The sequence below is a fragment of the Nymphalis io genome, chromosome 10, assembly GCF_905147045.1.
Source record: "Nymphalis io chromosome 10, ilAglIoxx1.1, whole genome shotgun sequence".
In the NCBI taxonomy this organism is placed as follows: domain Eukaryota; kingdom Metazoa; phylum Arthropoda; class Insecta; order Lepidoptera; family Nymphalidae; genus Nymphalis; species Nymphalis io.
This window is the reverse complement of record NC_065897.1, coordinates 10,067,584-10,189,479: the sequence shown is the minus strand read 5'-3', so window position 1 is coordinate 10,189,479 and position 121,896 is coordinate 10,067,584. Positions and strand designations below refer to the sequence as shown.

Here is a 121,896-nt window from a genome sequence, read left to right as displayed (position 1 = left end):
TTGTTAATAGATTGTACAATGGCAGAATTTCTTGAAACAACAACATTCAACAACAACTGCACTAAATTTCGATTAAATCAAATGAATGATATACAAACGCATACAGGACAAACAAAGCAACATTCAGTATTTCATATAAGCGACTATGTCAGTCGAACAGATAATAATTAATTTGATCCAAGCGCTAAAGATAATTGCTGGCTATGTATGTACGAGTATGTACGCACAAAACGGCATTTTGCTTCACGCGTTCACAGAAAGCTGCTGTGATTCGAGAACGAACGTAGCGATAATAAAAAATCGAATAACAAATAGTAAATAAATGAATCGTCTCTTAAAAATTATTATAAAAAAACTTTATTTTTAGTCTCGAAATAATGAAATGTATTTTTATTTGATTAATTAAAAATAAATTGAAATTTTTATTAAAAATAATAAGTGATTTATAAACATGGCGAGTGCATTGGCTTTGTTGCAAGGCATAGGACAAAAAGTTCGTGGAAAGGAACACAATGACTGTAGAACTCTTCAAGTAAATGTGCCGGCTCCCGTAAACGTTGATATTGGATTCAACGATATCACAATGGAAGTGTCGACGGGATTGTTGACGAAAAGTAAGTAACTAGTTACTTAAATAAATAAAAAAAAACTGTTTAAACTAGATGTTCAAGCGACTGTTTCCGATGTTGCTTACATTTTCATTCAGTTTTATGCGAATATAAGAATTATATTTGAGGTTTTTATTTAGTGATTTGCTTATAATGGTTGACATTATCTTTCTTTAATCTTATAACATTGATAAGAAAAAATAAACTTTGAATACTTTATATTTTTTTTTATTTAATATACATTTTTAATTGTAACGTGATTTGCTCTACCTAATACTGTTAACCTATACTAACATTTAAAATATTATCTTATAAAAGTTGCTTGATGTAGATTCTTATGAGATTGCGCTTACAGATTAAAAAAAATATACAACACACATATCGTTTATGTGTGTCTAAGCAACAATCTTTTGTAAGAAATATAAATAAACTTACACGCCTTTAATTTTAAATGTGAGCCCCATAACGATATGTAAATCCCAGAACGACAATATAAACATAAAAAAAAAAAACACACGAACTATAAAATTTAAAGTATTCTTAATTAGGGAGGATATAGAACAAATATATGTAATAAAAAGATAAGCATATTATATTAAAGAAATAACAAATATTGCAAGTTCATATTTAAATAGCTGCTGTTGTATTTATTATATATTACACTTCATAAAGTATAGTATATTTAAATATTTCCCTAGCGGTAAAGCGGTTTCACAAGATTTTATAATCAACATTGAGGTACTATCTGTCGTCCCGACTTCGCACGCATAATATTTTTTTTTAAATAAAGAGATACAAACAAATGTAATAACGCCAAGTAGTAGTTTACATCCTGGTAACATGTAATGGTTGACAGCGCATTCACAATAAATACATGACTATTAAAAATAATCAGGCCGGTGGGTTAATACCCAATTATTCTCTGATGTCACCCTGCGTATAAAAAGTCAGTCCTTAAAAAACAAAAAGAGCAATATAATGACTACATATATAAACTGTAAAGGATAAACTAACACATACCTGAATAAGGAATGACGATGTCTTTGACCGATTTCGGTCAAGATAGGAAGTCTCACTGGATACCAGCCAACTTTGGTTGCAAACACATGAGCATGGCTTTACGCGCTTGTCGAGTCATGGTCATATTTATGTAAATTTCCAAACTTCCTTTTTTCTTAAAAAAACCTATAACTTTTTATAGTTAAATTGCATATCTGCATTAACATAATATATTTGGTGTTATTAATTATATAAATATTAACGATTCGATTTCTTAACGTACCAATAATGATTTAAACGATAATAAATCTATTTAAATAGGTATCAATAGATAAATCATATATATTCTGATAGACGTCTCATTATATGTAAATAATAATAATAATGATTTCGGCCACGGCGGCCAATCTCAAGAGAGATTAGCCAACTGCACAGGATATATTATAGTAAACAAGTGTGCGCACAGAAATAGGTGCACTCGCTATTCCCCAACTTTCATAATCCGATGGGACAGCAATCCGACCGGAAAGAGTTCAGGCGCAAGACAAACGGCTTTACGATCTTTCCAAGGCACGGGAGTATACACACTTTTAACTTCCAGACTCCGGGCTGCTACTGATAATTTTCGGCAGAACAACCCAATAACTTTAATTGGCCCGAACTGGTAATTGAATCCAGGAACTCCGCGTCTGCGGCCTTACATCTAGCCACTAGACCAACGAGGGAGTAAACATATTATACAGTAGGGCTAGTTTGTATCAGCAAACGCGAAATTCACCGCAGAAATCGGTTACGAAATGAAAGAAAGTAAAAGATCACTTTCAAGTTTTCTACCTTGAGTTTCGTGTTTGTTCACACAGTTTGATTTGGTATAGAACACGCGTTTGTTAGCTCAAATCTCAGTTAAGCCGATCAAAAGTAATTTAATTTTTCTGTCAAGAAGTTGTCAGTAGTTGTTCGGAGTCTAGAAATTCGTAGTGTTTACACTCTAGTTATTATGTCTGCAATTAAGGCCGTTGACTATGCTACTGAACTCAGTCCGGTCGTGTCAGATGGCTGCTTAATCGGATCATGAGGGTGGACGAGTACATATGCACGTAAGCAGTGCGCTTATCTCTTTTTTTTTTCGAAATTACCAGTTGCTATTGGTCCAAGTGTCCTCGCCAGCGTCACTGGGCGGCTTTAAAATATAACATCCTATATTATATTAACTTCAATTATAATTTTCTATAATAATTTCATTGATTTTATAATAATAAATGAACAATTGTATAACGCTTAGGTATTTTGTTAATGTAAATGATTTCATAAATGTGCATTAATTAATTAAATTACTTAGCAAAGAATTTGCATAATAAAGCAATGAGTTCATTTTTAGTTCACAATGCGTTTAAGCATTAATAATAAACAGTCTTATGTCTTGACCTCAGGGATGAGATTTAAAAAAGTATTTTAGAATTTATTAGGTACATCTTATTTGCATATATCTCTTGGATGTTAGCGATCATTCGTGACATGTGTCGGGATTTCTTTTTTTATTTTATTAACAATCACAATTAAAGTATAGCCTTTGAAACAAAAATAACTTTAAATTAATTATTTTCTTTACTTTTTATTCTGTTACGTTTTTTTATAGTTTTTTTTTTTTGTAATATTGAAGTTGTATATAAGTCATCGTTCTCTGAATTTAATTTTACGAATTAATTTGATATTTAAAATACATATATGTTTAAATGAACATAAAATTAAACTAAAAAAATATGAATATAAAAGAAAATGTTGTGTATTTATTTCTTTAGACTTGTGTGTATGTAAGATCAATGGGCAAAGTAAGATATTTCAAATATGGATAGCTTGAATGGAAACTGACATTTACATTTATAAGAAAAACACTTGCGAGACAATTTCAAGGAGATTGTTACGGTTCAGTAATTTTTAAAAACTATTGATATTTTTTAAAATGTACAATCAAGGTTTCAAGCTTCTTGCTTGCTCTTGCTCGATTTTTTTATTTTTCAAACCATCACTACTAACTTTAACACATTCGCATTATCCACACTTTTCATATCCTCATACACAATGCCATCATACATTTTGTTAGTGAACCCGCTAGCGGGGACCTCGGCAATACATATGATGATAACCTTGAACCCACGTCGTGGGTTGTTGGTATACGGTAAGTACTCGTGATAAAAAACGCTCGAGTATAGTTAAATTGGATATTTTTCGGGTAGTTTTGCTATAAACAGTTTCTTTGGAGACGTTCCCGTGTTTAGTGATAATGAGTAATTGTGAAAAATGAGTAAGTTAACAAAAAGTTATTTCACTCGTTCCGTTGTAGTTTTTATACTGTTTGCTAATAATAATTGATTCATTGAATATTGTCTTAAAATGCATTTTAGAGTACTTTACGATTATATTTTTGTTTTGCACCTCCTAATAACATCGCCTTGTCAAGGAATAGATAAATAAATACTTTTAATCGTCATTATCGGATTATGAGAGTTACGGAATAGAGAGCACCTATATTTGCGACACACTTGTGCACTATAATATGTTCTGCGCATTTGGCTAATCTCTCTTGTGATTAGCCACCGTGGCCGAAATCGGTCTGGAAGGCTATTATTATTAGTATAAAAATCAAATTTGGTTTTGATCTAACGGTATATGCCACCATCATAACGGTTTGATTCTGATTCGAATAAATATAGAATAATCAAAGTTAAATTGAATCGGCAACGTATCGTAATTTTTATAGATTATTAGATTTGGTCTTCAACACTCTATTTAAACACACCGTCTTCACATCGCGCCAATTCCAATATATAAATATTTAGCACCAAGAAGTTGATTTTATAAAAATCTCGAAATGGTCTTCTTGGTTCTTTAAATATAACACGAAACCATATAAATTGATGTAAATAACTAACTCAATTACTCTTAAAAATCCAAACAACACATTTGAACACATTGAACAAATCATAAGTCACGCCAATAATACATTAATTACTGTACCTTCTAAATAATAATAATACATTAATTTCTGTACCTTCTAAATAATAAAATATTTCGCATCAAAGCAGAATAACAAACTAGCGTACAACGAGAATAGATTTTTTTTTAATTTCATTTCTACCTTCATAAAGTTTTTCTTTTTATTTTATTTATGTCAACGTTTTCGACACCTGCCAAATAACCCACAACGTGGGTCTTTGGCATCTTGGAAGAAGATAAAATGTATTGAAAAAATAAATATGTCTAAACATAAAACCAAAAGGTAAATTAAGAAGGTCTTGTTAAAATGGCCATACAATTTTATTGTTAAATTTTATTATGGCATTTTTACGAAGAAAAACTTACTTTTAAAATAGGCCCACTACGTGGGTTCCCGTGCCCGCGACAAGAGTGAGCTCACTACGTGGTTCCTTGGCGTTGAATGGGAACATTTTTGCAAACTCTGCTCTTTACAACTAATTTGGATTATAATTAATTATTTATATGTATTTCATTTAACATTTCAATTCTTGAAACTAAATTATATTTATACAAAATGTCGTTTTACAATTATACTTTATTTAAAAGAAATCATTAATTGATCATCACAGTGCAGTTTTTTGCGTAATTTTATTGAACTACCCTCGTTACGCTTCTAAAAATTTGATCATCATGGTTCTATAAATTAGTCTACCTGCGAAGACCAATTGGAAGCTATTTATTTACATTCGAAGAAATTATAGTAATGGCATAACCAATATAAATACGAATAAAATATTAAACGCTGAAATCGCTATCTATAAACGCTAGCGCTAAGCACGTTTAAATTTTATCAAGAATAGGTAAAAAGATTAAACGCAATGTAGTCGCCATGGCAAGTAAGTTACGTATAGTCTTTTGAGTAATGTACGTGAAGCAAACATCTTACCGAATATTTCGCAAATATACATGATATAGTCTCACAGAAAGAGGACTAACATTACTCACATTAAGTAAAATGTTTTGACATAAAATAATTTTAGAAATTACCGACCTTACTTATAAACCTTGTTCAGTAGGTGATAAGTTAAACAATAGCGTATTCTTCTCCTTTGTTAAGGCAGGCGAAAAGAAACCTAAATAAGCAAAGATATTATGATTAAAAAAGTTACACACTTAAAACTTCCTATTCATTAATATAAACAGATTTTTTCTTAAAATACTCTCCGAGATGAAGGATTATTTTTTTATTTAAAAACAGCAAAACCCTCTGCTTCGCCAGTGTGGAATTCAGTTTGTTACGTACCCAAATCTTTCAAATTCTGCCATTTTAGCGTGTACGATGCCTATTTGAATTATACCTACATTTTACTTACTGGCTTACCTGATGGTAAATGGTCACCGACGCCCATAGACATTTGTATTGTAAGAAATGTTAACCATCGCTTTCATCGCCAATGCGCCACCTACCCTTCAGAACTAAGATGTTATGTACCTTGTGCCTGTAATTACACTGGCTCACTCAAACCAGAACACAAAAATACCAAGTTCTGCTTCAATTTTGCAGTAAAATATCTGATAAGTGGTACCTACCCAGACGAGTTTGCACAAAGCCCTACTACCAGTAATACATGATATCAATCAACAGCCAATCGTTGTCCACTGCTGAACATAGGCCTCTCCCAAGGTGCGCCAAAGCTCCCTGTCCTCCGCCTTCCGCATCCAGTTGGTGCCCGCCACCTTCTTAAGGTCGTCGGTCCACCTGGCTGGAGGGCGCCCTACGCTGCGCTTGTACTTATATACATGATATAAAATATTTTAATTATTAGGTGGCAGCGGTGAACTAAAATAAAAAAAATGTTGTTTTAATTTTGGTAACTAAATTATAATGAAATCGCAGATGGTCCGAGTTGATTTAATTTCAAGCGAGTAAAATTGTACTTGCAGATCAACTGTAGAAAAATGATAAGCTAGAGGTGACGTTATTGACAATTCGACAAAGATGTAATGTCATGTAAGCATGTAATGTCCACATCGAGAAGACTCAATTGTAAATATTTTCGGTTAAATGTATTACTAGTATGTCATTGTTGATTGTATAATTGTTGTCAGTTTTGTGGACTAAATAAAAAAAAAGATAAAAAATTGCAACACATTAAAAACATTGAACAAAGATTAATTGAATAGGAATCACAAGCCCAGCCTCTCTTTTAATATAACATAATCAAACCGGTTAGCCTAAGCTAGCAATTATCTTATTTAAGTTATAATAAACAAAATAGCAGATTAAACACTACAGTATTTAAAGTTTTTTTTTTTTATAATCTACATATTCGATTGTAATACACTAGTTAGTTTATTTGATAGAAATAAAAAAATGTAATTAATAAAAATACATTATGTAAATTGGTGTAAAATAGTAACTACTATTTTTATTAATAGTAAATATCTTGCCGGTTTTTCTCGTTGGGATCGACATGCCTGACCGATAACTTTATTGACCGTAACATGATGCTGCAAGATGATGATAAAAAATGATTTTCTGAGTCCACTTGGCTTAAGAAGATTTTGATTAGGTTTTATTCAACAACTTGGAAGCTTCACAAGATTTCAAAAGCAAGATAAAATACAGTAACAGTAACAGTAACAGCCTGTTAATGTCCCACTGCTGGGCTAAGGCCTCCTCTCCCTTTTGAGGAGAAGGTTTGGAGCTTATTCCACCACGCTGCTCCAATGCGGGTTGGTGGAATACACATGTGGCAGAATTTCAGTGAAATTAGACACATGCAGGTTTCCTCACGATGTTTTCCTTCACCGTCAAGCACGAGATGAATTATAATCACAAATTAAGCACATGAAAATTCAGTGGTGCTTGCCCGGGTTTGAACCCACGATCATCGGTTAAGATTCACGCGTTCTTACCACTAGGCCATCTCGGCTTTAGATAAAATACACATGTTCAAATTCTCCGACACATGCAGGTGTCCTTACGATTTTTTCCTTTCCGCCAAGCATAAGATAAAGATAAAAGCAAATGGATCACATGAAAATGCAGTTCTCGCATTTATTCAGATAAAAATCGCGATTTCTAACCACTTGGATCTTATGAAATGTCAATTTGAGAAATAAACTGTGTTCTAGTAGTGACGTTTTAATCGTCAGAACACAGAAATCTAGGCCGGACTTCTATAAATATAATATAATACTTATTAATGTTTTATGAATTTTATTATATCACTTTATAAAATAGATTATCTTCATTAAAACGTACAATAAAAATAAATTGTAAAATGGTATGTTCAAACAGTCCTATCGCTAAGAGCACGATCTCTTCCAGATAACCTTTGGAAAAAAACACGAGCTTAATAAATCGATAAAGAGGTTTACAGTTGGCGCGAGTTATATGATAAACATATTAATTAATTAATATGTTTTTTATAAATATTTTATAATAATCTTATGATATTAAAAATTTAAATATCATGTAATAGCAATTCTTTTATATAAAAATTTACTTCGTATTTGTATTTAGGTAAGATTTGACCTTTTATTGTTTGTTTTTGTCTTTCGTGAATAAAAGCAACTTTTAACAAAAAAGCCCAGGTTCTACATACATATAAATTAAAATTATTAAAAATTAAAATTTAATAATTTTAATTAATTTAATTATTTAATTTAAGTACATTTAAAGCACACATTGATGTAGTAATTACACCTCATAAAAATAAACACAAAGTTACCTAAATATATGCGTATATAGGTACGACATTAAGAGGAAATAACAAATAGCAAAAATAAAAATTAAGCGACATGCCATAATGTATTAATAATATGACTAGACTTGAAGTTGATCGATTGAGCAGGTCATATGTAAAGTTATTCGAAGTCTCATACATGAACTGCTTGGACGAAAAACGTTTTGGACAAAAGGAAGAAAAATAGTTTTGTCGTTTAGTAATTCCAACTGCTGCTTAAGATAGTGAAGAGTATGTTGTAAGCGAGCGTAGATTTAGCATTGAAAGGAGGAATGTAAGTATTTTTGTAAAGGTGGATTGGGAGAATTTGTAAGTCATTCCAAAGATATACTTTGGAATGACTTACACGTGAACGTGTTACATATAGTTGCCCAGAGGTAAAGCAGCAACAAGTAATTGAAAAAAAATACACCCTTCTTATCCAATTAAACTATAAAAAAGGTTAAGGCTAAAAAAATTAATGCAACTTTATTAAGCCTTATAAACTAATGAATAGGTCACCTTAAAAGTAAAAAATTATCTATAAAATTTAAAACAAAAATATTAACTTAAGGTTAATAGGCAACATTACAACAGAATCAATAATTGCAACCTAAAGCCACAATGTTTTTAATATTATCAATGTATTATTAAAATTAATGAAAAAACTCAAAACAATCAGATAAAAATGCGACAGAACGACGACAGAATGCTATTATGTATGGTTGAAGGTCACTCCATTCCGGAAAATCTGGACACCGCGATTCAGAAATTGACGTATTAAGCACACCGCTATATGGCAGCAACATTTATTATAACAAAGTTACACACAAAACGTTACATAAAACAAAAATAGTTACGTTTTTAGAAATTTTGATAAACTCAACAGATTCAGATCAAATACAAACTAAACGGAACCTTGAAATATTTCTTATAATAATTTACTTATTTCAATTTGTATTTTTAGCCGTTTCAAACATTACCCTGGACAAACAGGCAGACAACAAAAAAAAGCGATTGTTTTTGTTTTAATAACTCAAATAGCCGTATTAATTTTAAAAGAGACAGTTTGAAATCACTGACAGATACTTCTATTTTATTTTTTGTTTAGATAAACACATTTTGGTCTATTATCCCGTTTAACTGGATTCTTGTTATCTTGATGACTTGTTTGAAGGTTTCCGGTGAAGTTCCACCAACGTTCATAATAATAGTCGTATAGGATATTTTTTTAGCCTTAAGAAGTAAAAATGTGATAATTAAATTTTTACTTCTCACAAAAAATGTAAACACATAATCTTTATTAAAATAATCTGATGGACAAGCAAATTTTATTAAATATTTCATTTTATGATTGTTACATGAATACCAAAATAACTTTATTATTTCTTATTACCTTACTGTTACTTTTATTTATACAACTTTAAGCAAATTAACATATTTATCGCAATATACTCAAAGAATATAAAATTTTAATCGTGTAACGGAGGTAATTTTCTATGTTGAGTGCAGAACTATGCACTAGTTTTCTCTCCTAGCTGTAATTATTTATGGAGATATATATGTAATGTGCAATTAAAATTATGATTGAAGCAAAAAATATATTCTTTAGCTGGCGATTCGTTTCTATTTTGCACAGATAATATATATATATATTAATAAAATCTAATAATAAATAGTCCTTACTAAATCTATTATCTACGATAATAATTGTTCAATATCATACCAATAGATTAATAAACTTATATCGCTTTACACTTAGTATTTTGTACACACATCTACAATAATGAATTAATTAGTATTTTATAATATTGTTCAAGATCGAAATACATTATGCCAAATAACTATTTAATGTATCTTATCGTCAATAGAATATATATTATCTGTGTATCTGTCCGCCTGTCATCTCGGGTGAAACATATGGCGGAGCACGAGAAAATTTAATAAGTATTGGAGCTATTGGAGCTATTTGATTGGAGCGCGAAGAGAAGATGTTGTGTGTGTATAGCGAGTTGATATATAAAATATAGTATGTTTTATTTACTTTGTAATACCGACGTTACACCGTGAGATAAAGGGTGAACATTATACTGAGCACTTACTTATTTATCTCGTTTGAAAGAAAAATGTGTAGTAACTATCTTGTTTCTTCGTATAACTTGTGTTGGGTTATTTATCTTGGAGTTTGTCGTATAATGAATAGTTGAGAATTAATCTAATTAATCCTTACGAATAGTCAATTTTCATGTCATATCCACACCTGAAGCAGCAATGTTATTCTCTAAAAACCCTTACCTTATCACATTCGTGAAATATTGACAACGCTACCCGTGTAACTTAAGGTATTTTGCTTAAAGTATACCTACGCTATTTTAACGCGCAAATACATTAAATTATTACTAGTGATCGCCCATTGGTCGAAAAACTGCGGTAATTCATTGTTATATAAATAATACAAAGCTAATAATTATGACTTCCGTATTTATTTATTTTTTGAGTTATTTGATAGGGAAAATGAGGCTGATTTTGATGAAACCTTGTTATTATTACTAAAAAAAAAGAAATAAAATGTCAAACATACACGTTATTGGTGTGTTATTGGTTTTTAAGTTTGACATGTGTGTTGACATTAGCAGTTCACACTTTAACTATGCTAAATTTCCCACTTTTCCGTGCGCGCAACATGCTTAAAATGAGGTACAATGTTTTCTCTTCACGTAATGTACAATGTAAATCATGATATATTTGTTTATTTATATTTCAGGAAACAAACAGTATCATAACATTAAAGGAGCAAAAAAAACACACTTAATAAAACGTCTTTTAAAATACAATAAATAACTATAATAAGAAAAATATGTCAAGTTACATAAAGTTACTTAAAATTAATCATTCATACGACAGATTTAATTTAATTATATTCAATTATTATAGCCGAGATGGCCCAGTGGTAAGAACGCGTGAATCTTAACCGATGATCGTGGGTTCAAACCCGGGCAAGCACCACTGAATTTTCATGTGCTTAATTTGTGATTATAATTCATCTCGTGCTTTACGGTGAAGGAAAACATCGTGAGGAAACCTGCATGTGTCTAATTTCACTGAAATTATGCCACATGTGAATTCTACCAACCCGCATTGGAGCAGCGTGGTGGAATAAGCTCCAAATTAAAAAAACCTTCTCCTCAAAAAGAGGAGAGGAGGCCTTTAGCCCAGCAGTGGGACATTCACAGGCTGTTTCGGAATTATTATAAAACAATGAAATAAATTTGATTACAATTCACGAATTCTATATAATTTACAAATTATAGCTTTCGTATTTCTTTTTTTATGGATTGTTGTAGCGTAGCGAAATCAATATTAAGGAAATACTTATTGTTCTATTTACAAGCTCTGAGAATACAAGAGTTAGATAGAGCATTTATAGATTTAGTGTTGGGTAAATAAAAAGGGATTGACGGTGTGTATTAACTATGTGACATCTAAACATAACGTTGCTTAGTAGATAGGAAAAATCAACAAAATTACGGATCAAATTAATTAAAAATATTTGATCTTTCTCCAATCGACGATTTTCTATAGATGGATATACGGAGTATCTTGAAAATGCAGCAGTGCCTTGCGAACTATTTTGCCTTAATAAATTTAAGATTAATATAACATGAGGTTTATAAATTGGATTCCATGCGGTTGAGCAGTATTCTAAGACAGTTCTTACAAAGGAATTATAAAGAAGAATAATTAAAGAATATAAGGAGATATGATATATATTATCATTTTCTGACATTCCACGGTCGTATTCTATGTGCCTAGTTCGAGTTTTTTTAACTTTTACGTGTATATATTGACGTTGACGTTGACGTTAGCTGCGATTTGCATGGAATTCTCATTGTCACTAGATGGCGCTTTTTTCATATCATGAAAACCGCAATTAAAAAAACTCGCAGTAGTAACACTGTTCTGTTTCAAGTTTGTTCTACTGAATAGCTTTACAGACCACGGGGTACTTACATCGCTTGTGTACAATAACAGACGTCAGTGCAAAAACATCAATTAAAAGTACAATTGTAGAGAGGAAGATTAAATTGATTTGAAACGACAACTGAAACTACAAGGGAAAATGCAAACAATTACGAAAAAAAAAGTACTGATAGCGAGCTTCCTGCTATTTTTATCATTGATAATACCTAATTACGCACAATATAATTAATACGACGCATGATACCAGCAAGCCAGCTGAATAATTTGCAGCAAAAAATCGTATAATTAATAATGTATTTTTTTGAGACAACGTGGGAATGGGAACTAATATTTATACAGTTTGATGTAAATAATAGGTCTTGACGGGCTGGTTGGCGTGGTTGGTAGATACTTGCCTTTCACGCCGAAGGGTTCGATTCCCACCCGAAGGTGGCGACGAAAGGCCCAGTAGCCGCGTCTCCACGCATAGAGGCGGAGCCGATGGAGACCGCGCAGTGATGGCCCTGCGCTGTCTCCAGGCCAATATCAACCACTCAGCCAGGGCCCAGGACCTCCTAGTCCAAAGCATGGCAGAGTGGCAGATCAACGTGGCGGTGGTATCGGAGCCCTACTTCGTTCCCTCGCGGGACGACTGGGTCTCCGACCACGAACGGGTCGTGGCGATCGTCGCCCCTGCGGTCGCTGGTGCTCCGGCCATCGAGGGTGTGGCCAGGGGCAGGGGGTGCGTGCTGGCCGTCGTCGGCGGTGTGACGGTCGTCGCCGTCTACGCCTCGCCCAGTCGGAGTCTCACCGAGTTTGAGCAGATGCTGGCAGAGGTCGGGACTCTGATCGGGCAAGCGGCGCCCGCACCGGTGTTGGCCGCGGGGGACTTCAACGCCAAATCAACGGCTTGGGGTTCTCCTGTGGCCGATGCCCGGGATGAGGTGCTCGAGGAGTGGGCGGTCTCGTTGGATGATTGCTGGTTAAATTTCAATGGTTAATTTGTATTTATAATTCATCACCTGCTCGGTGGTGAAGAAAAGAATCGCGAAGATAATACCTGTAACCAGCGTTGGAGCAGCGTGGTGAAATGAACTTCAAAATTTTTTATTGAAGGGAGACGAAGCTTTAGCCCAGCAATAGGACTGGACTGTTACTTTTTTTATTTATGTTTGTTACTATTTCGTTAATATAGTATTTTATCTATTGATACTAACATACAATTTCTAAAACACTGATCAATGTCAGTTTAATTTATTTTATATTAATCGAAAAACATGAATACGATGTACGATCCATTCGTTGCGCGTTTTTATACAATGTTTAAAATTCCGGGTAATCATTGTTACTTACTACGAACTCTAGAGGTCACGAGAACATGACGTTGATATAAAACCTTTGTTCGATGAAAGAATATTAATTTTCTTTTTTAAATAGCTTGTCACATTAATAGATTCTGAATTACTAATGATTTATTATCTATTTATGCTTCTTTGCACTATTTAATATGTGTGTTATTAAAATTGTTCGTAAATGTTTGAGACTTATTGTCTAGAACTGCTACATCACATTGTGTACTATAAAAATAGGTTAGCATTATCGGTTGAAAAGTCATACTCGCCGTATTTACTATTTGATCAGTAGGGCTGTTATGTAAAGACTCACATCATTATTCACCCACGAAATGTTGACAATATAATGTTATAAATATTATGGCCTATGTCGTATATCACTTTCTAACATTTTACGACCGTTTTCAGCGGTGACTTTCGAATTTGTTCTCACAGAAGAGCCCAGCAGGTCCGTACCGTCCGTTTTCGCCCTACGGTCGAAATTCGATATTTAATTACCTATCATTAAAAATATGTGGAAAATATATATGAATTTTCAACTTTCGAAAATATTTTTCCTACATTTATTTTTAGTATCGCAATGAAGCTCACCAATAGCTATTACACACAAAAAAGAAAATCAAATGAAAAGCAGAGAAAAACGGCTCTAAACTGTTTTGTCTTTGCCTACTCAAATATTAATGTATACTTTTAATTAAATAAAATACATGTATAGCCTGGCCTTTTTGCCTTCACCGCTTAATATTGCGGATGGTACATAATTTTTATGTACTTGACTGCCTCGTTGGTCTAGTGGCTAGATATAAGGTCGCAGACCCCGAGATCCTGGGTTCAAATCCGCGGTCGAGCCAGTAAAAAAATATTAAATTTTACTGTCAAAAATTTTCAGTAGTAGCCCTGAGTTTGAAAGTTGGAAGTGTGTACACTCCCTAGGAAAGCAAGTAAAAGCCGTTGGTCCTGTGCCTAAATTATTTTCGGTCGTGTCGGATGGCCATCTCATCGGATTATGAGAGTTAGGAAATAGATAGTGCACCTGTGTTCATATTATAGTGCACACAATTGTGCACTATAATATTTCCTGTGCAGTTGGCCATTCTCTTGAGATTGATTGCCGTGGGCGAAATCGGTCTGGTTGATTATATATTTTTATGTACTTTAAACCAAATATCTATAACTACTCATTAGTAAAAGGCAGTATAGGATACACTTATCTACCTCTGACAAAAACACGAATAGTTAAGTCTTTTAATGACCTTACTATTGTTCGGTATCCAGATAAGTAAGCTACATTCGACAAACTGTTGTCACTAAGGGTTTTTTCCTCTAAGCTTACCTAACCTCATTTGGCCGTTTTTTAAATACACGTAAAAAAAATGTTTCCGCATAATTTGTTTAATAAATGTGTTATATTATTAATATTCTTGTAAAACAACTTCTTTTAAACTCCTACTTGATTTATTACATCTTCATCGCTAATGGTCATGTTGAAAATATTATAATTCTTTTTGATGTTTAGTTCGAGCTAATAAAACTTAAACGAGAGAGACTCGTGCTATTTTTGCGGAACTAATTTAAAAAAAGAACAATATTTTTTCCTCATTACACATGATAATGATTTATAGTTAAAGTAGTTCTGTTCCAACGGTATATAATAGAGCTGAAGAGCTTTCTGAAGCCGTGGATTGCGTAAGAGAATTTATATCAAGAGCATCGTCGTGCTTAAGTATTTATATTCATATGGAATCAATCCACCGAAATCATTTCCCAAGAGTGTTGACGTTTGGCAAACGGCTAGGCGTAAAAGTCTGTCAAATCCCTTCCAAACAGCTGATACACTGCGACCTCTCCAATGTAAATGGACAAGAGAATGCGATTTATACTCTTAATTGCAGTATTTAACTGTCGTAAGCTTAATATTATTAACTTAATTTTATAAATAATAATTATAAAGAATCATTATAGGTTGAATAAAATTCTTCCAGTTAAGTTATATTTTAATTCCGTTATTAAAGTATTACTTCTAAGTTTGAAGTCTTTGTAAATAAATTTAAAAAATTATATTGTAATATTGACAGTGACTAATAGCATGTTCTACGATAAGGCATACGGATTACGAACATATTTTGCATTTAAATAGCGTAAATAAACGCCAGAAAAGAAAAAAAGGCATACGGATATTGTAATTACTGTTTTAAAAAAAGGAGAAATATAATGATTGTACTCTTCTTTTTGAAAATTATTTAAAGTTCCCGTTAAGCTGTAGCTGTGGCTACACTTTGTATCGATCTGTGTTGCTTAAAAAGACAATATGTTTTCTATATTTAATTGACCCATTTTTTACTTTTATTTCTAATATTATTTTACAAATGAAGGTAATTTTACAGAGCCAATATAAGCCAAGGTAGGGTTAGCGGAAGTCAGGAGTTCGAAAAATTCATTCCCCGACTAGTGTAATGACACTACACTTTCTTTGAGTATATTCACGTTTTGAAGTAATAAATAAACGTATAATAATGACTTAACAATTTTCAACAATTATCATTCCGTGTCCTTACGTCCTACGTATTAGCGTCATATAATTAATTCGTCATAATTCAATCGTTGTTGCCGCTTGGACACTATCCTATTTTTTTATCGAAACAATAGTATGGCCGAACTAAGCCCGAAGACGATGCTAAGGCCGAATGCCTTGGCATTGGCTTTGGCCAATTTTGACTTGATCAGACACTTTCAAAATAAACACTAATAGAGTACGATTAATTAAATTAAAAAAAACTAACATTCGCAATTTTTTTCATATAATAAATAATTAATGTAATTTAATTAAGAAAAATGTTAATGAGATAATCGAGTATAAACTCGATTATCTCAAGGGCATAAGCCCTTGAAAAAATATAAATGAATAATTAGGTAACACGCAAGCTGATAATATCAGATATTTAATGTCCCAATTTAAATTTTATATTAGGAACTTATGGCCGTTTACAGATTAAAACATTGTTTGTAAAAATTGTAAGATGTGTTGTCGAACGCATAGTAACATAATTAATATACCTTTTTTATCTATATATTATTAATAGCCTAGCTAAATTTATAACATAATTACTGACAAATAGTTGAGGCCTTAAAATAAAGTATACATTATATTATATATACCTTAAATTACAATTTATACTTGATTATATATGAATAACATACATTTATTATGTAATAGCACTCGTTACAATATAATATAAAAAAAAAAATTATTATGATATAAAAAAAATTCGTAATATTTTTAATTGTTTGGACCGTGCGTCACGGTTTCAATTAGTGTAGAAACTGTCGTGACGAATTACAAATAACTTATAACGTTTTGTATTAATATACGGAAACGTATATTAAGCTTGTACCTCTCATATTAATATTGTCGTCGGCAAATTAGTAATCAAAATAAGACATTACATTGAGGACGGAACCAATGACGAAATCGATTAGGTATTAAACCTTCTAATTAGTCACCAGGTACAAAGCCCACCACGACTTTGTACCTGGTAGTAGTGATCTTTACCTGGTGGTAGGCTTTGTGCAAGCCCGTCTGGGTGGATACCACCCACTTATCATATGCGCTTACATCGCCAATGCACCACCACCGTTGGGTACTAAGATATAACTTGTGCCTGTAATTACACTGAACCGGAAAACAACAATACCAAGTACTGCTGTTTTGTGGTAGAATATCTGATGAGTGAGTGGTGAATACAATCAGGACATACGTTAAAATTACGAACTTATACAATTTTAAGCATGCTCTTTAAATTAATATTAATACATTCAGTTGCTCTTTATTTATTTATATAAGGAAAACAACTGTAGCTAATATTTCAATATAACTGTAGTTATATTGAAATGTTTTTGCTTGAAGCTTTATCTTTCAATGACCGAGCGACTGATATTAAAATGAATGTTATTTTTTTTAATTATTAGATTATTATAGTTATAATTTTTACAAAAAAAGATGACGACTATGTTTTGAAAAAACCCCTTTCGCGACTATCCGTCGGTATTATCAATGGACGAAGTGGTTCATGAAAAAAGGTTTGGCGTATAATTCATTACGGTTTTGTGTAAATTATCTGAAATATGACGACGATTGTTAAATATGTCGGAAAAAATCAAGCCGAATTTACTGGTGTGGGCCGCGTAAACCAATAAATTCATAATATGTACTACGATAATAATAAACGTTTCATTTAGGCACTTATTCTATTCGAGTGAAGCAGGTAAGCGTAGCTAGTATGCATTTAAATTAGGGATAAATTTGTAAATAGGAACGTCATTCAGTACAGGTTAATTAATTACCGTGTAATGAGACACAGTGGTACTAATATTATAGAGAGATGATATTTGATTGTTTGATTTGTCCGCAATAAAATTATTGATAATATCCATTGCTTCCACATCAATAAAATTAAATTTATTGATATGGAACCTTTGCATAGGAACAAACACATATAGATTTAGGACGGACACACGTGTAGTTTGTATAATCTAAAATACATTATAAATCTATAATTTATTTTCTATTTTAGATTATAGTTTCAGAGTGGACAACGTATGTGACAATATATAAGTTTTGAGATTTAGTTTATTGTCACCATAGCAGCGCGCTATTCAAGCGTACGCCCCGAATACGGTAACACATATAACGTTATATAAACAATTTGAAGGTCTCTAAAAACTGTATGATGATAATTGGTCGTCAACGAATTAAATAAATTTAACGATAAGCCGAGATGGCCTAGTGATTAGAACGCGTGAATCTTAACCGATGATCGGTGGTTCAAACCCGGTAAGCACCACTGAATTTTCATGTGCTTAATTTGTGATTATAATTTATCTCGTGCTTGACGGTGAAGGAAAACATCGTGAGGAAACCTGCATGTGTCTAATTTCATTGAAATTATGTCACATGTATATTCTACCAAACCGCATTGGAGCGGCGTGGTGGAATAAGCTCTAAACCTTCTCCTCAAAAAGGGAGAAGAGGCCTTAGCCCAGCAGTGGGACATTAACAGGCTGTTACTGTACTGTTACTGAATTAAATATTTTGTTTAAATATTAATTTTATAGAGTTGAAAAATAAATAATTGATTGATGATTTATTCATTATTGATAGCCAATAAAATATAAGAAATATCTAATGCTAAATGAAATAAGTAATTAAAGTATAAAAAGTGTCTTTCGATTTTTATATGAAAATAAAACAAGTTGCGAGATTATGCACTTTGTTTTTATTTCATTTGAAATAATATTATAAGCACTTAATGCCTGTTTGAAACCTACCATCGTCGTTGATGGCTTTGTTTTGTGGCACCTTACAAACTGGATGGCATTTGTTATGTCGATTCTTTAAGCCGGAACACAACCATATTGCGTATTACTGTTTGGCGGTAGAATATGTGAGGTAGTTAGGTATGATCCACTAGATCGTACCTAACCACTTTTTTTTTTTATAGAATAGGAAGGTGGACGAGCATATGGGCCACCTGATGGTAAGTGGTCACCAAACGCCCTTAGACATTGGCGTTGTAAGAAATGTCAACCATCGCTTATAGCCAATGCGCCACCAACCTTGGGAACTAAGATTTTATGTCCCTTGTGCCTGTAATTACACTGGCTCACTCACTCTTCAAACCGGAACACAACAATATCAAGTATTGCTGTTTTGCGGTAGAATATCTGATGAGTGGGTGGTACCTACCCAGACGAGCTTGCACAAAGCCCTACCACCAGTAAACCACTTACTCAAGCGGGCTTGTACAAAGCACTACCACCAAGTAAACGCAGTTTCAATGGACATTAATTGCACATATTTATAGCTAACATTATCAAAACAAATAGTACGTTGCTAGACACAAAGATTTTAAAGTACCTAAATATTTTTATAGTGCGACCTATACACCTTGAACGCTATTTACGAAACAAAGTAGAATACACAATACTGAATACAAGCTGTCGTAGAAACAAGAAATAGTTGAAATTATTTTACTAACGGTTTCATTACTCTTGAACTTAAGAGTAATTAAAACGTTAGTAAAATGAAATATATAGTTTTTTATAATTAAAACTATATAAGCCATAATGTTATATTATGTTAGAACAAAAATATATATCACAATACCTATCGAAAATGTAATCTTGACCTGTCACGTACGTCACGACACGCTTCGTTTAAATTATTTGTTTTTTTTTTATCATTGTTTTTTTAAACAATTTAGAATTATGAATCATAAAATAAAATCAGAAATATTTTATTTTGCATTAGATCGTTTTGAAATTCTATTTGATCTTATTTTTTATAAGTAGTTTACCTATTAAATACTTTGTTTTATAATATTATTTATACAACAGCTGTATTTATTTTATGCCAATTAACAAACAATTGTTCTAAATGCAAATATTTACAATTTAGTTTCAATTTGTATAATTCAGTACCATCTATTATTTTATTGCAATGAACTAATTCCATTTACAAGGGATTATGAAATATTTATTTAGATATAAGAGGCAGAAGGTATTATGAAAAAAAGGTGATTTTATAATTGACAGTTTTATATATTTTTTCAAGTTGATTACTTATTCGTATACAAAGGCATTCGTATACATAGGCATACAAGAAGCCGAGATGGCCCAGTGGTAAGGACGCGTGAATCTTAACCGATAATCGTGGATTCAAACCCGGGCAAGCACCACTGAAATTTCATGTGCTTAATTTGTGATTATAATTCATCTCGTGCTTTACGGTGAAGGAAAACATCGTGAGGAAACCTGCATGTACATGTGTCTAATTTCACTGAAATTCTGCCACATGTGTATTCTACCAACCCGCATTGGAGCAGCGTGGTGGAATAAGCTCCAAACCTTCTCCCCAAAAAGAGGAGAGGAAGCCTTTAGCCCAGCAGTGGGACATTAACAGGCTGTTACGGTACGGTATACATAGGCCATTTATCCATTACATTTATAGCTCTTACAGTATTATAATGTGAGAGTTGGCTCTTACATTATTACGATATGTATAGTGACTTAAAATGTTCATTGATGTAACAAATTAAAAAAGTTTACAAATGCGACATAACACCATCATCCACATATGTCTACAATTACAATGAAACAAAAATATGTTACTTTTATATCCAAGAAATGCGTCAGTTATTATATATATTTTTACGTAATATAAGGCAAAAAACTGATTCATTACAATATTTTATGTAATTTTTAACTACAGCTATACCTAAGCAGCTGTTCTATTCCGACCGACACATATCATAATCTGACTACTAACAATATAAATGTGTGGTAACAGCTCTATCTAACACACATCCCATTAAAACTCGTCAAATGTTACGACGTAATACACAGAAAACATAGTATAATGTCGTTTACGACGTGCCCAGCTAACAGACAGCTAAGTAAATTCGTTCAGGTAAAATAACGATTTAATTCCGCGCTATTTTTTAATCAATGCGTTATTACCATTAGGTCCATTCGCCAACTAATTAACGCTCGTACTGCGGATATAATTTACTATTTAGCCTATTGCCGTCCTGAAACTATAAACTAAAATAATAATTAAATTAATTAACAATTGGATTAACATTTTTTGCGTAAAATGAAAAAATATATATAAATATGCAGAGGCAAAACAGTTTAGTGCCTTATTCTCGTTTTTCAATCGATATTGTTTTTTTTTTGTGGTTACTGTCGAGTTTTCTTGCAATAAAAAAAATTGGAAATAAGAATAGAAAAAAATGCTAATATATTTTTTAATTTTCTACAACAATTATGGTCGACCACTGAGCGAAAGCCGAGATGGCCTAGTGGTTAGAACGCGTGAATCTTAACCGTGGGTTCAAACCCGGGCATGGACCACTGAATTTTCATGTGCTTAATTTGTGTTTATAATTCATCTCGTGCTTGACGGTGAAGGAAAACATCGTGAGGAAACCTGCATGTGTAAATTATGCCACAAGTGTATTCTACCAACACGTATTGGAGCAGCGTGGTGGAATAAGCTCCAAACCTTCTCCTCAAAAAAAGGGAGAGGAGGCCTTAGCCCAGCAGTGGGACATTAACAGGCTATTACTGTTACTGTACTGAGCGAACACTAGTTCGTTTCATTGCACTTGTTAGAAGTTGCTTAGTATCATATTCCAAGAAACAAAGAAAGAGTCCCGCCCGGTGACGCTGTCGAGGCCACTTGGGTCAACAGCAAAAAGTCTTTTAAAAAAAAATGTAATAATAATATTAACACAAGTCACTGCTCTTTACAGTACTTTGAACCTCTTCTCACGTTTTATATAGTTTACAAAAGTTAGTTAAGCTAATTGAAATTTATAATTTTTTTAACCGATTTGACTTTGACCAAAATATTTTAGTGATTACAAAAACAGTCATTGTTTGTTTTAAAAATGAATGGAATGAAACCTTATAGGACCTACTCATTTGCGAAAACATTATTAAATTAAACATTATTATTATTAAAAAAGCAAGCAGTAAATATTTATTATTATTTTATTCAAAATTTTAAACATAATCCATGACATTTTTAAACAAGACGAGTCTTGATTTTTATGTAAGTACATACTTACATAAAAATATATATTTGTATTTATTTTTATGTAAGTATGTTATAAAATAATATAATTATAAAAGTATAAAGTTGATTTTATTCGATATTTCATAAAACAAAACGTTAATTTGTGTTTCAGAAAAAAAAAACATCTTAACGAATGTCTCCGGCCACTTCAAATCGGGACAGTTAACGGCCATTATGGGTCCTTCTGGTGCCGGTAAAACAACCCTTTTGAACGCACTAACAGGATTCTCGTAAGTTTATTCTAATTATCTATACTATATTTTAATATTCCTTTCCATTCTTTTTTTAGTTCTCTCCTGGTCCATATTTACCCAGCTGTTGCTTTTATATCATCTTCTCGCCTTCGAACCTGTCTCCCGCGTTTCGTTTATTAGAATCATCAACTTTTGTGTGCATTTCGCTTGTTCTGTTTTTTATTCTTCATTTTCTGTCATTCAGTATGCTCTTCTCGATCGTTTGACTGGTATTTATTTTTGTGTTTTGCGTTTTAGTAAGGGACCAAAGGTGAGTTTCACAGTTTATGTGCGCACTGGCAATGAGCAGGCAAAGCTTTATAGCTTCTTGACAAATATTTTAGTTTCATAGTTTTTTGTGCTCTTGCGAGCATATTGATTCGTTATTTTACAAGATTAAAATACATTTAAAGTTACCACCGGTTCGAAATGTAGATTTTACCGAGAAGAACCGGCAAGAAACTCATTAGTTACTCTTTTTCGACAATCAAGTTAAAATTAAAAACAATCAAATTATTACTTATCCTGCATGGAAATCAACAAATACTAACCCAACATTTTTTAAGTAATAAGCTTTATTAATTAAAGTTTTCTTTACATGTGATTTAAATATATTAATTGGCAATGCTATTTATTTAGTATTTGAGGAATTTTATTATCAAAGCGAACGCCAAGGAACTATGAATTGATTTTGCCTAGACGGAAACTTGATGTTATAAATTTTTCTTTATTTCTCGTGTTTAAATAAATAATCAATGTTTTTATTGAAACAATCAATGCTATAATGGATATTATAATATACAATTAAAATTTATATATTGTTATAGATATATACATAATATTGTTTTAAAATATACTAGAAGTATACCGACTTTGTTAAAAATATCTCGAAGGGAGTTTCAACTCTAAGATTGTAAATGGCCCTATTAGCTCTTTTTTGATGAATGAGCATAATTGCACTATACATATATACCAGAGTAAAAGACATAGGGCATGATACTATGAAGCAGCAATCGTATTTACTGGTGGTAGAGCTTTGTGCATGCCGTCTGGGTAGGTACCACCCAGTTATCAGATATTCTACCGCAAAACAGCAGTACTTGGTTATTTTTGTGTTCCGGTTTGAAGGGTGAGTGAGGCAGTGTAATTACAGGCGCAAGGGACATAACATCTTAGTTCCTAAGTTGGTGGCGCATTGGTGATGTAAGCGATGGTTAACATTTCTTACATGCCAATGTCTATGGGCGTTGGTGACCACTTACCATCAGGTGACCCCTATGCTCATCCGCCTTACTATTCTATAAAAAAAGCGGTCTTATATCAAATGAAAGCGCTGTTGTTTTACATGTTGTTATACATAGGTACGATAAATACTATATTTTGTTTATTAGCTTTCATAATCAAATTATTTGTTGTAAACCAAATTTGTATCAGGTGCAATTGTTGTTGTAATCTATAAAGCAACTGTAGAATGGTACATATATTCTTTATTCTTTTCAAAGACTTGCTACGTGTTATTCTCTAGTGAAAATAAAAAAGATATTCACGGTAACGTTTTATTTTGCGTGCAAGTATTAATGTCCTTTCACTTTATTTAAAGGTACAGCCTTTTCGAAGGTTTATTAGTCGATTGTGTAAATTCAATATTTGGAAATTGAACCACAAAATTGGTTGCATAAATACCTAATGATACCTAAGTATCATGTATCGTTATTTATTTCCTAAACATCCACAGTTTATAAATTATATTATCCCTTCGTATTTTTTTTATTAACCATCAGATAAATTATCAATTTCAATAAGTTTGAGAATGTTCGGCCTTTGTCTCGTTGTCGGTTGTTTTTGATATAGTTTGGATCGTTCCGGAACAAAGTTTAGTTGAATATACTTGCTTATTTACCATTATCGAATCAGAATTTCGGCAATAAAATACGAATAAATTAATGATTAATTGGGTGATTAAGTTTAGCGAGGACGTTGAACGATCTTTCAGAAACAGGTCAGGAATAATTTACATATATTAAAAAGAGAGAAGTCCGCAATCTCATTATTCTATATTATGTTAATCATAAATTAAACACTACTTCAAACCAAATATCCTTAAAACGATCTAAGCGGTAAAATTACAACCATTGATCAGTAAGCTTATGAACTTTTAAATTTAACAAAAAAAAACCGAATATACTAAATTTTCCTTGATAAAAGAAATCATGAATGTACTGTTACGTCGAACAAAATAAAGATCACAATCCTATATTACGCTTAGCTTGTTCATTGACCTTCGTATTATAACAGCAGGTTTGATGAAATTGTAAAATAAGTCAAATCGTTGTAAGTGTACAAAGTGAACATAACGTATTTTTCGAAATTCGTCAAATTAATTGATAAATGTAGTATTGTCTGCGGGTTTATCTTAGCATTTATGATAAGATATTTGATAGATAATCGTTATATTTGTCAGTACGCTATATGGCTATGTGTGCAATATCTATGCGGATACGCTCATAGATTTAGATATATTAATAGAGTAATTAATACATAGCCGTATTATAAAATTCTATGTCGTTTTGGATCTATAAAGGTTCCGCGATTCGAGAATCTTCCATTTCTAAACGACTTCAAAAATAAGGAGTTTCGGGAAAAACTTCTTTGCTTAATAAATGATGTTTTAATTATTTTGGCTTCAATATAGCTGCTTCAATATAGCAGCAAGGTGGTCCCATTAAAATTTCATTGATATTTTTAACACCTCAAAACAAATTAAAAATTTGTGATGATTTATTGTAAGATTTAAGACAATCTTAAAACGAGTAGGTATCTAGCAATTGGACTAGAGAGGCATGGAATGGAACTCTCTAACGACAAACATGAACGTGTACAATTGAGTTAACGATGTTTTATGGAAAAATTGTAAGACAAGTGTCGGTCGGCCAATTACATAACAAGTAAAGATATTTTTAATAAGTATACATACATATAATTTCAATTATGGGATAAATAATATAATAATATAATATAATATCATGGGACATTTTATACACACGGCCATCTGATCCTAAATATAGCTGGTACAGAGCTTGTACTATGGAAACCAGACAACTGATATACTACATATACTATTTTTTCTTTTGTAAATTCATACTTATATAGATAATTACACCCAGACTCAGGACAAACAGACATGTTCATGCAAGCAAATATCTGTCCTGGGTGGTAATCGAACCCACAATCTTCGGCGTGAAAGGCAAGCATCCACCAACCACGCCAACCGGCTCGTCATTAAAATACAATTAGTAAGGCAATTGTATAATTACTGATTCTATTTTATATTTAAAAGTCGGGGACGTTCTTTCATCTTTCATCTTCTGTTTCGCTTAGACGTTGTTTCAATATTTTACATCACATAACTCATTAAGCAAGGAAAAGCTATATTACTTTAAGCTTATATTTAAAGATGCAATCTTGCAGAACCTTATTTAAAAATCTCAAATAATTAAGTTGATATGCATCTACATATACGAAGCAGCATGTTTTGTGAAGCAATTCAAAAACAATTACTTTAAGATTAGCCAGAATATTGTATCATTTAATACGCGATATCCAAACAAATTATACATGCCACCGTGTAAAACAGCTCTCTGCTCAAATAGTTGTGACCGCATGATAGTTAAAACTTATAATAGGTTGCCTTCCGATATTAAATATCTGCCTTATTCAATTCAAGATTCAAGAAAAAAATTACATGACTAATTGGTTAAAAAATGTTTTTACTCTGTAAAAGAATTCCTGCAATAAATATCAAATATATTTATTAATCAAGTTTATAAGTGTTATTTAAATGAATAATTGGTATATCTTGGTTCATAATTTAATAGCAAAATGTAGTTAATCATTTTAGTATATAATTTAATAGTTAATTAATTGCATGTCATAAATATAGTCACTAAACATGTAAATTATGTTTAAAGCAAAAAAAAATGGAATTGAATTGAAGCAGCAAATTTAAGCGTTGACTTATTTCGTAAACCATATGAAATGGGCCTATAAATAACATCATGAAACGACAGGAATAGTATACCTAATAATCTATTTTTCGGTTTGTTCCAGTGTGGCAGGAGTAAAAGGTAAAATTCGTGCTGGCGATAGCATATGTGAGTTGGGGAACGAAAAGTCGCAAGATCTGAAGGAGTATCGGAAGAAATCTTGCTACATACTTCAGGATGACCGATTAAACCCACTATTTACAGTCGGGGAACTCATGAAATTCGCTGCAGACTTGAAACTTGGAAATTGTTTAACGCCTAAGTTAAAGAATTCGGTTGTAAGTAAATTTTGTAATTTATTTTATAACATAAAATAAACTATCAAATACATTTCGGAGAAGGTGCCCAATAATTACACAATTTAATTCCGCCTCCTTTTTTCCATCGAACGGCTAGACAAACGCGACCTAAGCATCATAGATGGACCCACATTTATTATTTGTACTGCAAAACTGTGGAATACTTTGCCTGAGTCTGTATTTCCTGATATGTACAACGTTGGTGTCTTCAAACTCACAGTAAACAGGTTTTTTTGGTTTCAAACATGCTACATCCTAAACCGTGTCGATGCTTTACATCTGACTCCTGGCTGCTACTGAGATTTTTCTGACAGAAAAACCCAATATTTTTTTATTGGCCCGACCTTTTTATAACAAAAGACATAATGTATGTGTACGTTAAAATTAAAGAAATTATAATATACAATAATGATATTATACCGTACTAGGGCTTGGCCCGCGGCTTCTCCCGCGCCATAATCGAAAATCCAGTTAAACGGTATAAAAAGGTCAAAATATGTTAATTATGTCATATTTGTTGTGATAAAACGTAAAGAAATAACTTATATTCACAACACACACAACATTTCGTATAATATTTCGTATTTATGATTTAATGTCATTATTATTATTCTAGTAATTAAAGATAAATGGATATACTGAATTATTGTAATGCCTCCTTATATACTATAATAGGTGTAGTATTTACATTTGCTAAAACAGTGATATCTTTAGCATGACTTACACGTGAACATACTACATATAGGTGTCCGGAGGTAAAGCAACAGCAAGTAATAGAAAATTTTACAACATTTTCTATCTAATGTAACTATAAATAACGATTAAACTAAGCAATTTCATGCAAACTATATTAAACACTAAAACTAAGGAATAGGTAACCGTAAAAATGTATTAAATTCAAAACAAAAATATTACCTAAGAAGTTAGCTAATAGAACAAAATGACAACCTAGATATAGTATGACAACCAAAAGCACACAAAGCCTAAAGCCACAAATTGTTTAATATTATTATTCTTTATTAGTAAACTATAAACAGTCATTTTTATAATATATAAAATTAAAATAATTAATGTTATCAATGTAAATAGTAATATTTAAATTGATGAAAAAATCAAAACAATCAGATGAAACGACGACAAAATAGCGACAACGCAAATTTGAACAAAACGCGAATGTTAATATGGATGGCAGAAGGTTACTTTACTACGAATCTGGACACCACGATTCAGAAATTGACTTATTTAACACACCGCCATCTATGTTCTAAAACAAAAATACGTACCTACGTATTCATAACTTTTAAAAAACTCAACCGATTTTGACAAAATAATGATTAAAAGGAACTTTGAAATACTTCTTAAATAATTCAGTTATCTCAATTTACAATTAATTTTAGCCGTTTCAAAGATTAGCCCGGACAAACAGTCACACAGCCAGACAGACAACAATTTAAAAAATAATTGTTTTGATTTGATAACTCGCAAACAGGCATATTAACTTTAAAAGAGGCAGTTATCTTGAAATCACAGACAGACATTGTAATTTTAATTGTATTTATTTGTATATATATAAATATATTAAATACGTATATATTTATTTTTAACCAGAAACTTGTATATGAAGTTTTATGCTTCTAATTTTGAAAATGACCGATTTCCATACAACCTTTCATCTCTTTAGGGGTAGAATTTCCAAAAATCCTTTCTTAGTACTGGTAATTGGTACAACATCGATGTACGGCATTGACCTTACTCGGTGTTCCGGTTCGACCGGTGAGCAGTTAACGTTATTGAAACATCTCAAGCCCCATTATGAGAAGTTTTATTTCTAACAGTGCCAGTGTATATAAATCGGAGAAGGTGACCACTTACCCCCTTGCCCCTTAGGCCCTTTGCTAGTCATTTTAAAAAATAGAGTAAAAACAAGTTTCTCCACAGCAGATTTTATGATTTTTACTGATTACCGCTAATCTATATCGTGTCTTACATGAACCGTATGTAAGACACGACACTGGTTTTTTATCGAATGTGCGAAACCTTAATTATTTCAATATAAATTCAAGTACTTTAATTATTATTTATAAATATGTTTTAAAACTAAAAACAAAATATACATGTTTTTCATCTTTGAGTGTTCCAAAACAAAATATAATTACGCGCTAATTCTTATATGCATAGTGCATACCGGTTGGCTGGTATTGTTATTGCTTCCAAAATATATGTTGATTGGGTTTGTAGGGCATATCCCTTTAATCTGCAATGTTGACCGACATCAATAGAAATAATTAACTGGCCATAAAAATTTAACAAAAAAACCCGTATTACCAATTACAGGTTCTATTTTTTTATTATGTTGTATACACATGAATAATTCTTTTACTAATTTATTTGCAGTTCGTAAAGATATATCAAAATTTTATTGAGGAAAATAAATGGAAATAAGACATAAATACGAGGTAAAATGGTATTTATTCCGTTGCCATGCAACCCTACGCGTTCCTTTCTAAAACAGGACTAGAAAAGATCACCAAGTGATGACTAACAATAAAATATTTTTTGTACATTTTTGAATTATTTTTACATTGTAATAATAAATAATAATTATTATTATTATCCTTTGTCAAAATAAACATCATTAAATACAAATTTATTTTTCAACTTTCTTATTTAGTAATTGAATTATCGTATCCACAAAACTTAATCGATATTTCGAAGAAATCTTAATTTTGATTTTGATTAATAAATATAATAAATATTTTTTTATGTGAGAGGGAAACGGGCAGTTGGCTCACCGGATGGAAAGTAACTACGTTGGTAATTACTTTAATGCCCATGGACAACTGTAATAGTTCCGGGCTTGCGAAATTTAATTCACTAGATTAAATATACTAAGGTTTTATAATATCATATTCGTATTATTCAATGACATAATTTAAATAAATTCATGACATTTTTTGACTAAACATATCCCTTGCCCTATAAACCAATAAGCGGATTATTCAAACGTTAACGTTCATACCACGTTGACTACACCGGTTCTTGTCCGAACACCGTAAGCAACGTCGGGCGAGTTCAGTAGGTACTTGGATGGGTGACCGCATGGGAACACCGCGTGCCTTTAGCTATTGTTTTTAATACCAAAAACAATCTTAAGTATAACTTAAATATGATAAAAATTAAATTGATCAAATATTGTAATGAACACTGGTGTCATTTTTGTATATATTTTTAAATAATTTTGTGGGCAGGTGAGAAGTGTAAAACCTTAATTTTCTCCCGCGATAATGATTGCTGTAAAGCATTGGAAACACTGGAAATCAAAAGCCAAATAGAATCCACGAAAAAAATCCAAAAATATAGTTTTATCTTTAAAATGACAAATATTTGAAATTTTAATCATTAATCTAAGAAAGAATTATAATATTATACATTGTATAACAATATAATATTAATCTACAAGAAAAAGAGCCAAACTGTTTTAGTATCTTGTTTATTTATGTAGTCTCTTGGAAGTTTAGATTTACTATACAAATTTATTTTATATTAATGAATTTTGCTAGTTGCAACTTTTTTTTTAATATATAAGTAAAAAGTTTTTATTATACATATAAAATACTTTGAATTTCTGCAAAGTAGCAAAATGCAAAATAAAAATGTCTTTCAGCGCAATCTAGCCATCTATGAATCTACGATATAAAGTTATTAAGAAAGATCGTACCATTACAACATAATGTAGTACCCATCATTGCCGCCAGAAATATAACGATATTATTGAATTTTATAAAACTTCAAAAACATTAGACATTTATCCATGACTTTCTTTTCTCTTGCTTTAGGATTTTTTTACAGTTAGAATATATGGTGTTTGCGTATTATGAAATTTACATGACCATAAAAAAAATCAATACTTTATAATTTCACTTTACGTACGTATTTAGATCCCATGGTAAATATAAAAATTTGTGTTCGATTAATATTTAAATAAACATTTTGATTAACTAGTCATCAAGTTTACTTGCATTTATTTTATCAAAAAACAACAACACAGAAACCATACTGAAATAAATACTAAAATTTAAAATATGATACATAACATTTATACAAGTTATTGTTTATTACGAGTCGCGATACTTATAAAACTTACACGATCACATACTAATGACAATAAGATAATGTAATCTGCAACAAACATATTTTATTACTATAAAAAATACGAAATCAATGCATAACAAATTAATCAAACTCCATATACAAATTATTATTTCAAGCAAAACTATTCGCTCTCTAACTATTTCGCATGTAACTTGTGTGGACTCACTACAATACAATAATTTCATCACAGTTAAGCGCCTCTTCACGTCTTTTTAACATATACATATGTGTAGCTATCAAAATTTTTCGTTCAAATCGGCCACGTCAACCATTCTCAAGAAAGATTAGCCAACTACATAGTGCACAATTGTGTGAGCGCTAACACCGTTTCAATCTCTATTCCCTCAAACTCATAATTCCCTGGGCAAATCTGACAAAACCAGAAAGAGTTCAGGCATCGGACTAACGATACGTCCGAGGCATGGGAATGTAAACACTCCAGACTTCCTCCCTCACTACTGCTGATTTACTAATTATTCTGCTGTATTACGCACTATAAACAGTTCTTGATGAATTTACCTTTATTTATAAAACAACACTGTTCCACTTAACTTAGTTATAACTACAGTAAATTCGAAGTTTGAATTATAACTTCGCGGACATTCGGAACGCCATTTTTTCGCGAATTCATAGTTAATACCATAATGCGCACTATCCAAAGTAGACAACTTCAAATATCTTGGATCTGTGCTTACTACTGATGCAAATATCGATAAGGACGTGGACCACCGCATTAAAACCGCCTGGATAAAATGGAAATTGCTTTCGGGTGTTCTCTGTGACCATAGAATGTCCATTCGTGTAAAGGGAAAAGTGTACAAAACGGTAGTACGCAAAACCATGATCTATGGGGCAGAGTGTTGGACCATCAAAAAGACACACGAACAACAACTGCATACAAGCGAGATGAAAATGTTTAGATGGGCGGGAGGAATCACCCGGCTGGACAAAGTAAGGAATGAGTATGAAAAATTTAAGGAATGTCGACTGCGCTGGTACGGCCATATCCTGAAACGTAACGATGATCATCCTATCAAGAAAGCCTTAAATATCCCGGACCGACCGCGGGGAAGAGGGCGACCGCCCGCAAACTGGTGGTCAAACATACAAAATGAGGCCCAGAAAGAGAATCTGAGTACAGACAACCCAGAATAGAGCTCTCTGGCGTAGATGTACAAGGATACCCGACCCCAGCTGAACTGGAAAGAGGGTTTGAACAAAGAAGAAGAAGATAGTTAATACCATAAATTATTCAAGATCTCGACAGCTGATATCGCGTCAATTCGGTGTCAAAGTTGTTTATTTGAGTTTACTTCTCTTGTGGTAAGAATAAGTTATAGTTGTAGTATAATAGGTATATTAGATTACTCAAGATTACGAGTGGAGATTTTGGGCCAACCGTCGAGGCGTCACGGTAGTATGGCGCAAGTAATCCCGTTTCGCCTTCCAAAGAGACGGAGTGGGTGACGCTGGTTTTTGGGTGGGTATTTCGGTGCATGCTCGGCGCGTGCGAGTTCCATATACACTTTACGTGGGATAACGCGTAAAATCATTTTACCAGCGAGAAAAAAAAACAATTAGAATCAGATTTCTGTTTGATTTTTCAGTACCTTTGAATATTATATATAAAACATTCAATTAAGCAACAATTAATTGCCCGCATTGCTTATGTTTTACGTTAAAACACATTAAACCGGCCATTTTAATAATAAACATAACCATATGATATAACACACAATTAAAATCCATTTAGTAAATAATTACGTAAAATTTACATAGTTGTATTCAGATAAATAATAAATTTTATAATTCTAATCTTAGACTTTAACAACATAATTATAAAATAACATACATCAATAGTTACAATGTCAGGAATGTTATTTATCTCATGGATTTTTTTTATTTTGTCATTAAATTATGTTAGGCATTTGAACATAACCTCGACTATCCATATTATTGATTATATTTTAACGTGATCATAATTATTATTTTGCCCGGCATTATTATAAATGCACCTGGGGTTGTTACGAATCACGGGTTCATTACAAAACAGTTAAACTTTAAAATTATATTTTTTATAGTAGTACTCATTTAACATACTCTTATAGTCTAATTGGGACCACAACGTAACACGACTCGAGAAACGTACCACTCAAGACCAACTTACTTTCCGGGACACGGGCTGATTTGCATGACTGGGAATTTCCGGTCAAAAATAAGTAATACATTTGTTTAAATCTTGGAATTCGAAATTGGGATCTTTGAAATGCGGCCGTACAATCTAACCACTAGACCAACGAAGTAGTTTATTGGATTAGACAGTAAAAACAATTCTTACTCTTTAATCAATCACCTGTTTTTCTGGTGGTAGGATGTTAAACATCCGCCTGGCTTATTACCACCGTACGCATGGTGAAAAACTCGTGAAGTGGCTTGCAGCCGCGTTTCGAGGTCAGCCAGCGTACAGCCAGAGCCCAAGCGAGTATTGCCGCGATGGGTGTTGGTCCAGTGGAGACGGGTGTTGAACCAATGCCGTAGGAAACTGTATTGACCTGCCGGACAGGGAGACCCGAAGAAACGGCTGTTCCGCTGGGCGCCCGTGGCATAGTACAGGGGCCCGAGCGTGCCTAACCAGCTCGTGAGGCTGCCCCACCAGGCCACGCATAATCTCGGGGTGGACCGTCGTGCCGGTTGGTGACCGGTAGGTGGGGTCCCGGCGGCCACTTCGGGTCAGTGTATTTTTCCTTTTGGCAACCACTTGGGGAAACACGCCTCCACACTTTGCCGATCCCTATCGAGGCAATACATCTTTTTTTTTTTTTATATGCCCCGGGATGGCAAATGACTCTACTCCACCTGATGGTAAGTGGTAGTAGAGTCCAAACGCGACGACGGCCAGTACAGTCGGGAAGAATGTTCTGTACTAGCCGTCCCCGCCTTGCCGGCCCGCAAGATGCCTCTTCACGCCTCGTTTGAAGGAACCCGGGTTGTAAGAGGAGGGGAACACGTGAGCTGGTAAGGAATTCCATTTTTTGGTAGTGCGACAAAGAAAGGAGTTGCCAAATTTCTTTGTGCGCGATGGAATTGATGTCACAGTTAGGCGGTGACATCGAGAACCAGCTCGCGTGGACTTAAGAAGGAAGGGGGAAGCAGGAATTAGAGAGAATAATTCCTCAGAGCACTCGCCGTGATACAGACGATAGAAAGCGCTCAGTGCTGCTATCTCGCGACGCATTTGTAAAGGTTCAAGGGTGTTTGTGACCTTTACGTCGCCAATAATGCGTACTGCACGTCGCTGCAACCGGTCCAAGGCGTCCATTAGGTACTTAGCGGAGCCATCCCAAAGGTGCGAGCAATATTCAACGCAAGACCGTACCTGTGTTTTGTATAACAGGCACAGTTGTTGTGGCGTGAAAAAACGCCGCACCTTGTTCAGAACTCCGAGTTTTCGTGAAGCTGTTTTTATAATAGCCTCGATGTAATCCCTTGGACTAAGGTCGCAGCGAACGTCCATCCCCAGCATGGCGATTTTGCTTTGTATCATCAGCGGTGTGCCACAGAGGGAGGGATGAGGGTAAAATGGTGACTTTTTCGCTGTGAGAGCGCACACCTGTGTTTTCTTGGCATTAAACTCAACAAGATTATCAGAACCCCATTTGGCGATGAGCTCTAATGTCCTATCGAGTTCAATAACAAGATTCTCCCGCCTCTCCTCAGTTTCCGCCTGCCCAGCCACTGCGCGTCCGTGGTATCCACCATGCACTGTACTATCATCTGCATAGCAATGTATGTTCCCAAGGGAGAGCATATCATTGATATGCAAAAGAAAGAGTGTGGGAGATAGCACAGATCCCTGGGGGACGCCAGCATTCACTACATAGAATTGTGAAGCGCAACCATCTACTAAAACACGAAGGCTACGCTTGTGTAGGAAGCTGGCAATCCAGGTGCATAGTTGAGCAGGCAGACCATATGCCGGTAGCTTGGAGAGAAGACTTCTGTGCCAGACCCTGTCGAAAGCCTTGGAGATATTGAGGCTGACAGCCAACGATTCTCCATGCTTGTCGATAGCTTCACCCCAGAGGTGCGTTACGTACGCTAGAAGATCACCTGTGGACCGTTTTGGTCGAAACCCGTACTGACGATCATTAATTAGACAGTGATCTTCTAGGTAATGGATCAGTTGGTTGTTTAAAATCCGTTCCATCACCTTACAAAGTACTGAGGTGATAGCTATTGGCCGATAATTTGCTGGGTCAGACCGATCCCCTTTTTTGGGAACCGCTTGCACATTAGCTCTTCTCCAAGCCTCCGGCACACATCCCGAAGAGAGAGAAAGTTGGAACAGGCGCGTTAACACAGGAGACAGCTCCGCCGCGCACTTCTTCAGCACAATGGCTGGTATTCCATCGGGACCGCTAGCTTTCCGTATGTCGAGTGATTGCAGCTCCGCACGCACATCACTTTGCCTGATTTTAATGTCAGGCATCGTATGGCCACATGAAGGTATTGTTGGTGGCAGCGCACTACAATCATCGATGACGGAATTGTCGGCAAAGAGTTTAGCCAGGAGATCAGCTTGCTCTTGCGGACTGTGAGCTAGCGATCCGTCCGGATTTCTGAGTGGTGGCAGCGAAGGTTGGCAGAAATTGTTTTGCACAGACTTGGTCAGACGCCAGAAGCTACGGGAGCCCCTAGGATGCGAAACAAGGTCATGACCAATCTGTACAATGCGCTGTGCATCCGCTCTCGTGTATGCCTTTCTACAGGACTTGGAATTTTCGTTCGACATCGCTCGCTTCACGTCTCTTTTCCATTTTATTTTTCCCAAATGGCGCAACAAAATAGAAATAAGGGTCGTACAGCGGTGCACACCCCCACTATACCCCCGCTGTTTGAGGTCGAGTCCTCTAACATCCGTGGACTCCACACTAACCTCAACGCTGTCCACCACCATCTCGAGACAGCACGGCCAGCAATGTTGTTTCTCACGGAGACACAAATACTCCGTCCTGCCGATACCAGCTACCTTAATTATCCCGGCTACACGCTTGAAGAATCCTTCAAAGCGAAAGCCGGAGTATGCTTGTTCGTCAGGACGGATGTTTGCTGTCACCGACTGCGCTGCTTGGAGGACCCCTCCTTCTCCATGTTGGTGGTACGTGTGGACCTGGTTCGTCAGAGCCGAGCCAAGGCTTTCGACAGGGTCTGGCACAGAAGTCTTCTCTCCAAGCTGCCGGCATATGGTCTGCCTGCTCAGCTATGCACCTGGATTGCCAGCTTCCTACACAAGCGTAGCCTTCGTGTTTTAGTTGATGGTTGCGCTTCACAATTCTATGTAGTGAATGCTGGGGTCCCCCAGGAATCTGTGCTATCTCCCACACTCTTTCTTTTGCATATCAATGATATGCTCTCTCTTGGGAACATACATTGCTATGCAGACGATAGTACAGTGCATGGTGGATACCACGGACGCGCAGTGGCTGGGCGAGCGGAAATTGAGGAGAGGCGGAGGGATCTTGTCATTGAACTCGATAGGACTTTAGAGCTCATCGCCAAATGGGGCTCTGATAATCTTGTTGAGTTTAATGCCAAGAAAACACAGGTATGCGCTCTCACGGCGAAAAAGTCAACATTTTCCCCTCTTCCCTCCCTCTGTGGTACTCCGCTGGTGATGCAAAGCAAAATCGCCATGCTGGGGATTGACGTTCGTTGCGACCTTAATCCAAGGGATTACATCGAGGCTGTTATAAAAACAGCTTCACGGAAACTCGGAGTTCTGAACAAGGTGCGGCGCTTTTTCACGCCACATCAACTGTGCCTGCTGTACAAAACACAGGTACGGTCTTGCGTGGAATATTGCTCGCACCTTTGGGATGGCTCCGCTAAGTACCTACTTGAGGCCTTGGCCCGGTTGCAGCGACGTGCCGTACGCATTATTGGCGACGTAAAGGTCACAAACACCCTTGAACCTTTACAATTGCGTCGTGAGATAGCAGCACTGAGCGCTTTCTATCGACTGTATCACGGCGAGTGCTCTGAGGAATTATTCTCTCTAATTCCTGCTTCCCCCTTCCTTCTTAAGTCTACGCGAGCTGGTTCTCGATGTCACCGCCTAACTGTGACATCAATTCCATCGCGAACAAAGAAATTTGGCAACTCCTTTCTTTGTCGCACTTCCAAAAAATGGAATTCCTTACCAGCTCACGTGTTCCCCTCCTCTTACAACCCGGGTTCCTTCAAACGAGGCGTGAAGAGGCATCTTGCGGGCCGGCAAGGCGAAGGCGGCTAGTGCAGAACGTTTTTTCCGTCTGTACTGGCCGTCGTCGCGTTTGGACTCTACTACCATTTACCATCAGGTGGAGTAGAGTCATTTGCCCTCCCGGCGAATATAAAAAAAAAGGGCTTAGCGCAAGCCAGACGGGGCAAGTAACAGACAACAGACAAAAGGGACATGACATTTTAATTCTCATGGTTGGTGGTGCATTGGCGATGTAAGGGATGGTTATTTCTTACAATGGAAATGTCTATGACCTGTGGTCACCAATAACTAATACAATAAAATAAATAATTTGTGATTGCTTCGTAATAAAGATTTAGATCTATCTTATCTAAACTGTTGGCTGTAAATAATAATCAGATAATTACTCTCCACATTTATTATAATAATCAAATAATAATTAATCTTGTTTTGTAAAACTCAGTACATATTATATTACTAGGAATATTGAGCAATTCCGAAACATTAAATACAGTTCCAGAAACTAATAAAGCGTACTTTACATAAATATAATGAAATTTTTACATTAATGAGTTTTTGAAATTAATTTATAAATGAACATCCATAACAAAAAATATATGTATAATATATATTGCAGTTTACAGTCACCGTACTTTTTGGGAGGCGAGTGTTTGTATGTGTGAGTGTATAAATAACTATATAGATTATGTGATTAAAAATTATGTTTAATTTTTGTTTTAGATATGTGATGTACTCGAGACATTAGGTTTAACGGGTACAGAGAACACAAGATGTTGCAATCTGTCAGGTGGACAGAGAAAACGGTTGTCCATTGCCGTTGAACTCATCGACAACCCTCCTGTGATCTTCTTGGATGAGCCAACTACGTTAGTATTATTGGTTAACATACTTAATTTAGATAAGATATAACTTGAAACACGAGAAAGGAGAGGATAAAATACAAATATGTAGTAATAAGGTGACGAGCGTAAATGCTAGCACGAGACCAATTTGCAACACGACAAAAGAATTAAAACGTACCTTATACGTACCGTACGAAACGACTTTAAATAGCCAAGTAATAAAATAACTACATCCAGAGTTATTATATTCTTGCTTTTCATAATAAGAACATTTTTAATAAGTGATTGTTGTTGTCTAGCCTGATTGATTTGCCGGTTAGCGGGAGCGGGTAGAATAAGATTATATTGTTTTTGACTTGGCCTTTGGCAGATTGATTTGTAGGCGTAGGCATAAATCCGGTACTGGTTACACTGCGTGTAATTTATATGCACGGATATATATTATATTATACGGATAAATTCTATAAAGTACTCTAAGAAATTAAAACACTGCAATACAATTTTCCTAAAATATTTTGTTTTATATATATACTATACAATTATTGCAAGTTACGTTCCAAAGGTTTTTTGTGTATTACTATCAACAATTGGTAACGTGGATAGTGGGTTATCTTTTACAAACATGCTCAAGGACACATTTCATCGTATACGAGATTGTAGCTAGTTAGATAATATACACGTAAGCGATTATTATTTTACAATAACAACATACTATTATGAATTTCGAACAACATTATGATGTATAAAAATAAAACTACATATATACTAATTAAGTCCATAAGAAATTTCCTCATAATTAAAAATGATTTTATATAATTGACGGTCTATTATAGTTAATACCCGTTCTGACGATTAACTCAAAGCAATAAATTAATATGCATTGAATCATGAGTGTTATGCAGACCTTACATGTTCGAGTATTTTGAGTGACATTAATACTGCTCTCAACAATTTGAAGGGGGCAAGTATTAGGTAAAAAATGTCTATGTCTTTTCTTAGGGCTTAAACTTGTTACATACCAAATTTCATCAAATTCGGTTCAGTGGTTTAACCGTGATCGGTATGTATCAGGCAGGAAGACAGAGTAACTTCGCATTTTTAATATTACTCGTAGTATATAGTACAAATATTTCACTATAACCAGTCATTGTGGTAAATACTGGTGGAAGAGCTTTGTGCAAACTCGTCTAGATAGGTACCAACCACTCATCGGATATTCTACCGCAAAACAGCAGTACTTGGTATTGTTGTGTTCCGGTTTGAAGGGTGAGTGAGCCAGTGTAATTACAGGCACAAGGGACATAACATCATAGTTCCCAAGGTTGGTGGCGCATTGATGATGTAAGCGATGGTTAACATATCTGACAATGCCAATGTCAATTACGTTGGTGACCATTTACCATCAGGTGGCTCATATGCTCGTCCGCCTTCCTATTCTATAAAAAAAATATGTTTTTTTGTAACAGCTTTGGATTATAACAAGCCTACTGTGCTTTCGACGATATAATTTTCGCTACCTACTGTTCCGTATAACTATAAAATGAGGTATATATGTACTTTATATATTTTTATTGTCTGTTTTTCTGGAAATTAGTTTTCTTTATCTATGTTGATTGCTTTTTTATCTAATCAGTATTGACAATCAAATTGGCGGGACAGTCTCGTAAGACGAAAATAGCGATGTGTAATTTAAAATAAAACACAGACAGCGACGTGCAAGTGCCTAACAGCAGGTTTATTTAAAAAAAGTATACGATGTCAACTATAAATATTGAGGTTTTAAGTATACTTGAGATTGCAAATTTAGATAAAAAATATATATGAAGCACATTATTAAAAAAATATATATATAATGTAATTTTTTTTTGCATAATGTATGTGAGTATGTAAATAAATAAAATACATATTCATGTAAAACTTAACCTTGATATTTGTATGTTTAGGAATAGTCTGACTACACTTCGATATGAATTCGAAGATTATTCGTTTTTTTGAAGTGGAACTATTTTGCCGTGTGGTGACGGCGACGAATATCACCACCCCATCTAATTCCGTGGGGGGCGTAGAAGTCGATCCGAGGGAATAAACACCAGAGAACGGGCAGCAGCGTCTCTTTGAGTACTATGACTAACTTACTGCGATCGCCAACCCGTCTGCCAAGCGTGGCGATTATGGCATATCCCCTCAATGATTCGCGCAACTAAACCACGGCCCCTAGTCCCCGGTAGCCCTGCTATTCCTAGCCTTGGTAACAGCTGTGGTAACGGCGGGGCAGGGGGTGCTAAGAATCCCCGGCAGATTTCGTGTTACCAACACCGACGACCTCTGGCCCTGGCAACATATAACACGCGTACACTGCGGACCGACAAGATCATCGAACTGGAGGAAGAACTGAGCAGGCTACACTGGGATATCGTCGGATTATCCGAAGTCCGAAGACAGGGGGAGGATACGATACGATTCGGTGATGAGTTAAAGGTGGGACCACGTGGAATTGGAGACCGTAACCCTCGGGGCCAGATGTTGGCCGACTTTATGGAGAAGGAGAGACTCTTTATGATGAACTCCTTTTTCCAGAAGCCAGGTCAGTGTAAATGAACCTGGGTGAGCCCTGATGGGAAAACCAAAAATGAGATAGACTTCATCTTGTCGACGAGAAGACAAATATTTAATGACGTCTCCGTGATCAATGCAGTCAAAACTGGGAGCGATCACAGACTAGTAAGAGGCTCATTAAATATCAATGTTAAACTCCAGAGGTCCCGACTGATGAAGTCTACGCTCCGACCATCACCTCTTCAAATCCGAAATCCCGAAACCTTTCAGCTCGAATTCCAAAACCGATTCGATCGCCTAGCAGACTGCGAGGAAGTGGACACATACAACGACAGGTTTGTGGAAACTGTCCATACGGCTGGGTCTAAGACCTTCAAGACCAGCCGTACAAAAGGAACCAAAAAGATCTCTGCCTCTACCCTACGGCTTATGGAGGAAAGACGGAAAATGATTCTGACGTCCCTGATGCTGCCAGCTATCGGCTGATCAACAGACAGATTTCAAAGTCTTTAACTCGCGACAGTCGCCAATTTAATACAATGCGCATTAAAGAGGCCATCGAGTGGAACAAAGGCCCTAAAGTATTCGCCAGAGATCTGTCTGTTGGGCAGAGTCAACTGACAAGGCTGAAAACTGAAGAAGAGGTCAAATTATTATTACAAAGAGGTCAATCGTCGAATTCAACTCGGCTGGGCAGCGTTCGGGAAGCTACACGATATCTTCTCATCCCAAATACCGCAGTGTCTCAAGTCGAAAGTCTTCGAGCAGTGTGTGTTGCCAGTGATGACTTATGGATCAGAAACGTGGTCGCTCACAATGGGCCTCATAAGAAGGCTCAAGGTCACTCAAAGGGCAATGGAGAGGGCTATGCTCGGAGTTTCTCTGCGAGATCGAATCAGAAATGATCAAATCCGCAGGCGAACCAAAGTAACCGACATAGCCCAAAGAATTGCTAAATTTAAGTGGCAGTGGGCGGGGCACATTGCTCGCAGAACCGACCCTGGGGCAGAAAGGTTCTCGAGTGGCGACCACGAACCGGAAGACGCAGCGTGGGCAGGCCCCCTACAAGGTGGACCGACGACTTAGAACGATTCCCGGGAAGCCGTTGGATGCGGGCAGCGCAAGATCGGCCAACGTGGAAATCCTTAGGGGAGGCCTTTGTCCAGCAGTGGACGTCTTTCGGCTGATATGATGATGATGATGATGAACTATTTAGGCGGCGATTCGATAATCGATTTGGACTTGAGAATAACATTTTAGGGATTCATCAAGCTTATGCACAGGTCGATACATGAGAGAGAAGAAAGATATGACGCGCATGGGGAAAGAAAAAAGGAGCTGTATAGTTTAAGCAAGTTCACTTGTATTAAATTGCTCGGAATCGAGTATTTTTATTAGTTTTATTTTTTTTATAATAAGGATGTTTGCAAAATATAAAACAAACCAGTTGTTGATATGCTAATACTAAAAAGGATTCTTGGAAAACAACATTCAAATATATAAGATGTTCTTTTTGAACAAAAAAATGTTTCATTAATATAATATGTTAAGGAAAGTTCGTGTGCTAAATGATATATATATATTATTATTATTATTATTGTTATATATGTTAAAAGTAATTATTTTTTATGGTACCGTTTCTTGGGAATGAAAAGATCGGCTCCAGGTCGATTACTATAATATATAAATTACTTATATTTTGCTTTAGATTTTATCGCAAACATTAAAGTGGAACAATAAATATTTCTAAATCTAAATAAACATAATCAATTCATTATTTATGCTTTAAGCGGGCTGGATAGTTTGACATCAGCACATTGCATGAAGATGCTTAAAGAACTTGCTCTGTCGGGAAGGACAGTCGTCTTCACAATACATCAGCCGCCCGCATCATTATACAAAATGTTTGATCAGGTAAGTGTTATAAATTTTTGTAACTATCTTTAAGTTTAATTAAAGATAAAATGGTTGAGGTGGCCGAGGTGGAAGATGGCAAGTTCAAATTTTCTTGCGCTTTATGTGTTTTATAATTGCTCTCGTGCTCAGTGGTAAAGGCAAAAATCGTGAGGATACCTGCATGTGTCTCAAACCTCCAATCCACATTTTAGCAGAATGGTGGAATAAGCTTCCACCTTCTTCTCAAACGGAGAGGAGGCTTTAGCCTAAGAGTGTGACATTTAAAGAAAAATTATTGCTATATTAAAATTGTTTAAGGTGTACATCTTGGCCGAGGGTAGATGTATCTACGATGGTCCAAGCGAAGACACCGTCCCATACTTAGCATCACTAGGCCTGCAGTGCCCTAAGTATCATAACCCAGCCGACTATAGTGAGTACTTACTTACGTCTTCTTTGGGCATTGCTGTTTTTTTATTGTTGACAACTAAAATATTTGTATTTACGAGGTAAAAATAATTGCAGTATTGGAGATAGCTAATGGGGAATATGGAAAATTCAATGACTTCTTAGCGGCCAAAATCTATAATCATCACTACTTCGATGAAAAGCCATTCATTGAATCTCCGAAAGTGACTCCAAATTTTTCATGCGGCAAATTAACAGTTGTCATCAACAATCCCCCAGAATTATACAAATTTAATGTACTTTTTAAGCGATGCCTCATTCAACAGTATAGAGATTGGGTAAGTTTTGTTTCCTCCAATGTATATATTATATTTATATACATGAATATTTTTTTACTCCCGTTTAATTAATAGTTTAAACAACTTACAACATAAATCAGTGTTTACAATGAAATAAGCGGAAAATAAAATGATTTAATTATAAACATTTAAAATACAAACGCATTTATTTAAACGTTTCATGTTTTATTAAGTTACTAATATTTTTTATTCTCACTACTCTGGTTGTCGGTTTCAAATTTAAACTTTTTATCAATTATATACAAGAAATAAACAAAATTTAAAATGACGAACTCGTGATTTTTTATAAAGTGAGGTCTAATAAGCTATTTACCATAATCTGACACATAATAATAATAATGATCGTTACGTCCTTCACCGATTTCGAAGGTCACTTATAGCGGAGACTAGAATTAAATATCATAACTGTTTTCCCTTATACCATAAGTCATAACTGGATAGGATCGAAAACCAACACAGATATCAAACGCCGAACCAGAAGATCTCGTGATCAACCAATAATAAGTATTCTATATCTATTTCACATTGCATTATGATACATAATATCATACTATTCCTTATACTATGCATCGGGACAGTATTCAGTTAATAAGATTTATTTATTATATACCTATACTAGTTTGGCGTCCCAGCTTGGCACGGGTAGATAATAAGAAAAATGTATTTTGGATAGGATTTGCGTAAAATCCGTTTTTAGTGAACGTCTACGTCGGAGAAGAAGTAACTGTGGCAAATTTCAAGGCAATCGGGCTGATAATTTAGGAGATCTCATGATGAGTTGTATTTCTCTTATATATATATATATATATATATATATATATATATATATATATATATATATATATATATATATATACATTTGTACATTTGTACCATTCCACTTTTCTTTACAGACCGTAACACATCTAAAGATACTATTACATATAGCTCTGGGAATATTGATGGGCTTATTCTATCAGTACATGGGCAATGATGCATCGAAGACCTTTAGCAACCTTGGCTATCTCATTATCTCTGCCTCTTATCTCTGCTACACTTCTATTATGCCTGGCGTGCTTAAATGTAAGTAATTTTGTTCTTCGAGGAAACTTAATCTAAAATTAGTAAAGGAGCTTCAGCTAACCAGGGGTATTTAATTTATTTTAATATACTGAGTAAAATAAATGTTTTGAATTCATGACATCTATGTATATGGTTTATAATAATGTCGATAAAAACCAAGCATTATTGTTGCCAGTAGATGCAAGCTTCCCTTCCTAAATAGCTTGTGTGTTTAATAAAGAGAAACCATCATCCATCAGCTATTTAACCATCAAACGAAAATACTTTGTATTGCTGTGTTATCTTTGGTATTCATATTACGAGCTCAAGAACCATAATATTATAGATGTCACAGTTGTCAGCACATTGATGGCATATTTCTAAAGACTCCTATGTCTATCGAAAGAGATTACCATTTACCGTATGGATCAGCGGTCCCATATAAAAAATATATTTATTTTAGTTAAAAAAAGTAACTTATTAAACTAAAATGTTTTATTTTTGTGTTCTACAGTTCCAGACGAGTTGCCCGTTTTAAAGAAAGAAAGTTTTAATAACTGGTATAAACTCAGGACTTATTATGCTGCTTCATTAGTTACCAGTATACCTTTACAGGTAATTATTAAAATTATCTTAGAGTATATTATAATAAATCTTTAATTTTATGATGGTATATTTGGTTTTAAATTATTTAAACAAATATAAATTTTACTATAATCAATCGCAGTCATTATATATAAATTATAATTGACGTGTCATTTAATTATAATAAAAATGTATATGGAAAAGATAAAAATGTATATGTCAGATTCGAATGCATGCATATAGAAATATCCAAGAAATAAGATTACCTTAGTAGTTTATTTATAATGACCAAAAATAGCGTCATAATATATTTGGATTTTGTTAGTAATCTGTTGTATTCTTCGATTTTCCAGATTTCATTTAGTATAGTGTACTCAGCACCTTCGTATGTACTATCCGGTCAGCCGACAGAACTATGGCGCTTCGGCATGTTTGTATTAGTTCTCGCCAACGTCACGCTCCTGGCTGATGCCATAGGGAATCTTATAGGCACATGTGTAAAAGCCATCGTAAGTACTATTTTATATGTACACTCATTAAAAAAGTCTAAGCAACATGCATCATGTTACAATTTCTACAAATTATATTAATCAATTGTTATATCTTTTCTTACCAAAGGTAGGTAGATATGTAACCTTTTTTGTTAAAGATAAACCTTGCGGATTATATTATGTTTTAGCACAAAATTTAAAGCAAATGTATGAATTTAAATGTGTATTCTTTGCTAATTTTGATTTCATATTTAGTCAGTAAATAGTAGGTTTTCTCTCGATGTTTTCCTTCACCGTCAAGCACGAGATGAATACAAACAAATTAAGCACATGAAAATTCAGTGGTGCTTGCCCGGGCTTGAACCCATGATCATCGGTTAAGATTCACGCGTTCTTACCACTGGGCCATCTTGGCTGGTATTTAGTCATGATTTTTTGCCACAAAGACTTTTGTCAACACAATAGAACCCAAAACAATGATTGTTAGAATTTTTGACTGTTTGTCAGTGCGTTGGTGCACGCTAATCTTAGAAATGGCTTAATGGATTTAAGTGCGGTTTTCACTAATGTATTGTAACTAACTTCACTTAAAATTTAGTGTTTGTTTTATTTCAATTGGTTCATAAATAATAAAGTTATGTGAATTAAAGAATCACGTCGAACATTTATTCGATAACATTTCTATAAATAACTGTTCAGTTGAATTGGGTACCTATAAAACTTTAGCTACCTATAAATGATTGTCTGTAAAATCATGATGATAGAAAGATTACAGGAACTAAAAAAAGTTAAAAAATGGTCAGTTTAAGAGATTTATATACTTCCAACGTAAGTTGAACTCGGATCTATATGATCAATCACATTACATAAGTCATAGGGTTCAGCTTGTGCTGGTATATGTCGGTTAACTCGTACATGCGCAAGGTTGACTATGACTATAACCTTTTGTATGGTAATCAAATTTGTTCTAAAATAATGCATTATTTGCAAAGTCGTTTTTATAAAATATTAATTTTTATGAAAGATGTTGAGATAACACCATAGACAGTTTTTAGTACTTTTTATAGTTCTGACATATTATTACAACGGGTAGTTGAGTAGGTTGTTTGAAAATACTCATACATACATACGTATTTATTTTCGGTTTGTAAATAACTTTGTAAGTTAAAGTTTATAGGTTAGGTAGGTAGTTCGTTTCGTTGCAGCATTTTACTACTTTTTATTATTATACTTAGTCGGTTAGTTGACAAGTGAAGGAAAGCTTAAATAAATACAAATAAAAATTAAAAATAGGTAAAAATAGTACAAATCGTGACCGCGTGGAATGGTGGTAAGAATGCAAGCAGCATTTCGCCTTTGAATCGCAATTCCGATTTTCTGGGCGAAAAATTGACCAGTTAGTCGGTTAGTTGATAAAAAGTGCTTATTAAAAAAAAAAACAGATTTACGTTTTCGTTTTGAAAGGACACAATTTCCTGTGAAGGTAGCGTTAGCGGACATAATAAATAAATCACAGGGAAGACATTCAAGTTTGTCGGAATATGTGTGATACCAATTTTATGTTGCCCTATTTAGATCCGGGTGGTATAATAAATACTAATATCCCACGAAAATAAAACTAAAAATATTGTATATACTGAAATATTATAAGTCTCTTAGTGATTTCTTTAAGTTATACGCGGGTGAAGCCGCGGACACAGCTAGTAATAAAATGTTATAATGTGAAATGAAAAAACATTCTAAAATTGAAATTAGTGCATGTTGCTTAGACTTTTTTGATGTGTGTATAAGTTTTCTTCCTTTATGATTTAGATAATCTTCTTAATCTTCTTACATGTAACTTGGTATACACCAATATTGGACAAACTGGTTAAAGCTTTCGATTTTTCTCGTCGTGCATATAAAATTTCAGCAGTCAAAGATTTTTTGGCTCTTTTTAGGTATAAACTATATATATAATTCAATATCTCCATGGATATGCGTGTCCGTGCCTTGGGTTATATTTGGTTTCTAATTTTGCATTACATGCTTGCTCCGGTTTCCAAATTACAAATAAACTAAATACATATTATATCGTACTCATGTTATGTAGGTACATACATACCGTAACCGTACCGTAACAGCCTGTGAATGTCCCACTGCTGGGCTAAAGGCCTCCTCTCCTCTTTTTTGAGGAGAAGGTTTGGAGCTTATTCCACCACGCTGCTCCAATGCGGGTTGGTAGAATTCACATGTGGCAGAATTTCAGTGAAATTAGACACATGCAGGTTTCCTCACGATGTTTTCCTTCACCGTAAAGCACGAGATGAATTATAATCACAAATTAAGCACATGAAAATTCAGTGGTGCTTGCCCGGGTTTGAACCCACGATCATCGGTTAAGATTCACGCGTTCTTACCACAGGGCCATCTCGGCTTATACATGAGTACGATATATTCATAATAATTAGATTTTAGATTAAATTCGCATTCTCCTTCAAACCTGTGTTGTAAAATTTCCTTTCAGAACGGGACATTTTTTGGTGCTATCACGTCATGTGCTATGATCGTCTTCGCGGGCTTTCTGGTGTTGACGTCACACATGTCACCCGTTATGCAGTACCTATCTTTCCTCTCGTTCTTAAAGTACGTGTATGAGGCTCTTGCTCTCTCGATCTACGCATATAATAGAGCGCCCCTTGAGTGCCCAGAGAGCCAACTGTATTGTCATATGAGGTAAGAACTTAATGTCTCAACTCTAATTAATTACCAGGTCATTAAACCAGGCCATTACAAATGATAATGTATAATTTCTGGTTGTTTTTCGTACATTTTTTAAAATTTATTGGACGAGTATTAAAAAAAAGCTGAAACAATAAAAAATACTGACTCTTGGCCCCATATATACCTAAGTAAAATTCAAATTTCTTAAAAAGGGGAGAGGGTGTGGATTTCATCAAAAATATTTGAATAGTTATTTTACAAGTTTAAATTAAATGTAAAGTTAATTCCGGTTCGAAAACTACTAAAAAGCAACGAAACCGGTCTATATTACATACGGTCGTAACTGTTTCAAACGTTCCACAAAAATCATACAATGAAATCATTAAAAAAGTTTAATAACGTTTACCATTTTTTCGTATTGTTGCAGATATCCAAAGGAGATAATAAAAGAAATGGGTTTTAAGCAAGAAAATTTCTGGACGAACATATGTATCCTAGTTCTGGAACTAATCATTTTGAGGATAATAGTTTTCTTTACGTTACGGAGAAAAGTAACCAAATCTAAATAGATTTAGAAGTTTATTTAATTTAATTACAGTGATACATTATAAGTTGATTATAGCATGAACATACATACATATGTATGTATAGTTAGATAAATTGGTGGAACTAGGTATTAACTTAAATTTAAGCTTAATGCTCGGAAAGCTCAAACGATTTCAGGTATACATTATACATCTGTAGAACCATTATTTATTTAAATTAAATATTTATTGTTTATGGTGTTTGAATAGTAAATAAAAAAAGGTGTAAGAAACGATTTAAAAAAAGTAAATAAAAGGAATATGCTTTAAGGAATATGAAATATGCATGGAAATATGTAATAAGTGTAAAATATTTTTAATGTTTATATAATTAGCGTAAATAATGTGTGATCTTTAGGTATTAAGCATGTTTTAAATTAGCATTACCTATTCGTAAAGGTAAAGACAAATGTGGTTAAAAACAGGTATCTTAAACGTATTCCATATCTCAGAATATATAAAACTAAACGCAGATATCAATCCATAATTGTATTGAGATTTATGTATCAAGTATTAAGTGCATAGAGGCCTGTATTTTTTTGTAATTAAATTTTATGACTAGTAATATAAACAAGCAATAAAACTTAAAAATATAAAGTTCTATACGTTTTTTGTCATTATTCCGTGCCGTTTTTATTTATTTCCCTCTAGTTTTCGTTCTGATTTACCTTAACTTACTTCCAAGGCTTTTAATGTAACCTGACACACCTACCAATTGTTAGGTTCCTAATAAATAATTATAGATATTTACAAAAATGCAGGCAGGTACTGTGAAACGTACATTTCCATTTTTTTATAATTTTAAGAAACAGTTAAAAACTGAGAGCACAGACATTTCGTTTCGTACTAACAGAAGACAGAAGTTTGTATTGCTTTGTTTACCTTATATTATATTATATTCAGCGCACTCCATTTTCCTTTGCGTTTATAATCTGAGATACTTATATTATCAATTTAAAAAAAAAAAGATTACAGATGTCAAGGTTGTCGAAGTATGATTTAGTTATTTTAATAAAATTAAACTGTTGGTTCTTATGTGTACTTTAAATTTATTAGTATTAAAATACACAAATATTTTAGCCTTTACGCATTAGTCAAGGCGGCTGCTAGTTACTACTACATGACAAAGTTTAAATTTAACATTAATAAAACTTTCATCGTGATTAAAGGGCACAATTATAGCTATAAACGTATACTGTTTTACATACGCGCCGTATCATAGCGATTTGCACATCGCGACCGTGATTGCCAGTTATTAAAAATTAGGCATGAAAGCCTTAAAGAAAAATGTATATAATTATTATGTTTATTTTAGATTTTTTTATAAAATAAAGGACATTGATCTTGATTCAATCATTTTGTGATACTTAATAAAAAATATTGTTCAAGTGGTTATTTCTATTAGTTTAAATGCTTAGAACATATATCTTTGCTGGTTTCATAATTCACTAAGTAATTTATAAGAATAGAAGTATAAATAATAAGTTTACAAAGATATCTCCATGGACTCGCATCAGAGCAGCGTGTTGGAATTAGCACCAAACTTTTTTCTCGAGAGGAAAGGAGGCATTTGCGAAGCTGTGGGAATATTTACTGGCTGTTTTAAAAGAATAACGGTTAAGGACGACATCAAAATTCCTTTTTTGCAACAATTAATTGGAAATGGATACAACATTCTCTTTATAGCTTAAAATTTTTAATAAATTTATTTTGGATCTTGATTGAAATTTTTTTTTTTTTTTAATTATCTAACGCTCACATGGGGAACGTCCATTACATGTTTGCTTTCCGACGCTGTACGAATACATGTAATCAAAGATTCTTCGTAAATTGCCTCTAATGTCGCAACGACTTTTATTGCACAATGTATGAAAACGCACTAAGTATTTTCCCAGCAACACCAAGTGAGGGGTATTTTAATTTGATATTTACTGTGTGTATAATAGATATTTGGTATTTATCTATTATACACATAGTTATCTTTGTCATTAACAGTGTGCGTGTCATTACGTTTAGGTATTACCTATGACGTATCATTTAACGTTTTTATTAAAGCTGTGATACATTCAAATCAGACATTTGTGATAACAATATCTATACTGATGTAAATGCAAAAGTATTTCTACCTGTCTGTGGCGCATTCACGGTTAAACCACTGTACCGATTTTGATTAAATTTTTGTATAAGAAAAGCTTGAACCCCAAGAAAGGAGATAGGATTTTTAAATATTAACCACCTACTAAGAAGCCGCGGGCAAAAACTAATAATCTATAAATATTTTGTTTCGTTTTCTATATATTAAGGTTCACATTTTACCTAATAATAATACCTGTGAGCTATATATAAATATTTTTGTTTACTTTTATGTCTCTCACAGTCATAGTTCTACAGAAATATTAAATAAAATAAGACTTAACCTCTAAGTAGAGTTAAGAGTAAGCTATTAAGCTTAAAATTACGTTAAAATTCACATAAGGTAAATGTTTTGTTCCTTAATATATAGAGAGATATAAGTATATAGACTTGGGAAAAATGTAGTCAAATTAATGATTAACGATTACGATTACTACGTGTAGGTAAACATATGTAATCATCAATTACGATTACAGATTAATTTAGATTGATTCCGCGCGGGAATGCTCTAGGGCACTTGGTACACTCACTAACTTACTTTTTAATTACTTTCGTCATACTGAAATCGTGATTGATGATTACATGTTGTCATCGTAATCGTTAACCATTTTTTTTCTGGTGTATATCTACGCTAGATGAGCGCAAAATATTCTGACAATGTTACGTATAAAAGAGAGGACACATAAGAGATAACTCGGTTTCAATTTTGGAAGCTTTTAATGATGAGTAAAAATATGTAATATTACAGTTGATATCTAGAATTATATTATAATTAAATAAATTAATTTATTGAAAAAAAAAATTAATTTGATTACATTTTGGAGATGTGGCAGTATGATATAACATCTTAGCTTTTTTTTTTGAAGACGAAGGAATAAAAAATTATAAATATCAAAATCAAAACTAAATAATATTAAATTCAACTTTCAAAATTCAATACTGCTTCTTAAATAAATCCTAATTCCTAAATGGAAAAACAATATTGTCGAATGTAATACTAACCTATGTAGCGTGAACGTAAGAATATAATAAGTTGTAAGATTTCAATTCCTCGATTTTTATAATATAAATAAAAATGTGAGTAGAAAACAACAAAACTTAGTGGAAATTATAAATTGTTAGTATTGTGTAAATATTGTGTTTTATGCTTTAGGCTATTATTATGTTTTAGGCTTAAGTTTATTCTAGTCCTACTGATGTTAACCAGAAGTGCATTGACCGATGTTTCGTACTATGAAATATTAGGGGTAACCAAAGTTGCATCAACGCAAGAGATAAAACAGGCATACAAAAAGCTGGCTGTTAAATTACATCCTGATAAAAATTCCGTAAGTATAGAAAATTAAACAACAATTAAACATTTTTGTCTTAATTATTTGTTTCAAACATTTTAATTATTTCTGTAATCATGTGTGTATATTTAATATTATTTATTTATTTATTAAAAGTAGTTTTTCAAAATAAACTATTATAATTTTTTTTTATATAATATCCAATTTTAACAACAAAATATTTTAAAATTCTAGGTCTTTTAAGAAGTTTTATGTACAAAAATAGGCATGTGTTAAATGTGTGTGGGCAGAATGTGGGTGAACACTAGATATTGCATGTTCTTCTACTATTATGAAACATGATAATACAGAATCCGTTGAAGTGTAATCAGGTCACTTATCTTAGAGGCTTGATGAATTGGTGTTGATGTGTTTATTTTTAAAAAACTAAACAGAACAATAGAAATAAAATTGTAATAATAAAATACATATAAAATTAAATCAATTTGGAATTTAAACTTACAATTAAGAATCCATCTGTTTATGAACTTATTTTACTTTCTTCTTTTTCTATTATTTATTATCTATTAATATTCGAATATTTATTGATCTAGGACAAAGGTGATCAGAAGAAATTCCTTGAAATCACAGAGGCTTATGAAACCTTAAAGGACCCTCAGAAAAGGCATAAATATGATTTATATGGATCACAGCAAACATATACCAGGAAATATGATTACCATTCACAAAGTGAATACAACGATTTGTATTTCAATGGACTATATCATGAGGATCCTTTTGTCAAAACATTATCGGCTGATGGATTCTGTGAGTATTATGACTTATTTAATTTTTTGAATACATATTTTGTTACTTACAAGAGATCAATAATTTTTCATTTTCAGTTGCCTTCTATTTTACTATTTTAACTGAGTTATAAGAATGTAAAATGAATAAATATGTAATAAGAATAAATAAACTGTTTATTTTGAATGTATAATAGAATGTATAATAGAAACTACATCTAAATTATATATTGTTTTAATTTTTATTTGTGTAATAAATATATTTTTAATACAAAAATAAATCTTTCTAAAATCAATGTTTTCTTTAATGAAATTTTTGTTTCCAGATTCATATTTGGGTGAAGGATTAAGCTTCATAAATTTTTATTCTCCTTTCTGTCCTCCGTGCCAAAATTTAGCTAAACACTGGAAAGAATTGGCAAAAGTTTATGAGAGAATTGTAAGCCCTTTTTTACTGTTTATTTTAATTGCAAGCTATTTTATTATACTGTTTTTTTTTTCACCTATTTTAGGTAAATGTAGGAGCTGTAAACTGCAAGTATTATAATTCATTTTGCTATAATAACATGAGGATTGGTAGTTACCCTACACTTCTATTTTATCCTAATGTAAGTATGTATTTAATACAAAATAAAACATTAATATTTATTTTTACATATTTTCAATATTTTTTTATTTATTTACAAAATATTTTGTTAAATCAGGGTAAGACTGGAAATTATCTTCGTTACAATGGTGCCCACACATTTGATGCTTTGGAAGATTTCATAATAAAGTTTGTACGGAGTAGAGTACATGTGCCCATAATAAATCAAGTTGTGAGCAATGATAAGCCTATATTATATGTTTTGAATGAAGATAGTGTAGGCAAAAATGCGATTTTGAGAATTGCTTACCATCTTGTAAGTATGAAACATATGAAACCTTACACTGACTTAAATCTCAAAAATTATTTTAAGCTTCAAACATTGCCTTAAAATGTATTTTTATCTTAAAACAAACAATTTTTTGGTGGTAGGGCTTTGTGCAAGCTCATCATCACCATCAGATATTCTACCACAAAACAACAGTACTATGGCAAATAGTTGTGATCTGGTTTGAAGAGTGAGTGAGGACATAACATCTTAGTTCACAAGGTTATTAGCGCATTGGCGATGTAAGCGATGGTTAACATTTCTAGCAATGCCAATGTCTATAGGCATTGGTAACCCCTTACCATCAGGTGGCCCATATGCTTGTCGGCCTATATAGTATATGTAGTACTATAAAAAATAAATATATTCAATGACTATGGCTACATTTTGTAATTTATTAAGTATGTAAAGAAAGTATTTTATTAATATTCATACACATTATTTTATTATTAATTTTTTTTTCAGAATGGTCTTGCCAGTGTGGTCATAGCTGAAAATATTCGGTCACGTTTAAGCAACAACCCTGAAACGGTCATCGTGTTCAAATACAATAAGAATCATAAAGAAATAACGAGCATTGATGAAAAGGAAATTATTAAAGAAGTTGTTGAAATGCTTCCGGAAATAGAAACAATTGGACTGAGAACTTTACAGGTATTTTATTCAAACCCGGGCAAGCACCACTGAATTTTCATGTGCTTAATTTGTGATTATAATTCATCTCGTGCTTGACGGTGAAGGAAAACATCGTGAGGAAACCTGCATGTGTCTAATTTCATTGAAATTATGTCACATGTGTATTCTACCAACCCGCATTGGAGCAGCGTGGTGGAATAAGCTCCAAACCTTCTCCTCAAAAGGGAGAGGAGGCCTTAGCCCAGCAGTGGGACATTAACAGGCTGTTACTGTATATCAGGCCAACCATCCCGATTTTGGGCAGCCCATATCCATCCCGTACCTGCCACCTTTTTTAAATCGTCAGTCCACCTCTCTGCAAGGCGTCCTACACTACATTTGCCTAAACGTGGTCTCCACTCTAGCACATGTCGGCTCCATCGGCCAACAATGCGCCTGGAGACATGACCAGCCCATTTTAATAGTCAGGCGGTTAGGTTCTGGGGCACTTACTCGAATTTACTTTTTTAATTACATTTGTTATACTGCAATCGTGAGTAATGACTACTTATTGTAATCGTAAACATTAATCATTATTCTGATTACATTTCCTAAGTCTGAGCAACAGTAAAGTGCCTCGTTCGACTAGTTGTTTATTAGGCTGCAGAAGCGAAGGTTCTTGGTTTTCATGACTGACTGGGGCATTGAGAACATTATTGAGATTTACTACCAGCTTGCAAAGTTATGTGGGCAGACTGGCTAGTAGGCCACCTGATGTTAAGTGATCACCACCAACCAACCACAATGTTGGTGCTATGAAATATTACATTAATCATATCTTACAACGCCACTGCGCACCAACCTTGTGAATTAAGATGTTACGTTGCTTATGCCTGTAGTTTCACGCTTCAAACCTAAGTTTGGCGATTGAATATGCGATGACTCTGTGGTACATACCTATACGGGCTTGCACAAAGGTCTACCACCAAAAAAAGAATGGACGACTAGAAGAATGTATTATTAAAAATATATTAAATTAAAATATAACTTGCAGAAAATTAGAAACGATCTTCGCAATGGACATTACACTCCGTGGGTTTTATATTTCACTACACACGGTGATGACAAATTACTCCTACATCAAATGAGAATGTCGCTACCTGAAATGAACTTTGGTAAGTTTTCATAAAAATAAAATCTTATTGTTTACGGTTTATGAAGATGTCAAGTGGTCAAAGTAATAAAAAATACACGTTTACAGTTCATGTTACAACTTTTCAAAATATTTTTTTCATTGTATGAAAATGTCAGGGCACTGGGTCACATTGTGGATTTTTAAATAATTGAAAACAATCAGAGAGACCGTCGTAGTCTCTCTAATGTAATCAGCGAACTGTAAATTACATCTCATAAGAGGGGCCGAAAGTTTCCCACTGTACGATACGTGTCGATACCGCGAACCCCTCAGGCGTGTTGGAGTGCGGTGCGCTGGAGGAGCTGTGCCGCTCGCTGCAGTGGGCGGGCGCGGCGGGCTGGGCGCTGCTGAAGGCGGGCGGCGCGTTCCAGCGCGTGCAGGGCGCCGCGCCCGCCGCGCTGCGCCGCGCCGCCGCCGCGCGCGCGCTGCACTCGCTGTCCGCCGCCGAGCTGCGCCGCGTGCTCGCCGCGGGTGAGCGTGAATTTGGGGGTAAGTCAGATGAAATGAGGTCATTTCAGAGGTAACACTTTCTATAGGGGTCCTTTCAAAGGGAACATTTCTTAGAGGAATTCTCTCTTGGGATCAACTCTTCGATTAATTTTATTTGGGTTAATTTCGAGTTTACTGCTGCTTGCAGTACTTGCTTTGCTTTATTAAGATGATGCCACAAATGGAATTCGAGATGGTGCTATGCTCGGTATGCCGTGCGGTTTTGCACGTGTAAATTAGGCACTTGAAAAATTTTTTACGCTGCGCATACAAGTAAAGCTTCCGTTTCGCATGTTTTTTTCCGACATTTTCAATAATTTTCTTAATTATTCAGCCAATTTACACAAAACCTTAATCTAAAGTAGTTTAATCTCACACGCAAAGGTAAAGGTAAGAGAGGTTTACCACAATCACGATGAATTAATTCTTTGAATAATTATTCTTTCGACAAAGAACAATATTTGTGGATCATGGATCAACAATAAAAAAGGATCATGGTATCACTTCATATTTGTAATACAATAGCATTTTGTTTTCAGAAATGGGCACTTGGGTATTATTGATAGCGCCGTATCAAGTCCCGTGGGAACACTTGGAGGAACCATTCACTCAGGCCAGCTTTGAATTGTTGGATTCAGGAATTAGCGTGAGTTACAAGTGTTCATAATATCGTTGCTTTTAAATGTACCACTTTTATTTACCATTTTATCATTAAATTGCCATCATTAAAGCCTAACATTACCATTAAATACCATATATTGTACGACAAAATTCTTGGACAATTGATGAGCGAATCTTAGACAAGAGCGATAATCAAGTTATACAGATGTTATGATTTCCAAAATACTGTGATATAACCTCTAATACCCATGAGTCTTATATGTATAACACATACGATATCTGAAGAAATGAGTAGCCAGGTGCCAGGTGGCACAGATTTTCCAAAATCTTCGTACATACAAGTTGGTCCGATATATATAATTGTGCACTATAATATATCATGTACAGTTGGCTAATAGCTCTTGAGATTGGCAACCATAAAAATAATCAGTCAGGACGAGTTCATCATCAATATGTATACATGTACATCTTTCAATAAGCTTTGCTGGAGGGTCAATGCCGTAGACCTTCTAAATAGTTTGATATCATTTGTTTCCTTTTCTTCTTTCAAAAGAGCATATAAGCTGGTATCTCATATATGTATTAGTGTAATTTATTGTATTATTTGTTGATAGTCTAATATAAATTTCTACTGATTCAATATACTGGTGGTAGAGCTTTGTGCAAGCTCGTCTGGGTAGGTAGCACCCACTCATCAGATATTCTACCTTAAAACAGCAGTACTTTGTATTGTTGTGTTCCGGTTTGAAGGTTGAGCGAGCCAGTGTAATTACAGGCACAAGGGATATAACACCTTAGTTCCCAAGGTTGGTGGCGCATTGGTGATGTAAGCGATGATTAACATTTCTTACCACTTACCATCAGGTGGCCTATATGCTCGTCCGCCTTACTATACTATAAAAAAAATACGAAAATATAAGTTTGTTATGTTTTCACGTTTTAACTACTAAACCGAACATAAAACAATATACTGATATACAACATATAAAAGAACATTGGGTAACTAAAACCTCAACAGTCGGCCGTCATGGTAGGATGCGCAAGCGATCCCGTGACGCCTCGAAAAGACGGAGTAAGTACCGCTGGTTTTTTAGTGGGTATTCAGACGCCTTTAGCGCCGGCGAGTCCCACGTATCCCCCTTCCCCCCACTTAATGTGGGGGAAACGCGTTTTTCCAGCAAAAAAAAAGGTTAACTAACCTCTCCGACCGCCACCCCTCAGCCGCGGCGAAAACTTTATATTCCTATATATGGCATAAGGTACTTCGCGTTTGTTACTTTTAATTTTATTTAATAATGATTTATTTCAGTTCGGCATAATGTCCTGCACTTCTACAACAGATGTGTACTGTCGTGAATTGGCACAAGATGAACCCGGGATTTTCGTACAGAACGGTACCAACAGATATAGATATGTCGGAGATTCGAACAAAGATGAAATCATAGAGTTCATAGAACTTCTCATACAAACTTCTGGTAAGTTTTATTACGTTCTATCTATCTTCATTAATCTGTGAAGAAGTGCGTGATCTTTTCTTCTTCTTCTTCGCCTTTTTCGCTGGAAGTAATATATTTAAGAAAATATTTTATATCTGTATTGTAATTCGAGGTATGGGCTGAATAAAATGTCAAAACAGCAATACTTGATATTGTTGTGTTCCGGTTTGAAGGGTTAGTGAGCCTGTGTAATTACAGGCACAAGGGACATAAAATCTTAGTTCCCAAGGTTGGTGGCGCATTGGCTATAAGCGATGGTTGACATTTCTTACAATGCCAATGTCTAAGGGCGTTTGGTGACCACTTACCATCAGGTGGCCCATATGCTCGTCCACCTTCCTATTCTATAAAAAAAACATATTATTGTTAATTTTTAAGAAAAAATATTTTTGGTCGCTCTTTACCGTTTACCGTTACCTTTGGCAGTTGTTTAAATATCTACAGGATGTGTAGCAATATATACGTAAGTAGAAACTAGAAGCACACGCATAACACGTGCCGCAATATATGACGTCACGATTTGAAACAACGAATAATTCTAATAAGAACTGTTTATTTGAAAAAAGAAGCATACGATAACGTAGTGAAACGTAATATCGAGCTCCGAATAGCTAGGAATATATATATATTATTCTATATATATATATATATATATATATATATATATATATTATTCTTTTTTTTATTTATTTATTTTAAAGAGGGTTTTTTTTCTTTAAGAAAATGCCACCCTCATAGTGCTTACAGAACATTAAACTTTACACATTGCTTAATTACATCTATTCTTAATAAGATCATTCACTAGCTTGTACAAAACTTCTTTAAAAAAATATATTCTATCAGCTTCGTTTCGAGCACACTCCATTATTACATGATACGTGTCTTCTATGATATTACATATACTGCAATTAGGTGAGGGTGTTTTACCCATAAGGAAACCAAAGTTATTTAATGGAATGTGTCCGGAACGAAGTCGAAGAGCTGTAACAATTGAAGACCTGATCATATTGGCACCATCAAACCAAAGACTTTTCCATAGGCCAGGTTGCATTGTTCTGTACCCGACCCCCTTAGTATGCGATCGCTCATCAAAATACTCTCTCCAAAATTTGTACAATCTTTGTTTAGCCAAATATAATAATTCCGAATGATATGGTAGGCAATGGTAGAAAATACCATTTCGTGCTGCATCTTTTGCTAGTATATCAACCTTTTCATTATTTTCTATACCAATATGAGCAGGAATCCACTGTAATATCACTTTTTTATTTTGACGAGAGAAACTTATAATAGATTTCAAGATGGTAATTAAAAAATGTTTTCATGGTTAAAAGTGCAAAAAGTTCAGTAGTTGTTGAATATCATCTAGACTAATTAGTAATTGGGAAAAGTGGTGTAACTGCGGCCAAAGTTCGTATTTATTTATAAAAAAAGGAAATAACAATTAACTCAAAAGACATTAACATTTCGTGCTTTGCGCTAGAAAAAAAAGACAAGTTGGTGTTAATTAAGTCAATATTACATCATCAGATAAATTAAATCAATATTGACAGTGTAAATAATTGTGTTTTTAGTAAGGCTAACTTCGTATACAATCTAATCTGAACAAAATAGTGAGTTTTTTGTGTGGCGGGTGTTTTGCTACAAACATTTCACTATCTACCGATCATTAATAATACAAAAGAATTGAGTACAAAGAGACCATAAAATTCGTGTTAGGAACTTAATAAAGGCTTGGACCGGTCGTTGATCGTGTGATTCAAGTCAGTTTAAAAGGATGACACGAGTTCGAATCTCAGTATCTGCTTATGATTATTAACATTAAAAATTTTGTAACAAAAATTTGCTTACGAAAATTTCCAATAATCCCTTAAATAAAATTTGCGCTGGATGCAAAACGACGTTACCAAAACAAGAATTTCTTACTTGCATTGATTGCAAAGCGAAATATGATATTGAATGCGGTAATGTATCTCTGAGACAGTTTCACCAAATGGATTTACATAAAAAAAAACAACTGGAAGTGCCCTGAATGTTTAAATAAGCAACCAAAAATAGGAAACATACATACACCTGTCAGGTCAGTCACCGCTTTAGAAAATTGTAACAAATCTTCCACGGACATTATGGAAGTATCTTATGTTACGAAACGTAAAAAGCTGAGTCAATCACCACAATGTACCAATACTCAATATAAAGTCGATTATATAGACCTCACAGAATGTAAACTTCGTAACATTATACAGCAAGAGTTAGCTTCAACAATACAGAACTTAATAACCACGCAGCTAAATACTATTAATGATCAAATAAAAGGTTTTCGTGAATCACTAAACTTTATTAATGCGCAGTATGAGCAAATGAAAGCAAAACTTGAGGAAAAATCAAACATTGTTGACCAACTGAAACTTAAAAATAATAATCTTAAATCCTCTGTAAAAGACCTTACCTTATTTTTTTTTTTTTTATAGAATAGGAAGGCGGGCGAGCATAGCATGATGGTAAGTGGTCACCAACGCTCTTAGACATCGCTTACATATCCAATGCGCCACCAACCTTGGGAACTAAGATTTTATGTCCCTTGTGCCTGTAATTACACTGGCTCACTCACCCTTCAAACCGGAACACAATAATATCAAGTATTGCAGTTTTGCGGTAGAATATCTGATGAGTGGGTGGTACCTACCCTGACGAGCTTGCACAAAGCCCTACCACCAGTAGGTATTAAATACTATAGAAGTGCATATGAGGGAGTGCAATGTTAAGATAAATGGTATTCCTGAGCATAGAAATGAAAATTTATCAAATGTAATTGTTCAATTAAGTAATGTTGTTGTAAATCCTTTGACGGAAGAGGACATAAAACATGTTACTAGAGTTGCGCAATTTAACCGAAACACTGAGAAACCGCATCCGTCATCGTCAAGCTACAAAGTGCAAGACATCGAGACGCGATGTTAGCGGCTGTTGCTCAATTCAATAAAAAAAAATCTAAAGAAAAACTAAATTCACATCATCTCGGAATTGGAGGGACATGTAAACCCATATTATGCTTCAAAACATTTATCGCCATCAAATAAAGCACTTCACGCAGCCACACGCATTAGAGCCAAGGAAATGAAATACCGCTTTACTACTTGGGTCAGAAATGGAAGAATCTTTGTACGTAAGGATGAATTCAGCCAGACAAAACAAATCAAGAATGACGATTGTCTGAAGCTTATTAACTGACGTCATTATTCTACCAGTATTATGGGTGTTAAGTTAACAAAATGTTAGATATATACTATCAAAACGTAAGAGGCTTAAGAACAAAAACGAACAATATCCTGAAAAATATCTGAATATAGTTTTTACTGAAACATGGTTGAACTCCACAATCTTGAGTAACGAGCTGTTTGATTCGCGCTATATAGTATACAGGAAGGATCGATTTTGTTCGGAACTCTCAAAAAAAGACGGAGGAGGCGTATTAATTGCTCTATCTAAAGATATTTCTTCTTGCCGAGTATGTCATTGGGAGACTGACAATGAAATGATGTGGGTTATATTAGACATAACCAGTGACCGAATAGTTAAAAAAGTCGGTCTTTGTGTTGTATAGCTACCACCTCCGGTAAAAGTAGAAAATGCTAAAAATTTTTGAAAATATAGATGTTACTAATCAAATTGATGATGTAATAGTAATAGGCGATTTTAATATAGGTTTTATTGAATGAAATGCAGATGATGATTGTACTTATATGATTCCATCAAATTATCATAACGCTCTCGGTTACTCGTTAATTGATTTCATGTCTGCTAACGACTTGCACCAGTACAACAATATTGAGAACTGTGATGACAGAGCTTAGACTTGGTAATTTAGTAATATGGTTAATGTAACGGTGACTAAGCATCTTGACTTGTTAAGTAGACTAGATCAGTATCATCCTAATCTGTTAATAAGTGTCTCGTACCCTCATATATCATACATCCGACCCAAAATCTGTATACGATACAATTTTTGTAAGGCTGATTATGCAGAGATTGGTAACGAATTAAAAAAATATTGATTGGTACTATAAATTTTCCAATTGTAATAATGTTAATGCCATGATAGAGATACTTTACAGCACTGTATGAAATAATAGAGCGATTAGTACCTAAGCGAAAATTACGGAATTCTAAGTATCCTTAATGGTTCAAACATAATCTTACTAAGTTATTCAAGGAGAAAGAGAAACTCCGTACCAAATATCGTAAATGTGGTAACCCTAGGGATAAACTTGAATTTCAAATATTGCGTAGTCGCTGCCATGATTTATTTGATTAATTTGTCGAATATAATATTCACATGAATCCGACGTCCTTTTGGAATTACTATAAAAGCAAACGTAACGTAAATTTTTTGCCTGCATCTATGTCGTTGGGTGGCATTAGCACTAGTTCAGGATTAGAAATAGCCAACCTTTTCGCAAGCCTTCTTCTTCTATTTATCCTAATGAATCTACACACATAATAACCCCAAATAATGTACATTACGCTTCACACATATATAACTCACATTACAACATTGCAACACTTATTTAAATAAAATTTAATGAAGCAGATGTTTTAAGAAAAATTAAATCATTAGATCCTCAAAAAGGTGCGGGTCCAGACGGAATTCCACCTATTTTCATAAAAAGATGCGGCTCTGCTCTAGCTTTTCCATTGACATTAATTTTTAATAATTCTGTAAAAAACGGTATTTTTCCCGAGGAATGAAAAAAAGCTCGAATAGTACCAGTTTATAAAAAAGGAGACCGATTGGACATTAAGAACTACCGTCCAATCTCCATCCTCTCCTGTCTTTCTAAGCTGTTTGAGAGCCTTGTGTATCCCTTGCTTAATAAACATTTTAACAACATCATCACACATTCGCAACACGGTTTTAGAGACGGGTTATCAGTTCAAACTAATCTAACACTTTTTACTTCAGACTTGGCATTAGCGATGGACAGGGGGGACCAGATATATGCTATATATACTGATTTCAGCAACGCATTTGACAAAGTAAACCATCAAATATTTCTTAAAAAATTACATCAGTATGGCCTTGGAACTACTCTACTTAGATGGTTTCAGTCATATTTGACTCTTACAGTTGCCGTAACTGGGTTTGAATCTCAGATATATTTTGCTAAAAGTGGGGTTCCACAGGGCTCACATTTAGGTCCTCTCTTGTTTCTCGTTTTTATAAACGATATAACAGAATATAAAGTATTGTAAGTGTTCATTGTTAGCCGACGATCTCAAAATATACAAAACAGTAAAATCCAACTCTGACATAGATTTAATACAATACGACCTCAACAATATTATTGCATGGTGTCATCTCAACAATATGACTCTTAATGTAGGCAAATGTTTTCATATAAAATTGTTTCTAGTTACTCAATTGAAAATAAAATATTACAAGAGTAATCGCAAATTAAAGATTTAGGAGTCACTATTGACGGGCGTCTAACTTGTGTAACTCATGTTGATAATATAGTTGTTAAAGCTGCTCAAAATCTTGGTTTCATCAAGCGGAACACTCAAGGCTTTTCAGGGAAAACTGCCTGTTGCCTGCCTTGCCTGAAAATGCCTGTATTATATGGAATCCATTTTATAGCGTACACTCTCAGCTTATTGAGAGTATTCAACGAGCCTTCACGAAACATCTTGCTTTTCATGAAAAGGATTTTTCGCACAGACAGTTATACAAAGAACGTTTGGCAAAATTTAATATGATTTCTCTTCGAAGTGGGCGCGAATTGTTAGAACTTAAATTCCTACACAGTATTATTAACTATAAGTTAACCAACTCAGAATTGATTGAAATAATACTGATATCAGTTCCGTCTAGGGCACACAGAAGTACTCACACCCACAAAATATTTCATACTCCTAGCGTAAAGTCTCATATTGGTAAACAAGCTCCCTTAGTACGGTTGTGTAATAAATATATCAATATCGTTAAATCAATTCAGGACATTGACATTTTTTGTGACTCTCCCTCAATCTTGAGAAATAAGTTACTTAATTATTATAAAATGCATGATTAGTTTTAATTAATACTTTTAATAATTTTTAATTATGATTTCACTGATTAATTTTTTATTATAATAATGACATTATTTATTATTTAAATTTGACATTTTTTTAAAATTACCGATGATTTTTTGTTACTTTTAATTTGAATTTGATTAGATGAATTTTGAAGTGATATGTACACTTGTAATTGACATGCATATTAGATATACTATTATTGGTTTATAAATTAATCTTTTTAATGCTTTATATGTATGTTGTAAGTGTGCTATTATAAATAAATAAATAAATGATAAAGTTCACAATGCCTAATAGCTTTGCACGCATTACTGATATCTTAGTATCTACTTTAAGTTGACAACTAGTATTAGCTTAGGGGTCATAAAAAGCAAAACCAATATCAGAGTTATCTTTTGAAGCATCTGTAAAAACTTGATAAAATGAAGAATATATTTCTGTAATTGCTCGTTCAGATAATAATTTTAAAAACGCTTTATTATAATTACTTTTACTGTTGTCAATTGTGGCTAAAGAGCATTTAATATGAGAGGATAAATCCACATTGCTAACCCACGTGTCTAGACTGAACATTTCTAACTTATCGCTTTGGTGGATTCCGAATGCGTTGTAATCATTGTGAATCATAATAAGTAGTGATAGTTTCTTATTTCGCCGGTAAGAATTAGTACACACATTTTGAAATATATTTAATAACCTGATAACTTTATTTTTACCCATAGATTTACATTTTAGCCAAAATTTAGCTCCCAAGTAATATCTTCTGATCTATATTGAATATTGATATGCAAAGCTCATTTTCCATCATATAGATTGGTGTAGTCTTAACAAAGCCACCAATCAATCTGAGACTTTGATTTTGTAATACATCAACTTTTTTCAAATTTGTTTTACAACTATTATCATATAAGGAGCTGGCATAATCTATTCTGCTACGAATTAGCCCAAAATACAAACGCCTTGTACGCCCCAGCCCGGTCCTCTCAGAATTTTAAGAATATTTAATAAATTTAATATTTTTATTTTTAAATCGTTGATGTGTTTTGACCATCTCAATGAATTGTCTAGCCAAACTCCTAAGTATTTAAAAGCGTTAACCTCTTCTATGATATTGGTAATTCAATTGTAACTTTACTGTGTACTTTTTACGCCCCCTTTTTAATATGCAAACTTTAATTTTAGTAGTCAAAATCTCTAAACCTATATCTAATAAGTAGACAGCCACAGTGTTTAATGCCGATTGTAGTTTCTCAGAGCTTTCTGTCAAACTATTACATGAAGTAAATAAAAGGAAATCATCCGCGTATTGCAATAGAGAGACTAGGCTGATATTTTTGCAAATTTTATAAGTCACAATATTAAATAATAAAGGCGCTAATGGGTCTCCTTGCGCTAATCCTAGGCTGGTATTTCTTGTCATAGCGTTTCCGTCTAACCGAATTTTTAGAATTCTATGGTTTAAAAAATTCCACAGATAAGTGCACAGTTGTGACCCTACACCTAAGCTATCTAGAATCGAAAGAAGAGAAGCAATATTGACATTGTTGTATGCATTATGGATGTCAATAAAGCACGCGATTGTTGGCCTATTTTTAGAAAACCTAATTAAAGTTTTAGTTATAAAGTAAGACAGGTTATCTGCACACTGATATGATTTCCTGAATACAGTAGTATTCATCGAAAAAATGTTATTCTTTTCGCAAAACCATTCCAACCAAGAATACTGTGAAATAATGTAAAAATTTTACATAAGCAAATATTAAGGCAATTGGGCGTAATGACGAAACAGATTCTGAATCTCTACCTGCTTTCGAAATAGGGACGACGATAATATTTTTCCACTGGCTAGGAACAAAACCTTTCTCATAAAAAAAATTATAAAGGTTTGTCAATATAAGTTTATTATTTTTAGGAAGATGTTTTATCATTAGATATGTAATTTCATCATCACCAGGTGATGTATTTTTAGATGGAATACAGCTTTCTCGCTCAGTCGTTGAAATATTGGAACTTATTTTATTATTATGAGAACATAACGCAGGGCACATAGGGGAAACATAATCGGGTGTTAAGCTACACAAAAGTTTGTTTGCCAGAGTTCCATTTATTTGTTGTTTAGAAGACTTATAGCCCTTTAACCACTTCATTTTAGACCATAACTCTGTCGATGTAGTTTTTTGATTTACAGACGAGCAAAAATTTTGAAAACAATTACTTTGAGAATTACGCATTAAGTTTTGTGCAAAGTTAATTTTTTCTTTCAATATATCCAAATTACGTGGGATTGGATTACGACGGAATTGTGATAAAGCTAAACGTCTTTCAGCCACTGCTCTAGATAAATGCTGGTTCTAGTACGGTTTGGGGAAAAAGTTAGAAGAAGGGTTTTGACTAAATTTTATTAAAGGGATAGATATTTCTGCTGCCATATTTAAGTAATCTACGAAGGTGTCGTAGTCTTTTTGGGGGTCATTAAGCCAAGAAAAATGATTGAACAAGTTTTCAAGTGTCTGTGTGTATAAGCCAATTTAAAGTTTCTTTTATATATGGATGGATATGAACCACTGAAATTGGTTGAGATTTTAATAACCCTGTGGTCACTGCCCAAAGTTTCATTAAGTACTGAGTAACTGAATTTAAGCGCAATATCAGAGGTTACCAGGGAAATATCTGGGGAGCATTCTTGAAGAAAACCGTTAACTAATTTTACTCTAGTGGGTGTGCGGTCGTTTAAGGTCACAAGCTGATTGTCAGAAAGTACATCGAATATTTGTAAACCTCTTTGGTCAATTTTTTGTGACCAGTTAGTGTGATGCCCATTAAAGTATCCAATTATAATAGTCCTACAGTTAGCTATGGAGAAAATGGCGTCCCAATCATGAGTACTGGTTCGGGCTGAAGATGGGTAATAAACTGAAATTATATTATCAAAGTCTCCACAATTCAAAAACTTAAGGTGGATAATCTGGATTGCCAAATTAGTCTGCCGTACTTTGCATACCTGTGATTTGATGGATTTATGAACAATTATGGCTATTCCCCCATATGAGTCATCACAACCACAGCGGTGTATATTGTCATTTTTAATATTTAAGTAACTATTTAGCTCTAACCAAGTCTAGCAGCAATATGGATTTTTTCCTGCCACAATAAATTTTCAAAACTTGTCAATTTAGGTCTAAGGCTTTGTGCGTTCCACTGAATAATATTTAGCTTTGTGAATTTATGTGTTTAAATAGTCTAAAATTAACTTAAGTATAGGCCAATCAGAAATATTTTCAACAACAATTAATATTAACCACTCAAAACAGCACTTAATTGTATTCTTTAGTTTTTGTTGAAATCTTCCGCCTTTAAGAAATAAAATCTCTTTTAATCTATATAAGAGTTCTGAGAAGTTAATGTTTCTATCTAATGATTTTTCGCGATTTGCTTGGTGTAATTCTTCAGACTCCATTTTAGAATTAGGCAGGTGATGGTTTGTAGATAGGTTTGTAGTTTCGGTTCTAATCGCTTTATGTTTTCTAGGTGCATTTTCGGATTTACGATTAATTGTTGGAATGTTAGCCTGTTTACTTGAAACGTGTGTCGAAGGGATATGTTTTTCGTTTTGATCCTCTCTTGAATCTATTACAGTAGGAGGAAAAACATTTGATACAATATTCGCGTACGTACGTTCTGGATGAGTAGGAGTATGATCAACGGTAGTCTTCGCAGTAAGGGTTTTATATTTATGATTCGGAAACTCTGTCAGCATTGTGCAAGCTTTCCTGTATGTACAATTAAATTGAGACATAGTCTCACGAATCTTTTTTTCAGTCAAGTAAACAGGACATGCTTTATTGAGTGCCATGTGTGGACCTTGACAGTTAACACAAACAAACGTCTTTGTCTCGCAATTTGCATGATTACCACCACACTTAGGGCAAATAATCTTATCTGCTGGGCATCTAGATAGTGTATGCCCTAATTTCCAGCATTTGGAGCACTGAGACACCGGAAATGTGTGAGAGTCAACATTAATACGAAGACTGTCCACGAAGACATGAGTAGGCAAATATGAACCTTTAAAACAGAGACGGAATCTCTTGCAGTCAATCCAATTTCCATCCGTATCACGTCGTTTCAATCGATGCACTGAGCTTAATTCCGCACGACTATCACATTTAATGCGCATTTTTATTTCTTCTTCCGTTAAATCAAGGTCCATGTCCTTAATTGTACCATATGTAAAGTTTACTTGAAATGCTTTTTGAAATTTCCACCCTTTATTCAATAATTCTTCACATGTCATCATTCAACTCGTGCAGTTGACATTATCGAATTCAACTCTAATTTTGTAAAGGGCTAAAGTATTTTATTTTAGTAATATCAGTGACTTTCAATTCCTTTAATATTTTTGCAAGGGCGATTTGTTTGGGAACCTTTTCTTTACATGAAATATATACTTCCATGTCTGTGTCTTGAGTTTTAATTTTTTTTCCTACGTAACTGTCTGCCAATCTTCGTCTATATCATCTCTTTCTCTTTTGTTAACTCCCGCTGACCACTGTTCTATATCATGGGTGTATATTCTGTCTCCTTCTCACAGTGCTGCTTTTTTTTCAGTAACATCTCGCTCAAATAGATAGTCGGGCTTGGAGTCCTCAACTCGTTATTCACATTGTTCTCACCACTGAATTTTCATGTACTTAATTTGTGTTTATAATTCATCTCGTGCTCGACGGTGAAGGAAGGTCGATAAGTCTGTAACTCGGCAGCTGCGTTCCAGATATGGAGGTGTCGGCGCAGACGGCGCAGTCGCTGGAGCGCGCGGCGGGCGGGCGGCGCGCGTGGCTGTGCGCGCTGCTGCCGGCGCGCTGCGGGCGCGCCTGCGACCGCATACGTCACGAGTGGAGGCTCATCGCTAAACGGGTAAACTTTTCTTCCAAAATGAGCAGTAACAGCCTGTTAATGTCCCACTGCTGGGCTAAGGCCTCCTCTCCCTTTTTGAGGAGAAGGTTTAGTAGAGCTTATTCCACCACGCTGCTCTAATGCGGGTTGGTAGAATACACATGTGACATAATTCCAATGAAATTAGACACACTATGCAGTCTGCTATGCACTATAAACAATTCTTGAATAATATTTAATTATTTATAACACAACACAATTCCACATTATTACTTATATCCAATATAATTTTACTTCCAAATTTCCGATAATAACTTCGCCGTAATTTAAGACGTAATTTGTTCGCGAATCCATAATGAATATCATAGATTATTCAAAGTCTCGGCCAATGATATCGTGTGTGTATCGTTTCAATGTCAAAATTGTTTATATTTCTTCCTCCTCTTGTGTTTGTAATAGACCAGTGTTTCCCAACCTTTTTTAGGCCATACCCCACCTTTACATTTCTAAAATTTTTATGCCCCCCATACAACAATTTTAACCTTTAAAAATTGTTTTGTTCCTCTAAGAAATATCTCTAAACCTATAATAAATGATATGTTTTAGGAAGAAATCACTATGAAATTTTGGTGAATCTCCGACGAAGTTTACTTGACGACTCTAATTACCCAGTTGATATTTTGGTAACGTCAAACGAAATCATATCTAATAATGATTTATATTTATTAAGAATTTGCCTTTTTTGTTAATTTTGTCACCGATATCTAGCATTGCATTTAAATAACCCAAAGCGAAAGGGTTAAAGTCCTGTCGAGTCCATTTTTAAATTGCCACCCTTAACTGTCAAATTGCCCCCCTGTGGGGCGTGGGCCCCACTTTGGGAAACACTGTAATAGACTTTATGTATTTTGGTTAGCGTTTCTTTTCTCTTTCATGTCTTAATGTAAAATTAATAGTGTTTTCCGATATATAGGTACTAAAAATTTTACATACAATAGGGTAGTAATATAATTTAGTATAAACGATACAACTAAGTAATTTTCTTTTTCATAGTTACGACCGTTGGATTACGTGAAAGTTGGGATAATCGACTGTGACACACTGGAGCTGCCCGTGTGTCAGATAATTCGCAGCCCCGTCGCTAAAGTCTACCCGCTTGAAGCGAACAGTCACGTTAACACGTTTGTAGCATTTTTTTTACAATTAATAGGCCAGCGTTTGACCGTTGACTTGCCTGATGTTAAGCATCGACGCGGTCTAAGATGTAGCAATGTAGCGCTTGCCAATAAGAAACCTGTTTACTCTGGATTTGAAGACACCAACGTTGTACCTATCAGGAAATACGGACTCTGGCAAAGCATTCCATAGTTTCGCAGTGCGAATGATGAATGTAGATTCAAAGCGCTTCGTACGTAGGCGGGGAATTTCCACTGTGTACCTTTACCGCGCTTTGGTCGCGTTTGCCTGGCCGTTTGTAGCATATATTTGTGATACCCTTATTAATATATCTTACAGTAACAGCCTGTTATTGTCCCACTGCTGGGTTTTGAGGAGAAGGTTTAGAGCTTATTCCACCACGCTGCTCCAATGCGATAGAATACACATGTGATATAATTTCAATGAAATTAGACACATGCAAGTTTCCTCACGATGTTTTCCTTCATCGTCAAGCACGCGATGAATTATAATCAAGAATTAGGCACATGAAAATTCAGTGGTGCTTGCCAGGGTTTGAACCCACGATCATAGGTTAAGATTCACGCGTTCTGACCACTAGGCCATCTCGGCTTTTTATATCTTATATTACCTAAATTTTACATGTTACGTCGTTGAGCTGTTAAATCGAATGTCGATTGCAATATCCTAATTTTCTATATACCCATGATGACCTCGGAATATCTATAATCATGATTTTTTAATGTTACTTTTAGAATAAGCTTGCAACAAAGCACGCAAGCGCCGTACATCCTGGACTGGGCGCTAGATCACATATACGACAAAATGAGCAAATTTGACTGGCAGTCATTCGCGAAGAACGTTATAGCTGAAGAATTGTATCCTAGCAGGTAAAATATGAGTTTTTTTTTATATAGAATAGGTAGGCGGACGGGCAAATGGGCCAACTAATAGTAAGTGTGCATCACTGCCCATAGACGTTGTCATTTTAAGAAATATTAACCATCGTCAATGCCACCAATTTTGGGAAGAAAAATGTTATATTACTCGTGTCTATAGTTACACTGGCTCACTCGTCCTTCAAACCGGAACACAACGATATTTTTTTTATAGAATAGGAAGGCGGACGAGCATGTGGGCCACCTGATGGTAAGTGGTCACCAACGCCCATTGACATTGGCTTTGTAAGAAATGTTAACCATCGCTTACATCACCAATGCGCCAGCAACCTTGGGAACTATGATGTTATGTTGCTTGTGCCTGTAATTACACTGGCTCACTCACTCTTCAAACCGAAACACAACAATACCAAGTACTGCTGTTTTGCGGTAGAATATCTGATAAGTGGGTGGTACCCACCCAGACGAGCTTGCATATTACTTTACTAAAATCCTTTGATCAGTATTAAAAAAATCTATATTCTTCTATATTAATAATAATTAATTTGAATGTTTGTAATCTATGCGTTTTCAAAACCGTCGATCCGATTGTGACAAAAAATAATTGATTTGTTCCAAAAGCTTCCAATCTTCGAATATTAGTCCTTCGATATAAATGTTTTACTGCGAAGTTGGCTAGTCTCCCTTGAGATTGGCCGCCGTGGCCGAAATCAGTCGGAAAACATCAACGATATTAATTAATAACAAGAATAATCCGAAAGTATAATGTTCGTAACGTTAATAAATATTTATTAGCAGATATTAAATTTTACAAAGTCAATATTAATAATAATTATTATTTTATTTCAGAACCAAGAAGCCATGGCTAATATATTTCCATTCGCCAAGATGTTATCACTGCTATGTGATGTATCCTGACTTTGTTATCGCTGCATATGTAAGTGTTACTAGCTAAGTAATAAGTCGAAATGGCCTAGTGGTTAGAACGCCGTTGGAGGTGTGCCCCCGTGGAGTGCGGAGAGGGAGATCCTGGTCCGTGAAGTCGGACAAGACCTGTCCCTGCGAGCAATCGTGTCGGCGATGCTTTGCAGGGAATCGGCGTGGAGGGCCGTAGCCTCCTTCTGTGAGACCGTCATGGTTCAGAAGGAGACGGCGGAGCGGGAACGGGAAAGGGCCGATCCTGCTCGGCGGAGACGACGACGGTGTCGTCTCGGCCCTCCCATAGCCTAGACGCCCGGGGCTTAAAAGATAGGGCGTAACCCTGGGGCCGTGGATGCGTGAGGTGGGGGCCTCACGTGTCCTATTTCAGACGGCCCTGTGGTGGACGGCAGACGTGATGGCCTCGCGCTGCCGTCAGTGCCAGGAGTGCGGGGGGGGGGGTGAGATTCGCCCCCTGATGAGAGCTCCGCCGAGCCACGAGTGGAGCAAAGCACGGGAGAGGCCGCGGATGCGTTATATCAACACGATCCCGCAGCCTCTCCGATCCGTGCTGAGGACGGCCATCGCAATGGTTTTACTGGGTAAGAATCCCACATAACCCGGTTCCACCCCCATAGGACCCGGGTACCTTTCTGAAGGTTTCCACTGCGAGAAAAAAAAAGTGGTTAGAACGCGTGAATTTTAACCGATGATCGTGGGTTCAAACCCGGGCAAGCACCACTGAATTTTCATGTGCTTAATTTGAGTTTATAATTCATCTCGTGCTTGACAGTGAAGGAAAAAGGGAGAGTTGGCCTTAGCCCAGCAGTGGGACATTAACAGGCTATTACTGTTACTAGCTAATAAATTATTTTCATATTCGGAATAAAATTATAATTTCAAAAAATTCAATCTATGTTGAAAAACGATTTTAAATAACTTTGACCATAAATAATTTTCATAGACCAAGAATTTTTTTTTTATTTTAAACGAACCGCGTTGTGCAGAAATTTTCATTATGTAAATAAATATAAATATTTATTATGTATTTCTTTACCTATTATCTATTTACGTAAATAATATAATTTGAAATTAAAAGAATTGTATTATATACTAAAAATTTAAAGAATTTTATTATATATTATGTCTGTTTGTCGTCAGTCTGGGTGTAATTATCTATATAAATATGTATTTACAAAAGAAGTCTGTAGTCTGGTTTCCATAGTACAAGCTCTGCTTAGTTTGGGATCAGATGGCCTTGTGTGAATAAATAATGTCCCAGGATATTATCCACGTAAATATGCATATCAGTCGCATGTTGTTGTTTGTTGTTAGTTGCCTATCTTGAAACAGACGACTGTGTGTTTTGTATATATATTATGCACAGTTATCCTGTTGCATAATGTTTAAAAAATATATTTATAATTAATGTTACTGTTGGTGGGAACACGTGGGACCAATTAAATGGTTTCTGTAATCGTTCAGCTTTTTCATACTAGTTTAATTTACTTTCAGCACCTTGAGAGCAGCTTACAATTCGGCAAAGTGAACTGCATTACTGAGAGAAATATCTGCCAATACGAACACATCCAGAGCTATCCGACAATCAAACTGTACTTAAGCCACGATCACCAAAGAACTACTAGCGTCGTTACCTTCCAACCGAAGGACTACGCTCGCCTCATAGAAGATATTAAACCCCACATGGCGAGGTACAATGACATTCCGGATATAAATAATATAGAAATCAAAAGTCATATCAATTTTAAAGATGAACTCTAATACATATTATAAATAGATAAGATACGTAATAATAGAAATTTTTCGAGAAACATCTTCTCAAATTTTAAACATGGAACATATAAAAATGGAAGCTGTTTTTTTTTTAATGTACAAACTCATGGCAAACGTAACAATGTATAAGGTCAGTTTTTTAGAATTGAGTAATTTTTATGATTAAGACTAGAAAATATATACATATGTATGGTATGAGTATGGTATGGTACGAGTTATTGAGTAATGCTATGTGATATACGGTTATTACTCTAAAATACATCACAACATAAGTACTAAGTGATTTAAATTATTATAATTTATTTAATGTTCCTCAGAATCTTCTAAGATCTAATATTACAAATACTTTAATGTGCTTATACAGGGTGACTAGTGAATTACTAACAATATTTAAGTACGTGATATATGACGATCATATATGACAAAAAAAATACATATAACATAAATATTGATAAACTTTTAAGTAAAGTTAACCAACAATTATGTAATTAATTACGCATCGTGTGGGCACCCTAGCTCGCTGTCGACACAAAACAGGTATCTAGGTAGGTACATTTAGTTATCACGCGGTAGTATATCTACGTCCAAACGTCGTCACGTGTTAACAGGGTAGCAGGCTACCTTTGATAAACAAGCATGATCTAATCCCCCTTCTTTAATTCTGGCTTCGGACAGGCAAAAATACCAAGATATTTCACTCGTTTAAGCAACAAATTTTGTTGACCAGGTAAATGATGTGAACTCGAGACAAAAATTAATATGAACTGTTTACCTATCTTGATATTTCCGGCGTATTTAAAAATGGAATCATACTTATTTACAACGATTGTCAATCATGAAACTACCTATTCACCTATATAACTACGCTAAATTTATTCGTGGCTCGTAATCGTTGGCACTGAGTTCTTGAACATGTCGAAAATGATACGGGTGTAGCCCTTCTTTGTGAAGTAGATTCCACACAGTCCACTGAGATACAGGTCACACACACACGACAGATTAGGTATACGCGTAAGATCGATCGCTAGACGCGCGCGCGGGAAAACGGACTTACGAACCTTACGGCGGCGCCCGCCCGACTAATTGTCCGCGGGGCAGGTGTTGCGGGGGGCGAGCGGCACAGTACAACACCGCCTATTTTTTACATAATTCGAATGAGAATCATGTACCGAGTATCCTCCTTAAATATTGATAGTAATTCACCAGTCATCCTGTATATACTTTATTATATATGTAACTGTATTGGTATAATCATGAATTAGACTAATGATTATGACTATTATTAATCATAATTTACTTAAATATGCCTAAGTCAACTGCTATAATGCTGCTAAACTGCTGCTAATGTTTTATATATAAAAGTCAAAATATACTTTAATCAAGTACGCTATCACACGTACTATTGAATCGTTATTTTATAATTTTAATATAAAGCTACCGGCTTGGAATGTAGATTCTACCGATACGAACCAGCAAGAAACTCAGCAGTTACTTTTTTTAAATCAATAAATTATATGTAATACTAGTATTTATTACACTAAACCCGAAAAAAAACCATATACAATTGTATTTATATAGTAAGATTTTCGGGTTTAGTGTAATAAATACTAATTTTGAGTCAACTACTTTGTCATGGTGTAAAATGCTATTAGATTTTTTTTTCATTTTTTATTAGTATTGATAACGTACAAGGGTTGTCATGTATTTCGTTATAGAAAACAGAAAATTGAATCACTTTTTTTTTATTATTAATAAACATGAATGTCATGCTACATACAATAATTAAAATAAAAATAAATTTGCAAATAATAAACGTGCGATAGCGTGTGATTTCGGTATATGGCAACCCTGTGTTTTCGATATATGGCAACTCTGTGTTTTCGATATTGTACTTGTGTGTTGTTCGTAAGCAGTCTCTGCCCCTCGTGTGTCTGACAAGCAGCTGAGTTCTCACTAGTGCTATTTATTACGTGTATTCTGTTGGTCAGCTAATTGAAATCTCAAGAAAGGTAAGTCCTTTAAGCCAGGATTTTCGTTTAGAAAATGTAGGTAAGGTCTTCGGCTGTGATAGAGGAATAATGATAGGAACTAGGAGAAATAGGAACGGCCGTTAAATATGAACGTGTAAACTTAGTTTTCTTAGATGTAACCCAGTGTATATGATCTGAATCGTTTGTATATTATTTCCATTTTGAAATATTGTTTAAAACATATTTCTTGAATATCATTGTAATCTGAGTTTTGTAAACATTTATGAAATTCAATTTTTAAATGAAATAAATAGCTTAGCATCTAACATTTAATGATTAAATATTTGAAAATTCGTTATCTGTTTTCTAATAACGAATCCCTTAAAATTATATTGCAAATCCGAAGCTATAAGGAATATCGAAACCATATTACTATGATTGTCTACATTTTTTTTTTCCATTTATCACAAACGTTTTGACAATCGATAGTTTAAAATTCGAACAACTCATTCAACTTTTTAATTCTAAATGCGACTGGATATAATATACCATATTGTATTAATATAGTTTAATTTGAGTTGTGACATAAGAAACATAATATTCGTATGATATCGCTACCTTATTATAGCGAATCGAAAACGATCACCATTTCCAATGCAAGAACTATGTTCTTATTAGCTGCGTCTTTAAATTTTCTGTTTATTTATTAATCACACTTTCGTTCCTACTTGTTGGCAACTATATATTAACAAACATTCCTACAATATTGCATTTATTTAAGGTAAAATTGCTTGCTGTTCGGTAATAAGGGAGTGTTCATTAACTCACTAGTGGTAATAAGGGTAGCTTATTCATTCATGGCATAAGATGAATGATCTCAAAGGCAATTGACAACTGCCCAGGATATATTATAGAGATATGTCTCTACTTGGAGGTAGGGCTTTGTGCAAACCTGTCTGGGTAGGTACCACTAGCTCATCATATATACTAACTCCAAGAAGCAATTTTCAGTTATATCGTATTCCATTTTGAAGGGTGAGTGAGCCAGTGTATCTACAGGCACATAGAACATAACAGTTTAGTTCCCAAGGTGGGTGATCGCATTGGCGATTTAAGGGATGGTTAATATTGCTTATAATACCAATGTCAATAAGCGGTGGTGACCACTTAACATCAGGTGGCCCACTAGCCAGTCTGCCCAACTAATAACTTTGCAAGCTGGTATTTCTTGATAGTAAATCTCAATAATGTTCTCATTGGCCCAGTTAGTCATTAAAACCAAGAACCTCTGCTTCTGCAGCCTAATAAACAACAAGTTGAACGAGGCACTTTATTGTTGCTCAGACTTAGGAAGTGTAATCAGATTAATGATTACGATTACTATAAGTATTCATTTTTCACGATTTGAGTATAAAGAAAGTAATTAAAAAAGTAAAGTGAGAGAGTGAGTCCAGTAAGTGACCCAGAGCATAACCGTGTGCCCTCTTCATAATCAATCAAAGCTGTGATGATACATGCTTGATGAAGCATTAATCCAATTACTGATACTTATAGTATCTTCATCTTCCCCCTACATTCAGCTATTGTATCTTATGATCTGCAATGAAGCTTATGAACAGTTCCTAATACCAAAAAAAGCTTTATTAATTTTCCTAACGTTACTAAGTTTTTAATATTATTTAAAACTATTATATATATTATATATTTTTTACGATATTGTATATTCGTTTATATATATATGTATATTCGTATATATATATATATATATATGTGTATATTCGTATATATAAGCTATATATTATAAGTATTATAATGGTCAGCAGCGATAAATTATGAACGACAAATGTCAAGGCCTATATTATTTGAGAGTTCATGTACCTATATAAAAAATAAAAAACAATCGACGTATGTATGTGTATTCGAACTATCAAAATAAAACAAAAAAAAAAAATGTGTGAAAACGTAAAAGAAAATTTAGGTAAGAGAATATTGTATTTAAAACTAGAAATCAAATTTCTAAATAATAGCTGGCCCTAATTCAACATTAATCATTATGAATCAAAGCAATATTTATATAGATAAGTACAATGATCACAGCTATTTTTAAACTATTTATGATTTAATGCCTATTTCAAAATAAAAAATATTTAAAAGGAATGAAATAGGGGAGAGAAAAACAAAAGAAAATCATGATTTTAATTTACAAGCAAATCTCTGTCTATATCTTACTTTACTTTTGTAATTATATTAATATAATACAAAATACTAAATAAATGTATGTATTATGTGCCATTTTTCCGGTTTATGTATTAATATATTAGATTTTAATGTATAGACATTAATTCTTCTTCGAGAATTTTTAATATATTATGCATATTGACTCAATATTATTGAAAATAAAAATGTAAACAATAACTTAAAAATGGTGTATATTAAACCAGTGATACTTATTCAGGTTTATTATTAACCCTATTTAAAATATTAATTAACTTTTAACATCATAGCATTTAAAACAATAAATTTTCATTAGTAAGCAATCCCGTAAATGTCCTACTACTTTATAAGCCACTAACTAACAAGCTGCTTCAATCCATTTTACAATAAGCTGTATACATCACTCAGACTTAACATTTACAGAATAATAAATCAAATCAGTTACTATTTTGAAAGGTATGTATTTATTATAAGTAGCAGCTTTTCTTTGTAAGTGTCAGTTTCAATATTTTTTTATGAAAACTTACGTCTTAATTTAATGAATTATATATCACAAACTATATAGAAATTACTTTTGTATTAAATATTTAACAATGTTCATAACATTACGAAATAAAAGATATGTAATATTTTTCTGCCTTTAATAACTTGAGCACTTACACATTTTATCAAATAAAAAAAATTAACATTAATTTATAATAGGCATTTTCACACACAGCATCTGAAACAAAAAAATATATCACATATTATACAAAACTTATTTGCAGGTAAATTTAAAACAAAAAACAATGTACAATAAACTATTAATTATTTCAGTAGATGGATTTCAGTTTTTACAAAAATCAAATATTTCCAGACATAATATACATACTTAGTAAGAAATTTCTACAAATTTAAATCCATTATTAGCAACATTGCAAATGTTACACATTTTAATACAAATAAAATTAATATAGAATGTTTAAAGGAGGACTCTTACGAAACTCGGTTTCAATATTACTTTTCAACAATTAAAAAATAACATTAATATTTAAATTATTCACAATTACATTAATATATCACATTCATCAAATCTGCCTAGTGTGACATTATGGACTTCAAATATCATAAGTGTACACAACATATTGCTCAATGTTCCATGGATGTATACAATATATTTTCTGTGATAACAAATTAATAATTATAGAAACATTACTTACGTCCTTATTTCTATTCAGTTCAGCATCAACAATATCCTGGTCAACGCTGCATGGTAAAAAGAAATCCACGGACTCATAATTTTCTTTTGCAGCCAGTACTAATCTATCTTCACCAATTTCTAAATTTAAATCTTTCAATTCAACCTGAAAATTTTAATAAATTTTGTAAATAAAATAGCAGAAATAAAAAATAAGAATAGCAAATGAGTTTTGTGCTTTTAAATTCACATTAGAAATATATTATACTTTGTTTATAATATAAACAATAATCACAGAATAAACTATGATCCATGGTTTTAGATTTGCACTGTTTACCACACACACACATGTATAAATGCATAAATGCAACAGAAGTAAATGTATATTTGAGTAATGTCAATTTAGAATAGGTAGGCTGGTAAAAGGGAATATTGTAAGGAAGTCTGCATGTGTTTAATTTCACAGAAATTCTGCCACATGTGTATTCACAAACGCGCATTTGAATTTGGAGGCCTTAGCCCTGCAGTAGAACATTTACAGACTGTTACTTTATTTTATTTAAGCGGACTATCAAAAAAGCCGAGATGGCCTAGTGGTTAGAATGCGTGAATCTTAACCGACGATCATGGGTTCAAACCCGGGCAAGCACTACTGAATTTTCATGTGCTTAATTTGTGATTATAATTCATCTCCTGCTTGATGCTGAAGGAAAACCTACATGTGTCTAATTTCATTGAAATTATGCCACATGTGTATTCTACCAAACCGCATTGGAGCAGCGTGGTGGAATAAGCTCCAAACCTTCTCCTCAAAAGGGAGAGGAGACCTTATCCCAGCAGTGGGACATTAACAGGCTGTTACTGTTACTTTAGACTGTCAAATGTGCCACCTGTAAGTAAGTGGCCAACAACAAACAAAGACATTATCACAGTAAGAAATATTAACCACCCATATTACATTATCAATGTACTATCAACTTTGGGAACTAACACATTATATTCCTTGCACCTATAGTTAGTTACACTGGCTCCCTTGTCCTTCAATCCCAACCATAAAAAAATTAAGTATTACTGTTTTCTACCGAGGCAGGCTTTGCACAAACCAATATCACAAAGTTGTTTTGTTTGATTTCAACACTTACTGATGCAGGGATCATAAACTCCGCTAACAAATATTTTATCTCTCCTGTAGGAGGCTCTCTTCTTAGTCTATAAATAAACTGCTTCTTCTTTGGTGCAGGTACTTCTGTTTTTTTCAATACTGGCTTCTTTATCTCCTCAATTAAGGGTTTAGTTTTCTGTTCACAATTTTTAACATCTCTAATTTGTATTCTGTGCGATTGTAATGTCCCAATGGATTTTCTATTTTTAAGTATTGTAAACCTTTGCATATCTAATTCAAATTGATATTTATCTTGCAAGCCTTCAAACACTACTGTGAGAAAAAATGTTTGAAAGAGATCATCTTTTTCAATTTTCGAAAAGAAATCTGGGTTAACAGCAACATCATATACTGTAACTGGTGCACCAGATTTGTCTTGTTCAATCCTTCCTTCTCCGATGCTCATAGGTACTCTGTAGCTCGAAGGATCTTCCGAATTTAAAATTTGCATCAATTCTTCATTAGTTATATCCCTTGGGCATGGAATAGCTTCTGTTAGGCAAACATTTACAAATACTTTTTTACTATCTGGTTTAGTAAATGTTTTCACACAAAACCCTGAAAAGAAAATAATAATTTCTATTAGTATAAATTAATTGACTAATCACAATACAATCTGAAATGTATTAAAAATCCACTGACATCATTGTTAACATTCACACAAGATCTGTTAATTACCTGGTTTTGGTTTAACAATTTGTGTCGGTACAGTATCTGCCAACATTTTATTAAATTCCTCTTCTACAGAATTTTCCTGAAATTTTTAAAAAAGTGTACAGTACTGTAAGTTACATTGAGTAATTAATCTTAAACCTATCAATAAAATAACGGCATCAAATAAAAATTTATTCATCTTCCAAATCATCTTCTCACTCATCGAACAGAGGCAAGATGTTCGTCATAGGTGAAATTTCTAATAAAAGAAACGTTTCACAAAGAGACGCAGGATAAGCACATTTTCTATTTGTTTCATTTTAAACTTAGAAAAATTCTTGATATTTCCTTTTTGTAATATTTACCTTAACAATTCTCATGTTTTTCTCCATTATTGTTGGGTCGATATCGAGCGTTATTGACTTTTTCATTTTTGTTTACTTTCAATTTTAAATGGTCTCCAGGAATTCCGAGAATATGTTTGGTATAAAAACTTTTTAAGGATTACCTATTAAAGCTAATAATCGAATTTCAATTACACAAGTACATAAAAGAAAGCTTTAGCTGACTACTTTTTCAAAATACCTGTTTAATTATAAATTCAGAATAAAAAGTCAAAATAATCCATAATTGACATAATTCGTCTGCAACTCTGCAGTCGGCACAAGAAAAGTCAACTGTCAAACAAGAAGAAAAAAAACTATAAAGTTGTAGGCATGGGCGATACAAATCGTATATTAATAGGTTAATATTTGTGTTAAATAAAATTGAGAATTATGTCTCGTCCCAATACGAGCGTAATTTGAATTTATTTCGATAAATTCAACTTTGTAGGCAAAAAACCTAAATGTCGTATTTGTTGCGAGATTTACACTTACAAGGGCTCTTCAGGCATTTTACTAATATTTTTAAAAGACAATTTAGATCAAAAGAGATACGAGCTATTGCTCTTTCGAGAACAGTTAAAAGAGATGTATATACGAAGAAATGAACTTTTAAATACGCCTACATTACTCACATTGTGTTCTATACAAGTAATAAATATAATAACAAATAGAAAAACATCGCTATTATACAGTTCATTTCACTGATTTTCAAAATCAGAATGGCAACATATCTATTAATAAATAAATATTAACTCATATAATCATCTTATTGTCAATACAAAACTAAAAACTAACCAATACATTATATGCGATAAACACAAATATTTTTTTATATTGGATAAAACCAAGGTTAAAAACCAGTAAAATCTAATATCATCTGGTACTGATTCGGTTTCCGAGAACCATAAACTCGATCCAATATCTAGATATTGAAATATATAGATACGATATCTGATATTCAAAACCGATATCTAGATACGATACGATATGGCTTCAAAGCGATATTACTTACCTATAAAGTTGTCAAATTAACGAAATCCTACTAGGTACTAACTTTACTTTGCTAAAATTAATATTAAACAACTATGGTTTTGCTCTGAAAAAATGTTAAGACATTTTGTTATAGGTTACAGGGTAATATGTCACGATCCTTTTAAAGGGTTATAGTTCAGGACAATAGCTATCAAATGACCCCCAAAATGCTTATGCAAAAGTGTATCGTTTTCGAGTTATTAATTTTTTAATATTTTTTTTTATTTAAAGGATGTTTAAGATTCTAAAATTCAATAAAAAAAAAATCAACGTATTTTCCCTATTTTTTTTTGTATTTCTTGCTAGGGTACATCCTAGTTAATAATAACCAGTTATAAAACAAAAACAATCTTCAAGCATTTTTAAATTACAGATCCAAAACTGTACAACTTTTCGATTTTTAATTTTGATTCTTTAAGTTACTCGCAATTTTTTTGTAAAAATCACTATGGCTCTTATCGTGCGGATCATTTTAAAAACATCTGCGTTTCCTTAGCTATCCATCGGTACATAAAAAGTACAGTAACAATCATAAACTCAGGAGAAAATTAGATAACAAAGAGACCAGGTAGGAAATTCTAAGAAATGCTATTGTTAAGAAATTAAATCTGGATCAAAGACAAAAGGACCTCAATGCAAAGTAGTTAAAGATTATTTTTAATAGGGGTAATAGGTAAAAAAGGAGAGATAAACCAGAGCTGTCATTGCAATTTTGAATTTAAATCAAAAACAAAATACTTAATCTTTTTAGTTACTCCATACTTTCGAAATTACACTGTTTATTATTCATAATTCGTGTTCAAAATGAGATCCCCTATTAATTGATCCCCTATTTTCGTATACAAATACGCATTCTTTTTCTTAATTCACTTTTTACTACAACACTACTCAAGCTATGTCGAATAGAATTTGCAGCATTCATTATTCTTGTTTTGAGTTCTTCAATTGTTTGTACTGGTGAAACATCATAAACCAGGCTTTTCATATGCCCCCAGACATAATAGTCCATCGGAGTCAAATCTGGACTTCTCGCTGGCCATGGGATTGGTCCTCCTCTGCCAATCCATCTATTACGATAATTGCTGTCTAGCCACTGTCTTACGGACAAGCAAGAAATAAAAAAAAAAATAGGGAAAATACGTTGATTTTTTTTTATTGAATTTTAGAATCTTAAACATCCTTTAAATAAAAAAAATATTAAAAAATTAATAACTCGAAAACGATACACTTTTGCATAAGCATTTTGCGGGTCATTTGATAGCTATTGTCCTGAACTATAACCCTTTAAAAGGATCGTGACATATTACCTATTGTATGTGTACTACCCAAATCCTGACCTGGAAAAGATGTTTCTGTAAAACCTAGTATTTATAATATTAATTTTGCATCTTAAATAATTTATATTTTTTTACTGTAAAAATACATACGACAACTAACAAATATATCAATCGAGAAACATAAGTCACACTGTCTATATTGGACAAAAGTAGCCAGTTTTTAAATTTTATTGTAAAAATTGATTCTGGCGGTCTGGCCTTCAGTTGAGAATTGACATGTTAGTAATTTTTTCGTTTTATAAAGTATGAAGACTATTCTAAAAGTAAATACTCGTAAAACATTCTCATTGAACTGTTTACAACAAGCTGATATTATAATATATTAATTGAAAAAGCATGTGTTGATAATCGAGGCTAGAGATATTTTCGGTTGAGTAGTAAATTATTTTTAGATAAAAAAATAATATATTTTCTTTTAATCTAATTCACTTCTGGACGCTAAATATATTATCTTCCTTTAAGAAACATTTCTCAGGGACGAGATGTATTTGTCTATGGTTATTGAAATGTCAATTGTCATTGTCACCCGATCAGCCGTCAACCGTCGTGTCCATCATGAGAACTAGGTCGAAAGAGTAGTCAATGTCTAATTTTTGGACTATTTCAATCTTTCTTGATTTAAAGAATCATATTAGCAATGCAAAACTTTGCAAAATCTCGCTGATTATGAGATTTATTTTATAACAGTAAGCAACGTGTAACCTTGGTGAAAGAAATAATCAAAGGTATAGTATTAAGAATAAATTTATTACTTTGCCATATTTTGTATATTAGATCGTTTATTAATTACTTTTTAATGGTCAGTGATATAAAAATCATTAATAGTATTAAAATGGTTCGTACTTTAACAATAAATATATTCAAGCGAAATCTTGAATTAGATAAAAATAAATTTTTCGCTTGTCAGCTGTAGTTAAGTGAATGTAATACGTATGCATAACACTAATCTCGAGAAAAACAACAGACACATAACCTTTCTAAGTTTTTGGGTGTCGGACATAGTCTGTGAAAGCACATAAATTATAACTTCGTAATTTATAAAAATAAAATAAAACTCAAGAAGTACAAACTAACAGTGAAAGCAGTTTGATTTGAAAATATGTATAAGATTTAAAATTTTTGGGCCTTTGATTGATGACACATTAAGAGAAATGAATTATTAACAAATAATTATAAGTGACACTTCATTTAACTCTTACAAGATAGTAATTAAATAAAAGCATAAATAAAAAATGATATTTTTTACAGATGCAGAATCATGTCTTTGGGTTATCATATAATACTTATCTATTCTGAATTATTCCACTGTATATAAATTTTCTATTTGATTAAAAACATTTTCTTTTTTTTCTATATAGGTGCAAACATATGGCAGAGAAAAGCTAAGATGGCTGATAAACATAGTTTGAACTATGATGTAAGGGAGCTGAAATTAGGCACCAGCTTCACCAACAATAAGACATCTCAATATCATACTATTAAGTGTAAGTTGTATAATTTTTCCTATAAACAAAATAAATAATTTAAATATAATATAATAGGTTGGCTCCTTAATACATTTCACTTATTATAAGTGAAATGAACTAAAGAGCCAACCTATTCAATGCATCACTTCTGCCTGTCTGTTATCCTGTTAAGGAAACCTGCTGTCTTACTGTAGATTGACACATAAGTTATCCAAGTTACAATAGCTTTAATAAAACAACCCCTCATTTAATCCATCTACTAAAACAAATATAGGCTGTCACCACTACTATCATTGTGTGCATAATTTTACCTGAAATTGTTTTAAAATTCAGTAGAAAGATTTAACTCACACATACTTAAAGTACATTTCATATAAAAACTTGTAAACATATTTTAAAAGATGATTCACTGCTGGAGAAAATTCAGTGTAAAATAATTTTTTGCCTTTTAGTAATGCCAAAAGGACAATTATTTTACAATTAGTTATTGGACTAATCAAACAGTTCTATATATAGGACAATTCACAAAATTATATTTTAAATGTGAACTTTCAATTAATGTAATGCATAAAAAATGTATAACATGTCACCATTTCCTCTTTTATTGCTTAATGTATATATAGTATTACATAGTAGAAAATGTTTTATAGATTAATCCACTTGAAAAAGATTTTGTAATTTACAAAATGTTATGTAATCAAACAGAAATATTCTTGTATCGATCAAGTAACAGCCTGTTAATTTCCTACTGCTGGTCTAAGGCCTTTTCTCTTATTTGAGGAGGTTTGGAGCTTATTCAAATATGCTGCTCCAATGTGGGTTGGTAGAATACACACGTTGCAGAATTTCAGTGAAATGTAGACAAATGCAGGTTTCCTCACTATGTTTTCCTTCACCGTCAACCACGAGATGAATTATAAACACAAATTAAGTACATGAAAATTCAGCGGTGTTTGCTCGGGCTTGAACCCACGATCATCAGTTAAGATTCACGCGTTCTAACCACTAGGCCATCTCGGCTTGATTAAGTAACGAATACTTTTTCTATAATTAATACTAGTGGAATTGTTCATATGTGTAAACTGTTAACTTATCAGTTAATAATTAATTTTGTCAGTCATACTTGATAACTTGAACTATGCATAATTTAAACAATGAAAGGGGAAACTTTTCAAATGTAGGAAATAAATTTATATAATAGTAAAACCCACGGCTTTGCCAGTGTGGAATTCAATTTTTAATGTACATAATACCTATTTATGTTGTAGATAAAAAAATATAAATCATAAGTTAGCAGCTGTAGTATGAAATAAAAAATGAGGTTGTATTGGTTTTAGTAACAAATAGCGGTAATAACTTTATAACAGGCAGTTGTTTTGAAATCACAGGCAGGCACTTCAATGTTATTTATTTATATACATTAAAAGAAATATTATAAAAGTATGTCAGAAAACTGTCAAAAATTTAAAAAAGGAATCATCATTAATCGCATTCCCTCTTTAAGATAAGGTTTAGAACTTTTACACTATGCTGCTCTAATGGACATGTTTCCTTCACTAATACTAAACTAATTCCTTCACCGATGCTAATACCAGTTAAAATTCTTGCGTTTTATTTACTTGGTCAACTTTGCTGTTTCTACTCTAGTTTAGATTAGTAATCCTGTGAAATTAATAACCAGTACTATTTTGACACTTAAGTTTATTTAACGGTTAGGTCTAAATAATACATTTATGTCATTAACTTATAATGAAGACTGGGAGTCTCATCATTTATTCTGACATCTTCAAAATTCATCTTCATATTTCAGCCAATTTATACAAAACATTAATAAATTATATTTCTTGACCTTCCTCATGAATCATTCCTGCCATTGGTGAAAACCGTATGAAAATCATCAAGTTTTTGAGTTTATAGCGTTCAGACATACAGATGCGGAGGGACTTTGTTTTAATACATAGTGATTCATCTCTTATGTTTGTTTTTAATAGGTTATTGAAAAAATATTTTGTAACATTAATAAAGTTATTGAATTATAAAACATTTTGCAGATGATTTCAAACCGGCTTCGGTGGATGTCAATAAAATGGCAACAGTTGACGTTGGGACTAATAACCAAGTAACCGTAACTGTACCACATTTAGGTAAGTGATCGTTAAATTTAAGTTTTAATTACTTTATTAGTGCAACATATCAGAGCAAACACTATCTGCCTCACTTATAAACAATGTTTAACGAGTGATTAGTTTAGATAAATCATGCTTAACTGAACAGCTGCTAAGCAACTTTTATAAGTACCCTACTTATGTGTGTATAAGGTTCTATGATCAAGCTGTATGTATTACATATTTCATTTAATATATAATTAAAAGCCTAGTTTTGATTTGCTAAATCCATTTTAAACTTCTTATTTGCCTATTATGTAATATTGAATAAAAGATTTAAAAAAACATTGCGAAATTGTAAAATGTATTGTACTGAATTACAGATGGTGCGGGAGTCCCACAGACAGTATTTAAAGGAAGTCAACGACCCTATACAAAAGAATGTGTCTTGATAATAGATCGAGTTACGGGAGAGATTACTCTCGAAAAGCTGTCAAGTAACATTCAAGTAAAAAAAACAAGGTAATTATTATTTTCATAAATAAACTAGAATTGTTTTTATGCCACCACAATACCTTCACGTATAAGACATTCAGCAGTGCTGTTAAGAACTCGCTTCATAACTCATCCATGAATTATTACGGTCAAAGTCGCATAAAACTTTCTGATATTTCACGACCATTCGCTGCGGTGAGTTTCGAGTTTGTTCTCACATAATAGCCCTACTGTGTTAAATTATCCTACCATTAAACGTCAATCGCATTTTATTGAAATATGCTAGAATAAAAACAGTCAAGATAACAGTCAGTCAGATAATATGTTAAGTTTCATTAATTGGACTTGTATTGATTTTGTAAGACAAGGTTCGGCATTAAGCGGATTACGATCTAAATACGGACCGACATATATTTCTATTGTAAAATTAAAATAACATGATCAATCAATCAATCAAAATAATTTTATTCAAATATACTTACAAGTACTTTGAATTGTCAAGCGCTAACACCGGTTCCGATACATTTTCACTTCCAAATACACCAAGCTTCATAGAAATCTGTGCATTCCTTTTAAATATATCTTTAACGATGTGTTCCCATAATAATAGAGACTTATTTTATTAATAATATTAATAATATTAATAAAATAAAATAGATTATATTAGATTATATTAGATTATAATAGAGTATTATATATATATATATATATATATATATATATATATATATATATATATATATTATACCTAATATATAATAATAATCAAGATCATTAAATCAAGTTTTAATCAAGTAACCACTGTGAACCATTTTTTAATTGTGTGCGAGTGAAAATATTTAAATATTTTAATGCTTATATAATGTGTTCAACGACAGTCTCCTGGCAAAGGTCTCTCTCTTTTCACTGCCTATCTATCTTTAGTAATAAAAATACAGTTTATTTGAGTCCAGTTTATATTTATCTGTTACAATTTTCTATCTTGGTAATTATACATCAGAATTATGTATATCTGCATGCTATGTACGCAACTATGTAAATGTATGCTTATAAGTTATATATATTTTCCAGACAAGAATCCAGCCAAAAGCAACGACCCTTGACTCCAGTGACAACAGAATTTACAAATACGACTCAAAGGTCGACGTCTCGCACCCGCGTCGCCACCAACAGACGCACTAACAATAACACGGGTACAGGTTTTTTTTTATAGAATAGGAAGGCGGACGAGCATATGGGCCACCTGATGGTAAGTAGTCACCAACGCCCATAGACATTGGCATTGTAAGAAATATTAACCATCGCTTACATCACCAATGCGCCACCAACCTTGGGAACTAAGATGTTATGTCCATTGTGCCTGTAATTACACTGGCTCACTCACCCTTCAAACCGGAATACAACAATACTAAGTACTATTGTTTTGCGGTAGAATATCTGATGAGTGTTCACCTACCCAGACGAGCTTGCATAAAGCTCTACCACCAGTCGAACAGTAAAATTAATATGGTGATGATACTGGAAAATAGGCTTAGTTCGGTTTTATTTAACAAAAAAATAATACAATACAAAAAATATTTGTTAAGATTTTTTTTATAATTGCCGGTAGGGCAAATGACTCTACTCCACCTGATGGTAAGTGGTAGTAGAGTCCAAACGCGACGACGACCAATACAGTCGGAATGGTCTGCACTAGCCGCCCCACCTTGCCGGCAAGATACCTCTTCACGCCTCCTTTGAAAATAAATTATTTTATGAAAATAAATATTGATAAATTAATTCATGAAAAGTCTACTAAGCTGTTTAATTACTAAAAAATAGTCTAGTGTCAGTATGATTATATATTCGTTAACATTGTACTCTTTGTTAGGTCCAAGCGGTGTTCAAAACACTCAGAATCGGTTTAACCACGCAGCGCCGAAAACACAGAACATGGTCAGGTCCCCTCCGCGAGTCAAAACGTCTCCGCCGCAAGCTCCGTAAGTATTATAATGTATAAATGATATTTTCAATCACTTCTACCTAGTTCTAAGTCTGACGCGCGTGTACGCATATTAATTGTTTACTAATAGAGTTATTTTCTCTTTCTCTCAGATGGTCTGCCGGTGGAAATAGCACTCTTGCTTCTCTGCCCATGATAGGGTTTGACGAAGCGCCAGCGCGTTCTTCGCCCCCGCATGCGCCACCTCACGTGCCCACACATGCACATGCGCAGCAGCATGTGCCTGCACATGCGCAATCTCACGTGCCCCCACATGCGCATATGCCACAACACGCGCCAACGCATGTGGCTGCGCATGTCCCTCCAGTGACCCGTCACGTCCCGCCTCCCGCGCAACTTCCGCAACCTCCCTCCGCCGTAAGTATTTAGACATCAAGCTTAATTTGAGTCATGTATGGCGTTGATGTTGTTTCAGTATATTATTACATATGATTAAAAAAAACTGGGATAAAAAATAAAAAGAGTTTGAAGTCTATTTTGCGATTTGATGATTTCTAGGTGTCGCGGCAAGACGACAGTTCATCTAGTTCGTCTAGTGACAGCGACAGCGATAGCGGTAGCGGCAGCGACAGCGACGACAACGACTCCAGTGCCCACCACTCGCTCACCAACGGTAATACAGTCGCACACGCGATTCCAATCACTTTCGATTTTAATTAAACTATTGATAAGTATTAATTAATAATAATAATATCCTGGGTCATTTTTCACACACGGCCATCTGATCCCAAATTAAGCTTGTACAAAGCTGCTATGGAACCAGACAGCTGATATACTACATATACTACTTTTCTTTTGTAAATACATACTTATATAGATAATTACACCCAGACTCGGGACAAATAGACATGTCTTAATACTTATTAATTATTAAGGGTTTTTGCAACATTCTGCTTAAAAATTCTATTTCTATAACAAAATCGCATATTTCCTTTCCATGTATTTAATTCATAATAAGTAATGGAGTCATGGAAGGCTTACAGTATTTAAAACGATTTTGTTATTAATTGAAGGCACTTGGCCGTAAAGTTTGTTCAACATGAAATATTGACGACGACGATATGGCATTAAAAAAAGTGCGGTCAATTTACTGAACTCGTAACTAGAATAAGCAAATTCATAGTTTTGATGTAAATGGATCGCACGGGGCCCCAGTAAATTTGAAGGATCCCACAGAGATCAATTTTTCGTACATTTATCCTCCTCAATCATAAATAATGTTTTTTGAAATATATGAACAAATACTTGTAATTGTATAGATAAAAAAAAAAAAAACAAAATGTATTAAACTTAGTGTAAAATATTAACTTCAATAGAATTATTTGGTATTAATTTAGATGCTAAACTCTAATGACCTTATGTTAACAAATTGGCGATTAGACTGTGCTCGGCCGTTATTTTTGCAAATAAACCAAAGATTATTATTATTATTATTTTATAAAATTGCAGATAAAAGTCTAAAAGTAATTTTTAAGGAATTGAAATGATTTACAAGACCTAAATGTTACTTCTTTGTCGTTTCAGGGGCGACGGACGCGGGGAGCGGGGCGGGCGGCGGGGCGGCGCTGCCCAGCGATGTGCTCAACGACGACCTGTGCCTGTCAGAGTCGGGCAGCGACTCCGACTGACACCGACGGACACACTCTCCATTTGAGAACTATTCGATTTAGTGATTAAAGCTTGCTCTTCACTGAGGAATTTAATATATATTTTGTCCCGTGATATAAATTGCACACATTTTCGATGAGCATCGTGTCAACGCCGTTACTGTAGAAACTCAGGACAAGACGGGTGTGTGAGGGTGTGAGGGAATGTTAATATGACCTCGAAAATTTTCCTCGATCGATCGTTATATATTATTATCTCATAATAGATTACATTCGAATCATAAGTTGTCTGCATATGACGGTGCAGAATGTGGTCCACGTGTTTTACAATGTCAGTGTCTTTAAGCGAGGGCCTTACTAAGGTAAAATAAAAAAATATATACATTTAAGTGTAAAAAAAATACGATGAGCAATATAAATTTATATCCCAGGATGTAATATATATACCATAGTGAAAAGCGGGCTTAATAAAAAACTTGGCAAGTGTCTTGATCATATGTCTGCTATCTTAACTCGTGTGTGATATAGTCGTTCCATACTCAATAACTTCGCAACATAACCTCGTCCGTTTCACAATATAAATGATATCAAAATTTAATACAGTTAATTATCCTGTAAAAGTCCTGTAATAACAATAAGAAAATATATTTACAAAACTGATGTCCAATTAAAATGTTTCCTAAATTTATATTTACTAATGTTTTTACCAATACTGGTTGAAACTAGATTTGTGAGTGCAAGTCGCATTTGCCCGTGACTTTAAATTATTGTGTATAGACAAAACATTCTATAAACTTTTTTTTTTTTAAATGAATAGGTATGAGAATAAATGAACGCTATTTTTTTTAAATACATATTCGACTCTTGCCATGTTTTAATAAAACATTGGATTCGATTTTATATTGCCATAAATAATTATATAAATAAAAAATTATCATTTTTAAACGTCAATTGAAAATCGGATTCAATGCAAACATGGTCTCAATGACACTGTTTAAATGTGTTATAAACGACGTGGTCATTTGTAAGTTTGCTGTATATATTATAAAATATTTTCATTTCAATCGAATTTATATTTAACATAAGACGAATTAAAAGAAAACAACTCATCAAAGACAATTGAAAATAAAACAGTATGTAAATATTTCAATGTAATTTTCGAATACATCTCTAGTATTCGAACTAACGTAACATTTATGAGACCCGATAATGCCATTAAATTTTTTCGTTAGAAATTAAAAAAGGCCGGGAATAGCTGCTAGTGTTGTAATCTAATCTAGTTGTATAATCGATTTCTGAATATATCGATAAACTTATCAAATTTAAGTTAAACTTACAAATGTAAACGATATACAATTACTTAAGATAGTTAAGTGTGTATCATAATGAAAATGTTATTGTGCCTCAAGTGAAATATAAGATATATTTTTATTTTATGCTAATTTTTTAACTAGCGTTAAGATTATATTGCGTTTGGTGGACACTGAACGATATTATACGTTAGTTTTACGAGTCCGCAATAAATTATTATACATAAAACATTTTGTTTTTTATTTTATTATTGTTATAATCATATGTATATATATAAATAAAAACCCAGACTGTATTCGGCCATTACGACTGATAAACTAACCTGAAAAAAGGCTCTTTAGCGCTTTTGTCTTAAGTTAAGAGGTAAAAAAAAGTAAACAACACGCTACACAATAATTTATTAGATACATAATCCCATACAAGTTCTCTTAAAACTGTCTCGTTTGTATTTAAGTAATTCTAGTTAAAACAAAAATACAGTAATGTAAATTCAACCTTAAACACAATACTTAAGGTTGTTTTCACAAAACTATGTACAAAAAGCAATTAATTTTTACCTTTACTACCTTTTTTTAACGCTGGAAAAACGCGTTACGCGTTTCCCCCACGGGAACAGTGGGGGGGGGGGGTATGTGGGGCTCGCCAGTGCCCAAGGCGCCGAGTGCGATCATCGGAATACCCACTAAGAAACCAGCGGTACCCTTTCCATCTTGATGAGGAGCACCACGGGATCGCTTTCGCATGCTACCGTGGCGCTCTGTGACCTTTACTACCTTGTCAACATACATCAAAACAAATTCAAACTTACACATATGTTTTAAAGTCGGAAGACAAGCTCCCAAAAAAAAGCAATAAAAAAATTTCAACCTAGACTCGTCGCATAGACCAGGAAGGAGTGGAGTCGAGCTGCACAATATTTTTTTGTCTATACTTTCGATCACTCGATTAAAGATCAAGAATATTGCATACTACGAATCATCGAAACAAGTTTAATAGCACTAAAAATTCTGTTCATTATAATCTTTAACACTCAAACATAAATTTTGATTTCTACGATTTTTACGATTGACGTCTGTTACAATAGTTGGTGCCTTGTCCCAAACATTCATCCACAATCATTATATTTGCTAATTGATTAATATTTACTATTTAATTCTGTTTTTATTTTAGGAAAAACACTTACCAAAAAAAGCTTACCTTCCAAAATCTTCGTGTTGCGGTGGTTATTTACACAACTTTTTTTAAACGAAGTATACAAAAGACTGATTTATGCACAACCTTCGAGTAGACTTTGTGCACATAAACAATTCTTATAATTTGAAAACTTTTACTATAAGGCATAAGCTCCAAAACCTTCTCCTCAAAAGGGAGAGGAGGCCTTAGCCCAGCAGTGGGACATTAACAGGCTGTTACTGTACTGTTACTATAAAATCTCTAGATAGTAAACCCTTTTTTTTGTCACGAAGTATGTAGGGCTCAAAGGGGGGTATGTAGAGCTCACCGGCGCTGAAGGCGTCGGAATACCCACTAAAAAAAAACCAGAAGTATCCTTTCTGTCTCCCAACGGTCGGCCCGCCTGCCGCGGGTCTCTATTTCTAGGGAGGTTCTCGGATATTGGGAATATAGAACCGGCGGCTATTACGGCGGCGGCTTTTCTTCATCGGCGGATCGAATCAGCAGAGGCACTTTCCTCATGCTGTCGCTCCGCGGCCTCCTTTTGCGACATGACATTCTCGCAGAAGGAGACCATTTCCAACCAGCAGTGAGAGATCTTCGCCGACTATCGCCGCTAGGGAATGCTTCTGGGGCCCCCACACAGCACACTCCGTCAGGATGTGGTGGGCCGTGTCAAGTAGCGTACCACACTCGTGGCAGGAGGGTGATACCTCCCACCTCGCTATCCCCTGCAGGTACTTACCGAAACAGGCATGTCCGGTGAGCATCTGCGTCAGTCTATACGTATCCGTAACAGCCTGTGAATGTCCCACTGCTGGGCTAAAGGCATCCTCTCCTCTTTTTTTTTTTTGAGGATGTTTGGAGCTTATTCCACTACGCTGCTCCAATGCGGGTTGGTGGAATACACATGTGGCAGAATTTCAGTGAAATTAAACACACGCAGGTTTCCTCACGATGTTTTCCTTCACCGTAAAGCACGAGATGAATTATAATCACAAATTAAGCACATGAAAATTCAGTGGTGCTTGCCCGGGTTTGAACCCACGGTCATCGGTTAAGATTCACGCGTGCTTACCACTTGGCCATCTCGGCTTTTTATCTAAACGTAAGTGTGCCGTTTTTCTTGGCTACCCAGCGACTCAAGTGAGCTAGAGAGCTCTGATTTGCCCCACCTTCGCGGATCTTGGACGGTTGCCGCTCGCCCTGGCTTCCATCGGAAACCGGTACACTTCTGCGAGCACCTCCGCCTGGAGTTCCCAAGGCGGATCGCTTGCGAGAAATACCGCCGCTGTCCCTGCCACTGTGGGGTAAGCACGTATCACACTCACCGCTGTGATCCTCTGCGGTCTCCGCGTAAAGGCTATATACTAAAGCCTAACAATCTGATAAATTGAATATACAATATATTTATATTTTCAGAAATATAAATATATTTTATATTTAATTTACCTGATTGGTAGAAATGTGTCAAGACTATAAAAAAGTATTAAAAATTATCTTTGATATCATCCCGATATCTTTCATAAGACAGTATTGACAGTTTTCCTCAAGGCTCCGTATAAGGTCTGTCAGTTACCTGTGCAACAGGTAATAAGTAAATGGTGTATAGATGAATAAGCCAAGACAATAGATAAATAGTAACAATAATAATCAATTGAAGCCAATTAGTATGTTTGTAAGCGACAGTTATTTATACTTATTTCTCAAACTTTAGTATTCCAACCTAACTAGTTTTGAAGACAAACATGTAAGTACAGTAGACGATGGAATTAGATAGACTGTACAAACGTGCCTTCCCCAGTACCGCCTCCTTCATTCTTGGCACGGTTGTAAAGTATCAGCAAAAATAATGCACGACGATACAGAGTCTTTTGCTAAATCGTTATCACCATCTAATTAGGTACTGTTATATTAATGTAATGTATCAAATAATATAATTTAAATAAAATAAACAAACTTTTTTGATAATGTTAAATTTTATGTCATTTTTATTCAAAAAGCAACTATTTAACGAATTAGGTATACATGCATCGACGAACACATTATGAAGACTACGTGTCTTTCCGGTTGAATACCATTTGTTACCATTGTTAGGAGAGATATGACGAGTGACAGCATTTCTTGTCTCTCTTCTCAAGGAAACACATTATATTACTTGTTCTCATCTATAATTTTTGCGTTTAATTGTTCTATGATTTATTACGCGAACACGCGATAGAGGCAAGAGTATAGGAACACTTTTGACATTTTTTAGGTAACAATGACTTGCAAATATTGTTCACTTCGTTTAATTATTGATTTATCCTTTCTATTTCCAAACTAATTAGCATAATTATGTGTGAAAACACTTAATTTACTAGACGCACTGAATGGTCAATTTTTAGTATGTCAGCATTTATGTTATCAAATCTACATGCGTTAATTTATTTAAAATATCGGCTTTTATCGGTTTTTTATGACTCTATTTTATGATTACTTAATAAATTGCTTGTTTGATTGAAATTAAACAACTCTTTGTTATAATCGAAAGTACCATTTTTAAAAAAGTACTCTATTTCATGCAATGTTCTCCCTTTTGTTTCCGGTAAGTAGAACCAAAAATATAAAAGACAAAGGAATACTATAGCGGCATGTAATAAGAACAACCCATGATATCCCATACCTGTTATCATAGACGCAGCAAATTGAATACAAATAAACTGTAATATACAACCAACAGAACCCGTTATAACAGCTAAACAAGACTTCATTTCTGGAGGAAATATTTCAGACATTAATAAATCAAGTACAGGGTACGGCCCTGCAGTAACGACCATAAAATAAAGACCCATTAAAAACACTTTAAGCCAAGACAAATAATAATTATTTTCAGGACACAGGTAGAGGCTCAATGCGAAAATCATTAGGCAAAAATTTGCTGCAACACCTGATTTGAAAAGAATATCGCGTATTTTAAACTTTATTAAAATTGCGCACGATAAAACCGCCGCAATGGTTGTCAAACCGTCAATAAATAAAGTGAATAGAAGAATGTCTGAACTAAACGTTATATCTTGCAACATACTTATTGCTAAAGTGCTGAACAAAATTCTACCAGTTGCGATTCTGTAAATATTCGCTGTTACACAAATACCAAAAATTTTCCAGAAATATTTTTTCGTTATTATCATTAGTAAGTTTTTTATTGCTTTTAATTTTGAATTCTCATTTGATGACTCGCTTTGTTTCTTTCTTTCATACGCTAAAATTAATTTCAATTCATTTTTAGTGTTTTCATTTAAAGGATGCAGAGCTCTAAAAGCTTTCTCACATTTAGCATATTTACCTTTCGAAGCCAACCATGTAGGACTTTCAATCCAAAATAATGGTAAAATTGTTGCTAACCCAGAAGGGATAATACCCATAAGAGCAACACATCTCCAATGAAATATAACGCTTAAAGTATGTCCTAATGTAGTACCTATTAAACAACCAACGCACACTATTAAATTTATGCTGAGAGGCCTTATAGAAGGAGTTAAGTATTCACCAATATTGATAAATACTAACAACATACCACCGCCAAAGCATACTCCTAATATTAATCTGGAGAGTAACAGCATTGTTTTATCTTTGGCAAAGTATAAAAATATCCAAGACGCAGCGACTGTCGAATTAATAAAACTCGTTGCTTTTTTTCGTCCCAATAAATCTGTGATTGTGCCCGTTACTGCGAACCCAATTATACAAAATACGTTAATAGTTGAAGCTGAAACAATACATGTTAATAGTAAATATGTTGTAATCAATTTATTATAAAAAGTTAAGCTTATAGTATAAGAAAGTTAGGAAGCAGAAATATTTGTCATATCCAAGTATTACTGCAGATTTTTTTTGTGCCAATTAAAAGTTTCGGAGATATATAATCAATTTTCAGACAGCAAAGATGTTTACATACGTACGCATACTATTTTTATATACTTTTTATTTAGTACTGCTTACTAGCATAATTGATACGGGTTTGCACAAAGACTACCTAGTAGGTATGCAGTATTAAAAATATATTATATTACTGCTAAATTTTATTATTATAATTTTTTAACATATACAAACCTATCCAAGAAATATCTTCACTAGTTAATGAAATTGATGAATCTTTTGACTGTAAGCCGTTAATCATTCCAGACATCTGGCCGAAAATAAATCCATCTGATATGCAGCATGTCGTTAGACTAATGCCCACCAGCACCTGTAAGTATAACAATACATTAATTTACAAATTTTCCTTCCTTTCCGCTGCAATGAAGACCGAAAGGACCATTGCAAATACATATTTCGGAGAGTGACAATACTACTCTTCCCAATGATGGTATGTGGTCACCACCACCGTAGACATTAGCGATATAATAAATAAGATAATTTTCGGCGAAGTAATGAATCTTCGCCAGCGCTCCACTAACCTTGGGGACTAAGATGTTATGTCCCTTGTGTCAAATTCCGTATGTGTTTTGTATTTTGGTAGGTATTGATAATGATGATCTAATACATACTAAACATCTGTACTAATGAAAGAACAAAGCACCGTAACTACTTTAATGATATGGGTGAAATTTAGTCGTTCAATTAGTTTTATCAAATATTAACACATATACAAGTTATTTATTACAGAAACATATGTGAAGTTTCTTTTATACTATTCAGCACTAATACTTACCCTTAGCGAATACTATGCCCTAAGTTTGATTTTACCTATAACTTATGTGAGGTAACCCGTCTGCTTCACTGCATAACTTATTCACAATGAATTACATTTTATAGAAGTTACACCTAGACGGGTCCCAAAGATTGTTTTTAATTACAAGTTCTAAATCACAGCAAATGATGATGATGTCCTTTTGATCGATTTCGGCGACGGTGGCCAATCTCAAGGGAGACTAGCAAACTGAGCAGCACATTTTACATACATTTTACATCCGACACGACCGGACAGTTCAGGCACAGGTCAAACGTCTTAATGCGCTTTCCGGGGCATGAGAATAATTCGACATAAAAAAAATATTTTAAAGGTGAAAAAAATATTTACCTGTCGAAGTGTCTGTGGCGTCATTTTGATTTTAATACATTACACACAAGTTCAAATATTATAGGTCGCAGGTCACTATACAAGTGTCGTAATTTTAAATATTAAAAACACTCAACATGCTAGTATATGCAAATAGAAACGAATCGAACTATACCATATATAATGGTGGGTATGATCAAAGCCTTGACTTATTTATGCTATAATAATAGAACCATGAAATTGGTGTGTTTGTTCGTATAAGATATTTAAAAAAATGCCTTGGTCGCGCTTAAATACTTAATTATTATTGTTAGTAAGTAAGTAAAAGTAAGTAAGTAGTATTGAGTTAAGTTACTTTTAGTTTAAGTTAAAGTGACAGTTGATTAATGTCATCTTAATTAGTATCCCTTATCCCCTTAATTTGGATTGGTGCAGTGCGTATTTCTCTTCTATTGTCTCTTGTTTTGTTCTTCCTTCTTGCAGAAATCATATTTCACTGCAGTGCATAAAATATAAAAACACTTTATTGTAGCAATAATAAAAAAACCGGGTTAATAAATATGTTTTTATTCAAACAGCTGTACAAATACGCGGTCTTATAAGCGGTAGAGTTGCACATTGTATTTTGCATGATATTATTATCATCATAATCAGCCAAGCAGTGAAATTTATCAAACTCCAACACATAGAACAATCTCCAGTAATTTTCATATTATAATCAAAAATATTATTATTAATATATTATGTTATAATAAGTTTCTTTACTGAATGTAAATGCAATGCAAAGTGCAAAAGCTTTCGGTCTTCATTGCAGCGGAAAGGAAGGAAAATTTAAAATGAATATATATTTACAGGTGCTGGTGGGCGGGCATTAGTCTAACGATATGCTGCATATCAGATGGATTTATTTTCGGCCAGATGTCTGGAATGATTAACGGCTTACAGTCAAAATTATATATAAATATTATTAGTTAACTATGATACATTTATATATTATATGAATAATATAACCATTTTTTCTAATAAAAATGCTCATTTTTATGGAATTACTAATATTGATATTTACCCATCCAATTAAGATAGCCCTAAACGTTAAGATTGAACCTGCGACTTTTACATCGCTATATTTTACATAAAACATAATCTTTCACTGAATATTAATGGGTGTATTTTATTAAACAGTTTCATTTATATATACATAAAATCAAATGGAAAAAATATTTTCTGAGTAATCGGTGGAAATTATAATGATACCCTGAAAGATGAGCATAATGTTAATGCAACATTGTAATATGTTATACATGAGAAAAACTACTTCCTTGCATTAATAAAAAACGTTAACACTTAGTAGAAATTTAACATGTCATACTTCCTTGGGCATTTAAACATAACTTTATCATTTCGGGGATGGTTATTATTTTTAGGTTATTTGTTTTCGTTTAATCTCAATTTATTAAAATGTTTAAATGAAGGTACAAGATAAAATAACAGTTACACTTAAAGATAATTATGTCGCAATTCACAGCAATCTTTTTAATTGCAACCAAACTTGAAATAAAAGTATAATATGAACCAATAACTAGTCTCAATTCCAAAACAAAAAATGGATAGCGTGATTAATACAAACACGAATGATATAACCTTTCTAGAAAGTGACATTATAATAACTAAATTAACCTTGTTTTTGGATTATCTTATAATATTTATTTAAATATTAACCATCTTCTTAATTATTAGCATCTATTTGCAATTTTAAATTAATAATATGAGACGGTTAATAATAAAAAAAAGGAGCAATGTCTTGAGAGAAATAAACTTTGCTTTTTATTAGTTGCTGGAGCAATGTTGCTTTCGCGTAATATGACGTTGTCACAACTATGAAATTCTGTTTTTGGATACCAGCAAGTCTCTGAGGAATTATTCTCTCTAATTCCCCTTCCTTCTTAAGTCCACGCGAGCTGGTTCTCGATGTCACCGCCTAACTGTGACATCAATTCCATCGCGAACAAAGAAATTTGGCAACTCCTTTCTTTGTCGCACTTCCAAAAAATGGAATTCCTTACCAGCTCATGTTTTCCCCTCCTCTTACAACCCGGGTTCCTTCAAACGAGGCGTGAAGAGGCATCTTGCGGGCCGGCAAAGCGAAGGCGGCTGGTGCAGAACATTTTTCCCGTCTGTACTGGCCGTCGTCACGTTTGGACTCTACTAACACTAACCATCAGGTGGAGTAGAGTCATTTGCCCTCCCGGCGAATATAAAAAAAAAACCTCGACGAACAATACATACTAATAATTGTTAAATTGAACATTTGGTTTCGTAACAAAAACTTTAATAACAATTAAAAGTTGTCTTTGAAATGTATTAAATTTTATCTTAAAAACAAAAGCACGAAATAGTTTATAAAAATAATTGCAGCCATATTTTAATAGGCAACCCGGTTGAATCGCATTCCTTTATTACCTATAAAAATGTAATTTGATTAAAAAACAGATGGATAGATGTAGTTATCACACGGTGGATCTATATTATAGTCTATATTACTTAAATAATGTTAGTGCAATTCGCGCACGTCAGTGTTGGCAGTGCATCCGTCTTGTTTTTACAAGTAATGTATTTTATTATTTCTTTTCTGTAGTGAAGCCTGAAAGCTAAAAACAAACTCACTTACAAATTTCTATAATATTGCATACTTTTGCTGGTAAATTATGTGCATTTTACAACGATCTACTGATAGATCTCGAAAACACGTAGACCACGCGCTGAATAAACTCAATTAGTCATATATTAGGTCCTTACATATGAAATTGGCGTTTTGTACGGGAGGAATATAAGGTCAATTTTTTTTTTGTAAAATATATTTAATTAATCAAAGTATGCACCGTTGCTATCTAAGCACTTTTGTCATCTCATAGGTAGTTCATTGATCCCTTTACTATAAAAAAAAAAAACATGGGGGCGGGAATCAATAAACTCTTTGAAGGTGGTTTTGACTGCCGCATTGGAGTTGAATTTTTTTCCTTATAAGAAGTTGTCCAAATTCCGGAAAAAATGGTAATCTGTCGGAGCAAGGTCGGGGAGTACGGTGTATGTCGCAGACATTCCAATTGTAGCTCATCTAACTAAGTGATTGTTTGTTGTGCAGTGTGTGGTCTTGCGTTGTTGTGAAGAAGCAGTGGCCTAGAGCGATTGACCGATCTCGGTTGTTTAGCAGCTAGTTCTTCCTTCATGGTTTGCAGTTGCTGACATAAGATATCTGCCGTAATCGTTTGGCCACATTTTAGAAAGCTATAGTGAACGACACCGGCGCTAGTCCACCAAACACTCACAAGTAACTTTTTCTGAGTGAATTTTCGTTTAGGGCAGGATTTGGCTGGGTCTCCAGGGTTCAGCCATTGCGACGAGCGCTTCCGATTATCGTACAGTATCCACTTTTCATCACAAATAATGATTCGATTTAAAATCCATTCATTATTGTGTCGCTTGAGCAAAGTAACACAGCAGTCGACGCGTGTTTGCAAGTTCGATTCACTCAATTCATGAGGTACGCATCGTTCAAGTTTTTTTAGTTTCCCGATTGTAAAAATGTACCGTGTAGCGTAATGTAAATGTAGCGCCGTACACATCATTAATCCTTCGAGCTGTTTCTACAGCACTGGTGCCACGGTAGAACTCGTACTCGTAAATATACCGATATTTCATGTTTTACATTGTGCGGTAATAAGCGACGCCAAAGAAAAAAATAATGAGGAAAAAACAAATGAATGACTGTTTTCAAAACTCAAATGTACCAGCTAAATGAATTTATAAATTTGAATTTGGAATTCTTAACCAAAGAGGAGATATTTCAGATCAAAGTGGTCAGTACGACAAAACACTAATTTCATATGTAAGGACTTAATACTTACGTCACAACTTATTAGAAATGTATAATAGGAAAAAAAAATATGTCTAATATATAGAAAAACAGACAATTCAATTTTATATTTTCTCAGCTGTTGGTAGAGCTATTCTGTAATAACAAACAGGATCGTGAAATGTCAGAAGGTGATATGCGACATTTTCGTTGACTTTATTACACGTACCAGAAATATAGACAAGAAAAGTCTAAATGTAAAAAATATGCTCATTACACAACTACATGCTACAGAAGAGATTTCTTACAGCACACCGAAGAAGCAAAAAATAATTTAGATTTAATTCTTAAAATAAGAAAAAATTTAATTAAGATAGAATTATAATAACAGTTAAATGCCACGCATCGCAAAAGCATACCAACGTAAGTCGGTTTTCGATATTTCACGAAGGGAGGTACGAAGTCATTTATTACAGAATACCATTGCTGATCATACAATCTTTTGCAAAGTCTATTTAACGATTGCAAAAATTTCGCGATACATGTTTGATAAGAAAAATAATTATGTATATATTTCTCCGTAGTATTAATATAAAGTATGTACAATGTACAATAGTAGTGAATTAACAATTGTATCGAAAACCAGTTCGGTTTTTAAATTATGCAGTCGTTGCAACGTTTGATGGTTTAATGTTTTCGTATTTAATCTCTTAATAAAAATAAGCAGCTTAAGCTTTATGCAATGTATAGTGGTTTTAATGTTTCTTTGTATTTCACAATTAGGCGCTAAATGCCCTTGTATTTAACTCACGAGTAATTTAATAATTACACGGACCAGGTTTGGCAACATTAACAGTTAAATAAATATTAAACAGAATTAGCAATTCAAAAAATTCTAATAAAATTATTTTAACTGTTTCTCGTACGATTCGGTTATTGTCATTAAGTTAGGAATTATTTTATTATTTCAAAGTAACATTTAAATTTAGAATTTTAAGTTAATTGATCATTACTTCATTAAAGAGATATCTCTTATGTATCTCGGTGCGTGTTTAAAATATTTATTAATGACGGAAGGAAGTTCTGCTAGTATGGACACAACACATTTTTTTATATATTTTCGTCATGCTTATTATTAAATTGATGAATATACATGTGTATCATTACTTAGATAAGAATTATGTAATGAGATTAGGCTGAAGTGTATAAATAAAATAATAATTATTAATACATTGAAGTTTGTGTTTCAAATAAATGTTCAAATTCGAAATGATTTATGCGTTTTTATTTAAATCGTATACTATGTGTATAAATTTATTTGTGAAATTAATAAAAATTCGGTCTCCTTAAAGTTTAATGGTTTATTTGGGTGATTCTCTTGGCCGATTTAAGCCACGGCAACCAATCTCAAGGGAGTCTAAGCAACAGCGCAGGACATATTATATTGCACAAGTGTGTGCGCAAACACATGTTCACTCTCATAACCCGATGGGATGGCGATCCGACACGACCGGAAACAGTTCAGGCGCAGGGCCAACGGCTTTATGTGCTTTCCGAGGCACACAATTCTAACTTCAGACAGACAGAAAAACTGCATAACTTTTTATAGGCCCGACCCGGGTTTTGTACCCAGGACCTCGAGATCTGAAACCTTATGTTCAGCCACAGCAACGAGGCAGTCATTTCATAAATATAAATGAAATTGCATCAAATTGACTAATAATCTAGATTATTTATTAAAAACAAGTATTTAACTCGAACGCAATATCCGTTTACTCGGTTATATGTATGTTATCACTATATTTCACTGACACTTATAATACGTTTATATCGGTCATGAGTGAGCGTAAGGCCGATATCTTAGTTCCTACAAATGTCGGAAGTAGGAGCAAGGTCTATGTCACTCCATACCTTCCTTCCGGTGCTTTATCTATTTTTAAATGTATTCTCACGAGAGATAATAATATTAATTGTGTTCTAATTAACATTTACGTTTATGTCATATGTTGCTCTTGAAATGACAGCAATTGTTTGTATGTAATGTAAATGATGATGAATGATGTTTCCTGGTGGATGATAATTACATTGAATGCCTCGGTGGTGTAGTGGTTCGATTATAGCTGCCGTCCTGGGTTCAATCCTCTTGCAATAAGTTTTTGATTTTTGTCAATAAATACGAGTCCCCTACTCGTATTTATTGACTAAAGAGGAGTGCATTATCAAAATGCAAAATCAAAAAAAGCCTAGAGTATGTCAACATGAGTTAAATTAATAACTAAATACAATTTTGTAGAAGTTTTTATAGAGCTGAAGATAGATGGTAGATAAGATAAATGCAGACTTCCCGCGTTCAAAATTATTAAGCTTACTAATAATATTGAAACCATGCTATGTATAAATATATGTATATATATAAATATTTGAAAAGAACGTGTAATCTTGAAAATTGAGTTTGGTTTCAATGACAATTACAATTTCCTGTAAGTAAACCAGCTCGTTGACACAGTTGTATTATGTTTTACATTTTATAGCTAGGTTAATCAGCCTTGTTAAAGATAAAAATAACAGCCCATTAAAATCCTACGGCTGCGCAGAGACCAGGTGCGGATTTCCCTATAGGCAGAGTAGGCTAGGGCCAGGGTGGCAAAACTTGGTGATATTTTTGGGGAAATCACACATCATTGTTTCAAAACTAAAATGTGATAAATTACGATTATTAAAAAATTCAACTAGTGGGAGGGCGGCAACCTTCCATCGGCAGAAATCTTCTCGTAGGACAAGGTTTACTAAATAAAAACAAAATTTCTTCGATTTAATTTGTATTGTGTATAGTATTTCGTGAAATGTAAAACTGTTTTGTCCGCAGCCTTGTGATAAGGTAATCGAAAGTATTTATAGAATTGTAATTAAAAGAACATTAAACTTAATTTCATTTAAGGAAATTGAGAACTTAACTCTTATTAAACGGTTGGTGGAACCTTATTATTATCTTTTTTATATTGTATATACCCATTTTATTTTCTTATTTTTATACATATTTTATATTTATCTTATAACATTAAATGAGCTATTTTAAATAAATTTGTTCTATGTATTTCGAAAACAGCTTTAACGATTTAACTCAAATTATTCATTTAGAATTACAATGCATAAAGTAAAAATAAAGTAATAGCTTGTAATTTTGTTTTTATACTATAGAAAGGCGGACGAGCATATGGGCCACCTAATGGTAAGTGGTCACCAACGCCTTAGACATTGGAATTGTAAGAAATGTCAACCATCGCTTACATAGCCAATGCGCTACCAACCATGGGAACTAAGATTTTATATCCCTTGTGCCTGTAATTACTGTCGCACTGTTGTTTACAAACTTATTGAATGTATTAATACATAGTAATATTTTGTTATACAAAATATATTCAATACCCCTTCCGCGCTGAGCTAGGCTCATCGGAGCTTACCTCAGTAGGAATAGAGAATAATTTCCACCCCTAATTGGTTAATATGGTAGCACGAGGCCGTCTTCTCAGTACAGAGTTTTAGCTTAGGCTTAATCTTTAGCCAGTATGTGTGCTTGTGCTGCTCTGTTAATAATGGTGGGCATCCACGTGTTACTAATACCATAGTCTAAAAATATAAAACAATATATTACTTATAGCTAATGTTAACAATACTGTAAAATATGTTTGTATTTATTTATTTACAATAAGTAAACAGCAATTTCAAATTATGGCATGACATTCTGTTTATCTTAATCTGCCCTACGTGCTGATTTATATGTGTATGAGATTAGAAGAAAGAACGTGAATGCACGTGAGGTTGATGCCAGTAGTAGCTAATTTTAATTTTTTTGCTTTTTTTGCTTGTGAGGAAATATTACTAATCCGATTTTTATGGCACTAAATGACATATATGATATTAATTATAATAACCGAAAAAACTGTTATAGATTTCTTTTGTAGTCGGAATTTATAGATTGTAAACTGCTATTATCGTAGGTCACAAATTTCTTTTATATCTTCATATATCAGTGTATCTGAGAAGCCAAAGAGCTCTTTAATAAATTAAAAAATGTTGAGTGTCTTATAAGATTGCTTGCCCTAATCCCATTTATTTGGGATCGGTGCAATCTGGTTCGAGCATTGCAAAACTATTCTACGGAGATTTCTACGGGTGCTAACATTCTAATGCTTGGCAATTAGCAATGCTTTTGCTTGTTGGTTGATTTCTAGAGTTCTTGGTGAGGTGCTAAATGCTGATGGTACTGATCCACTTCTTATTAGCACAAAATACCCTTAGTTTTTACGACATTAACGATGTGAGTTGTTCCCTATTTTAGTCTGTCGGAAGCTTTACGACATTTTGTTTGTATTATAGTAATTTTTTATGTCACTATATCAGCTGACTTTCTTTAGCCAGTTGTTACAGGTCCTTACCCGAGAAAGTTTCGTATCAGGAACAGAAGCAGAGGTATTTCTTACTTTGATTATCAATAAGTATCTATATAAATAATTAAAATTGAAGTGTCTGTCAATAATTTCAAAATAACTCTAACCAAGTTACTAAAACCTATATAATCATATTTTTTTAATTTTTATGTCTGTCTGTTTGTCAGGGGTAATCTTAAAAACGACTAAAATATAAAAATGCAAGTGACTAAATTATTAAGAAATACATGAACATGCTAAATACACAAGCCGCGAGCGAATCCGCGGTTTTTGCTGGTATGTAATAAATTAAATTGAATTAAAATTAAAAAATCAGCTCGAGTTAAAATCTTGACGGGATTTGATACGGGATAACCGTGCGAAATCCGAACATCCGCCATAACATATGTACAACGTTATATTTAAAGAATGGCAGTCATTTCAACATTTTTTTTTTTTATATAAAAATATTCTATTAAATAGTCCCAGTGAAAAAATATCATATTACATTATATTATATTTCGACATTACATCCGGCACTCGTAATACCGTAACGAAAGATAGCAAACGCTATAATCGTGGCAACTGAAGCGAGCCCGATGAACTTGACCTCAATATTATTAAGTAATATTTTTACGAAGTACGTCATGGTTCATTGGAGCAATTGGCAAGGTGAAGGTTTTCAGGCGCATCTTAGCCGTCTGATGATCTGCGGCATTTGTAAACAAATTCAAACTGTATAAATTAAATAATAAGAACTATATTGCAATGACCAAAAATAATGAATGAATCGATAAAATTATATCGAAATTAAATTTAAATTGCAATATACTCCATTGAAAAAATATTGAATATCAAGATTTTTATTTAAGCTCTACATTCGAAGTTAACTTTGATTATATAATTATAATTACTTTGTAAATGTACACTAAAAGTTATATTTTTTTATTAAATTATTTACCATATTAGGTACTTTACAGCTACATGTAAATAATATTACGTATTTAATATAAGTTGACATGAACTATACTTTAAAAATAAGTTTTTAAAAATAAACAAGGAAATAGTCAGTTTCTTGGAAGTAAAAGGTCTTAGTCTAAGGAATTGGTAACATTTTACAAGACGATGTAGGTAGAAGAAAGATATTATTTTATAGGTGTTCTATTATATAAATTGAATATACACATATTTTTAAATTATTTACGGACATGCTTTTTATCTAAAAAAATAATAATTTCAGGAATTCGTTTTTAAAATTAGTCTTATTAAGTATTAACTCGAGCGGTTCGACGTTCCCGGGAAAAAAAAATACAAAGCTTAAGCTAATTTCTTTCTTTTTTTGCTATTCACTACAAAACCTTAGTAAGAAGGACCTTGAATACAATAGTATTACCTGGAACTCCATTATGAAATTTGTAAGAAAAACATTGAACGAATCAAGAAGAAATTTCTTTTATCTTTGTTATAGTGAGAAACTTACTAAGCAGCTACCGAGCTATTATGACCGTTTAAAGTATTACAAATTGGATACACCGACGATACGTAGAAGTATATTGGATATGTCTTTTCTTCATGGTGTGGTTAACGCTAAAATCGATTGTTCACAATTAAGAATAAACGTCTCATTAAAGTCCCCTCGTGTTTATAAGCACATTCCTTTTTGTACTAACCCGTCTAAGTCAAACTTAGGTTTATACTCCCCCATTAATAGATTAGTCAGACAGTATAACTAATTACACAATAAGTCAGATGTCGATATATTTTTAAATAAGCTTGTAAAATTTAAGACTTTTATGTTGAACTATTTAAGGTGTCCGTTGTTGGCTCATAACAACTGCTCTCTGTTTTATTTTGTTATTATATAGTCTCTAGTAATATTGTAATATTAATACCACTTATATTCATTTTGTACTTTCAAATTGTGTTAAATTTATATTTATTTTATTTTTCTTTTCTTTCATTATTATTTAAGATGCTTAGTGTGATTTTTGCATGTCGTGGTTACCCATAAGTATGGCAACTTTTATTCTTAGACCTATTAATTTGTAAACTTTTAATTTTTTATTATTACTGTATGTCATGTTGGTGATCCTAAATCAATAAATAAATTGTCACGACATATGATTAGTGATATATGGATGGTCGCCGATGAGTTTAAGTTTATTAAGCCATCGATCGTTTGAATTAGGTCAATGTTAAGTAACTCCTTTCAAGTTCAATGTTCCGCGAAGGTCGAATAAAAGTGTGTGACGAAGGTGAGCGAATAATTGTTGTCGGTCTGCAAGCCTTCATGGTTTTATGAAATTCTTTTTGTCATTTAACTTCTATATATTTCTATGTGACATTGACGAAATAATCTGTATTAAACGCAAAATGTCATATCTACATATTTAATTATATATATACTTTAATATAATTAAAACGGCAACGGTATACTTTAAAACGGCTGTTTTATAAACAGTAGAAAATACTGTACCAGAATAAAGGGGAAGAGTTCTTTTTGGCATTTGGACAACTGGACAATAGCCCCGAAAAATTCTTGGCAACAGTGGACCTGACCAGTGCTAAAACTTTCCGCTGCTTTAAATTTTATAATATCTATTATTTTCGAGCTCACATTTATTGCCTTTATGTAATCAGATTATTATTATAAATGCAAAAGTAACACCGTTTATGTATGTGCCTGTGATTCCATCAAACTATATCACTGTATGTAAGACATATGTGTCACTATATAAGATGTGTATAATCACTGAAACTAAAAAAGAAGTATTCTAGGATATGGACAAAGGCGTTTAAATTAATTGCTAAATTTGGAAAATATAAGTATGACGTGGATCGATGAATCGCGTGGAATAGCTAGTGAATATCTTACCAGGTCATGCATTTTGTGCCTTAGGAATAATTGTATAAAAATATAAATACATACAATTGCCATTAATTTTAACTCTATCGTATGACTAAACGTCGTGAAGCCATTAATTTCGATTTTCCTTAGCGTAAATGGTATTTGAACAATGTGGTAGAATAATCTTCAACAATTGTCAAGGGAAGGGCTTTTGTCTAACAGTAAGAAAATTACGAGCTGTTACTTTTTTGTACTTTAGCGTAAACATGGTGCGTAAACCATGACTGCATTACAGGAAAATGAGTTATAGTAATTATAATAATTAACATATAGCAAATAAATTAATAAAAAAAATAAAACTTACAAAACAAAAATGCGGTCCAGTTTAATGCCCTCCGCCAATCGCCGAACCTTGATCAGTTTTCCGTTTATTCTTCGTAATAAATACATACAAAAATAAAAGATTACAAGAAAAGGTTATTATTTATAAAAAAAATAATAGACCTCCAGACCGATTTCGGTCACGGCGGCCAATCTCAAGATAAATTAGCCAACTGCGCAGGGCATATTATAGTGCACAAGTTTGTGCGCAAATACAGGTGCACTCTCTATTTCCTAACTCTCATAATCCGATGGGACGGTAATCCGACCATATAAATGTATAGCTTAAGAGTGTCTATTAATAAATTATATTTATGTATTTTAGGTATTTTTAACGTTTAATGATCGAATACTGACGTCATATCATCAATGTTAAGGAGTCCAAATTTAATGGGATAACAAAAGCATTTCCATTGGAGCTTTTAACCTAAAGTAATAACTATAAATACAGTTATATAATTTATACTGAGATATCTCCTACTATCTAACATCAGCTCAAAATGCTTATGTTGTACATAAGGTTAAGTAAAGTAGTAATTTTTTGTATATAAAATCAAATTATTTTTATTAACTAATTTCGTATCAATGACATTGTATTGTTAACATCGTCATAATTAATTTATTTCATTGTGTCTCAAAAATGTAATTATGCGTCGAGAGTAGACAATATAACATTCGATTCATATCATAAATAGAAAAGGACCTAAAATTGTTCCATGAGCAACGCCAAACAGAATATATGGAACCTTCCATAATTTAAAACTTGTTGAGTTCTTTAACTTAGGCATGAAACAATAAGATCAAGAGATAATAAAAATGAACAATTAACTATTGTTTAAACAACTGCAACAATAAAAATTAAACAGACATGAGTAAGCAAATAATAAAATGAATAAAAGAAAATAAAAACATCATTCAAAAATGTATTAATTACTGCACTATTCAACTACAAACTAAAAAATTAAATTTAAATATGGAAACTAATAATTTTGGCACTTACCTTTGGAGACGGTGATCATATCGGTGATAATAGATTTGCTTTGCCTTGCTTTGGATAGCAAGAGGCGTAAAATCTTAAAACTGCGTGTGTGACATTATAAATTTGTATATTTTTTCAACTATCTGTATCTCTGGCCAACGTTTTGACCAATTCCTATTAGGTTACCTTCGAAAAAAAAAGAAACTGCAATAAAGTATAAGTAAAAAAACGATTCTATTGTTTATTTTTACGATGAGTGACGTCTTTATTTAAACGATAAGAACACCTATCGTTTTGGGGTAACAAAGCTATTAAGCAAACAAAGTCACTCGATATTAGAACCGATCATAAAATGTTGGAAACACTTCACAAACACGCTATTTTGATGCGAACTTTTTTTTTTTATAGAATAGGAAGGCGGACGAGCATATGGGCCACCTGATGGTAAGTGGTCACCAAACGCCCTTAGACATTGGCATTGTAAGAAATGTTAACCATCGCTTACATCACCAATGCGCCGCCAACCTTGGGAACTAAGGTGTTATGTCCCTTGTGCCTGTAATTACACTGGCTCACTCACCCTTCAAACCGGAACACAACAATACCAAGTACTGCTGTTTTGCAGTAGAATATCTGATGAGTGGGTGGTACCTACCCAGACGAGCTTGCACAAAGCTCTACCACCAGTACTTTAACTTTTAAACATTACAATTTTTGTAGTAAATTTTGCATACAACTTTCTGACAATTGTGATGTGTGTTTTTGTTCTGTATTGAAGATTGTATACAGATACAGATATATTAATGACTCGTACACGTATGGTAATAAATATTAATATTAAATTGAATTTCCTGATAATGCTAAATACTATGAATATAATAATTGTAAATGCACTTGGATATTCCTAATAAAATGTCTTGAAAAGGATTATCATATGGCTTACCATTATAGTATTTTATGTGTAATATATTATATGTAATGGTTTCCAATTTAAAATGAGTTTGCAAATAGTTATTATATTTGTATATTATGATTATAAATAATTTATGGTTAATTTTCATTAAATGGCAGTAATGCATAAGATAATTAGAGTCCTTCATCGTATATATCCGTATGTGTGCTAAGATTCAAGAAATAATATCAAAATAATTATATCGTATTAATATATCATTGCGAAAATCAATTCGTTGTTATATCGATACTCGCTATTGAATTTTATGTTATAATTATATAATAATATCGATTTTACAAGGTCAAGGAACTACGTTTCAAATATAACAGAATACGAAAGGTCTCTTTCTTTAAATTTAAAAAGAGACATTGAAAAGATTATTTACGCTTTTTGTTATCTAACTGTAAAATATATTGTTGCTTATTTAAGCGTAACTCATGGGGAAAAAATTTACGATAAACAAATTCTTTGTATGATATGATGGTCAGTGATGAAGTCAAAGTCGAAATCTTTATTTCTATTTATTCTAAATTGATAGAAGCATTATAATTATTTATTGAGTGTCAAAAAATTTACCACCAATTCGGTAAGAAACCAACCCGCATTGGAGCAGCGTGGTGGAATAAGCTCCAAACCCTCTCCTCAAAAGGGTGAGGAGGCCTTAGCTCAGCAGTGGGACATTCACAGGCTGGTGCTGTTACTGTCGGTAAGAAATACCTAAACTTGAGAAAAACCGGTTAACCAGCTGAAATAATATGAACGGCTTCACTCATTTAAAATAGACATCTCAATGTTGTCTGAGATTTTACTGGTTCCTAATTGCTTAATATCACACTTCTTTATCAAGGAGATGCGTTTACTCATCAAGTGTCTGTTACATAGCGTTTACTTTATATCACAATATACATTTTGGTCACATAACTTAAGGTGGATTAAATATCTCATTCCATGGTTAAACTTTGTACAACTTAAGTTAACATAACAGTTGTAATATTGTAATTTAATTGATAGTAGGACTTGGTCCTATTTAGGCATTAATTCAACACTTATTTTACCGCTAAACAGCACAAATTAATGTGTTTTATTGTAACTATAGTTTCTTTCCGCGGCTTCGCTTAAAATTCATCAGGCACTCAACTTTCCACCCATAAACTAATCGTGTTTATATTTGCGCAAAATCATGTAAATCTACATATATCTCAAGTGGGGATTATTGAGTGGGAAAAAAGTAATACCTGGAAAGTACACATGGAAGTTGTGGGGATATTATGGTATAATTTATTAAGAATTATATGTCTCGTTCAGTGGCATTGTCGACCAGCCTGCGGGCATTCACCTTCGATACCAGACAAATGGACATGCGGAAGTATTATTAATCTCACCAACAGTCGGCCACAAAAAATATATAATATATTGAATTAATTATATAATTTAATAAAATTATTTAATATTGCTTTAACTTTTATCAATAATCAAAACCTATAATAAAATTAATCGATTATTATTTTAATAGAAAACTGCCTTGTTGTTTCCGGCAGAGTTGAATAACGTCAGAAGATTTTGTGCAATTCATTTAGGCAACTCAACCAACCTCATACGGGTACGACAGTGGGATACTAACCTACCAGCAAAATCATTCACAGCGACCATTATCGTCAGGCAGGCAGTAGGGCGTAAAAGTAATACCATGCAGTGTTACAAACATAACTGATGAACTAAAAATGATAACTGTCTTAATGTTACGGTTTTTAAACTTATATTTGATATAAAAATATATTATTTATTATCACAACAGTTTGCAATAATTTATGTGTATTAATTAATTTGGCAGTCACTGTATCCAGTAAAATGCTTTGATGAGTAACACTTGGGCGTATGTCCGCAGTATTGACAGGAACATGTAGTATAAACGCATTCCATACATTTAATCGGATTTTTATAAATATTTTAGAATAAATAAAACTAATAATTGATTTTTTGATTAAAATATATTTCATATGTAGGGGAATCTGTTGTATATTAAATAATATTGCCTATAGCCGTCGAAGCATCCGTCATGAAGACGAAATATCAGCGACGACAAAAAACCTATTATTATTACTTGCTCAAAAAGTAGGTTTTTTTCAAGTTATTAACGTCTACATATTTAGCAAGTGATTAATTTATTAAAACGCTTCTATTTGCTGTTTAATTAAAATATCATATATAAAAGCTATATAATAAATAAAAGCTGTTCTATTTTCATATTCACATATTTGACAAGTTTACCGTTATTTCTTTTAAAAAGCAAATGTTAAAATCTGACCTAGATAGCACCTATTGTACCTAGGTCAGTTTTTAACAACTTCGTTTCTTCTACATACAGAATTAAATACATCATAATATTTATAAAACAATATTCAGGAGGACTTTATTATTGTGATTTATGTAATTATTAAATTTTATTTAATTTTGGGTGGATCCAGTTCAGAGTTAAACATAAAATATTCTATGTAAACTACATTATATTTTCAAGGGTGGTATCAAAAACATAAAATATAAAAACTTTTTCCATGGAAAAAAAAACCTCTAATTCTTTGATTTACACTCGTAAATGTTTATTTATGTTTACTCCGGTCGCATGTCACCTATACTTCTAATATAATATATTTGTTACTTCAATCAGTCGCTACGGCGCTGTTGACACAAAAGAAAACGGAAGTTCTTGCGAACTGATTCGTGGTTATGAGAAACCTGAACCATGGTAGTGGAGGCTTTGTTACACGAAATCGCATCGCAATAATTCGCAGTTCTCTATATTGCGTGCCGATTCACAGTTTTGTGTTTAAATCCTAAAGGACGCGGGTAGACTGAAAAAAGGCGGGTTCTAGACGCACTTAAGATTCACGTGGTTCTAAGCTTTCGGCCATTTTGATTTAACTATTGGTTCTGCCACAATAATTGTGATGTGTTGTACGCGATATCATCAACATTGAGAATATTACGTCTTGGGTTTGTTGCGCGTTGCCGGATCTCCGGCTCGTATTATTTTCGTTTTATTTATTTTTGTGACAATCCGAACTATACCTCTTTTATATCTCGAATCGGTAATTACATTCTTAGAACTCTTAACTAACTCTAACTCGCAAATGTATTATATGTTAATGTATAATGCAAAAAGCACTTGGAAAATGAACAGTCATGACGCGATTTTTATACAACGCGTGAATTGTTCGATGTGAAAATAAGAATTGAATGTGATAATAATAGTAATGTTTATAAAGACGTAAGTTTTTTTTGTTTTTCTGTTAAGCTTATCGATATTAAACTCCTTTATGAAGACGTTTAATAGTTATACAGTAAAAGTAGGCTATATATTATACGTTTAAGCAACTGTTCTATAACTAGTAGATGCGACGAGTTCAATTATTATCAATGGAATGTTTCGACTAGTTGCAACCGTTTCGAACATATTTTATTTTTTTATATCAAATGAGTAGGCAGATCAGCAATGGTAAGTGGCCACCACCGCCCATAGAAATTTGCACTGCATCGCAAAGGGAGGTTAAAATCTCTTGCACCTTTTTGTGCAACAACTCTTGGAAACTACGATAATATGCCTCTTTCTGGTAGTTACATTGGCTGTGGGGTTAAGTACGGCGCATTACTTTTTATACAGAAAAAAAAATTAGGAAAATGGGCCAGAGAGCTATGATGGTATATGCTAATCACCGTCCAAAGCCATTGCCATGCACCGCAAACCTTAGATGTTAAGCCATTTTCAAGTTTGAAAACGTATTATTGGTTTTCACAAAACGTAACATTTCTGCCAGATGATTTTCTATGTCTTTATATGTAAGTAAGATCTCATTTGAAATGAATACTATGTCTCTTAATATCCGACAACGTTAAAAATTTGTCCGATTAACAAATATCTTTTATCTCGTTCATTCGTGTCAATTTGTTTAGTTTAATTTTAATGCGGAAGGTTAAATTTTATCTCAATACGGCGATAAGATTTTTTTTTGTATTACTTTCCATTTTTAAAAATCGAATTAAGGTTAGCACTAAAAAAAAAAAAACCAATATAAGTAAATAGAAATGGTAAAAAAACTAAAGTCTGTCTTTACATACACACAGTAACAACAATAATATATACTATTGCGTGTGCAATTGTTCCTTTTAATAGTAAGCCGGTGAAATAATACGCCGTGATTGACGAATAAATATACAGTGACGATAGTTTTGTCATCGGATGTAATGTATGACGTAAGCGTAAAAATATTATAATTCATGTCTAATAAAATATACGTATTTACTTTATTATTTAAACGTTGGGCCGTAAAGCGGTTTAGTTAAAACTATTAAATTATCATATATATATTTTGCGTTTACTCAATCATTAATTATGTAAATAATATTCTTTATTGTGTTTCCTAAACTATGATTATGGATGGCTCGTGAATACTTATAAATAACTTCATACGATTTTTTTTATTGAAAATAATTTATAGGAATGTAGTTCAAGTGATATTAAGATACCTTAGTCGAAATATGAGGCTATTCCGGTTTCAAGGTGACAGTTTCAGTTAGAATGTTAAAAGAAAACCAGTCAAGACCCGATTAATAATATAAATAATATATATATGTATAATATCACTAAATATAACTCGAATTTCATGTGAAACAATGAATTATTTTACACTTAGTATATTTTTTTAATAATTTATAAACAATAGCTTAAAATAAATACTCATTCATAATTCTTATCTTATTATTAGGTTTCCTCAATCATCGAAGTAATTATTAAATTCTAAATTAACTTTAATAATTATTACTTTACGTTAACTAGCAACAACGTACAAAAAATACGATCTACCAATAATTTTAATGGCTTGCTTTTTAATTGCGTTACGACAATTTTAATGACTCACTTGTAAAACTGGAGGCCAATTCTACTTATTTAATAACGGTCTCGATACGTTTCCGATTCTATTTTTCACAATAATATAGATACATCATCATCCCTTTCTCGTCCACTGCTGGACATAGGCGTCTCCAATTGCACGCTACTGCGCTAGATCTTCAGCTCTCGATTTCTATCAGCCAATAATATATCTTAGTTGAATAGTAGCTGATAACCAATTCTACTAATTTAGAACAGTTATGATAGTTCCCGATTCTATTCCGACCGAATAACGAATACGATACTAATACGATACGAAACCGATAACTTCGATCGAAACGCAACTGGATCATCGTGTTAGGAGAATAGGAAATCGGTTAAACGGCAACGATAACGTTTCGATTCGATTGCGATAAAATGATAACGTGTAAGTAGGATTGGCTCCCTGTTAAAAATTATCTACTTATTGTACAAATAATAAGCGCGTTAAATCATAATTAAAACTGCCAATAAAATTCTATTAATAAATAAATAGATGAAAGTCGGGGATTTTTTCCAAGATTATCCCAATACGTAATAAAAATTGATCATTACTATTTTATGGAAAGATGAATAGATAAGCAAAGTAAAGTACCTATCAGCATATAATTTGCTATTTGCTCACTATTGTGCTAAGGTCTCTTCTGCTGTTGAGGAGGTCTGGAGCTTATTCATCAAAGAATAAGATTCACGTTTTCAAAACGTGTTCACGTGGGATATAAGTAATTCCCTGAAAAATATATTGCTTGTATTTTCATTCATATTCTTACATAAAAATTCCTTTTTTGATTATTTCATATAGATTTTGGGTAATATGTCTAATATATATATAGTAGGCAACGTGTACATTACATCCAGTCACCACCACTGTAAAATAGACATATACACAAAAAATCGATGCGAATGGGGAGCTGATTTACAAATAAAAACAAATCTTTAATTTGTGAATTCGTTTTATTTACGAAATACATAATTATGAAAATATCTAATGTAATGTAATGTTGGATTAGACTTGATAAATATTGTAATTTAATACGTTTTGTATATAATTTATATATAATTCCTCCGTACGTGTCTATGGCATGATTGTTTGATGTGCGATGATTTTATGTGTGTTTTCTTACAAATAAGTAGGAAGACGAGCAAATGTGATGATAAGTGGTCACCAACGCCCATAGACATTGGCGCTGTAAGAAATATTAACAATTATTTTAATTACCAATGCGCCACCAAACTTTCTAAAGTTGTTTTCCAAAGATGTTATGTCCCTTGTAGTTATATTCTGTGAATTATCTCAAGTATTCCTACTTGATTCGATCAGAGGTCGCGTGTAAGTGGTTAGTTAATTTTTTATTTTATTGTATATGTCTTCTTTTATTGTAAAAAATCATTTACAATTTGTATAAGTAGTGTAAAAACCAGAATTTTTGGTAATATCCTTAAATTAATTCAACTTATAATCATTATGTTTTATCCCGCGGCTTTTTCCGTGTTTTGGGGAAGGAGGGGAGGGGTAGGTGTAAGATATACAAATGTAGCCTATGTCCTTTTTTGAGGTTTAAGCTTGTTGCGTACTAAGTTTCATCAATATCGGTTCAGTATTTTAGTCGACAAAGCGTTACAGACAGAGATATTTTCGCACTTATAATATTAGTATAGATAAGAACATAAGACTTTGCGTTAAGAAAAATGGTTGTATAATATATTAAACAAACTTTTATTTCTATTAAGAATATGAAATTATTAATTTTTTTTAGCAAATCCCAAAAAAAAATATATTTGCATAAGCGAATCAAATGTACAAATGTGTGGTCTTTTTTTATAAATGACGGTTTGTTTTCGTCGGCTACTAGTTTCTTACTCGTTTAAACAAAAAAAAAAAAAACGGTTTGATATTTTATATTCATAATCTGTATGTGATCTGTCTTGCTTAAAGTTGCAGATAATAAATAAAACATAATAAAAATAAATTACATATTTGCACACAACTAATTTACGCTTAAAGACAATATTTATACAAATTATATAATTATTTAATTAAGAAAATTATTAAATTGATTTTAAAATCTTACTTTGTTTTTTTACACCTTTGAAGATTTATCCACCTTTTATATTAAATTTTTGAGAACTTTTGTTCACGTATTACCTAACATGTAGACTCAAGTAATGAAGTTATTATATCTACTATTTATTCAATCTATTGCTCCATAGTATATAGAGCTATTAGGCTTATGATAAAGTTTCATTTTAAGGAATTGAAGGTATAAAATACAAAAATACACACAGCACTATAAATACACCGAGTATATATCGAAATGGAAAATTTCGTAAAAAAATTTGACAAACGTAATGAAGGGTGCCGTGTTGCTAGGTGGGACGATGATAAGGCAGCTGACAGGGTTTGGAAGAGGAGAACTGAAGATCTATTTTAGTGGCGTGCCATGGGATAGGCTCTTTTCAGCAGTGGACTGGGACGGGCTGATGATTATAATGAGTATTTTTGTCCGCGTAACTATTCATATACTGTATGAGGTTGTAGAGTGAAGTTTTATAACCTTTCCTGAAAGTCAATTGTCGTCTAATACAAACTTATACTTGGATCACATTTGAATATTTCTATAAATTCCTGAAGCTGAAATATACCTAGATTGTGATGCTGCGCGGTATTGAATATGCAGGCACATTAAAACAACATTGAAACAAATTAAAGATAAGATACACCAAACGCGAGGACAACACGTCTGTGGAGACACAAATTCAGTTAAAAATCCTCTTTCAATAAATGGGCGATCTAACAAAATGTTTTTCATCGGCCTGATAGATCTCTAAATTAACATTCAAACAAACATATTATTCAATTTATTACAATAGATACCCGTAGGATTACATATTATATATTATAAATATATAATACATATACATACATATTTATAATATGTAATATGTAATCTTACGGGTATAGGATTTACAATACATTTACAAAATGAAAATTATGAAACAAGGATACGCAATACATTTAAGTAATGCAAGTTTTAAAAACAAGACAATAAAATAAATTCTTGATTAACGAAATAATTTTAATTGCTCCGTTTAAAATGTTAACTCAAACATTTGCTTTATATATAATAACTAATGAGAGATTTTCATTAATAGTTCAGTGGATATCGCACTCGTATCATTTAATGTGTATAATTAAATTAACATATAAATTAATTAAAACAATTAAATCTAATTTATTAACAATCAGTTATAATTAAATTACTCGCATATTTTTATAGCTTTTATATATTGCATAGTATGCCATTATATTGCTCAATTTAATGTTATCAAATTACTAAATTTATAAAATTGTGAAATTCCTATTAAAGCGATTTACAGGATATCCCATATATTGTCATAACTTTTTAAGGTAGGCAGTAATTTCAAATCATTCAATTCAAAATCAGGTTTTAATAACCATTATCAATTATATAAAAATTTGACAAAATCAAATATTATATTTTATGGAATTAGTACTTGAATGAATTTTAATATCGAAGTTTCTCTTTAATATAAATATTTAAATAAAATCCTAAAAATAAACTAAAACAAATAGTTTAAGCTGTCAACCTTATTCGTGTCTACGTGTAATCTTCAGCGAGGGTATCACGCGGACTTCCAGCAAATCGGAGGTCGCGCGCTGTCCTATATAACTCGATCTCAATTCTGAAGCGCGTACTACCCGACTCAAGCGCACACAGCAAACACCAAACAACCCGCTACTAGACAGTACGTAAACGTGAAAAAAAATAATTAAATAAAATTACAATCCAATCGGCTCAGTCAAGGTCAATTGCGAAACGATTTCCACATCCACGCGATACGATTTTCATAATTTATTAGACGCGTGATCTAAAATTTTCGATTTGTCTTGTGTGCGGCATCGTGCGGTAATTGTACCACCACTGTTTGGTTTTGCAGACCGGCGATTTTCCAGCAGTTAGAGTCAGTCGGAACTCGGACGCAGCCGACGATCAGTGCGCGTGCGTCGCCCCACTCCAGTGATTCTGTGACAGTGTCAACCAATACAACCCCCATCATGACTAAATACGTCACAGTAAGTTTAACATCTTATATACTATAACATTTTACTTATAATTAATTTATATTATTAACGTTTTCATTTATTGTTTGTATTTAAAAAACATTCATGAATACATAATCATGTTTCGCGTCATAATGTTAACTGTTAGATTTTCCATGACCTTACTCAATATAATCGTCTGATACAAAATTGCTTAATATAAAATACTCATGCCTTATATTTTTACACAAAATTAGGAAAAAGATAAAAAATAAACAATAAATAGATGATAGCTGTATTGTATTTAATTACAAATAAAAT

General features: G+C 33.3%; 3 protein-coding genes across 4 annotated transcripts; 2 read left to right on the top strand and 1 right to left on the bottom strand.

Annotated features, from left to right (window-relative positions):
• The first annotated feature begins 249 nt into the window (after positions 1-249).
• Positions 250-74,442, top strand: LOC126771186 (dnaJ homolog subfamily C member 10-like). The gene is made up of 26 exons (XM_050490944.1): positions 250-614; positions 22,377-22,494; positions 26,605-26,818; positions 37,974-38,119; positions 42,442-42,565; positions 42,866-42,980; positions 43,073-43,293; positions 44,208-44,376; positions 44,870-44,970; positions 45,294-45,449; positions 47,938-48,146; positions 52,023-52,179; positions 52,737-52,950; positions 53,255-53,367; positions 53,441-53,536; positions 53,633-53,830; positions 54,308-54,496; positions 55,512-55,632; positions 55,926-56,123; positions 56,681-56,787; positions 58,072-58,237; positions 69,105-69,247; positions 70,280-70,407; positions 71,158-71,292; positions 72,151-72,238; positions 73,735-74,442. The coding sequence occupies exons 1-26, from the start codon at positions 452-454 to the stop codon at positions 73,999-74,001; spliced, it is 4,056 nt and encodes a 1,351-aa protein (XP_050346901.1). The 5' UTR covers positions 250-451; the 3' UTR covers positions 74,002-74,442.
• A 4,382-nt stretch (positions 74,443-78,824) lies between these two features.
• Positions 78,825-83,966, bottom strand: LOC126771160 (PIH1 domain-containing protein 1-like). The gene is made up of 6 exons (XM_050490915.1): positions 83,946-83,966; positions 81,556-81,698; positions 81,215-81,290; positions 80,517-81,094; positions 79,397-79,540; positions 78,825-78,918 (listed from the first exon to the last, which is right to left on the bottom strand). Exons 2-6 carry the CDS (start codon positions 81,619-81,621, stop codon positions 78,886-78,888), a joined length of 897 nt encoding a protein of 298 aa, XP_050346872.1. The 5' UTR covers positions 81,622-81,698; positions 83,946-83,966; the 3' UTR covers positions 78,825-78,885.
• Positions 83,967-84,486: 520 nt separating this feature from the next.
• On the top strand, positions 84,487-93,153 carry LOC126771144 (ell-associated factor Eaf). Of its 2 annotated transcripts, none has more exons than XM_050490899.1 (9): positions 84,487-84,670; positions 85,304-85,429; positions 87,463-87,555; positions 87,900-88,038; positions 89,083-89,204; positions 89,882-89,990; positions 90,106-90,370; positions 90,512-90,626; positions 91,538-93,153. In XM_050490899.1, the coding sequence occupies exons 2-9, from the start codon at positions 85,333-85,335 to the stop codon at positions 91,639-91,641; spliced, it is 1,044 nt and encodes a 347-aa protein (XP_050346856.1). In that variant the 5' UTR covers positions 84,487-84,670; positions 85,304-85,332; the 3' UTR covers positions 91,642-93,153. The 2 variants fall into 2 exon arrangements, with proteins under 2 accessions (XP_050346856.1, XP_050346855.1); XM_050490898.1 differs by having other exon boundaries at positions 89,083-89,210.
• The last annotated feature ends 28,743 nt before the right edge of the window (positions 93,154-121,896 follow it).

What these genes read in the sequence shown, in the direction of transcription:
- LOC126771186 (XM_050490944.1), top strand. Translation starts at nt 452, where the DNA reads ATGGCGAGTGCATTGGCTTTGTTGCAAGGCATAGGACAAAAAGTTCGT. An exon ending in CACTTCTATTTTATCCTAAT is followed by an intron (nt 53,537 to 53,632) that starts GTAAGTATGTAT and finishes TTGTTAAATCAG; the next exon opens with GGTAAGACTGGAAATTATCT. An exon ending in TGAGAATTGCTTACCATCTT is followed by an intron (nt 53,831 to 54,307) that starts GTAAGTATGAAA and finishes TTTTTTTTTCAG; the next exon opens with AATGGTCTTGCCAGTGTGGT.
- LOC126771160 (XM_050490915.1), bottom strand. Translation starts at nt 81,621, where the DNA reads ATGAAAAAGTCAATAACGCTCGATATCGACCCAACAATAATGGAGAAA. An exon ending in AAAACATGAGAATTGTTAAG is followed by an intron (nt 81,291 to 81,555) that starts GTAAATATTACA and finishes TAAAAATTTCAG; the next exon opens with GAAAATTCTGTAGAAGAGGA. An exon ending in AATTGTTAAACCAAAACCAG is followed by an intron (nt 81,095 to 81,214) that starts GTAATTAACAGA and finishes TTTTCTTTTCAG; the next exon opens with GGTTTTGTGTGAAAACATTT.
- LOC126771144 (XM_050490898.1), top strand. Translation starts at nt 85,333, where the DNA reads ATGGCTGATAAACATAGTTTGAACTATGATGTAAGGGAGCTGAAATTA. An exon ending in TCAATATCATACTATTAAGT is followed by an intron (nt 85,430 to 87,462) that starts GTAAGTTGTATA and finishes AACATTTTGCAG; the next exon opens with ATGATTTCAAACCGGCTTCG. An exon ending in ATTCAAGTAAAAAAAACAAG is followed by an intron (nt 88,039 to 89,082) that starts GTAATTATTATT and finishes TATATTTTCCAG; the next exon opens with ACAAGAATCCAGCCAAAAGC.